This window comes from Pongo pygmaeus, chromosome 13, assembly GCF_028885625.2.
Source record: "Pongo pygmaeus isolate AG05252 chromosome 13, NHGRI_mPonPyg2-v2.0_pri, whole genome shotgun sequence".
Taxonomy (NCBI): domain Eukaryota; kingdom Metazoa; phylum Chordata; class Mammalia; order Primates; family Hominidae; genus Pongo; species Pongo pygmaeus.
This window is the reverse complement of record NC_072386.2, coordinates 126,556,129-126,678,182: the sequence shown is the minus strand read 5'-3', so window position 1 is coordinate 126,678,182 and position 122,054 is coordinate 126,556,129. Positions and strand designations below refer to the sequence as shown.

At 47.9% G+C, this 122,054-nt stretch overlaps 1 protein-coding gene across 8 annotated transcripts; it reads left to right on the top strand.

Annotated features, from left to right (window-relative positions):
- The first annotated feature begins 22,496 nt into the window (after positions 1–22,496).
- CAMSAP1 (calmodulin regulated spectrin associated protein 1) lies at positions 22,497–120,214 on the top strand. Of its 8 annotated transcripts, XM_054500569.2 has the most exons (19): positions 22,525–22,734; positions 22,881–23,040; positions 47,200–47,462; positions 48,492–48,653; positions 63,768–63,848; positions 64,943–64,975; positions 67,702–67,843; positions 79,859–79,998; positions 80,087–80,183; positions 101,224–101,401; positions 103,890–103,981; positions 104,738–104,822; positions 105,507–107,928; positions 109,615–109,751; positions 110,145–110,353; positions 110,669–110,771; positions 112,686–112,801; positions 113,475–113,593; positions 117,111–120,214. In XM_054500569.2, exons 2-19 carry the CDS (start codon positions 22,881–22,883, stop codon positions 117,411–117,413), a joined length of 4,842 nt encoding a protein of 1,613 aa, XP_054356544.1. In that variant the 5' UTR covers positions 22,525–22,734; the 3' UTR covers positions 117,414–120,214. The 8 variants fall into 8 exon arrangements, with proteins under 8 accessions (XP_054356545.1, XP_054356544.1, XP_063506115.1 ...); XM_063650045.1 differs by lacking the exon at positions 64,943–64,975; XM_054500570.2 differs by lacking the exon at positions 64,943–64,975 and having other exon boundaries at positions 22,497–23,040.
- The last annotated feature ends 1,840 nt before the right edge of the window (positions 120,215–122,054 follow it).

Sequence of the window (122,054 nt, the reverse complement as noted above, 5' to 3'; positions counted from 1 at the left end):
TGCCCTTGGAGGCGTGCTCGGTCCCACGGGAAGGCAGGAGGATGAGCTGCCATTTGCAGGGTGTGGGGTGGGCAGAGCATTCATGCGCTGGGCACAGCCTCAGCCAGAGGAAGGGCATAGTCAGCGTTCTGGGCCCAGCACAGGCTGGAGAGAAGGAACCCCCATGTGCAGATGTGGCCGAGCCTCCTAACCGTGAGAGCACCACCCAGAGACAGCATGTGCCCAGCGGTGCCCCCGCACCCAGGGGCTCTTTCTCGGGTTAGGGCTGGGAGTTGGGTGTGGCACCTGCAAGCAGCTTTCTGTGCCCAGCGGAGGCTTGGGAGGCACAGCTGCCTCCGGGTGAGGATGCCTGGTGCCTGGCTGGGGACTGACTCCCAGGCAGAGAACACAGCCATGTGGCTCTGGGGGACAAGGGTTTGGATGCTGTAGACTGGGCAGGGCTGGGGGCAGGTGTCCGAGGCAGTGAGTAGCTCTTCGAGGTTCTCTCAGAGCTCGCTCTGGTTTCCCGCCTGACAGTCTCCCCTTGAACAGCTGCACTTAAGTGAGGTCCACCCTTGCCCCACTCCCAGGCGGGCTCGCTGTCCTGGCACACGAGGGAGCCTGTGGGAGTCCCCTGTGGGGTGGTGGGAGGTGGTGCCTGCATTCCGGGCTCCCAAGAGCTGGCTCCCTGCAGGGGAACCTGCCAGTGCACCCCCGGCGCTTTCCTGGGATCGAGTCTCCGCCAGGGATGTCTCCTGGCTTGGTCCTCAAGGGCCTGCCAGCCTCATACCCCGCAGGGCATGGTGGGCTCTCCGAGGCCAGGCAGGGCCTTTTTGATGGGTTCAGCCTAAGCCCAGGGCTGGCAGGGCCAGGGCCTGCGGTCGGGCTGCTCATCACCCAGCAGTCGCTGGGGAGCATGGCTGAGTGCCCTGTCCCCAACTGTCACTGTCCACACAATTGGGTGTGAGCCCAGGGCTTTCTTTGGCCAGCAGGTGCCCCACTCTCTTCTCCACATTCCCAAAAGGGGCTCCCTTCACCCACAACCTGTCCTTAGGGGTTCAAAATGAGTCCCAGCCTGTGTAGGGCCCCAAGTGTGGTCCTCCCACGCCTCCCAGGCAGCCCCCGGGCTGTGGGCAGGCTCTGGCGCCAGCGGGGCATGAGCCTGGCTCTCCCCCAGCAGTGGGGTCTCTGTCCACCCTGCATCGTGCCCAGCCTCCCCCAGGCAACTGCGCTCTTCCTCTCAGCAGCCATGCGCCCCCTGGGCCGTGTGGCCTCACTCCTGCCCTGCGCTTGGCCTCTCTGTGGGGTGGGCGGGGATGCCCACCCTCCCAGTGCCACCTCCCGGGCTCCTGAGAACTGTGAGCCCCATCCTGGGCTGGCCTCTGCTTCACCCAGAGGCTGTGGACTGCACAGCCCAGGCACGTCCCCTTCCCCTCTGGGGACCTGGCTGACCCCTCGTGGGTTCCTGAATGACAAGGGCCTTGATCCCAGACTTGTGAGGGCCCTTCCAGGTCCCTGTCAGAGTGGACCCCACCCACACCCAAGAGCACGCTCCTGCCCTGGTGTGAGCCTCGGGCCCCAGGGCCACAGCCAGGGGTCAGGGCCACTGCCGACGGCCGTGGTGGAGCAGGCATGGGACCATGAGCCCTGTGGCCGCAGCAGCTCTGCAAACTGGGAGTCCTGACAAAAGCTCTGGGACCTGCACCCCTGTCCTTGAGTGGAGATGGATGGAGACAGGAGACCTGGCATCCAGGCTCTGCCGCACCAGGCACTGCCATGGCAGGTCGGGGAGAGCCTGACTTCCAGGGCCCAGCCGCAGAGTCTAGAGAAATGATTTTACTCGGGCTTGGGGGGTCGGGGGGACACAGGTGCCGCAGAGCAGGAGGTGTGGTCAGGTGGGGCCTTGGCCCCAGGGCCTGGGGCCTTCCCACCCACAGCACTGGCTCTGTCACCAGAAAGATCCTCCTCAAAGTGAGCTCGGAAGCGGACTCGCCCAGAGGGCAGGGGTGGCAGCTGTGGGGCTGTGGTACACTCTGCCTGCGGCGTCGCCCGTGTGTGGTTTTTGAGGTGTGTGTGTGGTGGTGTGGTGTGCATGTGTGCTCTGTGTGCATGCACAGGCGTGCATGTGTGTGTGCGTGTGTCATCCAGGGGAGCATCACAGGGAGGCCAGGCGTGTGCCCAGCTCCCCAAAGAAGGCCTCCTGGCTTCCCTTCCAGCTGTCCCGTGGCTCCTGTGTGTGTGACGTGACCGGGGCCTCTGGTCTGGACTGGCAGCTCTTGGCCCCCGGTGGGGATGGAGCAGCTCCAGGGTGCCTGGGACCAGGCTGGCACTGCTGTCGGAGGCAGTAGGATGGGTGCAGCCCCTGGGGACAAGGACAGGAAGCAAGGCCAAAGGCGCCTCCAGGACAGGCCAGTACAACTTTTTGGCTTCCACGCAGCCTTCCAGAGCAGGGCCACAATGCTGTCTCTGTTCCATCTTTGGAATGTCCTAGAGATGCTTCTCAGGTGGCCCTGAGTCCTGCACTGGAACCCGGAGAGGCACATCCCCAAGGCCACATTGCCGTGGTCAGAGCAGGTTAGGGCGCTGGGGGATCCCCGCTTGGCCTGCCCAGGAGAGAAGGGGCTCTGCGCGGCCCTGGCACTCGAGTCCCGGAGGAGCCTGTGGCTGCAGGCTCTCAGATCCCCTCCCGTCGGGCGGGGTCTCTGGCACCTCCGCCTCTGACTCACCGGCCACCAGTGGTGTCAGCAGAAGGAGCGGGAGTCCCCGGCTGCCTCAGCAAGGCCCTGTGGTGCCTGCCTGACTCTCAGGGCCTCTCGCTTTTGTCGTCCTGAGTCACCACCACGCAGGAAGTCACACTGCCCTGAGGCGGCTGCGTTGCCAGGAAGCCCAGGCCACTCCAAGAGGCCACATGGATGTGCTCAGGGTGACAGCCAGAATCGACCGCCACAGGTGGAAGTGAGGAACACACTGAAGGCCTCGCTGCGGTTGGGTCACCCGGCCGTTCTCTCCACGGTGAAGTGGAGACCACCATGGCACTGGGCCCCGCCTGGGTTCCCTTCCCGGAGCCCTTGAGTGCGGCATGATAAAGGCTGTGTGAAGCTGCCACACCTGGTGTCACTGGTCACTTGGAGTCACTGCAGCACCAGCTGCAGGAGAGAGGGCCCAGCTCAGCTGAGAGGCCGCTTCCCATCCAGACTGGAGGCAACTTTGTTGGAGAGTTTTCCAGCCTGAGACGGATGCAGGGGAATTTGGAGACTGGTCCCAGCCAGGGTGCATCCCAGTGCGTGGTGGGGGCTGCCCCAATCAGCACGTCCTGCAGTTCCTCACACCCTCTGGCCACTGAAGACCTGAGGCCAGCCTAAGGAGGGGCCTACAGGGCTCTCCTTGTTTTTTTTTTTTTTTTTTTGAGGCGGAGTCTCACTTTGTCACCCAGGCTGGAGTGCAGTGGCAAGATCTCGGCTCATTGCAACCTCCGCCTCCTGGGTTCATGCCATTGTCCTGCCTCAGCCTCCTGAGGAGCTGGGACTACAGGCGCCCACCACCACACCCAGCTAATTTTTTTATTTTTAGTAAAGACGGGGTTTCACCATGTTGGCCAGGCTGGTCTCGAACTCCTCATCTTGTGATCCGCCCGCCTCAGCCTCCCAAAGTGCTGGGATTATAGGCGTGAGCCACCACAACCGGCCGTTGTTTTTAGGTTTTATCTATTTACTTTAGAGACGAGGTCTCATTCTGTCACCCAGGCTGGAGTGCAGTGCAGCCATCACGGCTCATTGCAGCCCACAACTCCTGGGCTCAAGCATCCTCTCGCCTCAGCCTCCAGGGTAGCTGGGACTGCAGGTATGCACCACTGCGCACAGCTAGTTTTTAAATGTTCTCTAGAGATGGGGTCTTGCTGTGTTGCCCAGGCTGGTCTTGAACTTCTGGCCTCAAGCAATCCTGCCTCAGCCTCCCAAAGCACTGGGATTACAGGCATAAGCCACAGGGCCCGGCCTCTCAGTGCTTTTTGAGAATGAGCTGCTTTTCTCTTCCGCCCCCAGACCTGAACCTCAGTGTTCCTGGAAACTCCCACGCTTGCATTCTGATGCTGAATTAATCACCGTGTCCCCAGGTGGCTGCTCTTGCCAGCCAAGCACTGAGGCCTCCAAACTCAGTCCCAGGATGGAGGCGGTCGGACCCCAAGCTTCCTTGGGGCTCGCTGAGGGAGGGGATCTGACCCCACAGGCCCTACCCAGGAGTGAGTCTGGGGCCAAGGTGACCCTCGCAGACAGTGGACACTCTGGCTGCTTCCTTCCTATCTAGGCTGGCCCCACCACATCCATGATGTGGCTGCCCTCACCATTAATTGCTTAAACCCGGGAGACGGAGGTTGCAGTGAGCCGAGATCACACCATTGCCCTCCAGCCTGGGCAACAAGAGTGAAGCTCCATCCCCCACCCCCCAAAAAAAGAACAGCTCTGCTAGGCTGTACCTGACATCCACCAAGCTGTGTGTTCGAGGTTCACAGGTTGGAGGCTCCTGACACAAGTGGGCACCTGGGAAAGCATCACAGTCAAGACCCCCAGTATGGGGGACCTGCAGCCGCCAGGCCACTGGTTGCACAATTCCTGAGCCTGCGGGTTTCTTTCAACCTCTGTAGGTTCAACATGGCTTGGTGTTTCACACCTTGAAACTACAAGAGTGAATCTGAAAATTAGTTCAAAAAGTCAGACGGGTTCACAGCAGCCAAGAGTTGGCGACAACACGAAGCCCATCGGTGGAGGAGTAGGGGGGCAATGTGTGGTCGCCCAGACAATGGGGTGTTCTGCACGCGAGGAGGTGAGTCCTGATGCAGCGACACACGTGAACCTTGAAGCCATCATGCTGAGCAGGACAAACCAGGCACGAAGGTCCACATGTTGTCTTGACTCCATTTCTATGAAACGTCCACAACAGGCGAATCCACAGAGACACAAAGATGGGTGGTTGCCAGGGGCTGGGGGAGGGAGGAATGGGGAGTGAGGGCTGATGGGGAGGGCGTTTCCTTCCAGGGGCCTGACAATGTTCTGGAACTAGATGGAGGTGGTGGCTGCAACGCATCGGGAATGAATCAAATGGCACTGAATTGTCCACCTTAACATGGCTGAGTTTGTTATGTGAATTTCACCTCAATACAAAAAATTTAAAAAATTGCCTCTTTCTTTCCAGCTGTAACTTTTGTGATTTTTAAGGCATTGAACCCAATCCCTCCATTTTACATCCTCTATGAACTAATCGATGCCACCAAACTACTAAATTTCATTTCCCAGAAAGTTCATGAAAAACCAAAACTCCAAGGAAGAAAGACTTGAGACCCAAGCTAGTCTCATGTTTTTTATCATCTGTGATTTTTCAAAATTTCCATGCTGGGCTTGAAGTACTGTTAGAGTCAGAACGGTTTATTTAAGCAAACCAATATGCACGTTTTGTCATACAATAATTTCCATATGGTAATACACTTGTTTTTTCTGTTTTTTGAGACAGAGTCTTGCTCTGTTACCCAGGCTAGAGTGCAATGGTGCGATCTCAGCTCACCGCAACCTCTGCCACCCGAGTTCAAGTGATTCTCCTGCCTCAGCCTCCTGAGTAGGTGAGATTACAGGCATGCGTGCCACCATGCCCAGCTAATTTTTTTTTTTTTGAGATGGAGTCTCGCTCTGTCGCCCAGCTTGGAGTGCAGTGGCGCGATCTTGGCTCACTGCAAGCTCCGCCTCCCAGGTTCACACCATTCTCCTGCCTCAGCCTCCCAAGTAGCTGGGACTACAGGCGCCGGCCACCACGCCCGGCTAATTTTTTGTATTTTCAGCGGAGATGGGATTTCACTGTGTTAGCCAGGATGGTCTCCATCTCCTGACCTCGTGATCCGCCCGCCTTGGCCTCCCAAAGTGCGCCTGGCCAATTTTTGTATTTTTAGTAGAGACGGGGTGGGGGTGTTTCGCCATGTTGGTCTCGAACTCTTGACCTCAAGCGATCCGCCCGCCTCAGCCTCCCAAAGTGCTGGAATTACAGGCGTGAGCCACCATGCCAGACAGTAATACATCTGTAACAGTGGTATTTTAAACATAATGGGCAGGCACATTTTGGTTTGGGTTCTGCACATTTTTAGCCCTGCAAGTCAGTGGAGACAGGGATGCATGCTGCGCTGCGGGAGGTAACTAGCCTGACCCGGAAGGGCTGGGGCACGGAGATCCCCCCCCGGGGCTCCCCGTGGACTCCTGGAGCCCAGCCTGGGGGTCACAGGGGAGTGGGCTGTGCAGCACTCTCATGCAGGAGTGGGCGGAGGCCACCCTGACCCCCACGCCAGACCTCCGTCCCCAGGACTGGAGGGAGAAGAGGGAACGAGGGAAGTCCTAAAGCTAAGCCAGCTGTTTAGCCCGTTTTCCCGACTGGGGCTCTGGGCAGGCCCTGCCTGCTAAATGGTAAATGTTTTAATCTCCAGTGACCTAATTTAGTTCTTTTAAAAGCACAACTCAACGCAAAAATGAAGCTGCCTAATATTTGTTAAAACACTATTATTAGGAGAAGTGGTAATATGTTGAAATTACCTTTACAAAAATTAAAGAAAGAAAGTTGGCCGGGTGCAGTGGCTCACGCCTGTAATCCCAGCACTTTGGGAGGCTGAGGCGGGCAGATCACAAGGTCAGGAGATGGAGACCATCCTGGCCAACATGGTGAAACCCCGTATCTACTAAAAATACAAAAAAAATACAAAAAAAAATTAGCCAGGCGTGGTGGCGCGCCCCTGTAATCCCAGCTACTCGGGAGGCTGAGGCAGGAGAATCGCTTGAACCTGGGAGGCAGAGGCTGCAGTGAGCCAAGATCATGCCACTGCACTCCAGTCTGGACAACAGAGCCAGACTCCATCTCAAAAAAAAAAAAAAAAAAGGCTGGGATTGGTGGCTCATACCTGTAATCCCAGCACTTTGGGAGGCTGAGGCAGGCAGATCACGAGGTCAGGTGTTTGGTGGGCCCCTGTAATCCCAGCTACTCCAGAGGCTGAGGCAGGAGAATCGCTTCAACCCAGGAAATGGAGGTTGCAGTGAGCCAAGATCGCACCACTGCACTTCAACCTGGGCAACAAGAGGGAAACTCCATTTCAAAAAAGAAAGTCTGTGCGGGGTGGCTCATGCCTGTAATCCCAGCACTTTGGGAGACTGAAGCAGGCGGATCACCTGAGGTCAGGAGTTTAAGACCAGCCTGGCCAACATGGTAAAACACTGTCTCTACTAAAAATATAAACATTAGCTGGGCGTGGTGGCAGGCACCTATAATCCCAGCTACTTGGGAGGCTGAGACAGCAGAATTGCTTGAACCTGGGAGGTGGAGGTTGCAGTGAGCCGAGATCGAGCCACTGCACTCCAGCCTGGCAACAGAGCGAGACTCAAAAAAACCAAAAAACAAAAACCTAAAAAACAAAACAAACCACTATCATTAGGGGAGATGGTAATATGTTGAAATTATCACTTTACAAAAATTAAAAAGAAAGAAAGGCTGGGCACGGTGCCTCACACCTGTAATCCCAGTGCTTTGGGAGACCGAGGTGGCAGGATCGCTTGAGCCCAGGAGTTCGAGACCAGGCTGTGCAACATAAGACCCTGCCTCCATTATTTTTCTTTAATAATAAAAGAAATGACCTCCTTACGATGAGGTGAGCAAGCGTCAGCCTGCAGGCCAGATGCCCAGGAGCATGGGCTCACCCTGCCCTGACTTCCAACTAGGCTGGTGTCCAGGTGGGGAAAAGTCCTGTGCCCCTCCTGAGGGGGTGCAGGGCCCGATTTGGAAGGCCTGGGTCCAGGGCGGAACACTGCCACCTTTACCAAGGCTTGTGTGACCTTGTTGCCAGGGGAGGGTCTGATGGGCTGGCCCGCTGGGGATCTCTGGGCTACCAGCTGGGCCATCCTGGGGCCACTGAGAAGGCGAAGGGTGCAGAGCTCAGCCAGGCCAGGGTTTCCTCTCTCATCGCTCCCCACTCCTCTGTCCATGCCTAGGGGCATCTGCAGGGCTGGTTTGGGGCCGCCCAGAGGCTGTGAGGGCCAGAGGCCTCACCCGGGTCACCACCCAGAGCAGGAGGTGAGCTGGGGGCACGGGAGCAAAGGGGAGGCAGGCAGGCTCAGGGGGAAGAGCTCCAGGAGGCAGGTGTGCGGTTAGGGTTAGGGTTATGAAGGAGGGGAGGGGATGTGTGGGTGATGGTGCATTTTGCCTTCTCCAGCAGCTGGGTCTGAAATGCTTGGGGATCAGGTCACCCAGGAGGGTGGGGTGACCAGAGGCCAGGGTTCCAGAAAGGGCTGGCACCTGACCATGTTGGACTAGGGTGACAGGGACTGGATCACAATCCATACGAGGGTGTCCCATTTGTCCCTCTACCTCCCCCCACGGAGGTGGGAACCTGGGGCTGGTGAGGGTGATGGCACCTCTCTGCAGGGCCCCCAGATTCCTGACACATAAGGAAACAGTGCTCACTCGCCCCATTTCTCAGGTCGCTGACCACCAGCAGTCACGGAACACCAGGGGATGATCCACGCATGACAGACAAGCAGGGCAGGGGAGCAGGGCCAGAGCTGGGGAGCCCAAGGTGGCCTCAGAGAGCACCTGTGTGGAGGGAGGCCTGGGGGTGTCCTGGGCTTGCCTGTCCCAGGAGCCGGATGGCTGGCCGAGCAGTGTGAGGACAGAGCCCAGTGCAGGACGGGCAAACCCAGGAGGTGTCTGGGAGCACCAAGAGCAGACAGCTTCTCCTGTGGGAGAACAGAGCGCAGCTGCTCTTGGGGAAGGAATGTGCGTGAGGCTGAAACTCGGGCGTTCACCAGGTCTGGGGTGGCACAGACCTCTTAGCTATCCCATGGTGTGGCCGTTCAAAGCTCACCCCAACCTGGCAAAATCGCATTTCTTATTATTTAATTTCTCTCACAAGGGAGAAATTGAATTTAATTCACTTAATTAAATTAGCATTTAATTCACTTAATTAAATTAGCATTTAATTCACTTAATTAAATTAGCATTTAATTCACTTAATTAAATTAGCATTTAATTCACTTAATTAAATTAGCATTTCCTCCTTGGGGGAGTGATGATGTGGTAAGGCCAGGCAGCCCTGCTTTAAGTGTGCCTGGCTGGGCGCCACCTGTGCCAGCCTGGAGCGACCTGGCCGGAGTGTTAGGGGCTGTGGTGTCCGGTGGGTGTCCAGGTCTGATGGGAGATGGTCCGACTCCCTTGCATACTTGTAGAGAGTGACATTTTTCAGTGGAAGTGTCCACAGGTTTCCTCTCCAGCGGTGGGTCAGCCATGGGATGGGAGGTCTGTGAGCACCCCTGCTGGGTCCTCCCAGGGCTGGGCCCGAACCCAGCAGACAGTGCCAGGCCTGGTTCAGGTCTCAGGAGAAGCAGCCCCGAGATTTACAGAGGCCAATGTCCCTGTCTCTGAGACTCAAGTTTCCACATTTGCAAAGTAGGGGACATCCTGGGGCCCAGGTGCAGCTCCTAGTTCTGGGTCGGCACACAGCAAGTGCCCGGGAGTGGCTGAAAATGTCAGTGTGCCAGGATCTGAGCCTGCCCCGAGGGATTGGGGATGGTGCCCCCAGCCTCCGAGGCTCCCAGCGAAGTGGGGACCCTTCCTTAGGGTTCATAGACATGGGGTGCATCCAGAGAAACTCGGCAGCCACAGGGGCACCTCCCAGATCCCTGGGATAGCTCAGCTTTCAGCGCTCGTGGAGCCCACCCCAACCCCAGCCCTCCATTGTTCCTGCTCGTGGTGCTCACTGCCGTGGTTCACAGGCTCTAAACTACCCCCTCCTGGCAGAACATTCCAGTGGGCCAAAGCAATCCTCCTGCCTTGGCCTCCTGGGTAGCTGGGACCACGGGCACACGCCACCACACCCGGCTAATTTTTTTGTAGAGGTGGAGTCATGCTATGTTGCCCAGGCTGGTCTTGAGCTCCTGGGTTCAAGCAATCCTCCCACCTCGGCCTCCCAAAGGGCTGGTATTACAGGAGTGTGCCATGGCCTCAGTCCGTTTTTATTTAACAGGTGGAATTTTTGCGGTGGGTCTGATGGAGGCCAGAGAGGTCAGAAACCTGCCTCTGAACTACCCTTCTCACGTCACTCCTGGACTGGGGGCTTCCAGGGTGCCTCTTTGCAAGTCAGCATGAGAGTCCTCCCTCCCATGGAAGAGTCTACAGGGGCTCTGCTGACATCCTTCCTGCTCTCTCATTTTCTGCTGAGGGTGTTTTTTGGTAGGTTCAAGATGCCCAGTGAGCTGGGATTTCCTGGGTTCCAGCAGCCCCTGCCACTTCCCCAGGAGCTGGGACTGCAAGTGGGCCCACCACATCCGCTCTTGCAGAACCTGGGGGAGAAGGGGCCAGACAGCATGGGTGGAGTGAGGAGGGGGCCAATGGGGAACAGAGTGGGGGAAGTGTGTATGGTGTGGTGGGGGCAGGTGCAGCCCTGGCCTGAGCTGAGGCTCCAACCCTCAGCGGATCCCATCCTGGTGAGACGCTGCTGCACAGTGTACCCCAAGGTGACGGGGGCCTGGCACCATGGGGGCACCCGCTGGAGGGCAGAGATTGACCATTGCAGGTGCGCAGGTCGCTGGCATTAAGCAGTCACAGCAATGCGGGACAATCACCTCCCTCCCTCCACAGAACTCTCCATCTGCCCACTCTGTCCCCATGAAACACTCACTTCCGTCCCCTCCCCAGCCCGGCAGCCACCTTTCTACTTCTTGTCTCTCTGAATCTGATGACTCTGGGGACTGCCAGTGAGTGGATGACTCTGGGGACTGCCAGTGAGTGGAGCCACAGGCTGTGCCTTTCATGACTGGCTCATTTCACTCTGCATAATGTTCTCAAGGCTCATCCGTATTGTAGTGTGGGTCAGAGTTATCTTCCTTTTTAGGGCTGAGTAGTATTTTCTTGTGTGGCGAGGCCACATTTTCCCTATCCATCATCTGTCCACAGACACTTCAGCTGTTTCCACCCAAGTGGAATAAGCTGCCATGAACTGGGGTGTCCAAACACCCCTTGGAGACCCTGCTTTCAATTACAGGGTCCCATGGTAATTCTGTTTAATTGTCTGAGGGACTTCCATGCTGTTTTTCACAGTGGCTGCACCATTTTACATTCCCAACAACAGTGCACAGGGCTTCTTATTTCTCTACATCCTCCCCGGTACCTGCTAGTTTCTAGTTTTTTTGGTAGCAGCCATTCCAGTGGCTGGGAGGGGGTCTCTCGTGGTTTTTGGTTTGCATTTCCCTACTGACTAGTGATGTTGAGCATCTTTTCATGTGCTTCTTGGCCATCTGTGTATCTTTTTTGAAGAAGCGTCTATGCAAGTCTATTGCTCATTTTTTAACCACATTGTTTGGTTTTCTATTTTTGAGTTATAGGAGTCCTGGATATTAATCCCTTTTCAGATACAATATTTGCAAATATTTTCTCCTATTTTGTAGGTTGTCTTTGTACTCTGCTGATTTTTTTTTTTTTTTGACACAGTCTCATTCCGTCACCCAGGCTGGAGTGCAGTAGCACAATCTCGACTCACTGCAACCTCTGCCTCCTGGGCTCAAGCGATCCTCTTGCCTCAGCTCTGCAAGCAGCTGGGACTATAGGAATGAGCCACCATGCCCGGCTAATTTTTGTGTTTTTTTGTACAGATGGGGTTTCACCATGTTGCCCAGGCTGGTCTCCAACTCCTGAGGGTCAAGTGATCCACCAGCCTCAGCCTCCCAAAGTGCTAGGATTACAGGCATGAGCCACCATGCCCAGCTTCTGCTGACAGTGTCTTTAAATGAAAGCAATGTCTTGATTTTCATGATGTCCAATTTATCTTTTCTTTTGTTGCCTGGGCCTTTGGTGTCATATCCAAGAAATCATTGCCAAATTCAGTGTTACGAAGCTGTTGCCCTATATATTTTTTTTCTTGCTACAGGGTCTTGCTCTGTCATCCAGGATGGAGTGCAGTGATGTAATCACAGCTCACTGCAGCCTCAAACTCCGGGACTCAAGTGATCCTCCCACCTCAGCCTCCTGAGTAACTGGGACTACAGATGTGCACCACCACACCTGGCTAATTTTAAAATTTATTGTAGTGATGGGGTCTCTCTCTCTGTTGCCCAGGTTAGTTTCAAACTCCTGGGCTCAAGAGGTCCTCCTTTCTTATTTTTTGAGACAGAGTCTCGCTGTTGCCAGGCTGCAGTGCGGTGGTGCAATCTCGGCTCACTGCAACCTCTATCTACCTCCTGGGTTTAAGTGATTCTCCTGCCTCAGCCTCCTGAGTAGCTGGGACTACCAGCGCACACCACCACACCCAGCCAATTTTTGTATTTTTAGTAGACACGGGGTTTCACCACTTTGGCCATGATGGTCTCGATCTCTTGACCTTGTGATCCACCCGCCTCAGCCTCCCAGAGTGCTGGGATTATAGGCATGAGCCACCACACCCGGCCTCGGGGTATGAGTCCTCCTTTCTCAGCCTCCCAAAGTGCTGGCATTACAGGCACGAGCCACTGTGCCTGGCTTTGCCCTTTATTTTCTTATTAGAATTTTATAGTTTTGGATCTTACATTTAGGTCTTGGATCCATTTTGAATCTATCTGTGGTAAGGTAAGGGCCAAACTTTATTTTTCTGTGTGTGGATATCTAGTATTCCCAGCATCATTTGCTGAAAAAGACTGTCCTTTCCCCACTGAATGGTCTTGGCACCCTTATTAAAAATCATTTGGCCATGTATGCAAGGGTTTGCTTCTGGGCTCGCTATTCTATTCCATTGGTTTGTATGTCTGTCTTTATGCCAGTGCCACATTGCTTACTATAGCTGTGTAGAAAGTTTTGAGATCAGGAAGTGAAAGTCCTTAAACTTTGTTCTTTTTCAGACTGTTTGGCTAGTCAGGGTCCCTTGAGATTCCAAATGAATTTTAAGATGTTTTTCTGTTCCTGCAAAAAATGTCATTGGGATTTTATAGGGACTGCATTAAATCTGTAGATTGCTTTGGGTAGTACTGACATCTTAACCATATTAAGTCTTCCAGCCCATGAACACAAAATGTCTCTTCATTTATCTGTGTCTTCTTTCTTTCAGCAATGTTTTGTAGCTTTCATTGTACCAGTCTTTCACCTCCTTAATTCTTGTTTTATTCTTTTTATGCTATTGTACATGGAATTGTTTTCATAATTTCCTTTTCAGATTGTTCTTTGCATCCTACTGCTTTGCTGAATTCATTCATTAGTTCTAACAGATCTTTTGTGGAATCTTTAGGATTTTCTTCATATACGATCATATAATCTGTAAACAGAGATCATTTTACTTCTCCATTTTCCATTTGGATGCCTTTTATTTTTCTTGCCTAATTGCTCTGGCTAGATCTTAATAGAAGGGACAAAAGTGGATATTTTTGCCTTTTTCCTGATTTTAATTTTTTTTGAGATGGAGTTTTGCTCTTGTTGCCCAGGCTGGAGTGCAATGGTGCAATCTTGGCTCACCGCAACCTCTGCCTCCTGGGTTCAAGCGATTCTCCTGTTGCAGCCTCCGGAGTAGCTGGGATTACAGGTGTGCACCACCATGCCTGGCTAGTTTTCTATTTTTAGTAGAGACATGGTTTCTCCATGTTGCTTAGGCTGGTCTTGAACTCCCAACTTCAGGTGATCTGCTTGCCTTGGCCTCCCAAAGTGCTGGGATTACAGGTGTGAGCCACTGCACCCGGCCTCTTATTCCTGATTTTACAGGAAAAGTTTTCAGCCTTTCATCACTGAGCAGTGTTAGATGTGGGCTTTGCATAAATGGCTTCTATTATGTTGAGGTAGTTTCCTTCCAGTCCTAATCTGCTGAGTGGTTTTATCATGAAAGGGTGTTGTTTTGTCAAATGCTTTTTCTGCATCAATTGAGATGATCATGTAGTTTTTTCCTTCATTCTGTTAGTATAGTGTAGTACATTGATTTTTTTTTTGTATGCTGAGCCATCCTTGAATTCCAGGAATAAATCCCCTTGGTCATAGTGTATAATCCTTTCAATCTGCTGCTGAAGTTTGCCAGTACTTTGTTGAGGTTTTTTGCATCAGTGTTCATAAGGAATATTGGTCTGTAGTTTTCTTTTCTTGTCGTGTGTATGTCTGGCTTTGGTACCAGGGTAATGCGGGCCTCATAGAATGAGTTAAGAAGTGTTCCCTTCTTTTCAGTTTTTTGGAAATGTTTATGAAGGGCTCGTATTAGTTCTTCTTTACACGTTTGGTAGAATTCACCAGGAAACCATCAGGTCTTGGACTTTTCTTTGAGATTCAGATAATGCTTTTAATGCCTGTAAGATTAAAAATGAAATTAAAGTACTTTCATCACAAATTTTAAATGGTGGTACAGTACTGCATGTGCTTCTTTATGAATGCATTAAATAATGTAATTGAGCAACTGGTCTAGGAGTTATGGTAATTTTGAAGCATGATGAACAGAATGGTATTCTGTGGCATCTGCAGCAATGGTGATGTGATGTGAGACATCCATGACTTCTGTAGGAGGTGGCGTCCTGGACACTGCTGATGCTGCAGCAGCAGTTGGTTGCCTAGATTCATAATTCAGGAAAATGTTAAATATTGGTTAAAGGCCAGTGATGATACAGATGGTATTTTTTCCTGTCCCAGTTCTCAGTATCAACCTTCTCTGTGTGCTGGATATGGTAACTATCCCAAACACCCCCATGGGCCCATGTCACACATGAACATATTCTGTCATATCTTTCCAGAAAAAAAATGCTGAGAATGACCACGGTAAGGGACGCTTTACTTTGAAACATTCCCTGGTGTACCCAGCCCTGACCAAAGGCCATGTGGAGGCTGGAGTGTGCAGGTGCAAGGGGTAGTGCCCTGTGCAGGAGGGTGGCCTTGACTCCTGGGGTGCACAGGCATGGCCTCTCTGCAGGACCTGTGCTTCCACTAGGAGGCTGTGGTGGTTACATGCTCCTGAGTGTGTTTGGGGAAGGAACTCAGTAATTAGTCACCATGTGCATACATTTCCTGCAGCTGCTGTGGCAAATTACCACAAATTCAGTGGTCAAGACGCAAGCATTTATTCTCTTACAGTTCTGAGGTCAGAAGTCTAAATTATCTCACTGAGGTAAAGTCAAGGTGTTGGCAGGGCTGGCTCCTTCTGGAGGCTCTAGGGTAGGGGGGAATCTGTCTGCCTTTTCCAGCTTATAGGGGTCTCCACATTCCTTGGTTTGTGGCCCCTTCCTCTGCCTTCAAAGCCAGCATCTTCTCTCCTCTGACCCGCTTCTGTGGTCACATCTTCTGTCCAACTGTGAAGCTCCTGCCTCCCTCTTATGATCGTGATTATATGGGACCTACCTGGATAGTGCAGGATAACCCCCCATCTCAAGGCCCTTCACTTAATCCCATCTCCAAAGTCCCTTTTACCAGGTACGATGATTTAAAAGATGGCATCCCCTCCAAAATTCATGTTGAAACTGAAAGTTGTCAGAATCAAAACAGAGTGACTAATGTTAAGAAAACCCTAACAAATAGAGCTAGGGAAGGCCATGAAGAGAGGGTCCGTATGCCTGATAACAAAAACTATCACAAAAGACCGCAAAAACCACAACCTTGCACAAAGGCCATTGAATTTTTTTTTTTTTTTTTTTTTTTTGAGCCCAAGTCTCGCTCTGTTGCCCAGGCTGGAGTGCAGTGGTGCAATTTTGGCTCACTGCAACCTCTGCCTCCTGGGTTCAAGGGATTCTCCTGCCTCAGCCTCCCGAGTAGCTGGGATTAGAGGTGTGCACCACCATGCCTGGCTAATTTTTGTATTTTTAGTGAAGACAGAGTTTCAGCATGTTAGCCAGGCTGGTCTTGAACTCCTGACCTCAAGTGATTGGCCCACCTCAGCCTCCCAAACTACTAGGATTATAGGCGTGAGCCACCACACCTGGCCAAGGCCATTGAAATCTTATACAAGAAAATACTTCTGCAAGGATACCTGCCCAGCAGCTACCTTCCAAACTTGGACCGGTGTCTCTCTTGCTATTAATCTTTGCAGTCAAGGGTAATCATTTCAAAATGATTATGTAATCTTCCTTTTTTCCTTTAAAACCTTTGTCTTCCTTGAACATGCACAGTTACCGTAATATGCGTGTTCCCGTTGCAAGGCCCTATTCCTGAATAAATACCTCTTTAGAGAGCTCCTCTGTTTGTCATTTAGGTTAACTAACAATAAACTTGGTCCCCACTGTGGAGAAAAAAGAGGTGGGGCCATTTAGGACTAGGTCACGAGGGCTCCTCTTATAAAAGAGTCTTCCTGTGGATTTTGGCCTTTTGTTGCCCCTCTGTCCATCCCACCTTGTGAGGACACAGCATTCTTCCCTCCAGAGGAAACGAAGTGCCCTCACCAGACACAGGACATGCCAGTGCCTTGATCTTGGACTTCCCAGCCTTCAGAACCATGAGAAACACATTTATATTGTTTATAAATTACCCAGTCTGTGGTATTTTGTTACAGTGGCACAAATGAACTAAGTCACCAGGTCACACATTCACAGGTTCCAGGAATTAAGAGTGGACATCTTTGGGGGGGGGGGGCGTTGCTGTCACTGCACTATTTCGCTAGTAAGGAGTCCAGGGGCCTCATCCTGTTGCTTGTAGAATAAGCCAATGTCCACTTGGTGGGAACCTCAGGATGTCTAGGAACAAGAGGGGAAAAGCAGGGCAAACAGGATGAGTTCTCCTCTTGTGCTCTCCGTGGGCAGGTGGGAGCCCCTCAAGGAATGTGCCCATCCAACTCCTCCCCAGAAGGCTGGGCCCTGGAGTTACTGGAGCTGTGCCTGAGCAGCTGCTATGCTTGTAGGAGAGTTCTGAGCACCTTCCCTCTACCTTCATTATATCTAATAATGCTGTAACCTAGTCTTAACATTAAAAACAAAAAAAAGGGCTGGGCGCAGTGGCTCACGCCTGTAATCCCAGCACTTTGGGAGGCCAAGACGGGCGGATCACGACGTCAGGAGATCGAGACCATCCTGGGTAACACGGTGAAACCCCATCTCTACTAAAAATACAAAAAATTAGCCGGGCGTGGTGGCGGGCGCCTGTAGTCCCAGCTACTCAGGAGGCTGAGGCAGGAGAATGGCGTGAACTCGGGAGGCAGAGCTTGCAGTGAGCCGAAATCGTGCCACTGCACTCCAGCCTGGGTGACAGAGCGAGACTCCATCTCAAAAAACAAACAAACAAACAAAAAACCAAAAAAAAGGTCAGCCTGTTTTGCTCTAACAAAAATATTTTTCTCTTTTTCTTTTTTTTGAGTCAGAGAGTCTTGTTTTGTCACCCAGGCTGGAGTACAGTGGCACAATCCCGGCTCACTGTAGCCTCAACCTTCTGGGCTCAAGTGATCCTCCTACCTCAGCCTCCTGAGTAGCTGGGACCCCAGGTGCACACTATTGCTTCCTTCTATTTTTTTTTTTTTAATATTTTGTAGAGGTGGGGTCTTATTTTGTTGCCCAGAATGGTCTTGAACTCCTGCGCTCAAGCGATCCTTCTGCCTTGGCCTCCCAAAGTGCTGGGATTACAGGTGTGAACTACCATGCTGGGCCAGAATTAGTTTTTTTTGTTTGTTTTGTTTCGTTTTTGAGATGGAGTCTCCCTCTGTCTCCCAGGCTGGAGTACAGTGGCACGATCTTGGCTCACTGCAACCTCTGCCTCCCAGGTTTAAGCAATTCTCCTGCCTCAGCCTCCTGAGTAGCTGGGATTACAGGCACGTGCTACCACGCCCAGCTAATTTTTATATTTTTAGTAGAGACATGGTTTCACCATGTTGGCTAGCCTGGTCTTGCAGAATTGGGTTTTAATAAGCAATGAGAAGCATTATAGCAGCCCTGATAATGAAACTTTGATGATATAGAGACTTCTTCCTCTTCTCCTTGTGGTTTGTCCTTTAAGCCTAGGGGGACTTCTGGTCCCTGGACTCTCCCCTCTCCCCACTGAGGTCTGGCGTCAGCATGGACCCTCACACATGCCCTCAACTGTTCTGCCCTGGTCAAAAAAGCCACTGTCTAGGCCCCACCTTCATCCTGTGTTTTTGGTGAGTGGACATACACCTGAACCACCCGGCCTTCCTGTCCACTTAAGGGATGTCCCCAGAGAGGCGAGAATACTGCCCCACATCCAGCCCAGATAACTATCCTGGGCCTTCTGTGCCTCCAACCTGCCGTGCCTCTGCCCTGCCCTTAACCAGTCATAGGGCCACCAGGGGAAAACCAGTCAGGCTCCCATCCCAGCCCAGCCCTCCTTCAGTCCTGCACCCTGCTGCCTTCTCTTCTGCTGCTACAGGAGGAAAAAGGGTCTCTCTGCTGGGCTTCTGCTCAAGGACACATGACGCCTGCTCCCCATCATCAGATCCTGTCTACTGCATCACTCCAACAGGCACCTGTTGTCACTCCATCTTAAACACGCCATTCCGCACCCCATGCCTCTATCTCGCTGCTCTCCTTTACAGCAAAGGAGACAGAATGCAAATACTCATCCTCGGAATTCCTGCCTGTCTTTTGTCCCCACCCAAATCTCATCTTGAATTCCCACGTTTTGTGGGAGGGACCCGGTGGGAGGTAATTGAATCATGGGGCAGGTCTTTCCCATGCTGTTCTCGTGATAGCGAGTAAGTCTCATGAGATCTGACAGTATCATATTAGGGGGAGTTTCCCTGCCCAATCTCGCTCTTTGCCTGCCGCCATCCACGTAAGATGTGACTTGCTCCTCCTTGCCTTCCACCATGATTGTGAGGCCTCCCCAGCCATGTGAAACTGTTAAGTCATTAAACCTCTTTCTTTTGTAAATTGCCCAGTCTTGGGTGTGTCTTTATTAGCACTGTGAAAATGGACTAATACACCACCATTCCACAAAACCTGCACTTGCCAAATCTGAGTTAGCTCCCAGGCCATAAGCTGGGGACCCCTCTCCTGGCTTCTCACCTTTCAGGCTGGCTACTCCCAAGTGCTGCCCCTAGGCCCAAGCACCATGCCTTGACTTCCCCTCCACCTGAGCAATGGCTCCTTGGCGCTTCTTCCTGTCTGACAGTCTAAAGTCTCTCTCTGTGGTGACAATTCCCAGTCTCCAACCTGGGCCACACCAGTGACTTGCTCATCCAATCGCCCACCAGCATTTCCATGAGGAGGCCCAACAGGCATCTGAGACTCAACACAGCCAAAGCCACAGCCCAAACTCCGCTGATATTATATTAGGGGGAGTTTGTGGGAGAGACCCAGTGGGAGGTAAAATCCCTGTACCACCCTGCCCTGACCTTTCCCATCTTGGTTAAGGATAACTTTCTCCTTAAAATTGCTTACGCCCAAAACACTGTAACTTAAATAAAATGGACAACTTCCTCTAAAGACACAAACAGACAATCTGAATAGACCTACAACAAATAGGGATTGAATTAGTAATCAAAATAAGTAATCAAAAAAGCCCAGACCCAAATGGCTTCAATAATGAATTCTATGAAACACTTAAAACAATTAAAGCTGGGTCCAGTGGCTTGTGCCTGTGATCCCAGCTACTCAGGAGGCTTGAGGTTGGAGGATCAGTTGAAGACAGGAATTGGTGACCAGCATGGATGATATAGTGAACAGCCATCTTAAAAAAAAAAAAAAAAAAGAAGAAGAAGAGGAACACCTCCAACTCATTTTATGAGGCCCAGTAGGACACTGATACTGATACCAAAACCAGACACAGACAGCACAAGAAAACTTCAGATCAGTATCTATGATGAATATGGATAAAAAAAATCACTCAACAAAATTGTATTAAACTGAATCCAGGAAGACAGATACTCCATGACCAACTGGAATTTATCTGAACGCAGAGGATGTGTCTTTTCAATATCTGAAAGTCAATTAATGTAACACACCGCATTACTAGAACAAGGAAAAAAACCCATGATCATCTCAATGGATGTGGAAAAATCATTTAACCAAATCCGACACCTTTTCATGATAAACACACTCAACAAACTAGAAATAGAAGATACTTCCTCGGCTGGGCGTGGTAGCTCACGCCTATAATCCCAGCATTTTGGGAGGCCCAGGGGGGTGGATTACTGGAGGTCAGGAGTTCAAGACCAGCCTGGCCAACATGGTAAAACCCCATCTCTACTAAAAATACAAAACTAGCTGAGCATGGCGGCGTGTGCCTGTAATCTCAGCTACTCGGGAGGCTGAGGCAGGAGACTCACTCACCTGAACCTGGGAGGCAGAGGTTGCAGTGAGCCAAGATCCAGCCACTGCACTCCAGCCTGAGTGACAGAGTGAGACACTGTCTCAAACAAACAAAAAATAGGTTTTATCAGGTTGAGGAAGTACTCTTTTTTGTTGTTTTTTAGACAGAGTTTCCCTCTTTTAGCTGGGATTACAGGCACCCGCCACCAACCCCAGCTAACTTTTTGTATTTTTAGTAGAGATGGGATTTCTCCATGTTGGCCAGGCTGGTCTCAAACTATGGACCCCAAGTGATCTGCCCGCCTCGACCTCCCAAAGGGCTGGGATTACAGGCATGAGCCACTGCGCCCAGCCTGATAAAACCTATTTTTTAAGCACCCACAGCTATCATCATACCCAAAGGTGAAAGACTGGATGCCTCCTCCCTGAGATCAGGAGCAAGACAAGGATGTCCACTCTTGCTGTTTCTAGTCAATATTGTACTGGAGGTTCTAGCCAGGGCAGCTAGGCAAGGAGAAGAAATAAAAGGCATCCAGATTAGAAAGGAAGAGATAAATTGATCTCTATTCACAGATGACACGCTTTTGTATAAAATCCCAAGGAATCCACTAAAAGACTAGAAGAACTAATAAATGCCACTAAAAGACAAGAACTAATAAATGGGTTTAGCAAGGTTGCAGGATAAAAGATCAGTATACGAAAAGCCCTTCGAGTCACCCTTGACCTTTCCGGGTCACACTCCACATCCCATCTGACAGTGGATGGCCTCCTGCCGCCTTCTCAGCCCTTCCTAGTCTGTTCTTCACCCAGGAGTCAGAATGATCCTTTTAAAGGGTTAGTCATATCCTTCCCAAGCTCAGTCTTCCCAAGGCTGCCCATTTCCTGCAGAGAAGGGGCCACAGTTCTGACTGTGCAGGACCTGTCCGCATCCCTCCATGTCCCCACCTGCCATTTCCTACCAGTCCTTCCAGCTCCTGCGTTCTCGACTTAGTGGCCTCTGCTGTGTTTCTTACACTCCAGGCTCTCGTGTCTCAGAGGCTCTGTCTGCCGTGCTCCCTGCTCAAGACACTACTTCTGCAGATATCCTCACCCTCGACGCCCACGTCCCGCCGGTCTTTGCTCAAATAAGTGCCCTCCTCCTATGGCTTCCCTTGACTGCTCTGCCCTGTCCACCTCGTGTTCTTTTCAGACAGCTGACTCAAGAAAAAATAGACAATCTCAACAGACCTATAACAAGTGAAGAGACTCAATTAGTAACCAAAACACTACGAATCAAATAAGTCATCAAAAAAGCCCAGGCCCAAATGGCTTCAACGTTGACTTGAAGCCTGCACGTGGGTTGGTAAGTGAATGACGGACTGCCTGGGTCCTCTGGGCACCTAGCATTTCATACACGCTCCACCTCTGGCACGGGGTGTCTCGACCAGGTACAGGCAGGCTGGGAGCCCCGCGCCGGGAGCCCGCTCCCTGGAAGCTCGACCTCTCCCTGCCGTCAAGGCGCCGGTGGGCGGCACGCGGGCCGGCTCTCCCAGGGGCAGTTCTCTATATCGGCGGTGAGGTTCTCAGACCAAATCCTCGGAATGCAAACTCTCACGGCGTTCCCGTAATTCTCAGCCCAGCTCGGGCTCCGACGCAGGCTCCCGGGGAACGAAGTCAGCGTCCCTTCCGGGGGATGCGCCAGCGGGGCCGCACCTGTTTCTGCCTCAGGGGTCCAAACGCCCACCTTCCCTGCACCGGGACGGGGGTCTGGAGACTGTGGCACGTACAAATGGTGCCCGTCTGCCGGGCTGTCGCCTGCCGAGGTCGCCGCCGGCCACACCCACGAGGTCCCCAGGGCGCCGGCGGCGAGAGCTAGGCCGGCCAGGAGGCCGGGCTGTGGCTGAGGTGGGACGAGCCACGGCCAGGGAGGAGGCACGGCGCTGAGAGAGGGCGGCTGCGGGCTCGGCAGGATCCCCGCCGCCGACCCACTCCACCCACCCCGCGCCGCCCACTCTCCGCCGCCTACCCCGCGCTCCGCACCGCGGGCCTCAGAGCCTGAGGGAAGCAGCGGGGCAGGCGCGGATCCCGGCGGGTCCTACTGCGCCTGCGGAAGCGGGCGGAGAGGGGCGGGTCGACGATCACTGCGCCTGCGGAAAGGGGCGAGGCAGGCACAGGCCTGAGGGTGCCAACTACTGCGCCTGCGGAAAGGGGCGGGGCGGGCGCGGGCTGGCGGGCGGTGCCTACTGCGCCTGCGGAAAGGGGCGGGGCGGGCGCGAGAAAAGAGCGGAGCTGGGGGCGGGGTCGAGGGCGGGGTGGCGGGCGGTGCCTACTGCGCCTGTGCGAGGCCCCGGCGGTGAGCGCGCTCCCGCTCCTTGGCCGCCGCCTCAGCCGCTGTCGCCGCCGCCTCTCGCCCGGGACCGCGCACGCGCTGCCACCGCCCCCGGCCCGCTCCCGCCCCCGCGCCTGCCCCCGCCCCCGGCCCGCGCCCTCCTGCTGCCGCCTCTTTGGGCCGCGGGCTCGGCACCTCCTCTGCCCGGGCTCGGCGCCCGCAGCATGCAGCAGCCGCGGGGGCGGCGACGGCGGCGGCTGTGAGGTGAGGCGGGGGCCGCGCTCGGGCGCCCCTCCCGGCGGGCCGGCTGCGGGGCCGAGTGGGGGCTCGGGGCGCACCGGGCCCGGCGCGGCGAGGGGCGGCGGCGCCTTTGTTGCGGCCGGGCCGCCGCCTCAGCCCTTTGTCTGCAGATGGTGGACGCGAGCGGCCGCGCCGCCGCCGAGGGCTGGAGGAAGATGGAGGCCTCGCCGGACGGCGCCGCCGACCTCGTGCCCCTGGACCGCTACGACGCGGCGCGCGCCAAGATCGCCGCCAACCTGCAGTGGATCTGCGCCAAGGCCTACGGCCGAGGTGGGCTGGGTGGGGGGCGCGGGGCGGGGGGCAGGGGCGCGGGCCGGGTCGGGGTCCGCGCGCCGCGCCTTTGTGCCGCGTCCGCACAGGGTCGGGGCTGCGCCGGCCGCCTCCGAAGTCCTGGCGGCGCCCGGGCAACGCGGAGCGTGGGGACGCGGTCACCTGGCGAGTGGGCGTCCCCGCGGCGGAGGGCGGCGTGGGTCGGGGCTTCCGCTCCTATTTCGGGAGTGCCCCCAGCCTCCCGTTGGCGGCGGCGGCGGCGGCGGCGGGAAGGAGCTGCCCGGTTCTGGGCGCAGGGAGGGACCATGGGGACCCGGGGCCGCTGTCTGAGGCGCCGCTTCCCGGCGCGCCGGGCATCGTCCAGTGCTGGACCTGTGATTCCGAGCCTTTCACTTGTTATGAATTTTGATGCTTACAAGCCATCAGCTGTTGAATTCCCCAACTAGAAATTGCTTATTCCGCGGATTGTGCTTAATCATAATGATCCCCTTTGGTTAATTCCTGTTTGGAAGAACTAGGTAACCTTGTTACTCAGTCCAATTTGTTAGGCCCTAATGTGCTTAGTGGATTAAGACGCTTCTGTTTCGTGCCCTGGGAGCAGGACAGACCTAGTGATTCTCGTAAGTGGCTGACCTCTTTATTAATTTCAGGTGCTTTGTTTCAGGTACAATTAAAGATTCATATTTCTGTAATCCTCTTTTCATTTGAAGCATTCTTAAAAAATTTGCCTTTATTCTGGTGAAAAATTACCCTTTTTAGAGTAAGACTAAAGGAGACAGCCCTTCCAGAGAAGAGTTCAGTTGACCAGTTTGGAAAACGCTGAGTAGGCGTTGCCCTGTTTGACAGTGGCCTGTGCTAGACTCGAGTTAGTCATAAGGACAAACGCGTTTTGTGAGTTTTGGGGATTAAATACCTCGCCTTATTTCAAACTGGTTTTTGTACTGTGTAAGTAGTAATTGGGAAAGAGTTTTTCCTTTGACAGTTTTCAGTTTTACAGTTCTTGTTTACTGGCTCAGTGGAACCTTAGTTTCTGTGTTGTAATGAGGAAGAAACACTGCTACATCCAAGACTTCACATGAGTTTTTGAGAACGGAATTGGTAAGATGTAGGTATAAAACTTGAGTCAGGTGCAAAGAACAGCCCGAGAGCGGACGCCTGGGTATCTTGCAGTCACTGCCGGCTGCAAGGGCTCACCTGCCTCACATCTTGTGTTGGTCACTGTTTTGCTTTTCTTTGTATTTTGACGTATGTACTTACACCACTAACTAGTTTTTACACCTTTGGCAATGATGCCTCTTTCTGAGACTGACTTTTGTTATTCCATTATCCCACGTTAAGTTCTTAGGTTCTTCTTGACTTCATCTTCACTTTTCCACATTTCCGCTGCTGTGGAGTGTCTCACCGAGGCCTGTTCACCGCAGCTGCTCGTGGGCGCTGGCTGGGCTCACGTAGGTGCTGTGGAGCCCAGTGCATTCTTGGGCATGGCTCCTGGGATCCGAGCACAAAGTTTTACTCCTGCATGTTTCTTAAGATTTTATATGTGGAGAGGGCTAAGGGCTCAGGCAGCGGATGTTAGACAAATTGCTATAAAAAGAACTTTCATGATCTGCTTTCCAATTTCTTTAGCAAGGTGCATGCATTTTTTATTTCATTGCATTTAGCTTTGGCATTCAGCATGGGATTTGTCAGCCATCCAGAAATAAATACGCGTGTCTCTGTGTTAGTATTGGGTTCGTCTAGTTTCAGTTCCAGTACCAGATCACTCTTTAATACTTGTTGACTCATCAGATGAATTCACCATCAGATACTAAAATGGGCTTTCGAGTTTTGGAATTATTAAAAGGTGGGCATTTAAAGAAAAGAAACATGAATAGAAGCTGGAGAAGACTGGATACCATCTTAGGAGCTGAGACAGGAGTGCGCCTTACTGGTGGGTAACAGTGCCTTCGCACATCAGACTCCGATTTTAGGAGGTCTGATTTCCACTTTTTTTTTTTTTTTTTGAGACGGAGTCTCGCTCTATCATCCAGCCTGGAGTGCAGTGACGCGATCTCAGCTTCCCGCAACCGCCGCCTCCTGGGTTCAAGCGATTCCTCTGCCTCAGCCTCCCAAGTAGCTGGGATTACAGGCGTGCGCCCCCACTCCCGGCCAGTTTTTGTATTTTTCGTAGAGACGGTTACTCCATATTGGCAGGCTGGTCTCGACCTCCTGACCTCATTATCCGCCTGCCTTGGCCTCCCAGAGTGCTGGGATTACAGGCGTGAGCCACCACGCCTGGCCGGTTTCCACTTTTTGCCGAGAGAGGGCTTTTACATTCTACACTTTGCTTCACAGGGGGAGCATATGTAATTACAAAAAAAAGGTTTTTAAGCCAGGTGTGGTGGTTTATGCTTATAATTTTAGTGATTCGGAGGCAAAGGTGGGATGATCACTTGAGGCCAGGTGTTTGAGATGGAGTCTGCCTGTGTTTCCCAGGCTGCTCTCCAACTCCTGGGCTCTAGTGATCCCCCTGCTTCAGCCTCGTGTGTAATTCTCTTTTTTCTTTTTTGTGGAGGACAGGGTCTCGCTCTGTCGGCCAGGCTGGAGTGCAGTGGTGTGACCTCAGCTCACTGCAACCTCCGCCTCCCGGGCTCAAGTGATCTTCCCGCCTCAGCCTCCCGAGTAGTTGGGACTACAGGTGCACCACCACGCCTGGCTAACTTTTGTATTTTTTGTAGAGATGGGGGTTTTCTTTAAACAATTTTTATTTTTGTAAAAATGGGGTCTGTTTGCCCAGGCTAGTTTCGAACTCCTGGGCTCAGGTGATCTGCCCGCCTCGGCCTCCCAAAGTGCTAGGATTACAGGCATGAGGCACCGCACGTAGCCTTCCTGTGTAAAACTGTGTAAAAATTGAGACGCTATTTAAATTTATCGGTTGGAGAGATCCTAATTCAGATGACCGAAATACTTGCCTCAGCTCAGCTGAAGTGATTTATGTTGTTGGGGTCACAGCCTGGGTGTGAGATTTGCTGCTACCCAGTGTGGCTGCGTCCTGTAAGACTGAGTGGGGAGGGGGTTTTGGTAGGACAGTGTGAGTTCCCCCAACACTTCTTCTAATCCAGCAGCATTTGCTTTGTTTCTTCTTTTGAATATCTCCATGTACCTCTCCAGCTTAGTTTTCAGTTAATCAGACATGGTTCTTTCAGTATGGATGCTTTAACCGGAAATCGCTTTTGGGGGTATGATGGTGAAAGTGGCTTCAATGTTTAACTTGTTAAAGGATTGTTCATTAGGTTGCTAACTAAAGCCCATCCTCCATTTGTGTAAAGATTGAAAGCATTGAAAGCATGCTGAAACTCCAGGGCTGGCTGCTGTCTTGTTTTGCATTAGCCTTTTGAGATTTTTGGTGTCCTGGGGCCACCAGTCTGCCATTGTAGTAAGTGGGTAGGCTCAGGAGAGCTTGCCCTTGGCAAGGCCTTGTGGCATATGGCTGTGCAGAAACACTTCCTCCAGTTTCATTCGTCCCTGGGGCCAAAGCCAAGAATTGTGGCCGCCTTGGGCTTTTATTTTTAGGTCCCCCTCCCTTTCTTTTGGTAACTCTCTTGTTTCATTGACAGTGTTTGCATTTTTTAAAGAAATAATGTATTGGACATGTTGAAAATTGTCCGCTTAAAAATGTCTATAAGAAGGTGCAGAACCTGACTAGTCATCACATTTTGTGGTGATGTTTGAGTGAAAGTTGTAATAAATTGTGAAAGAAGTTGAGGGGGTGGCTGAGGTTCCGTTTATTTTACTGCATAGCATGCTGGACTGGAGCAGTGCAGTCCTGGCGTTGATCTTGGCCACTGTGCATTTTATACATGCCCTTAGGAAACTCAGAGGTATCTAGGCCTTGGTTTCAGGGGACAATGTGGAGAGCAAGCTTTTATTATCTCTCAAGGACAATGTTAAAAAACAACCCAGGGCAAGTACTAGCATGCACTCAATTCTTTGCAAGGATGTTGCGGTGTAGCTCAGTGGAAACCAGGTTTTCCCTTTGCTTGCAGAGCCAAGCTGCCCTGAACCCTAGGGCACTGGATGGGAGCTTAGGGTTCTCCAGTTCATTCCCTCTCCTTACTGACAGCACGTGGCCCTGTCCAGAAGCCACATGGCCTGCCCAGAGGCACACTGTTGGGAGGAATTGTCTGATCCCCTCCTCCTTTTTTTCCTCTTGCTAGAGTAATTTGAACTACTGATTTGGAAACCATGTTATGGAATAAGAAATCAGTGTGAGGATGCTGTGGCCTGTGAAGCCTGGGTTTTAGTCCTCATCTCAGGGACCAGCAGTTTCATTGTATAGGCAACAAGAAGAGTTTAGACTCCGGTTTGCTAACTTGACATGATGAGCAAAATCCCTTTATAATCAACTCCAGAGGGTCACCATATTGTTTCCTTGTAGTGACTTTTGGTTAAAATGAAATGTGTGCTCAGAGCCCCTTTCCTGCTCCAGAACTTGGCCCTCCTGTGTAAAACTGTGTAAAAATTGAGACTCTTTGTTTAAATTAACAGGTGAAACCACTGCGCCTCTTCCTCCCTGCGTTGGCAGGAGGGCAGCAGTGGCTAGAGTCTTGGTGTGAAGAGCCTGCTCTTGATGGCAGCACACTTGTAAGCACATTGCCACGTTTCTGAAGGTGATGACTTGTTCAGATTATTGGTTTATGAGTTTAGATTGTATATTTAAATCATCTTTGGTTGTTCTTGACAAGGGATTTGGGTGTTTCTGAGGTGGGGGTTACAGAGCATCTTCAAATGCTTCCTGAGCACCTGTTAGGTGGTACTAGATACTGTGGGAGTTGCTGGTTGGTCCAGCTAGCATGACCTTTCCTCTGCAGAGGTGTCCTGAGAACCACCTGCTGCCTAGTTATGTGTGCATCTCTGTGAGGCCAGGGATTATGGTTGTCCCACTTACTGCTGTGTCCACAGTACAGAGTGCTCAAATACTTGTTGAATGGTTAGCCCCTAAGAGCAGAGGGGAGGGCAGCTGGCTACAGCCCTGTGCAGAGGAGAGGTGTCTTCGGGTGTACTGAGTAGATTAACCTTGTTGAGGCGGAGGATTTGTGGACTGAAATAGTAAGTGATTAGTTTGGAAAATAGTCTGGGGCCAGATTGTTTATGGTGCTCAGGTTGGCTGGGGATTTCTTTGATGATATGTGCCTGGGAGGGTTTTTAAGTAGGGGGATGTCATGCTGAGAGAGTGAGCCTGGGAAGATGTTTTTAGCAGGTTTGAGTGGGTAGAGGCCATAGACAGGTGTACTACCTGAGAGTTGATGTCGTTAGGCTGGAAATGCCAAAGACTTGCCTGTTCTTGTTTTTACTTTTTTGAGATGGGATCTTGCTCTGTTGCCCAGGCTGGAGTGCAGTGGCATGATCACAGCTTACTGCAGCGTTGACCTCCTTGAGCTCAAGTGATCCTCCCACCTCAGCCTCCCGAGTTGCTAGGATCACAGCTAGGACCACAGGCCTGTGGATCACAGCTAGGACCATGGACCTCCTGGTCCAGTTAATTATTATTTTTTGTAGAGGTGGAGTTTTCCTGTGTTGCCCAGGCTTCTCAAACTCCTGGGCTCAAGCAGTGCTCCCACCCACCTTGGCCTCCCAAAGTGCTGGGATCACAGGTATGAGTGAGTGAGTTAGTCCACTGTGCCCGGATGGACTTGCCTGTCTGTCGGCAGAGGGAATAGGAAGGGTAGATAGAGCCAACAGATATAAAAGCTGAATCTGTGGAGCTGGACTTACTGACAGTGGCTGTGGGAGGTGGCTAAGGGTGAGTTACAGTCAGCTGGACTGCCATGGGGAGCCCAGACACAGGAACGATGGTGCCCTTGACTGGAATATTTAGTCATTATTTCATAGCATTTTTCTACTTTCATAACTTTTGTTGTCGCTACAGAAAAGATCTTTGAGGCCAGGCGTGGTGGCTCATGCCTGTAATCCCAGCACTTTGGGAGGTTGAGGTGGGCAGATCACCTGAGGTCGGGAGTTTGAGACCAGCCTGGCCAACATGGTGAAACCCTATCTCTACTAAAAATACAAAATTAGCCGGGCGTGGTGGCATGCGCCTGAAATCCCAGCTACTCAGGAGGCTGAGGCAGGAGAATCACTTAAACCCAGGAGGTGGAGGCTGCGGTGAGCCGAGACTATGCCACTGCACTCCAGCCTGGGCAACAGAGTGAAACCCTGTCTCAAAAAAAAGAAAGAAAGATCTTTGAGTTTTTTCTATTTCTGGCTTTCCTGAGCTCCCACCTAGTCCTCTCTTTCTTTTTTTTTTTTTTTTTTTGAGACGGAGTCTTGCTCTGTCGCCCAGGCTGGAGTGCAGTGGCACGATCTTGGCTCACTGCAAGCTCTACCTCCCGGGTTCCACCGTTCTCCTGCCTCGGCCTCCTGAGTAGCTGGGACTACAGACTACAGGCACCCGCCACAATGCCCGGCTAATTTTTTGTATTGTTTTAGTGGAGACGGGGTTTCACCATGTTAGCCGGGATGGTCTCGATCTCCTGACCTCGTGATCTGCCCACCTCAGCCTCACAAAGTGCTGGGATTACAGGCGTGAGCCACCGTGCCCGGCCCTCTTTTTCTTAGAGTGGTTTATTATTCCCCAGTCACTCTCCTCCCATCACTTCAAACTCAACTAGTCAAAATTAAACTTATATCTGGGGGTGGAGTGTGGTGGCTCACACCTGAAATCTCAGCACTTTGGGAGGCTGAGGTGGGAGGATTGCTTGAGCCCAGCAGATTGAGACCAGCCTGGGCAACAGAGTGAGACTCCGTCTCTACAAAGAACATAAAAATTAGTTGGGCATGGTGGTGCACGCCTGTGGTCCCAGTTACTTGGGAGGCTGAGGTGGGAAGATCAGTTGAGCCCAGGAGATTGAGGCTGCAGAGAGCCATAATTGTGACACTGCACTTCGGCTTGGGTAACAGAGCAAGATCCTGTCTCAAAAGAAATTAAACTTACATGAGTTCAGTTGGGCATTACATTGTGAACTGTGGGGCCCTTCGTATCCTTTTCAGGCCTCCTGTAGCGATGGAAGTGTCTGCATATACAGAGACCCATAATGATGGGCTTGAGGAGGCCGGCTCTCTAAAGGGTAGATGGTACTGGCAGAACAGGGGAGGAGTAGAGGGAGGGAGACTCCCCTGAAGGAATGTGGAATGTTCCATTAGAGTGAAAACTGAGTTTGTAGTCTAGGTGTGTGAGAATCAGATGGAGGTAAGGGAACGAATTAAGAGAAGCAAAGATAATAGGGGGAAGTGGAGGGGAGTGCGTGATGTGCACACCATGTGGGAAAGGCTGGTGGCCTCATGGGGGTAGTGGCTGCAGAGTTGGAAGGTGAAATTAGACTGGAAAAAGTGCTGAGGCCAGAGCGCAGAATGCTTTGAGTGGCTGATTGGTAGATTGGGGTTTGCTCTGTGGGAATTGGGGAACCACTGACGGTTTCTGAGGAGGGGAGAGATGTATGAAATCTGAGCTTTTCAGAGAAGTCCCTGCTAGGATACAATGGTTAATGCCCACTGTAAGGTATAAAGTGAAGACTTTGGTTTTGGACTTTTTTTTTTTTTTTTTTAAATAGAGAGATGCTGCTGCCTCAGCCAGACTGGAGCTCAGGGGTTCTGGATGGGCTTGCTGACCCCAAGAGGGGACACAGTTGCCTCCCTTGGGGCACCTCCCGCAAAGTCAGGCACCAGGGGCCAGGAGAACGAGCCTGCCCAGAGGGTTCGGGAGGGCAGGGTGGAGGCAGGGGATTTCTACCTGCGGGGTGGCCCATCCAGGTGACCACCAGGGATGGTCTCGAATTCCTGGGCTCAAGAGATCCTCCTGTCTCGGCCTCCCAAATTTCTGGGATTACAGGTGTGAGCCACTGTGCCCGGCCATTTTGGATCTTTGAGAGAACCACTTTTATCGAGGTGTGATTTACATCTGGTAAAGCACACATGTTTTAAGAGTGTAGTTTGAGGAATTTAAAGCCCTGTGACCACAACCACAATCAAGACAGCATTCTCATTACCTCCCGAGTTTCCTTTGTGCCCCTCCCTGGCGGGACCCACCCAGGGCTTCACTGCTCTGCTCTGTTAACTGTAGATGAGTTTCCTGTGTGCATCTAATCTGACTTCTTTCACTTAGCATAGTATTTTTGAAATTCATGTTGTGTAGATCTTTTTTGCTTAGTAATAATATTCCATGGTATGGCTAGCTCATGTTTTAGATCTCCTTTCATCTGTTGGGGATTATCTGGGGGCATTTCCAGCTTTTGGCTATTATGAATAGAGTTTCTGTGAACATTCATCTTTGTGGACAGATTTTTTCATTTATCTTAAACAGCTGTGCTTGGGATTACTGGGTGATAATAAGATACATATGTGTAACTTTGTAAGAAAGTGCCCAGTTGTTTTCCAAAGTGACATATTTATTTGGCCAGCAGCGTATGTGAATTCCAGTTGCTTTGCATCCTTGCCAACACTTGATGATGTCAGTCTTTTTGATTTTAGTTATTTAAGTAGGTGGGTTGTATCTCACCGTGGTTTTTGTATGCATTTCCCTGATGACTAATGATGAGCATTTTTATATGCTTATTGGCCATTCGAGTACCTTTTTCTATGAAGCATCTTAAAATCCTTGGCTAATGTAAAAAAATTAAATTTTAGTTTTGAGTTAATTGTGTATATATATATTTTTCTTTAAACAATTTTTATTTTTGTAGAAATGGGCTCTCACTGTGTTGCCCAGACTAGTTTGGAACTTCTGCACTCAAGTGATTCTTCCACCTCAGCCTCCCAAAGTGCTAGGATTACAGGCGGGAGCCACCACACCTGGCCAGTTGGAGACAGTTGTATATTAACATGCATTTTAAAGAAATACTATACAGAGATCCTTGGTACCCTTTGCTGAGTTTCCCTAATGATGACTTCTTCTAAAATTGTAGCATAATATTACACCAGGTTATTGACCTTTACCTAATCCAGGTACAGATCATTCCATCCCACGAGGACCTCTTCTGTTGCCCTTTTCTAGCCACACCTGTCTCCTTCCCTTCTGCTTCCTTTGGGTTTATTTTGCTCTTCTTTTTCTAGTTTCTTGAGCTAGGAACTCGTATTAATGATTTGAGACCTTTCCTCTTTTCTGATGTAAGACTCTAGTGCTGTAAATTTCCCACTTAGTACTGCCACAGCTGCATCTCACATATATGTTGTATTTTCATTTTCATTCAGTTCTAGGTATTTTTTAAAAATTTCCTTTGATAACTACCTCTTTGACTCATTGTCTTAGTCCGTTTGGGCTGCTATAACAAAATGTAGTAGTCCCCTGTTATCAGTAACCTTTGGTCAACTGTGGCCTGAATATATTACATGGAAAATTTAGACATAATTCATAAGTTTTAAATCGCATGCTGTTGTGAGTAGCATGATGAAGTCTCACGCCATCTTGCCTGGTACGTGACTCATCCCTTTGTCCAGCATGTCCACGCTGTGTATAGTCATTGATATCATCTGCTCCTGACATCCCACCACGGATGTCGTCATGGCTTGATGACCCAGGATCTCCCCAAGCAGATAGTCCTCTGTCTGACCTATTCTCAGAATGTTGGGAGTAGCTTAAAGCTAGGTCACTACTAAGCCTAATGTCATTCACCTCACTTCATCTCATCATGTAGGCATTTTCTCGTCTCACATCCTCATGAGAAGTGTGAGTATAGTACGGTAAGTTGTTTTGAGGGCCAGGCGTGGTGGCTCACACCCGTAATCCAAGCACTTTGGGAAGCCGAGGTAGGAGGATAGCTTGAGTCTAGAAGTTTGAGGCCAGCCTGGGCAACATAGCAAGACCTGGTCTCTACATTCAAAAAAAGAATTAGCTGGGCGTGGTGGCTATGTGCCTGTAGTCCCAGCTACCCAGGAGGCTGAGGTGGGAGGATCGTTTGAGTCGGGATTTGAGATTACAGTGAGCTATAATTGTACCACTGCACTCCAGCCTGGGCAACAGAGTGAGACCGTGTCTCAAAAAAACTTTTGTGTGTAGGAAAGTATAGTACTGAGCCCTATAGGTATATATTTTGTTTCTGGAATCCTCTGAAGGTCTTGGAGCTTATCCCTTGGGGATAAGAGGGGACTGCTGTACTTTTGAGGAATTTATAAATGACAGAAATTGATTGTTCATGGTTCTGGAGGCTAAGAAGTCCAAGATTAAGGCGCCAACAGATTTGGTGTCTGGTGAGGGCCTGTTCCTCATAGATGGCACCTTCTGGGTGTCCTTATATGGCAGAAGGGGACAGGCTCCCTCAAGCCTCGTTAGTCTCATTCATGAGGGTAGGGCCCTTGTGACCTATTCACCCGCAAAAGGCCCCACCTCTCACCACTGCCACATTGGGGATTAGGTTGCAGTGTGAATTTTGTAGGGACAGAAAACACTCAGACCACAGCACTCCTCAATGATTTCAAACTTTTAATTTTCAAGTGTTCAGAGATTTTCCTGTTTTGTCTTATGTATTTCCCATATGATTTCATTAAGATAACCTAGTTTGATTTCTTTTCTTTTATACTTGTTAAGGTTTGTCTTGTGGCCTAGGATATGGTCTCTTTTAGTGAATGTTTCATGGGCATTTGGAAAAAAATGAGTATTCTGCTGTTATTTGGTGGAGTGTTCTATCAGTTGTATTCTGCTAGTTGGTTGTGTTCTGATTTATATCTTTGTTGATTTTATGTCTAGTAATTCTGTCTAGGGGGTGTTGAAGTCCCTAGCTATACTTGTAGATTTGTCTGTTCCTCTTTTTAGCTGTGTCAACTTTTTTCATGTACTTTGAGGCTTTATAGTTCGGTGCATGAACTTTCAGGATTTTAAGGTCTTTCTGGTAGATTGATCCTTTTATCATTATGTAATGTCCCTTTTTGCCTCTTGTAATTTTTCTACTTTATTAATGTAGTTCTGCTTTTTTTTTTTGAAGTGTTTGAATGGCATATCTTTTTTCCCTTCTTTTAGTTTTTAACCTACTTAAGTTGTTGAATTTGAAGTGTATTTCTTGTAAAGAGCATGTAATGATGTTATGTTTTTTAATCTACCCTCTACCAGTCTGTCTTTTGATTGGTGTATTTAGAGTATTTACATTTACTAATAACATTATATTGTTAACAATTACTATTGATAATGTTAGGACTTGAGTCTGACATTTTATTGTTTGTTTTCTGTTTGTTTCCTCTGTTTCTTGTTCCTGTTTCTCTTCTCTTGACTTCTTATTGGTTAATTGACCATTTTTTAAGATTTTCTCTGGATTTATTTATATTGTTTTTGGGTGTATCTGGGTATTACGGTATACTTATGTGACTTACAACAGTTTGCTGGTATCCTTATTTTACTGTTTTCAGTGAAATGTGGAAACCTTTTTTCCATCTAGCCGCCCTTGCTCTCCACTTTACCACTGTCTTGACCATCTGACAGTGTTTTAATTTTTGTCATCGTATGTAATTTAAAAAACTCATAAGGAGGGTAGTCTGTTGTATTTACTCATTACTCCTGTCTCTGCATTTTTTTCTTCCTGGTCCTCCAAGATTCCTTATTTTCTTGCTGTTTGGACAGCTTCCTTTAGCCATTCTTTAAGGTTTGACAGACTATTTTATTTTCCTTCACCAGAAAACATCTTTATTTCCTCTTCATTTTTTTAAGGATAGTCTTGCTGGATATGGAATTTGTCGTTGATTGACAGTTCTTTTCCTTCAGCACTTGAAAACTGTGCCACTTCCCTCTGGCCTCCATAGCTTCAGATGAGAAGTCTTTGGAGCTGGTGTTCCCTTGTATGTATCGTACCATTCCCCTTTGGCTGCTTCAAAATATTTTGTCTTTAGTTTTAGAAGTTTAGTCATGGTGTGTCCTGGTGTGGATTTCGTTAGGTTTATCTTTTTTGGAGTTCACTCAGTTTCTTAAAACATTTCATTCATTCGTGTCATTCAACATGTTTGGGAAGATTTTCTCTCTTTCTGTTGCTGTTTCTCCTCTTTGATCTGGGCTCTGGTGATAGAACTCTTGGATCTTTTGTTATTCTCCCGCAGGTCTCGGAGGCTCTGTTCTTCTTTTCTCTGTTGCATTTTCTGCCTGTTGTTCAGATTGGGTAAATTCTCTTGATCTGACCTCAAGGTCAATGATTCTGTCTTCTGTCATCTCTACTATTGCTGAGCCCATCCAGTGAGTTTTTAAATGTCTGTTACTATATTTTCCAGTTCTTCATTTGGCTCTCATTACCAAAATTTTCTAGTTTTGTTTCAGGAGAATTTGTGATTACTTGGGAGTGATTTCATGCCAGTTGCTTTAAAATCCTTGTCAGATAGTTCCAACATTTGATTTATCATGGTGTTTGTGCCAGTTCATTGTCCTCTGATTAAAGTCATTTCTGATGGCTTCCTGATCATTTTGGCTATTTTGTTAGGAAACTGGGTACTGGTTTTATTTTAGCAGTAGTCACCTTGTTGAGGTTTAGCATGCAGGCCTGTCCTACTTTTGTGACTGTGGTTCTGGTGATAGTCTGACCTTCCTAGCCTTTGTGGTGCTGTTTCAGTTGCTTGACTTAGCCTCTCCCCTGGGGCTCCCATGGGTCCCCACTGATGTTGGTCGAGGGCAGAAGGAGCTCCTTAGGCTGGGCAGCATGCTGCCTCTGAATGGACATGGGAGTGTCTGCACACAGGACCAAGAGCTTCCCAGGCTGGATGTTTGTTTTATACCCCTGCCTCTGAGGGGTGGAACATTTCAGCATCACCATCAGGTGCGTGGAGTGTGGCTCCTGTGCCGGTGTCTGCCCCTCCCCTCGGATGGCTTCCCTGAGTGGGGAGAGGAGTCCCAGGACCAGTGGGGAAGGAGAGTGCCTCCTAGGCCAGGTGCTGGTGATGGTGGTCCCACTTGCTGGATTCCCTTGGTGCAGGGTGTGTCTAGTTTGTGGGAGGGGTGTCTCAGGTCCGCTTGATGGGGAAGGAGAGTGCTTCTGGGCTGAGTGATCCCTTGCTGATGTCCCTGCCTGCTGATTGTTAGTAGGGGTTGGGCTCGCTTGGTGTGGTAGGTGGGACTCCCACTCAATCCAGGGCAGAATAAATGTACCTCGGTTGCCTCTGTCGCTAGGCAGGGAGTCAGGAAGCATCAGGCCTGGGTCACCTCCTGTTGGGTGGGGGTCGTAAGAACACCCTGTTGCTGTGTTGGTCCTCCAGTCCTGAGGCCCTAAGCCAGTTTGCCTTCCTCTTCCACCTTTCAGAGTCCTCCTTTGTCTCTTGGGTTCTCTCCAGGGTTTATGGTTGTGCTTAGAGGAGAGGAGCAGGGAGAGACAAGTCTGTGCCATTTTGTCCTGGCCAGAAATTCCTTCTGGCTGCTTGAAAAATCTTCTCTGTCTTTGGATTTCATAAGTATTACTGTGAGTTCTTTGGTCTGTAGATGTCCTTTTTGAATCCTGCTGGCATTTTGTAATGCTTCTTGAGACCATGGTTTCATGAGCTTCACAAGTATTGGAAGATTCTCATCCATTATATGTTTACTGTTTCTGCCCCATTTTTTCTTCTCCTTCCTGGGCCTCCAATTACATTTCAGTGGCACAGTGTATGTTATTTCTGTCTCATTGTTCTTCACTCAGGATGCTTTAATTCTCTTATCTGTATCTAATCTGTTCGTCAGCCCATTGTATAAAGTTAAATTTAGTTACTATGTTTTTCTGTTCTGCAACCTTTCTTTTGTTTTTGTTTTCTTTTCCTTTTCTTTTCATTTTTCTTTTCTTCTCTTTTTTTCCTTTCTCCTTTCCTTTCCTTCTCTTCTTTCTTTCTGCCTTTCCTGCCTTTTGTTTTCTTTCTTCTTTTTTTCTTTTTTCCTTTCTCCTTTTCTTTTCTTTCTTCTGCCTTTCCTGCCTTTTCTTTTCTTCCTTTTTTTCTTTTTTCCTTTCTCCTTTTCTTTCTTTCTGCCTTTCCTGACTTTTCTTTTTTTTTCTTTCTTTTCTTTTCTTTCTTTCATCTCTCCTTCTCATCTCTCTTCTCTTCTCTCTTCTTTTCTTCTTTCACTGTCCTCCTCTCTCCTTCTCTTCTCTCTTCTCTTCTTTTTTTCTTTCGACAGGATCTCATTCTGTCTCCCAGGCTGGAGTGCAGTGGTGCATTCATGGCTCACTGTAGCCTTGAACTCCTGGGCTCAAGTGATCCTCCAGTTGCAGCTTCTTGAGGAGCAGGTACTACAGGCAGGTTCTACTTTGCCCACCTAATTTTTAAAACTTTTTGTAGAGATAGAGTCTCACTGTGTTGCCTAGGCTGGTCTCAAACTGCTGAACTCAAATGATCCTCCTACCTTGGCCTCTCAAAGTGTTGAGATTATAGATGTGAGCCACTGTGCCCAGCCTAGAATTTCTGATTTGTTCTTTTTTTTTTTTTTTGAGACAGAGTCTTGCTCTGTTGCCCAGGCTGGAGTGCAATGGTGTGATCTTGGCTTACTGCAACCTCTGCTTCCTGGGTTCAAGAGATTCTCCTGCCTCAGCCTCCCGAGTAGCTGGGATTACAGGTGCATGCCACCATGCCTGGCGAATTTTTGTGTTTTTAGTAGAGACAGGGTTTCACCATGTTGGCCAGGATGGTCTCGAACTCCTGACCTCGTGATCCACCTGCCTCGGCCTCCCAAAGTGCTGGGATTACAGGCATGAGCCACTGCACCTGGCCATGATTTGTTGTTTTTTGAAAAAATTTATTTATAGAGATGGGATCTTGCTGTGTTGCCCAGGCTGGTCTCCTGGGCTCAACTGATGCACCTGCCTTAGCTTTCCAAAGTGCTGGGATTCCAGGTGTGAGCCACTACACCCAGCCTATTTTGTTCTTTTTCTAATCTGTCAAGTTCTTTTTCTTCTTCTTTTGATTTTTTGTAATTTCCACTTTTCTGTCCAAAATTTTAGTCGTGTCTTTTTGTTGCTATTGTTTGAAGCATGGTAACTGAAAGTCTATGGCTGGTATCTCAAGTTGTAGGGTCCTGCGGGCCTGTTTCGTCACCTTTGGTCTTCAGCAATTTATTATGAACCATGTCCCCACATGGTTTTCTTTGAGTTTATTCTGTTTGGGGTTTTCTAGGCTTCCTGAGCCTGTAAATTGGTGTCTTTCACCAGATTTGGGGAGATTTGGACCATATTTATTCATATACTTTTTTGCATCAACCTTTTCTCTACCGACACAGTGTTGGAACTTTTGACATCGTCTCATACTTCAAGACTTGCCATTTTATCCCATCAGTTTATTCTCTCTGTTCTTCAGATTGGATTCTTTCTATTGATCTATTTTCAGATTCACTGACTTCTCTGTTGTTGTCATTCTGTTGAGCGCATCCAGTGAATTTTATGTTGCCATTGTACTTTTTAGTCCTGAAATTTTCGTTCTAGTTTTTAATTTCTCTGCTGAGAGAGCTCTATTTTTTCATATATTTTAAGAGAGTGTAGCTTTATCTCATGGAACTTATAATAGCTGTTTTAAAGTCTTTGATAACTGACATCTGGGTCATTTTGGGGTTGGTCTCTGTTGGTTGTCTCTTCCTTTGAAAATTGGTCACATTTTCCTGGTTCTTTGTTGAATAATTATGGATTGGGCTCTGTGAACATCATGCTGTGACACTGGTTTCTAGGTCCTGTTAAAGTCCTTTGGATAATGTGGATTTTGTTTCGCAGCTGGGTTGCAATAAACTCCATTGGGTTCAGCCATGGAGTCCGTTTTGCTGTCATGGGTGGTGGCTGCAGTGTTGGTTCAGCTTTCACAGCTTTTGCCTGTGGCCCCGGGCCTGCCCAAGGCACACGCAGCTCAGGAGTAAGCCCAGATCGTGCAGGCTCATACACGTCTCTGGGGATCCCTCTCAAGCTCTCCTTTGGTGAATTCCCTCCACACTTTCTGGCTCCGAGGAACCTTCTTCCTCAGCCTCTGCCTAGAAAGATGGGCTTTCCTCCTTCCTTACCCCGTGCCTAGGCTTCCCTGTTTCCGCTGCTCATGCTGCCACTGCACAGCTCTGTGACTGCAGCCAGCTGGGTCAGGCTGGGAGAGAAAAGTGGGAGCCGTCAGGATTCCCCCTCCAGCTTCTAGGGGCCCCTTTTCCTGGTCCTCTGGCCAGAGAAAGACAGGGTTTCTCTCTGAGCCTGGCTGTCTGGGGCTGCCCTCAGGTCCAGCCAGGGCAGAAAAGAGAAAATGAACCTGAGGAGTCCCCTGTTTTGGGTTCCTTCTTCAGGATGGACCCTCCTCCCCAGTGCGCCTGCTGCGGCTTACTTTTCAGAGTCCTTAGGTAGGTGTTTGTCTTTTGTCCAGAGTTTTTAGCTGTCGTCAGTGGGAGAGAGAGGCTGTCTTGGACTGTCTTCATCTTGGCAGGCTTCAGGAGTCTGGGAGCTTGCTTCTGTTACTGTTTCTGCTGGCTTTTGCTCATGATGTCTTGTCATTTTGCTTAACTGACCATTGTATGTGAAAGATTTTGGAAATAATCTGAGGCCTAAGATACCATCTTTTCCCAGGGGGAGTGTCCGTTGGCTTCCAGCAGTCCCTTGGAGACAGGAACAGATCTGGTCACTCCACGTGAGGCCCTGGTGGAGGTGCCTCAGAGCCGTGCTCTAGTCCCCTGAGGCTGGGCTGCTTCACGTTTGCTCCTGCTCCCGGGTGCAGCCCTTCAGGTTTCCCACCCAGAGTGTGTGGTAGGCGTCATTGGGCAGGCCCTGGAGTCCAGATTTTGTCCTTAGAAAGGTGTGGTGCCAGAAACACAGTCTGCCATCTTTACCACCTCTCCTGGCACGGACAGCTCCTCCCAGGCACCCTCAGGGGGAAACCGCGGTCTGGGAAGAGGGGCGGGTTCTCTGGATTGCGTCTTCTGCCTGAACTTGGCCTGGTGATTCCTCACCACCCGGTTGGCTGGCCAGAGCCTCCCGCAGGTGTGAATTGTGTGTGTGGAGCCTCTGTGGGTGTGAGTTGTGTGTGTGTAGCCTCCTGCAGGTGTGGATTGTGTGTGTGGAGGCTCTGTGGGTGTGAGCTGTATGTGTGTGGAGCATTCCACAGGTGTGAGTTGTACATGCGAAGCCTCCATGGGTGTGGGTTGGGCATGCGGAGCCTCTGCGGGTGTGAGCTGTGTGCACTGTCCTACTGTGTCTGCCACGGGGGCTTACTGGCCTAGCGCAGGGTCCACTGTGCCTGGAAGGAGGCTCCCTCCTATCCCACCCTGAGGGGCCTCCCATGCTCCTTTGCCCACCTTTGCTGTGTGCTCCCTTTCCAGGCTCGGGTTGTGCAGTTTATGTTTCGGTTGCAGTGGCTGTGGCCCTTGGGGGCCTCGAGATTTCTTCGTGAGCTTGGGGGAGTGAGCTACGGGTGGGAGCTTACGGGGAGAGGGCCTGGTGCCAGCACCTTTACTGCTGGGTTTCTGAGGTGTGAATGAGGATGGCCGGCCGGGCCTTAGGTGCAGAGCCTCTGGCCTTAGAGTTTGTGCTCCACTCTTACCATCCCATGCCCTCCCACGGCCTCTCAGAAGAGCTCAGGGGAAGGAGGAGGAGGGGCTATGAGGGTTGCCCCTTAGTGTCTGCCTCCCGGCCCAGTGGGGTCACTGTCACTGCGCTCATGAGATGGCCCAGGGCGGCTGCTAGCAGGCGGGCTCTGCAGCCCCTCCAGCCCCTCCAGCCCCTCCAGCCCCTCCAGCCTCTCCTCACCACCACGTGGCCTCTGCTCCGGGCTTGGTCTTTCTCCACACTGGGGCTTCTCTTTGCCGGGAGTTCTCTGAGTTTCTGTGAGAGTTTTTGTTTCGTTCGGGCTTCTGCCTGTGCTTCTTGGAGCATTGTTCCACGGTCACTTTGAATTCCTTGTCAGACAGTCCCAACCTTGGGACGTTGCCTTTTCTCCTGGAAGTTGCAGGTTTTCCTGTGGGTCTTGCTTTTTTGTTAAGGAGCTTTGGGTTGTGTGTTGGGCATTTGGAATATTGTATTTGGAAGCCATGGGTCCTGTTGGAAGCCTGAGGTGTTGGTTTTGGTTTGTTCTAGCAGGTAGTCCACCCAGTTACGTAGAGACTGCAGGCCCCGACCTGCCTCCTGGGGGCTACATACAGTTGAGCGTAGGTTTCATTTTCGGTCTTCGTCCTGCCGCTCTGGCTGGGCTGCGGGCTGTGGCCCTCACAGTGGCTGCTGTGCCACTGTAGTTGCTTCTGGAGTGGCCAGGATGTGACACAGATTTAGAGGGTCGCCCTATCCAGCCCCCTCTTCTCTGGGACCCTCTCCCCTCTCTGAAGGTTCCCGAGGGTCTCCCTTCCTGGCCTTCTGGCTGGAAGCCAAGTCTGCACCTGAGCCTGGTGTGGCATGGCCGGGCCAGCGCCCTGTGGGGTGTGCGCTTGTCTGTGTACCTGGCGCTCCGCTGTCAAGGTGCAGTTTGTTACTGGTTGTCCCTGGGTGGGGGTCAGGTGGTCTTGGCCCTGTGGGGACCATTACATCAGCTTTTCTTACCCTTGTGTCTGGCCTCTCCAGGATGGAGCTGGGGCGTGGACTACTGGTCGCTTTTACCTTGAGTTGGAATTATTTCCGTTGACTCCTTATATCCAAACAGGAAGAGTATCCACGTTTTCCAGGTGGAGACGCTCACAGCCACCTTTGGGGTCTCTGTGGAGGTGACTCTCTCAGTGTCAAATGCAGATAGCCAAGCCGCCCATGGGGACATTCTGGGAGAGTTGGTCTCAGCTCCCAGGTGGCTCAGACAAGCAACAGAGCAGAGACTCACCGTCTTGCACGTCTCTGGGCTGTGCCTGGCACTGCAGTGGCCTGGTCTTTTTTCCTGGGGCTGAGTTGGAGGCTACGGGAGTAGCTGGCTTTAGGTTGGGCAGTGGCCACAGTTGTGGCACCTACCAGGGGGGTCTTTGCCGTGTGCTGCCGTGGAAGAGCTGGCGGTTGGTATGGACACCTCCTCCCGAGCCCCGTGCAGGTGCCGCAGGAGGGCTGCAGTCGACAGACAGCCACTTTCTCACCTGCCTTTTCATCCTCATTGCAATAATAGCGACGGAAGGAATAACAGCTGACGCTCCTGTGTGCATCCACGGAGCTTATGCTGAGCTGGCACAGGGCAGGAGATAGACCCTTTCGTTGTTCGGAACGGACAGGTAGGGGGCCAGGGTTCAGAGGGATCCAGTAAGAGGCCAAGCTGGGACTCTGGGCCAGGTGCCTGTGCTGGGCCCTGCCCTTGGGAGACCCCAGCGCTCCAACTCCTGCTCTCCGTCAGTTGCCACCACTCTGAGTTCCTCCTGCACTTAACGTTGGCCCCACTTCCACTGCAGACTGGTTAGAATCTTCTGACCCCTTCCCAGGGCCTTTGTGTGCGGCTCCCGCCGAGGCCTGCCCCACAGCAGTCCAGCAGCCACTGCGGATGCGTTGCTCATGGGTACTGATGTAGCAGTGCGAGGAGTGACAGTGCTGCCACCCTGACAGTGCCGTTGCCGACTCTGTCTCCAGTCTCCGTGGGCCCCTGCCCTGCCTGTGTCCTTGTTTGACTTTCACTCTGCCCCCTGTAGCCGCACTTCTCCCCACTTCCTCCAGGCTGATCCCTCCCACTCAGCAGATGCCCTGACTCCTGCTTAACATAGTGAGACAAACTGCAGGTGCTGATGGGCCGCCCACCCCTGCCCTGCATCTGTACCCCGACCCAGTGAAAGACACTGCCCTGCCTGGGCCCTGCATCCCTCCCCTCCGCCTCCCGAGGGGCCTCCTTTCTCAGGAGCAGCCTCCTCCTCTTCAGCCTCTCCCATTGATTGGGTTTTCTTTCGTCAACATGTCTCCAATCCTTAAAGCAGACACATCTTTTTTGGCCACACTTTCCCCTCAGAGAGGCACAATTCCCGCTGTTCTCACTTCCTTCCTTCTGTGCCTGAGGCTGTCTCTTCACCAGTTCTCAGAATGCTCTTCCCGAGGCTGCCAGCTGAGTCCGGCAGGCTCTGTGGTCTTCATGCAGGCATCCTTCTCAGCCTTCCTTGGTGCTCACTGCCCCTTCAAAACCTCCCCTGGCCTCGGCAGCACCATTCTGGCCCCGCCCCGCTCTCTGTTCCCTTGTCCGTTTCTTTGGCTTCTCTCCCGACGTCTGTCCCGTGGGCTTGGTGTCCTCAGGTTGCCTTGACCAGCTTCTCCCACCGCACCCGGCTCTCACTGGATGACTCGTCCCCCTGGGCATCGATGGCTGTGTATATGTAGTGGGTTCCAAAGCACGTCTCCAGCAGGTCCCTTTACTCTTGCGCTTCCAGTCTCTACGCCTCTCCATTGGAAAGCTCCCCTTGGGTCCCACAGGCTCATCTTTCCTGTCCCCGACTGCCCTCCTCCTCCACACTACTGGTTTCCTGTATTAGGAAAAGGGACTGTCCTGCTCCAGGCTGGCAGGAATTATAAGCTTGGTGTTTTTGTCGTACTGCATCAGGCACAGGCCTGCTGCTCACGCCTCCTGGGCAGTGGTGCCCCTTCCCGGGGCTGCTTGCCTGTGTCAGCCTCCATTGTCTCTCCTGGCGGTGACCACAGCAGCCTCCTGGGTCCACGCTCATTCTCCACTCTTGTTTACAGGGAGCTCTAGCAGATGGGATCTCCTCGTCCTCTGGCTTGTCTGACCCCCTTACTTGACGTGGTCTCGTTCCATTCCTTGTGTGCCTGCCTAAGCCTGTCTCGCTCTGCTGACAGATCCCACAGGGTCCAGTTCCTCCTAGCACAGGCATGCACGAGAGCCTGGTGACTTAGTGAATGAAACATCCAGTTTGCCTCTTCTGTGCAATTCTGAACTGCTGTCATTTGCTAAAATTCTCTTAACGGGGTCATTTTCATGTTTTCCTCGCTGTCTCCTACCAACCCCCCTACTGGCTGCTTCCTTCCCTAAGAAACTTCTCCATCTGCACATCCCACTGCCCCACTCCTCAGTGCGAGACTGGTGTCTCCTGCACCCCAGTCCCCCAGCACTCATCCTGTGTGACACCCTCCACATTGCGTGGAAATTACCTGTTGACTTTTCAGTTGTCTTACGAGGCTCAGCCTGAGAACAGTGACTTTGTCTCTTCCTGTTTGACTCCCTGGCATTTTTGTACATTTTCTGGCTCACATGGGTACTCAATAATTGTCGAATGAATGTGTATTAATTCTAACAGTCTTACTGGTTTGTAGAAAAAACAACAAGAAACTACTAGAAATACATTGAAGGCATTACAAAGTTTTTTTTTTTTTTTTTTAAGGAGGTATTGATATTGATAGAACGTTAAACGTTCTAGAACTGTGCACATCCAGCTCTCGCAGGAGTTGCCTTCACTGAAGCCGGTTACTCATGGACAAGTTCAGTGTCTGAAGGCAGAACTGCCACGGCGGGGCCGTGGAGGAGTGTGGCCACTGTCACCCAGTTGGGGGTCTGGCCAGGGTCTTCCTTAGGTCGGATGGGAAGGAGTAACATACAGTTAGGAGGGCTTCGCCACAGTCTGAAGCTTGTATCTTTAGTAAGTGCGTCATTTTCCTTTAACTCTCATTTTCCTGCATCTGAAATTTATGTGAATTAGTTGTGTTATGCATATTCACATATGATTCAAAAAGGTGATTTATATGAGTCACTTTATATTGATTAATTTTAAAAGTGGGTCACCCTATGGCAAACGTTTCTACCTGGTAGATTGTAAAAGAGAAACTTAAATCAGAGCCATGGTTGCTTTTTCCAGTCTGGCCAGGTTTCTGCATCTGTGGGGTAGGCTCTGCCATTCTCCCTGGGGCTCACCCTGCTTCCATCTAATGCCAGCCCTCCACTTACGTGCCTGTCCCGTCTCCCACTCTGCACAGAGCTGTCACTCTGAGGGGTCCCCCAGGGCCTTTCTCCTCAGCTGTGCCAGTTTCTGCTCTCCTAGGGGGACTGCATCACAGTTGTCTTAAGTGGGAGGAGAGGGTGGCTTGGACCAGGCCGGTTAGGCTCGAGGTGCCCCCAGACATCTACGTGGAGATGTCAGATAGGCATTTCAGGGAAGTGGTCAGGGCCAGAAATGTACATTTGGGGATGACTGTGTGTCTGTGGTATTTCTAGCCATGAGACTGAATTAGGTCATTAGGGAGGAGTGAGATAGGAAGTGCCCCTTCCAATATTTGGAGAAATGAGGGGCAGCTGGTCTAGGAGATGGGGATGGAGCAGGCAGCGAGATGGGAGGACAGAGGCCAGGTACCCCGAAAGGAGAAAGGCAGCTTCCTCCGAGAGCCCTGACTAGGTGGGCTGCTGGTGTGGTCAGTTGAATAAGAGGAAGGCTGAGAGTGGCTGTCGCATCTTTCCCCACAGCCGATGTGAACTGCTGCAAACGTTGTCAGGTTATGGGATCCCTCGCTCAGTGCCCTCCCCTGACTTCCCTCCACGGCCCATGGGTGCACACTCCACAGGCCACCTGTCTGTCCCTGGCCACCTTGCTCTTGTTTCCTGGGACGTCTCACTCCGGCGTGTGCGGGGTGGCTCTGTGCTCACCTCTGCAGGTCAGCTTTCCTTGAGCAGTTCGTAAGGACAGCAGAAGTCTTCCCGCTGTGCTTGGCATTGGGGCCTGTTCCTTGTGTTACTGCTGTGCTCTGTTGTATTTCAAAAGTTCCGATGATTTCTGATTAGGGGGCTCCTCGATGTGGTCAGCAAGTATAGGATTTGAGTCTGTTGACGTCCACTAAGCCAGCCTTCCATAGCTGGAGCCCTGGCTGCCCCTGGGTTGCCGTGGTGACCTAATCATTGTGTACAGCGGTGCTTAAAACAAAAATGCTGTGTAAACGGTGACTGCTGCCGCTTAGAAATAAACCAGGTGTGAGGTGCTCAGATTGTGGGGAAATGACCAGACTCCACAGGACCATAATGAAGTGACTCAGGGCTCAGGATAATAGTGAAGGAAGCCAGAAGAGATGGCAGCAGAGAGAGAAGAGGGGTGCTGTGGGGAACCATCACCACAGCTGGTTCTTCCCCTGGGGAAGAGCTTAGGAGAGCTTGGCTCGGAGCACAAGACAGGTTTGTTAGTGTCCCCGTGAACGTCTCTAGTGTTACCGGTTGTCTGAACACTAGGAGTCAGTGGGGTTTCTTCATGAGCTGTTCTGTGGAGATGGTAGTCCTTTCTAAACTCTGTGGAGATGGGAGTGTCTGCACCTCCTAGCAGAGTGTTGGGCTCGGGACACATTAAAGACCTGGGGGTCACATGTTTCCCAAATGTATCTGACTGCAGGTATCCCTTGTCCTCCGTCTTTAGTGGGACAGCCATTGACGTCTTGTGAGACAGTGTGAGGGGCATAGCGGCAGGGCTAGAAAAGTGGGTGAGGCCAGCTGTGACACATTTGGTGTCCTGTGTGTATGCTGCTCCTGTGCTGTTTGTGTGGGAGGTGGCGTATGTTGCAGCCGGAAGTATACAGTAGGCTCTCTGGATCAGATTGTGTGGGTTCAGCCTGGTCTCTGCCTCCTGTGGCCTTGAGCAGGTCACTTACTTTCTGTGTGCCTCAGTTTCTCATTTGTAATGTGCAGATGGTAGTCCTCATTTGAGGGAACTGCAGTGGCAAGATTAAGTAGCATGGTTCATGTCAAGAGTTTGATGCTGCCTGGTCCGAAAATGGATAAAGGCTGATTGCTGCTGCTGCTGTGTCGTCATGGTTACAGTGGCACCGCGCCTGCCTGGCTCCCTCTTCTGTAAAGACCAAGGGTGTTCAGCCTCTGTTATCACTTCCGATTTTCATGTCAGAAAGAGGATGCTGGGCTCCCTCCCCGGGCTGATGCCGGCTGTGCCCACATGCTGTCTCCACTGGTGTCACCAGGCACTACATGGTCCTAGCCTATGCTGGTTTCCCCTCAGCCTCATTAACACCCTCAGGGCTCCCATGTCTACCTTCTTACTGCTGTTAAGTTAGGACAGTCGTCCTTTGAGGTCACAGTGGCGGAGGTCACGAGATGATTTCAGTTGTCTGTGTTCACAGAGTAGTCTGAGATGCTACAGTTAGTTGCCTTTGTAAGTACAGAAGACAGTAGAATTATTGAAAAGCCTAGAGCCTTTTCATGTTGTTAGTTGCTCATTTAATCAATCAATCAATTATTTTTTTGAGACTTGGTCTCCCTGTGTTGCCCAGGCTGGAGTACAGTGGCACAGTCATAGTTCACTGCAGCCTTGAACTCCTTCCCTTGGGTCTTGTGTGTGGCACTCACCTGGTCATCCCCTCCCTGTCTTAGATAACATCCCTGAGGACCTGAGAGACCCTTTCTACGTTGACCAGTATGAGCAGGAGCACATTAAGCCGCCTGTTATCAAGCTTCTCCTGTCCAGCGAGCTGTACTGCCGTGTCTGCAGCCTCATCCTGAAAGGGGACCAGGTGGCCGCCTTACAGGGACACCAGTCTGTCATCCAGGCCCTGTCCCGGAAAGGGATCTATGTGATGGAGAGTGATGACACCCCCGTGACAGAGTCCGACCTCAGTCGCGCACCCATAAAAATGGTGAGTGGTCTGCGGTGGCCGCCCCCAGGGGCCATCCTCTGGAGCCGTGGGCTCTCATGTGGCGCACCTGGTGCTTGGATGGTGTGAACGCGGTGTGCAGCGAGGTGGTGGAGATCCGTGCTTTTGCACACTGGCGTTCCTTAGGAAACTGCATATCTTTTAAAGCACATGACTGTTGTGGAGAATGGGGAAAAGAGAGCTTTCATTGAGCTCTTTTTCTCATTGGGAATGCTCTGTGAATGCTGAGATTGGAGTGAGGCCTGTTAATAAAAATACTTGAGGCAGACTTTTTACAGATGAGAAATGTAATTGTTGCACCCATTCTGTTAGGTTGTTTCATGCATACTTTGTGCTAAAGTAACTCAGTCTGTCTTTTTCTCCTCCAAGTATCCCACCCCCATCTTTCTCTGAAGGCTTGCTACTGGTGTGCCTTTTCCAGAGCATTCTGGGTCAGGGCCATTCTCGGTGCCTCTTGCACTGCCTTTGTTTGGTTGCTCCCATGGCGTTCCCGGTGAGACTGCGGGTGCCATGCAGTGGGTGAAGAGAGTGTTACTCGTGTCATATGAGGAAGCTGCACTAAAGCGTGGTGCAGCTGTAGCAGGTAGAGCTCTAGACTAGGAGCCAGAGCCCTTTGGTGGGCAGTTGGCCTGGGGCAGGTCTCCTGTCTGCCTTCCCACAACCACGACGTGGGAGTTGTACCACCTTTCCTGGGAGTCCCATAGGGCTGTTGAGGAAATAAGAAATGACAGTGTGAGACAGTGCACTGTGGGCCACAGGGCTGGCCGGCCGGCCTGTCTGCCTGAGAACAGACTCCTGGTTCCTAACGGTCTTGAGGCTTGGTCAGAAATGCCAGGCTTGAAATAGTGATGGTGAGGGGGAGGCGGGTCTCAAATCTGAGTATCTCTTCAGACAGAAAGGGCAAGGGATGAAGAAATTAGGCCAGAATTCTGAGTATGAGCAGGTTCCCTGCATCAGAACCTGGTAAGAGGGGTGGGTTTGGGGGATTATAGCTGCTGCCTCTGCCCCTAGAGTGCCCACATGGCAATGGTGGATGCCCTGATGATGGCCTACACTGTGGAGATGATCAGCATCGAGAAGGTGGTGGCCAGTGTCAAGCGCTTCTCAACGTTCAGTGCCTCGAAAGAACTTCCGTACGACCTCGAGGATGCCATGGTGTTCTGGATCAACAAGGTGAGTGCCCTGCCTAGATGTGGCGTGTGACTCTGCTCCTGTGGCTGGTCTCCTTTTCACTTGAGAGCAGCACACTTTGTCACGCTGAGACCCAGCCCTTCATTTGGGACGAGTCATATTTTGTGTCCAGAAATGTGTCTGTTGTAGTTAAAAAGAAGCAAAGCAAGCAGGCGTTTCTCCCGCAGGCCGAGAGTAGAGGGTGATGAATTTATATCTGAAAACGCAGCACATGTCGGTGCTTTAAGTGCCTTAAAAAATTTTTTTTTTGAGACAGGGTCTCACTCTTTCCCCCAGGCTGGAGTACAGTGACACGATCATGGCTCACTGCAGCCTTGACCTCCCAGGCTCCAAGTGATCCTCCCGCCTCAGCCTCCTGAGTAGCTGGGATCACAGGCACGTGCTACTATGCTCAGCTAATTTATTTTTTATTTTTTTTTATTTTTAGTAGAGAAGGAGTCTCACTGTGTTGCCCAGGCTGGTCTCGAACTCCTGGGCTCAAACAGTCCTCCCTCCTTGACCTCCTAAAGTGCTGGGATTACAGGAATGAGCCACCGCACCTGGCCAGTGAATAATTTCTTTTTATTTTCGTAGTATGCACCTATATGCAGTAAAGGAGTTTATCAAAATGCCTTCAGAAGGCATTTTGATTATTAAGGAAAAAAAATGGCATTTTCCCAAATGCTATTTTCTCCTTTTACATTTAGAAGCTCATAGTGTAATTTTAAATACAATATATGTAAAGAATGTTTACTTTTAGTAGTGTCTAATTATAAGGTTACCTTACCAGAGCCTTTGGTTAGTAAGCATCCTGATATGCAAAAAGGTGTTTAAGTTTGCACATTAACACAGCAAAGGAACTAGAAGGTTGTGTGGCCCCATGTGAGGCTGTATTAGTGGGCCTGAATAAGAGGCTCACGCAGGATGGTTCTGGAGTTACTGATGGTTAGCTTGCACATGCAGAGCCAGGCCGGTGCTCCATCTGCTGGCACCCTGGAAGGCCCCTTCGTCGCTGTGACAGGTGGGTCTTTGTCAGGAGTTGGCAGACGTTTGTGTTTTGACTTTTTCTAAGACAGTTGCCCTGCTCTTTAGCTGTTTTCCTACCCAAGCTTGGGGTTGGTGAACCAGGTGGATGGGCAGACTCCTTTCATTTCCTTATCCTGCGGTGAGGTAGGGACAGAAAGCCACAGGGTTTTCTAGGACTCAGTGGAGCCTCCGGGCCCTAGTTCAGATTTGGGTGCCAGCCAGTACCATCTCTGCCCCACTCTGCCTCTACCCATGAGGACGCCTCTTGGTGGCGAGCACCATGTCTTACTCATCCCTGGCTCTCACCTGATAGCGTGCATGTGGGAAGTGCTTGCAAGAATTCTGTGGAAAATGGTGTTCAGGCCTAGTTCACCTTTCCAGAGGAGCCTGAGCTTCGGGGACGCTCCTGTAATGCTAGCGGAAGCTTCCACTGATCAAAAGTCAAATTTTAGCTTTTCTTTAATATCTTTTATTGATTTTTTCCTCGTATTAGAAATGACGTAGTTATAGAAAATGTAGAAACTATGGATGAACAAAAAGAATAAAATGTAAATTACCCATAATCTTATCACCTATGAAAATGGTTAACATTTTGGTAAAAATTCTGATAGTTTTTCTTTATTTGTATGTGTTATATAGGCCTACAACACAGTGGGGAGCTTACTGTGCTTTCTGTCGTAAGCCACATTTCTACTTGGTACGGTACTGTGCAATGAGTTTCTGCCCATTGGCCAGATATCTGATGCCAGCCGTTCCAGTGACTCCCCTGTGGCCCTTCTGTGATCTGAGTGTTGCTGGAGGTCAAGTTGTCTCCTCTCCATCTGTGCAGTAGTCTCTGTCCAGCCACGATGATTTCCCTCAGGCCACGTTCCTGCGAGGGGAATGGTTGTTCATATTTAAGGACTTTTTTTTTTGTTTGCTTGTTTTTTTTTTGGCCAAATCTGATCCTAAAGATTCTAACATTTTCCTTTCTATTAGTTTGTGTAGGTGTCTTTTCCCATGTCTTCCCATATCTTGGGCATTATTAAAAATTACTTGCCCATTTGAAAGGTGAAAAATAGGGTCTTTTTCTATGGTAAAGACATAGAAAAACTTAATTCTGGGTAAAATTGCAGATTCTGGGTAAGAGCATCTGTCTCTTACCCTCCTTCTCTGGTGAATCACGTGTTTGTTATCTTTGCCCGTATTCTTTGGGCAGGAGGGGATGTTTCTTTTTCCCCTGCTTGGTCACGTTTCTCGTTTGCTGTGCATTTATAAGTGACTTTTCAGGCCATTGCTGGCCTCTGTGTTTCTGTGGACTTGGCAGATAAATAGAAGGTGGTCTCCTTGTAACCAGAGACATCATTTTCCTTCCACGCTATTCTCGTTTCTACCTCTGAATTTTAAAGAAATATGTTGTATTTCCGGCTCCTGACTCCTCATTTGTGGACATGATCTACTGAGGCAGGATTGTGACAAATGGCAATTACAGTGATTACGGTTTCCATGGCCCTCCACCCCCGCCTTCTCATTCCCCTGTGGTTGCATTGGCAGCTTTGGACACATTCACAGTCAGACTCGATGCTCCTGTGTCCAGGCACCCATTTTCACAGCTCATGTTCCTTTCCTTGTATTATGCTTTGTTTTTCCTGGAGTTAATACTTGGTTTAGTTTTCATGACCTTTTCTTTTTTCTCATGCATTATTTACATTTGTATTCAGTGTTTTCCATATTTTACTGTTTTCTTGCCATTTCCATATGAATGTAAGTTCCTTATGTTAGTGGTTTCTCCTTATGTGACTTTCTCCCGGGTGCAAGTCCTCAATGCAGGATGCGATGCCGGCTGAATGCTTCCAAAGCACCTTTTGCAGTGTGAATGCCCGGGTGTGTAGGAAGTGCGAGTTCCCCGAGCATCCTCTCTCATCCGCGCTGCGTTCCTAGGCCCTCTCCAGTGTGGGTTCTCAGATGCTTAACTGACTTCAAGCTGTGCCCCAAAGCTTTCACTATACAGGTGGGGTTTCTCCCCATTGGAAATTGCTGCATGTTTAATAAGCTTGGGGCTGTTGGTACGATTTCCATAAGGGTGAGTTTTTTCTCCAGCATCAATTCTTTGATGCATAAGGTCTGAATTCCCTTTGGGCATAGGTACCATGTTTCCAAGATGCCTGCTGTGCGCGGGTGCATTTGAGTGCAGATTTCAGCTTCTCACACCCACACCTGGGTAACTCCCTCCTTGGGTTTGGCTCTGTGTCATCCTCTGCAGCATCTGTGGGGGAATGGCCACGTTCTGAGTCTCTCCTCCTCTGTGGCATCCCTCTGGGACTCTGTCCTGCCCCTGCCTGCATGGTTGCTGCCCCAGCCACCTGCATGTCTGCCATCCTGGACTTTCCTCCCTTCACCTCTGCTCCAGGCCGCTCACCCGCCTCCTCCTGGCTGGAGTCCCTACCTGGGTACAGGAGCCTCCCTGCCGTCTGAGGAAAGGCTAATGCTGTGCATTTCTGTGACCATTTCTGAGACAGCTTCTGAAGGAGCCTTCCTCCACCTTTCCTGGTGATTGTGTAACTAGATGGAAGCGCTTTCCCCAGCTTGAGGGGGTTGCCCAGCTGTCTTCTCTCTTCCAGGCTGAGGAATCTGCTGCCATGCGGGTTCCCCATCCTGTGTGTGACCCGGATGACCTCACTCAGGATTTCCTCCTTCCCAGGTGCTCTGAAGTTTCACCATGAACCACCTTGCAGGGGCTCTTTTTATTTTTTATTGATGCCCAGCCAGTTGTTGTTGTCTCTTTCTCTCTCTCTCTCTCTTTTTTTTTTTTTTTTTGGGAGACAGAGTCTTGTTTTGTGGCCCAGGCTGGAGTGCAGTTGTGTCATTGTGCCTCACTGCAGCCTGACCTCCCAGGCTCAAGCAATTATCCCTCCCCAGCCTCCTGAGTAGCTGGGACTACAGGCATGCACCACTGTGCCTGGCTGATTAAAAAAAATTTTTTATTAGAGACGGGGTCTCGCTATATTGCCCAGGCTAGTTTTGAACTACTGGGCTCAAGGAATTCTCCTGCCTTGGCCTCCCAAAATGGTGGGATTACAGATGTGAGCCACCACTGCTGGCCTGTTTTTTGTCTTTTTTTTTTTTTTTTTAAGACAGCTCTACTGAGGTGTATTTTATATGAAGTCAGTGGATCTTTTTACTTGAGTTTTGATAAGCAGTCATTTGTTTAGCATTCACCACAATCAAGGTGATATTTCCATCACCCTAAACAAGCTCTTTCATGATCCTTTGCAGTTAATCCTCTACCCCAATGCAGGTAACTGCTCATCTGCCTTCTTCACTGTGGATTAGTTTTGCTTTTTTTTTAGGTTTTGATAAAAGTGAAGTTGTGTGGTGTGTGCTCTTCTTGTGTTTGGCTTCTTTCAGTGAACAAAGTGTTTCTGAGATTGACCTATGGCATTGCATCTGTCAGAAGTTCTGTTGGTGCTTGGTAGAGTTCTATCGTGTGCATATACCATGGTTCGTTTATCTGTCCACCTGTTGATGGACGCTTGGATTGTTTCCAGTTTTTGCCTATTTTGAATAAAGCTACTAGGGACATTTGCGTGCAGATATATTTTTATTTCTCTCTCTTTTTTTAGATGTAGTCTCACTCTGCCGCGCAGGCTAGAGGGTAGTGGCGAGGTCTCGACTCACTGCAACCTTAGCCTCCTGGGTTCAAGCGATTCTCTTGCCTCAGCCTCCCAAGTAGCTGAGAGTACAGGCGCCCGCCACCACACCTGGCTAATTTTTGTATTTTTAGTAGGGAAGGGGTTTCATCATGTTGGCCAGGCTAGTCTTGAACTCCTGACCTCAGATGATCCACTCATCTCGGCCTCCCAAAGTGCTGGGATTACAGGTGTCAGCTACTGTGCCCAGCAATATTTTTATTTCTTTGAGTAAAAATTTAGGAGTAGAATCGCTGGGTCATGTGATAAGTGTATATAACTTAATACAAGTATGTGTAAGTTCAGTCTTTAGAATAAACTGCCAAAATGTTTTCCAATGATTGTACCATTTAGAACTCCCACTAGCAAGATAGAATTCTGGTTGCTCTACACTTGTTACAGTCCGTCTTTTCTCTTTAGCCATTTGAGTGGATGTGTAACTGTCTCTCATTGTCGTTTTAATGTTTTCCTAATGGGTAAAGAGGCTTGTCTACATTCTTTTATGAGGTGCTTTTTCAAATATTTTGCCCAATTTTTAACTGGGTTGTCTTACCAAGTTGCAAGAGTTTTTAGAAATGTATGTATTTGGGAATCAAGGGCCTTGTCAGATGTATGTATCGTGAAGATCTTCTCCCAGGCCGGCCACCTTTTTGTTTTCTTAACAGTGTCTGTCAAAAAGCAAAGGTTGTCTGGGTGTGGTGGCTCACAACCTGTAATCACAGCACTATGGAAGGCCGAGGTGGGCAGATTGCCTGAGGTCAGGAGTTCAAGACCAGCTTGGCCAAAAGTGGTGAAACCCTGTCTCTACTGAAAATACAAAAATTAGTCAGGCGTGATGGCGGGCGCCTGTAATCCCAGCTACTCAGGAGGCTGAGGCAGGAGAATCACTTGAACCAGGGAGGCGGAGGTTGCAGTGAGCTGAGATCATGCCACTGCACTCTAGTCTGGGCGACAGAGCAAGACTATGTTTCAAAAAACAAGCAAAGGCTTTTAAAGTTTTCTTTGTAGCCCAGTTTATCAGTATTTCCTTTTATGGTTTGTCCTTTTGTGTCTTATAGAAGACATCTTTACCTACTCCAAGGTTGTGAGGAGTTTCTCCTATGTTTTCTTCTAGAAGTTTTTTTGTTTTAGCTCTTACATTTGCCTCTGTGACCCACTTTGAGTTCATTTTTATGAATGATGTGAGGGAAGGGTTGAGGTTCATTTTTTTCTTCATATAGATAGCGGTTCTGAAACCATTTATGGAAGAGATTTTCCTTTCCTTATTGAATTACTTTGACAGCTTTGTTGACAATCAGTAAACCACATATATGTGAGTCTGTTTCTGGATTCTATTCGATTCCACTATCTTTGTGTCTGGTTTATAGGAATACATGAAATTGGACAATGTTAAGTCTTCCAGCCATATCCTTTGTGTTAAAAAATAATTGTTTTCGGCCGGGCGTCGTGGCTCATGCCTATAATCTCAGCACTTTGGGAGGCTGAGGCGGGTGAGTCACTGGAGGTCAGGAGTTCGAGACCAGCCTGCCTAACATGGTGAAACCTCATCTCTACTTAAAATACAAAAAACTAGCCAGGCATGGTGGCGCATGCCTGTAATCCCAGCTGCTTGGGAGGCTGAGACAGGAGAATCTCTTGAACCTGGGAAGCAGAGGTTGCAGTGAGCTGAGATCATGCCACTGCACTGCAGCCTGGGCGACAAGAGTAAAACTCTGTGTCAAAAAAAAAAAAATTGTTTTCACTATTCTAGGTCCTTTGCATGCCTACCCTTAATTTTAGAATCAGCTTGTCAGCTTCTATAAGAATACTTTCTGGGATTTTGATTGGGAATGCATTGAAGCTAGATGAATTTTGGGAGAATTGATATGTTATTAATATTGCATATTCCAGCCCACAGACATGCTTATATCTCTCCATTTCTGTGTAGACTTAACAGCTTCACAGCTTCTCTCAGCCATGTTTTATGGTTTTTCAGGGTAACATTTTGTATATAGTTTAACTTTATTCTGTATCTTTTGTGTTTTGGATTCTATTATAAACGGTGTTCTCCTAATTTCATTTTCCAGTTGTTCGTTACTAGTCTGTAGAAACGTAATTAATAATTTGTATATTGACTTTATATTTTGTGACCTTGCTAAACTTATTTATTCTAGTGGCATTGAGAAAATTCCTTAAGATTTTCTATGTACAAGATCATGTTGTCTGTGTATAAAGTCATTTGTATTACTATTTAATATGTATACTCTTTTTTAATTATAAAGGTTGTTTTTTTTTTTTTTTGCCTTACTGCACTGTTTAGTACCTCAGATAGAATATTGAATAGAATTGGTGAAAGAAGACATTTTTGCTTGTACTTAATCTTAGGGAATAAACATTTACTGTGTTAACCGTTGAAATGATGAATGTTGGTTGTAATTTTTTTTCATAGATGCCCTTTATTAGGAGTTCCCTGCCCTGTGCTCCCCCTTTTTTTTTTTTTGAGACAGGGTCTCACCCTGTGGCCCAGGCTGGAGTACAAGTGGTACGATCATAGCTCATTGTAGCCTCATTCTCCTGGGCTCAAGCAATCCTTCTGCCTCAGCCTGCTGAATAGCTGGGACTACAGCACACAGCACCACGCCTGGCTAATTTAAAAAAAATTTTTGTAGAGGGGATTTTGCCACATTGCCCAGGCTGATCTTGAACTCCTGAGCTCAAAGGATCCACCCGCCTCAGCCTCCGACGCTTGGCCAGGAGTTGCCTTCTATTTTAAGTTTGGTTAGGGTATTTTTTTCATGAATACATATTGAATTTTGTCAGATGCCTTTTCTGTATTTATTGAGATGATTATATGACTTCATTTTTAGTCTGTTGATACAATGAATTACATTAATTGATTTTTCAGATGTTGAACCAGCCGTTCCATCCCCAGGACAAACACAAATTGGTTGTGTTTATTATTTATTTTATATATTGATGGATTCAATTTGCTAATATATTGTTGATTTTTGTGTCAATGTTCTTGGCAGATATTGGTCTCTAGTTTTTTTTCTCATGATGTATTTCTCTTGGTGTTGGTGTAATGTTGGGCTAAAAAAGTGAGTTGGGAAGTATTAAGGTAAAAGGAAATTAAATATTAAATTCACTGGTAAAGCAATCTGGGAGTGGAGTTTTCTTAGAAGATTTTAATTATGAATTTAATTTCTTTAATATACGTATGATAATAGATTTTCTATTTAGCATTGTGCCAGCTTTGGTAATTTGTGACTTTCAAGGGATTTGTCAGTTTTATTTAAGTAGTTGAATTTATTGGCATAAGGTTTATATTTCTTTATTTTCCTTTTAATATACCTGCGATCTGTAGTGACAATGTTCTGTTTGTTTCCTGAGGTTGGCAATTTCTTTCATTTTTCTTTACCTTGATTAGTCCGATTTATCAACTTTATGAATCTTCTAAAAAATCTGCTTTTAGTTTTTATTTTCTCTATTTAATACTTAATTTCCTTTTACCTTTATTATTATTTTGTATTTTGGGTTTAATTTGTTCTCCTTGTCTAGTTTTTTAAGGGGAGAGTTAGTTATTGAAGCCTTTTCATTTTGAAGGCAGGTATTTAAAGCTGTGGATTCCTCTCTAGGCGGCCCTGCAGCCGTGCGTTATATATTTTTATAGGCCATGTCTTTCATCAGTGTCTTTAAAATATTTTGTTTCCCCTGCGGATTCTTTTTTCTCACTGGGTTATCTAGAAGTCAGATGTTTAATTTCCAGATACTTAAAGAGAGGTTCTAGATAGCTTTTTGTGTTGTGGTTTCTGGTTTAATTCTGTTGCCAGGGAAGATACTGTGTGATTTTCATCCTTTTAAGTTTATTGGGACTTAGGGTCCGCGACATGCCTTACATTGCAGAATGTTTAATATGCATTTGAAAAGAAGATTCTGCTGTTTGAAGGTAGAGTGTCTTCAGTGTCAGTTCAGATTGGTTGTTGGTGGTGTTTGCGTCTCCTTTACCATTTTCGTATCTTCGGTCCTATTAGTAGGTTAATCTGAGAGGAGGGTGGAAGGTCCTGAGCTGTGCACTTGTAACCCGCCATTTGGTTCTGTCAGTTTTTACTTTGTGTATTTTCAAAGTCTGTTATGTTTACACGTATTCAAGTTTTTGATATTAGTTGATGAATTAACTCTTTTGTCATTATGAGATGTTGCTTTTTATCACTGGTGGTAATCCTTGTCCCAAAAGTCTACTTCATTTAATGTAGATGTGGATTCAAGAGTGCTTGTGAATAGTGGCTGCACGGTGTATGTTTCATTCTTTTCACTTTTAACCTCTTGTTGTCTTTGTCTTTAAAGTGAATTTTTTTGCAGATGCCGTGTAGTTGCTCTTGCTGTTTTATTCATCTGACAATCTCTTGGAGTGTTTAAACCAATTGCATTTAATGTGATTATCCATAAGGCTTGGTTTTACCATCTGGTCTGTTTCTGTTTATCTCTTTTCTTTTTCTTCTCTCTTTTAAGGGTTATTTTGGATTTTTTTTTTTTTTTAGTACTCCCTTTTATCCTCCAGTATTTTGTGGGGGTTGCTTTAGGGTGTCTGCATCTTTAGACCATCACAGGCTGCCTGCAAGTCAAAGTGATGCCACTGCACAAATAGCAGAAGATGCGTCTTTTCCTTGCTGACCTTTGTGTTGTCATTCGTTTTACCCCAGCTGTGCTGTTTTGGCTTTCTTTTATCTTTTAAAGTATTTAAAAATTGAGAACAAAACTCATTAATATTTATCCACATAATTTCCATTCTTGTTGTTCTTAATTCCTTTGCATACATCAAGAGTTTCACACAGTTTGGTCTCAGGATCTCTTCCGTTTTTTTTTTGAGATGGAGTTTCGCTCTTGTTACTCAGGTTGGAGTGCAATGGCGTGATCTCGGTTCACTGCAACCTCCCTCTCCCGGGTTTAAGTGATTCTCCTGCCAGCCTCCCGAGTATCTGGGATTACAGGCACCTGCCACTATGCCCGGCTAATTTTATATTTTTAGTAGAGATGGGGTTTCTCCATGTTGGTTAGGCTGGTCTTGAACTCCCGACCTCAGGTGATCTGCCCACCTCGGCCTCCTAAAGTGCTGGGATTACAGGCGTGAGCCACCGCGCCTGGCCAGGACCTCTTTATAAATTGCTGTGGACCTCAGATAACTTACTTTTTTTTTTTTTTTTTGATAGAGCTGGGGCCTTGCTGTGTTGCCCAAGCTGTTCTCAAACACCTGACCTCAAGCGAGCTTCCTGCCTTGGTCTCCCAATGTGCTGGGATTACAGGTGTGAGCCAGTGCATCCTGCCGAACTTGTAAAGAAAATTTTAATCTATCAATGTTTGCCATACTAGAAGTTAAAAATCAGAAAGTTTAAAAATATTTATTTAAAAATAACTGTAAGTTGATTTCATATTAATACTAACAACGTTTTAGTGAAAAATGACTATTTTTCAAAACAAATTAGAAGGGGCTGTGTGTGGCTCACATCTGGAATCTCAGCACTTTGGTAGGCTGAGGTGGGAGGATTTCTTGAGCCCGGGAGTTCAAGACCATCCCCGACAACATAGTGAGACCCCATCTACAAAAATTATTAAAAATTAGCCAGGCATGGTGGTGTGTACCTGTAGTCCCAGCTGCTTGGGAGACCGAAGCAGGAGGATTGCTTGAGCCTGGGAGATTGAGGCTGCAATGAGCCGTGATCGTGCCACTGCACTTCAGCCTGGGTGACAGGGTGAGACCCCCTCTCAAAATAAAAGAAATAAGGAAGATGGCAGTATTTTACAATTTTGCAAGTGTCTTACTATCTGGCTTGCTAGAAGATAGCTGATTCTCCTATCTACTTTTGCATTTAATCTGTTACAATATGTTGTTTTTATTGGAGTTCATGAACAAAATCTGTCTTCATGCAGATATATAATTGGAAGAGGGGATAGTATTTTCACAGTCTTTTCTGAGAAGTATGCAAATCTGTTTTTGCTATTACACCAAAACTTGACAAACAATAGTTTCTCGAAGATTAATTATGTGGAATTTGAAACTATCATCAATTAATGTTTTTAAGAAATTGAGATATAATTTACATGCAATAAACTTCACTATTGTTAAAGTGTACTAGTCAGTGGATTTTTTTATTTTTTTATTTTTATTTTTGGAGAGAGAGACTCTGGCTCTGTCATCTAGGCTGGAGTGCTATGGTGTGATCTTGGCTCACTGCCACCTCTGCCTCCTGGGTTTAAGGGATTCTCCTGCGTTTAAGGGATTCTCCTGCCTTAGCCTCCCGAGGAACTGGGATTACAGGTGTGTGGTACTGTGCCTGGGTAATTTTTTTATTTTTTGTAGAGATAAGGTTTTGCCATGTTGGCCAGGCTTGTCTTGATATCCTGGCCTTCAAGTGATCCATCTGCCTTGGGCTCCCAAAGTGCTGGGATTACAGGTGTGAGCCACTGTGCCTGGCCTAGTCAGTAGTTTTTAATATATTCATAAGGGTGTTGTATTAATCTGTTTTCACACTGCCTAAAGAACTGTCCAAGACTGGGTAATTTACAAAGAAAAGAGGTTTAATTGACTCAGTTCCACATGGCTGGGGAGGCCTCTGGAAACTTACAATTATGGTGGAAGGGGAAGAGGCACGTCTTACATGGAGGCAGGCGTGAGAGAGCAAGCAAGAGTGGGGAAAACTGTTTTATAAAACCATCGCATTTTGTGAGAGCTCACTCACTATCACAAGAACAGCATGGAGAAACCTCCCCATGATCCAGTCACCTCCCACCTCGTCCCTCCCTCAACATGTGGGAATTATGGGGATTAGAGTTTGAGATAGGATTTGGGTGGGGACACAGAGCCAAACCATATCAGCTTTATAGTCATCATCACTGGCTAATTCCAGAACATTTTTATCATTCCAAAAAAACTCTGAACCTATTAGCAGCCAGACCTCATTCTCTCCTCAGCCCCTGGCAACTAGCAGTCTACTCTGTATTCATGGGTTTGCTCAGTCTGGACAGTTTTTATGAATGGTATCATACAGTATGTGATCTTCCGTGCCTGGCATCTTTCACAGAGCATGTTTCCAGGGTTCATCTGTGTTGTAGCGGGTGTCAGCGTTTCATTCCTTTTTATGCCTGAATAATATTCCACTGTGTGCTTATGCCTCATTTTGTTTATTCATTTATCAATTGATGGGCATTTGCAGTGTTTCTGCATTTTGACTATTGTGAATAATGCTGATTTCATGCACAAGTTTCCTGTGTGAATATATGTTTTCATTTTTCTTGGATATATACGTGGGGTGGAATTGCTGGGTCATGTATTCATTCTGTGTTTAGCTTTTTGAGGAACTTCCAGACTGTCTTCCACAGTAGCTGTGCCATTTTACATTCCCATTGGCTGCATCTGAGGGTTCTAGTTTTCCCCATCCTTGCTAACATTTGTTATTTTCTGGCTGTTTTTTTTTGTTTGAGACTGAGTCTCGCCCTTTTGCCCAGGCTGGAGTGCAACGGTGTAGTCTTGGCTCACTGCAACCTCTGCCTCCTGGGTTCAAGTGATTCTCCTGCCTCAGCCTCTCAAGTAGCTAGGATTACAGGTGTGAGCCACCACACCTGACTAATTTTTGTATTTTTTGTAGAGACAGGGTTTCGTCATGTTGCCCAGGCTGGTCTTGAACTCCTGAGCTGAAGAGATCTATCTGCTTCAGCCTCCCAAAGTGCTGGGATTACAGGTGTGAGCCACCATGCCTGGCTGTATATCTTCTTTGGAGGAATTCATACCCTTTTTCTATTTAAAAATTGGATTGTCTTTTTATTGTTGCATTGTTCTTTTATAGATTCTGGGTACTAGATCAGTGAGTTTTTTATACTCTGTTATTACTATAGTAACCATTTCTGGTTCTTGCATTCTTCCTGGACCTTTTACCCACCCAGGGTTTTGCAGCTTCATGCTTTGGTCATTTGGAAAATTGTTTCACTGAGTTATGTAGATCTTCCAAATGTTGTCACGTTTCATGACACAGCGTCAAAACTTATATTCATTGATATTGCCAATCTTGGCTGGGCGTGTTGGCTCACGCCTGTAATCCCAGCACTTTGGGAGGCTGAGGCAGGTGGATCACGAGGTCAGGATATCGAGATCATCCTGGCTAACACGGTGAAACCCTGTCTCTACTAAAAACACAAAAAATTATCCGGGCGTGGTGGTGGGCGCCTGTAGTCCCAAGTATTCGGGAGGCTGAGGCGGGAGAATGGCGAGAACCCAGGAGGCAGGGCTTGCAGTGAGCCGAGATCATGCCACCGCACTTCAGCCTGGGCAACAGAGCAAGACACCATCTCAAAAAAAAAAAAAAAAAAAAATCGCCAATCTCATCAAAAAAGCCTTTACATATTAGGAAGTTATCTAGCTTCTGGTGGCAGAAACAAGTTTTCCAAAATTTAAATTTTTTCTGAAATTCAAATTTTATTACTGGAAACAAGTAGTTTTCCTTTAGTGACAGACATTCATTTAAAAAAAAAAACAAACACTTCTTTGGTTTTTGAGATGATGTCTTAACACATTTGCAAATGTGAATAACTGGTTTGTTAGTGGCTCAGCTTGTAACTCAGTCAGGTGCACAGGTGCATGTCCCGAGGTCACTGATGTCATTTGGTCCACAGGAGAGGTGCTTTGTGCCTGCTGACCATGTGGTCATGGAATACAAAAGAAGTTGTACTATAAGGTAGAGATTTAATAAAATATTTTCCATCTGTATCGTTTCCTTCAGCCTAAAAAACTTCTTTTAGCATTTTTTTTTACAAGCAGTTCTACTGAATTCTCTCAGCTTTTTCTTTTCTGAAAAAGACATTTTGCTTTCATTTTCCAAAGATATGGCTAGATATAAAATTTTAGGTTGACTGAATTTTCTTTCAGGTGAAAATATGGCTCCATTCTGCTGTGCTGCTGGGGTTACTTTGTGGGATGAGGTGGGACTGCGTTCTTGCTCCAACTTTTTAAGACACTGACTCTCAACCGTTGTCTTGTCTGCAGCCTTGTCTCTGGTCTGAGGATGGGAGGCGTCTTGGGGGTGTTTGCAGGGCCCCTGCCTGGCATCTCTTCCCCAGCACTGGGGCCACGCGCTCTGCTCTGTGTAGGTTTGCCTTGCTTACAAGGTTCCCCTCTTGCCTTGATTGTCTTGTGGATTTTCAGCTTTTGAATGATCTTTTCTGTATTATTTTCACAGGGATCAGAGTTACAAGCAAGTGTTTGACTTACTATGTTTAGTCTTCTTGATTTTTTGGTAATTTATAATTATATTTTCTTTTAAAATGTTAGTTTCGTTAAAAATTTCAAATCAATTTACATTTTAAGAAGGCTGTGTTTTTACGTGGTGCTTTTTTAGTGGCTTCGACTTTCCTCCAAAAATATGACTGTTTCATGTTATGTATTGGTATTTTCATTCATTTTCTTGATTAGCTTTTCCAAAGACTTAAAAAAAAAAAAAAAAAAAAAGAGGGTCTTGCTGTGTTGCCTAGGCTGGCCTGCGGTTTTTGGGCTCAAGTGATCCTCGTGCCTCAGCCTTCCAAGTGGCTGGGATGATACGTGTGAGCTGCCACACTCGTCCTTTGCAAAGGAGTCTTTTAATCATACATACAAAACTTGGTTGTGGATTTAAATATCCTTTCTTCTACTTTCTCATTGATTGAATTTTACATTATCTATATTGATTTTTTTGTCTTTTTTTTTTTTAGTTTTAAAAACACTTTTTCATACTCCTGATTTGATGTGCATGGTGGACTCCCTTGTCTGTGTTGTTTGATGACGAAGCATTCAGCTCCGTGCCTTTTTGTCTGATCATGGCTTTTACCTCGCCCCTTTAAGCACTGCTGAGTGTTTTTCTCCATACTTTATGATTGCAATTTTGATATTGAGTTAGTAATTTATAGGAGAGAATACTTAAATTTCTAAGAAGTTAAATTAATTTTTAAGGGGTGTATAGTTAAACTTTTATAATTAGATTTGGTTTGGTACGATTTTTGCATGGTCTGGGATGTGTGACCTATCCTGTCACAAGTTAGGCTCTTTAGTGAGATGTCTCCACCAGATTGTTTTGTAAGTGGCATTTGCTGTTGGTGTTGGAGAAGCTTAGCTGTTTGACAGTACTTGTTTGGTGAGTGACCACTGCCAAGATGTAGTGACTCTGTCCCGCAGTGATGGGGGAGCACTGCGCTGGCATTGGGGTGGGGGTCGGGGGCAGGTGGTTTCCTGGTGGTAGCAGGCGGACCTTGTTGTGGATCATGTGGAATCCATGTACTTCTGTATCTGTGTAATTGGCCTAAACAATACCTATGTCTAAGAGTCAGAGGTAAATCAGGTGAAGTGGGGGTCTCTGGGAGATAATTGTGGAGATACAATTGTGCGGGACAGCAATTACCTCTTTAATGCATTTCTCTTTTACTTTAGGTAAATCTTAAAATGAGAGAGATAACAGAGAAAGAAGTTAAATTAAAACAACAGTTATTGGAAAGTCCAGCTCATCAAAAGGTAAAGGGTAAATTTAATTTTTCTGGAATGCACTAAGTTAATGTTGGTCCCAATTTTAAAGAATTCTGTTAGTTTCCACTATTTGCTTGTTCTCTATTTTTACTCACCAAAGAAGCAGCTAGTCTCTTGGATTCACCTGGTGGGCTGATTCTCCACACCTCAGTGAGATGTGACCATGGCAGCCTGTCCCCTGTCTCTCCCTGGGAAGGGGTGTTTTGTATTGCACTTTATGGTGGGTGAGGGTATTTGGGGGAATTGGCAAGCTTGAGTGAGGGACGTAGGGCCCACCAGGGCGCTAGCTTCCACAAGTCAACAAACAAGGGGAAAATTGCCTATTGCTAAAGATGCCCTCAAAAAGTCCTTAAATGGCCCATGAGGTGCAGCGTAGCTGGTGGTGTACCTGTGTGCCTGTGCCACGATTCTGCTGGATGAACCCTATGTGCCTACTGAAGTGGCATGATGGCTGGGCTGCACCTTCCAGCCATTAGTCTTTTTCTTCCTCTGACGTTATTTTCTCTTTTGCAAGCACATGTGTGACTGAATTCACTCAGTTCAGTGCACACAAGATGCAGCCCGACCATCTATAAGGTCTCGCCTTTGAAGAGCGGTGTGCTGCCTTCCCCTGTTCCTCCTTCCCCCACCTGTGGCACCGGCCCCTGGCCATGCATTTGTTAGCTGGGTGGGCGGGTGAGTCAGGCCACCCGGTATGCCTCCCTCATCTGGATCTTAAGCATTGAGCTTCCTCCCTGTTCCTCAGATGGTCATGTTTAACACATGGGTACAGACTAAGCACTAGACCCTTCCCGCGTCAGAGCTGACTTCTTGCCTTTTGGTACCCAGCCCATACCAAGTTTCCGAAGTATTCTTTGCTACTGCAAAGAATAGTGTTGTGGAGGTGACTCGTGATCTTCCACTTTAATCATCTGCTAATACAACATGCCTATGGCCACGTACACTTAGAAGACTTTGCTTACCAGAGGCTCCCCCGCCTCTGCCGTGTAAACGCCGTGGGGAAGTGTGTGTTACCTCGTCCACACGTGGACCTGCTCTGCTGATGCTCCTCTCCTGCCTTCCTTCTCTCGCTTCCTGAGCAGTCTCCCTCCAAGTGGTATTGGAAGTTAGTGCCTGTAAGTGAACCCCAAGCTGCCAGCTGCCATCTACAGAGCCATCCTGTCGCGATCACTTGCTTCCATTAAAAATTGCTCGCACCCAAAACTGTTTTTTTTGTTGTTGTTGTTTAAATGTCCCACCTTGGAGTTATTTATATAGCACAAGAATTGGCCTGATTCTGAGCCGAATAGGCCTTGTAATATGGCACTTTGGAACTCTTAAGTTACATTTCGCCCAGTTTCCTAGTTACTTCTTTAAGTGATCAACGTGCACGTAATGGAGAGGGCGTTCTCTTTTGTGATAGATACAGAGGGAATGAGAAGTGGTCTAGTTGCCCAAGTTACTCTGTATATTTTGTTCTTTCTGATGTTACCTTGCCTGACTGTGGTATGTCACATGACATCTGTTAGGAGCCATCAGCTGGGTGGTCCAGGTACGCGGGTGATGCACCTGGTGACTAGGGCTGGAGGGCTGCAGAGAGGGGCTCTCACCAGCGTGTCAAATTCCTCTGTTCTCCTCCTCGGGTGTTGCAGCCACTCCTGCTGCCTTGGCCTGCGTGGAGTGGGGAAGGGGCATTTCCTTATTCCCAGGCAAGGGTCTGAGTTAGGTCAGCCTGGCCACAGGCTTTCTGGAGTTAAGTGTGAATTTTCACATAAAAAGAAAGGTGAAAACAGCATTTGGTTTTCCAACCCTAGTTGTGCTCCACCTGGTGACCCATTCTGGAAGCGGAGCCAGTTTGTTACCTAGGCCCCTGGGGAGAGTACTTGGTGCCAGTGGTGCCTTTCTCGGGAACTTTTGGATGCAGATCTTGCAGAGGGCTTTATGCGTACTCCATTAACTGCCTGTGTCCTTCAGTGTCATTATTGGGCCCCTATTTTCCTTTGAAGTCCGTCCTCGAGGCGATAGCAGTGGGAGTAAGCTGGGATACAGGGCTCCTTTGAGTAGCGGTGGATTCTGCTGCAGAGCTCACAGATCATTTTGCTTTTCTTGAAATATATTAATAAGAAGAAAGAGGAAAGCATTCTAAATCAATATAGATCTTTTAACCTTTTGAATCCTGAAGACTGAAGAGCTAAATATCAAAGCACTTACGTGATTTAGTCAAGGGCTCACAGACTTCATCTGTCCCTACAGGAAGTGAGGTTTCACATGAGAGTTTTATAAAAACAGAAACATGTTACCAAGAGTGAGGGGTCCCTTAATGCCTTTTTATTAGATAGTTCATAACCCTAACTTTCTGACCCCAGTGTTCAGTAAATAGGTCAGTGAGGAGAAGTGTGGAAAGGCCTGGGAAAGACAGACAGATTTTGAGGTCTAACCTCAGCACTGTACAGCCTAGAGGTTCAAAACACCTGATTTGCAAGACAACTATAGAAGTTCCTGGACTCTTGTAGTTCAGGAGTGTTTCACCTGACCTTAAGCCCACCCCATCCATCTTTAATCAAGAAACCATGTGCTTTCCCGCATGCCTGTGGCCACCCCTCACGTGTCTGCTGTCTGTGTGGAAGCCTGGCCTGGCGCATGCTGTGGTGCACTGCATGCTGGAACCCGTGGAGTTTGCACGCGTGGTACAGTATGAGGCGGGTTACGTTTTGTAGAGTGTGCCGTGGGCTCCGAGAAACAAGTTAAAGTGTGTGCTGAAACAGATTTTATTGACATAAAATAAGCCTTATTGCTAAATTTAAGAGAATGTGTTACAAATGTTTTTTGCTAAACATCAGTATTGATTATTCTACACGATGTACTTATTGACATAACAACTTGAAATTCTTGATTTTAGACAATTTCTCCTCAAGTTGATTCAGCTGCATGACTCTCAGAAATCAGTCATTTTTTATTGTAGATTGCTGGTTTTCTTCCTCTAGTTTGTATCGTGTATTTTCCTCCGTGGAGAAAATGTGGTTGGCAAGAAATGCCATATTTTAAAGCTGTATTGTGGCTGTTAATGCAGAAAACACGAGTGTACTGCAGGCTGTTTGGCAGTGGGGCTGGGGCTGAGTGTCCTGCCCTCAGTGGCCTGTGTCTGTGCTCTTGTTCGCTGACATGCAGTTACAGGGGCAGATCTGAGGGTTTGATGGAGCGCAGAAGGCCACACGTGTGGCTTCCTCTAAATGCAGAAACATGGAATCCTTGAGCAGACACTTGTCTTCTGGAGCACCTTGCATGGATTTCGTCTCCTGATGCTTCATTGCTGTTAATAGAGTGGTGGTGGTTGTGTTATGAGAAATTTTGTCTAACCTGGCTTCTGAAATTTCTCAAACTAAATATTAATGCTGTTTTGTGTTTTTCTTAATGACTGAGGCTAGTGATATTACTTAGAAAAGTAACAGTAACTTGGGTCTTCTAAGCGTCAGGATGTTCACCATTTAACTTGTTTCTCGTTAGTGTCTAGTACGTCGGCTTTTGGTAGTGTAGGTGTGTGTTCTGTCTCCTTTCCTGTGTGCCTGCACTAGTGGCAGCCTCTGCTTCCAGGTCAGTTTAGAGTAGACTGGCTCTGGTATTGCTAGCAAGTAGTTGCTGTTACCCAGTGTAGCCATGAAGCCCAGCTCCTTGGATCTAGACATATATGTTCCAGGCAAAGTACGTAATCCAGACGTTTCTAACTTTTTCTAGATGATTGCAATCGTTCTCCATGTTGTCTGTTAGGCGTTATGTTAATTCTCGATCTAACAGTGTGCCTGTAACATATATGGTAGTGAAGAGACATCACATGCAGAGACCGTTTTCCTTTTATCAACTACAGGTCCGCTATCGACGAGAGCACCTTTCTGCTAGGCAGTCACCCTACTTCCCGTTGTTGGAGGATTTGATGAGAGACGGCAGTGATGGTGCTGCTCTCTTAGCTGTGATTCACTATTATTGCCCAGAGCAGATGAAACTGGATGGTGAGTGGAGAACGCTTCCCCGAAACAGACCCAAAAAGGCTTAAAAGAAAATTATAGTGTACATTGATCCACATATAAAAAAAAAAGAAAGAAAGAAAATGGAATCCTTAATATAAATTGGGATGTTAGCCTGTAGATGAAAAAATTGGGGGATGATGTGCTCATACTTAACCTGCATTTTATCTGATGACAAAACTGCACTTTGAAATTAGCTGGGTGTGGTGGCACATGCCTGTGGTCCCAGCTACTCGGGAGGCTAAGGTTAGAGGATCACCTTAGCCCGGGGCGGGGTGGGCGGGGGGTGGTGGAGAGGGAGAGAGAAATTGTACTTCAAAGTATTTGAGTAATGTATGAAAGTATTTGTGACTTTACCTATGTCTCAGAATGGGTAGCTTTTGTAAATCCTTCCTCAATTGATTAAATCACCTAGAACTTAGTTTGAGGATGGGAAAATTAATGCAAAATTGAATCTGTTTATGAACCCTTTATGAACAACTGCCACACGCTTGGTGTTGGGGACGTTCCGATGACAGCGTATCTCCCTCCAGGTGTTCACACCCTAACAACGAGGCGAGAGAAAGTGAATGACTGTCACCAGCACGACAGTGGGTGTCTGGACAGGGGCTGGGGGAGCATGAATTCTGATTTAGGTTTTGCTAAGCACCATTCATTCTGAAGTAGGCAGATACAAGGCCAAGAGGTGCCCCCCAAACTAGTATGGAAACAATTGTGTCAGACTTCAGGCACTGGGTGGATTGAGCTGGCATTGATCTTGTTCCTACTGAGCGTAAAAATGCTAGAAAATACAGTTTTTTAGATAAAATAGTTTCACAAATATATAGCTGCATTTAAAGGAAGAGGCTGGACACGGTGGCTAGTGCCTGTAATCCCAGCACTTTGGGAGGCCGAGGCGGTGGATCACCTGAGGTTGGGAGTTAGAGACCAGCCTGACCAACATGGCGAAACCCTGTCTCTACTAAAAATTAGCCAGGTGTGGTGGTGCATGCCTGTAGTCCCAGCTACTTGGGAGGCTGAGACAGGAGAATTGTCTGAACCTGGGAGGCAGACATTGTGATGAGCCGAGATTGCACCAGAGAATTCCAGCCTGGGCAACAGAGCGAGACTCTGTCTCGGGAAAAAAAAAAAAAAAAGGGAAGAAGGAGAGAGCCTCAGGTACCAGGAGACGGTCTCTGTCATTGAGTGAAAACTCATGAGTGGAGGACAGGTAGGTGCCCTGGGGCCCCTTGGGCCTGAGTTTCCATGTTCGTTTGGCCCTGAGCCTATGGTGCTGTCAGCAGCTGTGACTGGGACCTTTTGGGAAGAGGACTAGAAAACTCCACCTACTGCCCAGGAGTGAACTGAGGAGGCCTGACAGATGCACTTGGCTCTGGGGATGTGGAGGAGAAGCTTTTTAAGGAGGAAATGCAGCTCTTGGGTACATGGTGGATCAGAGGGAGGTTGAGATGTGTATCACCCATGTGGCGTGGGAATACTGGTTGAATGTTAGTGCAACAAGTAGTGTAGAACTAGTGAAGCTCATGGACCCTGGCAGGCATAAAGCACAGCTTGGCTGTGCAGGGACGTTTCCATGAGCCAGGGCATGCTGGCTGCCCACTGAGGAGAACCCCTGCTGGAAGATGAACTCTTTGAAAAATCAGAAACCACGCAGGGAAAGCAGGTACTGCAGCTGATTTGGCACCAAGACATGGGTGAACGATTAACAGGATATTTAAAATGATGAAGGACATTAAAAAGAGAACTAGACACTTTAAAGAAGACGGGGGGAGGGGGTCGGGGTCTTCAGCTGTGCTGTGATTTTCTTCATCCTCCAGGTCTTGTCTTGGCACGTTTTTGTTTTTTTTGTTTTTTGTTTTTTGTTTGTTTTTTTTTTTTTTTTGGAGACAGAGTCTTGCTCTGTCACCCAGGCTGGAATGCAACTGCGTGATCTCGGCTCACTGCAACCTCCACTTCCCAGGTTCAAGTGATTCCTCCACCTCAGCCTCCCGAGTAGCTGGGATTACAGGTGTCCACCACCACACCCAGCTAATTTTTGTATTTTCAGTAAAGATGGGGTTTCACCATGTTGGCCAGGCCGGTCTCGAACACCTGACCTCAGGTGATCCACCTGCCTTGGCCTCCCAAAGTGCTGGGATTACAGGTGTGAGCCACTGCGCCTGGCCATGGGACCTTCCTTTATGTGTTCATCTCTTATATTCTCCCTGCTGAGTTCTGGATGCTTTTTATTTTATTTATTTATTTTTTATGGAGATAAGGTCTCCCTTTATCACCCAGGCTGGAGTGCAGTGGTGTGATCATGGTTCACTGCAGACTTGACTTCTCTTGACTTCTCAGGCTCAGGTGATTATCCCACCTCAACCTCCTGAGTAGCTGGGACTACAGGCACGTACGACCATGCCTGGCTAACTTTTGTATTTTTTTTTTTGTGGAGATAGGATTTTGCCATGTTGCCTGGGCTGGTCTTGAATTCCTGGGTTCAAGCGATCTGCTTGCCTTGGCCTCCCAGAGTGCTGGGATTCCATACATGAGCCACTGCACCTGGCCCTGGATGCTTTCTGAAGTCCACCTTCTAGTTCGTAAATTTGACTTTTCCTTCGTTGTGTGCAGCCTGCCCTGTATGTCTGTTGGGGATCTTAAGACAGAGTGAATTGCTAAGGATACAGGGTCATTGCCAATTATGATCATGTGAACAGTTTACAGGAAGGTATGACTGTATTGAAGCTCATTATATCTAAGAGCAGAACATCAAAATGGATTTTAAAAAATGGCAGAGTTACGGCCAGGCGCGGTGGCTCACCCCTGTAATCCCAGCACTTTGGGAGGCCGAGGTGGGTAGATCATGAGGTTGGGAGATTGAGACCATCCTGGCTAACATGGTGAAACCCCGTCTCTACTAAAAACACAAAAAATTAGCCGGACATGGTGGCGGGCGCCTGTAGTCTCAGCTACTCGGGAGGCTGAGGCTGGAGAATGGTGTGAACCCCGGAAGCAGAGCTTGCAGTGAGCCGAGATCGTGCCACTGCACTCCAGCCTGGGTGACAGAGCGAGACTGTCTCAAACAAACAAACAAACAAAATGGCAGAGTTACAAGGAGAAATGGACAGAGCCACATTGCTGACTTATGTAACAGAAACTGATTGATAAAGTGGATAATTTAGTAAGGCCATAGAGGACTTCAGGCTTCATCCAGTGCACCAGCCACTGTGGAATCTGCTCACTTACAGACAGTACAGACAAACATGGGAGCCTTTATAAAACGTGCAGTTGATTAAGGCCACAGGTGAGACTGCAGCAGATCCCAAAGAATCAATACATTCTCCACAGTGCAGTAAAGTGAGAACTCACCAACTAGAAGATGCAGCCTCTTTTCCTGCCTGTGAATTAGTGATGGTTCATTTCAGGTGTGAATTTGACTGGATTGAGAGATGTCTAGGTGACTGGTGAAGCATTGTTTCTGGGTGTGTCTCTGAGGGTGTTTCCAGGGGAGATGGGTGTGAGTCAGTGGCTTGAGAAGGGAAGGCCTGCCTTCAATGTGGGCAGAAGAGGGGGACTCTCCCTCTCTGCTCTCTCTCCCTTACTGAGTGGGGCACCTTCTCTCTTCCTGTCTTTGGACATCAGACTCCAGGTTTTTTGGGTTTTAGACTCTGGGACTTGCACCATGGCTTCCTGGGGGATTTTAGGCCTTTGACCTTGGCCTGGGGGCTGCACCATCAGCTTTGCTGGCTCTGAGGCTTCCAGACTTGGACCCAGGCATGCTGCCACCTCTGATTCACTAGCTTGCAGATGGTCTGTTGTGGGATTTCTCTGTCTTTGTGATCATGTGAGCAAATTTCTCTGATTAAATCCCCTCTCGTGTGTCCTACTGGTTCTGTCTGTCTGGAGAACCCTGACAAATGCACAATTATTCTAAAATCTTAAAGATTGAGTGCCTGGAAGCCAGAGAAGGCATTTAAATATTTCATGGATCATAGGGGAAAGAGTAGTGGGACTTGCTAGTGTGAGCTCAACAGGGGCAGGGTTTTACCTGTTTTGCTCACTGTTGTATCCCAGTCATCTGAAATAGTGTCTGGGGCCAGTTGGTGTTGAGTAGGTATTTGTTGCTAGAAAAAGGACATAGAAGTAAACCCAAAAAAAGTTGAAGGAAGGAGAAATGAAGGGCAGTTTTCTATCCATTTCTGTTAGTCAGAAATCACTCCCAAACAAAGAGAATAAGGAACTGAATTACAGATTCCATTTTGGATGAAATTAGGATATATCTGGACTCTGAACAAGTCCTCTAATGGAGAAGTAATTTAAAAAAAAAAAAAAAAGGGCAAAGTGGAGGAGGGGTGGGTGTCAAGCTGGGGAAGCAAAGAGGCTCATCCTATAGGACCCTGGACAGCAGAACGGAGCACCAAGGATGCTGGTGGACAGCAGTGCCTGGGAGTGGATTCCTTGAAAGTTGGTCTCCAGCAATGAGAGCTCACGTTCGCTTTGCTTCTGATGCCTTTCTCCTCACATGCCCTCAGTAGATGCGGGATGCTCTTGAGGAGAACTGAGCCAGATAGGCTCTAGCCTCAGACCCCAGGTACAGGTAGGGATGAGGTGACACTGAAATCAGGGCTTTTGTGTAAAATTCTTCATACCCGAAGGTGAGACTGGTTCTCTTCCTGGTGCCCCCTGCCCCAGAAGCCACCGTCTCTCTCGCTTGACTCCATGATGCAGACCTGCCCCACATGCAACACAGGGAAGGATTCTTCTCTGCAGAAATCGGCCTCAGGAAAAAGACTCACAGTGACTCACTCCTTACTAGGAGTGGCAGCCAAAGATTCCTGACATTTGAGGAGAGCCACTGACTTGAATGAGAACCCAAATCAACAGAGATGGTGCAGGTGAGCAGGAGAAAATGTTAGAGATGAGAGGGATTGGACCTCAGAACCAACAACAGGACTCTGGGAAGCGATGTCTGCAAGATAGTGGCACATAAGTATGTACAGAATCATCAGACTCAGAACAGCTGTTGGAGTGCTACAGCTTGTTTAGAATTCTCTGGCAAATTCTAAAGAGCCGCCAAAAACCAGTTCTTGGGAAGGCAATATTTGGTTGCTAAGATGGGAGAGCCACTGAACTGCTAGAGGACAAAGTTGAAGAAATCTCCCAGAAAGTAGAACCAGAAAAGCAAAGAGATGGGAAATAAGGGAAAAAAGATAGAAAAATCAGGATCAGTATACGAAGAAAGAGAAGAGAAAATAGGAGAAAAGAACTTAGTCAACACAAAATGTAGAAAAATGTCCCAAGGACATGAGTGGCAAGTAGGAAGGACCCACTGGGTGGCCAGCAGGATTCCTGAAGAAGGGCCATGGCAAAGCATACCATGATGAGCTCCGGAACCCCTGGGAAAGAGGAGATCCCAAATAACTGTGGAGAGACCAAGCAGGTTACACACAAGCAGGCAGCCCCAGTGACACCAGATTCCTCAGCCACAGTTCTGGAAGGAAGATGACTGGGAGGTGCCTTCCCAGTGCTGGGGAGCGTGCCCATGCACACCATCCTGAAGAGGAGGTGGAGGGAGGCTCAGGCTGAAGTCCACAGTGCCAGCCTTCCCATGGATGGGCCAGGAACATGGGACAAAGGCACAGACCGGGAGGAGGCAGTTGGCCTGTCCGGCTCAGAGGCAATAACATAGGTGAATAACTGAGCCAAGTATTAAATCCAGGAAAAATGAAGAGTTGTGCAAGGAGTGTAAGTAGAGATACTGTGTAGCCCAGCTGTGGAAGATGGTTACATAGTTATGGTGTACAGAGACTCAGTCTGGGTTTAATCACATCCTGCTGTGTGGCCACTGGGGGGAGAGGCTGGGGAGGCACACAGAGGACCACCTGCACTGTGCTTGTTTGCTGTGACAGTAGACTGTAGCCTCTTAGTGATAGGGTAGGGGATGGGGCTGCGTGTTCTCTTACCAAGGCCACAGGCAGAAGGAGTGGAATGGGCAGTGATAAGATTTGGCTCTGTGTCCCCACCCAAATCTCTTCTTGAATTGTATTCCCGTAATTCCTATGTGCTGTGGGAGGGACCTGGTGGAGATAATTGAATCACAGGGGCAGTTTCCCCCATACTGTTCTCGTGGTAGTGAATAAATCTCACAAGATCTGATGGTTTAATAAGGGGAAACCCATTTCGCTTGGCTCTCATTCTCTCTCTTGCCGCCGCCATGTGACATGTGCTTTTCATCTTCCGCCATGATGGTGAGGCCTCCCCAGCCATGTGGAACTGTAAGTCCAATAAACCACTTGCTTTTGTAAATTGCCCAGTCTCAGGTATGTCTTTATCAGCAGTGTGAAAATGGACTAATATAGGCAGAGACCTATTTCTCTTAAGCTTTTCAAAACAAATAGTTTGGCTTTTTTTTTTTTTTTGAGGCAGAGTCTCACTCTGTTGCCTATGCTGGAGTGCAGTGGTGCAATCTCGGCTCACTGCAAGCTCCGCCTCCCAGGTTCATGCCATTCTCCTGCCTCAGCCTCCTGAGTAGCTGGGACCACAGGCGCCCACCACCACGCCCGGCTAATTTTTTGTATTTTTAGTAGAGACAGGGTTTCACCGTGTTAGCCAGGATGGTCTCGATCTCCTGACCTCGTGATCTGCCCGCCTCAGCCTCCCAAAGTGCTGGGATTACAGGCATGAGCCACCGTGCCCGGCCTTTTTTTTCTTTTTATTTTGAAATTGAGATGAAGTCTCCCTTGGTCGCCCAGGCTGGAGTGCAGTGGCCCGAACTCTGCTCACTGCAACCTCTGCCACCACCTGGATTCAAGCAGTTCTTGTGTCTCAGCCTCCCAAGTAGCTGGGACTACAGTCATGCACCATCACACCTGGCCAATTTTTAAATATTTTTAGTAGAGCTGGGGTTTCACCATGTTGGCCAGGCTGGTCTCGAACTCCTGACCTCAGGTGATCTGCCCGCCTTGGCCTCTAAAAGTGCTGGGATTACAGGCGTGAGCCCAGCCAGCTTCTTAAAATAAAATAAAAATTTTTAAAATTTTGGCATGCAGCAATAGAAAAGAGTGAGATCATGTCTTTTGCAGGAATGTGGATGGAGCTGGAAGCCATTATTCTTAGCTAACTAACAGAGGAACAGAAAACCAAATACTGCATGTTCTCACTTAACAAGTGGGAGCTAAGGCCGGGCGCAGTGGCTCACGCCTGTAATCCCAGCCCTTTGGGAAGCCAAGGTGGGTGGATCACCAGAGGTCAGGAGTTCGAGACTAGCCTGGCCAACATGGTGAAACCCGTCTCTACTAAAAATACAAAAATTAGCCGGGAGTGGTGGTGCACACCTGTAGTCTCAGCTACTCGGGAGGCTGAGGCAGGAAAATTGCTTGAACCTGGGAGGTGGAGGTTGCAGTGAGCTGAGATCACACCACTGCACTCCAGCCTGGGTGACAGAGTGAAGCTCCATCTCAAAAAAAAAAGTGGGAGCTAAATGATAAGAACTTAAGAACACAAAGAAGGAAACACAGACACTGGGGTCTCCTTGAGGGTGGAGGGTGGGAGGAGGGAGAGGAGCAGAAAAGATAACTGTTGGGTACTGGACTTAATTCCTGGGTGATGAAATAATTTGTACAACAAACCCCTGTGACATGAGTTACCTATGTAACAAGCCTTCACATGTACCCTCCCAAACCTAAAATAAAAGTTAACAAAAATTGGCAAATTTGCTGGGTGTGATAGCTCGTGCCTGTAATTCTCTAGCACTTTGGGAGACTGAGGTGGGGGGATCATTTGAGCCCAGGAGTTCAAGACCAGCCTGGGCAACCTAATGAGACCCCAAAAATTAAAAAGTTAGCTTGGCCTGGTGACGTGCACCTGTAGTCCCAGATACTCAGGAGGCTGAGACAGGAGGATCACTTGAGCTCAGGAGGCTGAGGCCACAATGAGCTGTGATTGTGCCACTGCACTCCAGATGACAGAGTGAGACCTGCTCTCAAAAAAAAAAAAAAAAAAGAAAAAAAGTTTTGGCAAATTTAACAGCAAAAAGTGAATAAAGTAGAAAAAATTCCAAAGTTCTAGAGAATATGTAAAACTAAAAGCTTATTGTTTTAAAGAATTAAAATAATCTGGAAAGATTGATCAAGAATTCAGGTATAGCAGCTACTAAAATAAAAATACTGAGAATATTTGTGTGCCATATGTGTTTGAAATATTAGACAAAATGGGCAATCTTCTTTGAAGCTAAAAGTGGTGGGCAGTCTAAATAGACCCATAACTACAAGGGAAACGGACTCAGGAGTCAACAGATACATCCACAGGGACCAACTTCTTCCTGGGGCATTTCACCAGACTCTCAAGGAATTGTCTGTCAGCTCCTGTGTTATGTCAGGTGTCCCAGATAATAGGAAAAGATGGAGTGGCCCAAAAGAGGGTATTATTCCCTGACACTGAGTAGGCTATGAGAGGAAATTCTAGGCTGGCTTTCCATGTTAGTATAGATTGAAAATCCTATGTAAAATATTAGCACAAATTGAACAGATTCTCTACGGTCATCTCAGTAGGGGCAGGGAATCACTTGTAGGCAGTCACTGCCCCCTTCTGATAGTGGCTCTGGGCCTCATAGGGACTTGATTGGACTTCATAGGCTGTTGACCCCACCCGTGGCAGGTGCAGTTCCAGTGAAGGCCCAGGAGCAGCGGCGCCTTTGTGTCCTGACGGAGCGGGTTCTCTGAGCCTGGCAGGAGGAAGGTAGTGGGAGCCGTAGCCAGGGCTGCCCTGTGCCCCTGCCCTGCACTGCAGCGCCCACTCCCTATGAGGATTCTCTTGTCATGTGAGAACTGGGAGGCATTTGGGAGTAAGTGCAGCAGAAAAGAAGCGAAGAAAATCCATATGCTTTTCTATTTCTCTTGGGAGAAGACTGAAACAAGTGTTCGTAGATCCCCAGTCAGTATTAAAACTTGTGATTTCTCCAGATTGTTCTGAAAACTTGTCGCCAGTCCAGTAAATACTTTTGTCTTCACAGATATTAACAAGGCAATGCAGAAATTCTCTTGGATTGTGTTATTTCTGTGTCTCTCTCAACCATTTGAGAGTAACACAGCAAAAGTTGGGAAAGCTAACGTTGGCACACAGATCCCCAGCCTGGTCCAGACTCGCTCAGCTACCCAGGAGCACCTGCTTGGCCCAGCGTCCCCTCATAGTTTCCCTTCATCTGGAGTCGTTTCCAGCCTTTACCTCTCTTGACTCTTGATGTTTTCGAAGAGTAAGGTTGTGAGTAGTGGCCCTTGGTGTGTTTGTCTGGAGTTTCCTTGCGGTGTGTCCTCCCAGCGTGTCACCTCAGGGGCAAGGTACTGAGACATCTCTGTGTTGGTGACTCCAGCTTCACCCCTTGGTGCAGGTGGCATGTGCTGGCCTTCCCCACTTCTAAGTTTGCTGTTTTTGCTTTAGAATGCATTAGTAATTTGTGGGGAGAGGCTTTGGACTGTGAATACCACGTTTCTCATCAGACTCTCACCTGCCGGTCTCTCCACCTGTGGATGGCTTCCAGCTTCAGTGCATCTTCCCATCTTGTCAGCGTTTGCCCCACTTGCTTGCTTCTTTATTCATGTGTTTGTTTATATCCGGATGGCCTCATGGATCTTACTTTATTCAATAGGTCATAATTCATTACTTTCATTATTTATTTTGTTGCTTAAATTGTCCCAGATTTTAGCTGAGTAGTTTTGAAGAGTAAGAATGTGCAGGGTGTGTGCCCTACAAATACCAAATTTTGCTTAACTTTGCATTACCAAAAACAGTGTGGTTTTGGTTCCGGGACAGTCACATGGACCAGATGAATAAACCACATGTAGAACCGAGAAAAGAGATGCTTTGCAGGGAATCTGGTGCCTTTGAGGTGGCCTCACCGAGGGAGCCGCGCTGGCTGGTCAAGAACATGGCGGCATTGACATCTCTATGGGAAAGTGCCGTAAAACCCCACCCCACCTGAGCCAGAAATACACCTTCCTCGGAGTAAAGATGCAAACCTGAAAAGTAAAATTTAAGGATTTTGAGAAGATAAAGGAAAATACTTTTATGATGTTCGTGTAGAGATGGATTGCCAAAATTATAAAAAGCACAAATAGAAAAGATTGTTAAATGTAACCATATTAAAATGTAAAACTTTCCTGTGACAAAAGAACATCACTAACAAAATGAAACGATAAACTGTACCCATTGAAAATATTTGCAGCACACGTGACCTGATGAAGGACTGTCATCCAGTCCTTTTGTAACCACAATCCAGAAAGAATTCTGGAATCGGTAAGAAAAAGATGCACAGCCCAAGGCAGATATGGACAGGGTCCACAGGAGAGGACCCTTCATGGCCAGTAACCATGAAAAAGAAAAACCACACCAGTCATCAGAGGCATGCTCTTTGAGAAGGAGGTGTTCATGCCCCTCCGCTTGGCAGACATGGACAGGTCGGTAATGCTGCGGTGCAGGTGGGAAGGAGCAAGCTGTGGAGTGCCGTGGGTGGGACTAGAGCGAGGCACAACCAGGCAGAAGGGCGTTGCCAGGTGACACAGGAGGGCGTGCTAGCTCGTGGCCCAGCGAGTCCCCTCTCAGAGTATGCCTGGGCAACACCCGTCTGTACACGCATAGACAGCACACGCAAACTTTGTGATGGCAGCATTTGTCATAATTGTGAGAAATCGTGGAGGACCACATAGCGGTCAAGATGAGTGACGGAAATCTCTCCATATCAACATAGATCTGTTTGGAAACATCATACTGAGTTTTGGGGGAAATCCTGGATGCTAAAATGAGGCATGGCTTGATACCATGAATGTAAGTTTCTCAAGGCTGAGACAGCACTGTTTGTGTTACTTGTGGTTGCAGACAGTGTGTAGAATACTCAGGAGGAGTGGGAAGGGTTTGTGGCAGCGTTGGGAGAATGGTTCCCTTTGGAGATGGAGATGACTTTGGCTGTTTTATTTCTAAAAAAAAAGATCTGAAGCCCATAAGACGTTAACATTTGATGGTCAGAACTGCACAAAAGGAAACATCCTTAGCAGTGTAAATGTGCACAGTTCCTCAGCTTTAAAGTTTTCTTTTGAGAATGAATGCTGCTTAGGTGACTGTGGAGGACAATTCATGAACGACTCTGGATGCTGTGGCTCCAGTTTGTACGTACTTCTAAACCCTTGAAAATGGGTTTTTCCTTAGAAATAAAATTTATGTAAAAAGTTATTTCTGAAATTCTTTTTTTTCCACTGTGTATATATTTACAGGCAAAATAAAGTCAAGTCACTTCTCACGGAGTCCTGAGCTGCACCGTGCTCTCCGCAGGGCTCTTTGTCTGAGGGCCACCCCCACTCCACACCAGGGTGCCTAGACTGGGGAGGGGCCTGCTCTTTGGTCCTGTGACTTGTTGCCCATACTGGTGCTTCCTCGGTGGAGGGTCTGCAAAGTCGCGTGCAGTGGAAAGTTGCCCTGCAGATGCTATAGCCACCAGTCTCCACCTCTTCATGGAAGGAGACTTGGGCTATGCATTGTCATTTGATCTTTCTGATTAGTCACATTCCTGTGTTATCACTGAGTGGGCATGGATGAGCCTGATGCTTTACGTTTTATTCATTTCCCTTCCCCCTGCCCTTTACAAACAACGGAAACCTTGTGCAGAGGGTTTCTGATGGGCGAAAGAAACTCGGCTCAACATTTACTCGCTACATGCAGCATGGCTCTGCTGTAAAGTGAAAGGTGATTGTTGCTGTTTGTTTTGGAAGCCCACTCTTGAGATCTGAGCGATTTCTATTATGCTTTCTGGATGTTCACCATCAAATTCAGACTTGAGAGGTTCCTGGAGTTGTCTTGAGTGTTTTCTTTTTATACTTAGTGTTACTTGTTGTACATCCTATACCCCCTACATCTCTCAATGTCATTACCTTCATTACTACCTTTATGTAAAATGGTTTTCAGTTTAGAATGCTTCTCTCTCTCTCGAAGCAGAATACCTTTACAATAAATTGTGATTTTCTTTTTGTCTATTAGATATATGCTTAAAGGAGGTAACGTCGATGGCCGATAGTCTGTATAATATTCGGCTTCTGAGAGAATTCTCCAATGAATATCTTAATAAATGTTTTTATCTCACCTTGGAAGATATGCTGTATGCTCCCTTAGTGTTGAAGGTAATAACGAATTATTTGGCATGCAGTTTTAAAACCATGTGTGAATAAACTACTTATCATACTTTGGTTTTTTGTTTTTATCTTTTAGCCGAATGTTATGGTTTTTATTGCGGAGCTTTTTTGGTGGTTCGAGAATGTCAAGCCAGATTTTGTTCAGCCCAGGGATGTTCAGGAGCTGAAAGACGGTGAGTGACAGACCTTCCCCAGGTTGGCAGTAATTTCCTTGAGAGCCTAGATAGAGTATCAGAAAGCACTCTCCAGTGGTTCCATGTTTCTCGCACAGCAGAGTTCTTGGAAGAGCTCTGTACAGCTGCCTTGCCCTGTGGAGTCAGAATCCCAGGGACGGGCGTGAGAGTTTGGGGAAAGGCTTTCTAAGTGATTTTGATGAACTATTTGGTTACAAATCACAGCTCTAAAAATTGCACAACTTTAAAAGTTCCAGGATGGCTGTTCTCACCTCCAGAATGAACAAACTGAAAAAACAAATATGTTTACTACAGATTAAAATAATCTGTCAGGCTTGACAATCTAGAAAGTTTTAAGGAGATAATGTAGAGGAATATCTTCATAACCTTGGATTAAGAAATTATTTCTTACAAAGAATATGAAAATCTTAGCCACAAAGGAAAAGACTGCAAATTCAGCCACATTAAAGTTTGGACCTTCTTTTCCTTGAAAGATGATAAAGATAATTTAAAAAAAAAAAAACCCAACTATTAATAACTATAGAGGGGGAAAAGGTACTTGGAATGTATGTAGTAGATAGATAACTAGTATCCAGAATATATAAAGAGCTCATTCATAGCCATAAGAAAAAAGAGCCAACAGGAAAAAAAGGCAAAAGAACAGATTCTTGATGAGAGTGGGACCCCATGTGCCTAATTGATTTGTGAAAAGCTGCTCAGCCTCAGTCATCAAGGATATGCAAATTAAAGATGACACCCAGACGGCCTGCAGCTTACAATGCTTAAGATTTTCAGCTTCACCGTGGTGCAAAAGCGATGCACGTTCAGTGGAAACCGTGCTTCCTGTGCCCTACAACCATTTTGTTTTTCACTGTCAGTACAGCATTCAGTAAATTACACGAGATATTCAGCACTTTATTCTAAAACAGGCTGTGTGTTAGATTTCGCCCGGCTATAGGCTAGTGTAAGTGTTCTCAGCACACTGAAGGTGCCTAGGCTAAGCTGTGATGTTTGCTAGGTTAAGTGTATTCAGTGTGTTTTCTACTTACTGATATTTTCAGTTTACGATGGGTTTATTGGGGCATGACCCCATTGTAAGCTGAGGAGCATCTGTGCGGGTATATATCCTCTAGATATATTTGTGGCAAAACGGTGGAACAGGACCAGGTGTGGGGCAGTGTCTAAGAGTGCACCTTTCACCACTGCTGGCAAGAGTGTTACTTGGAGTCACTGTTTTACTTGGAGCAGCCTCTGAAGTTCTTCAGTGTTCCCCAGTCCTGTGGGTTGCCTGCCCTTTGGCTCAGCAAGCCCATTCCTGTGGTGTATCCTCAGGGAAACTTGGTACTTGTGTATCAGGACACGGAGAAAGGATGCTCAGAGCAGCTCTGCTCATAACAGCTAAAAAGAAGCTCCCAGATGTGCCTCTGTAGTCAGAGGGGTGCAGTGTTCTATGTCCATGCCACAAGATGCTGTGCAGCACTGGGTGTGTGTGAGCCACAGCCACGAGCAGCTACAAGGAAGATTCTCCTGATAATGAAGGCACAGAATCACATGGACAGGCTGGAGAGCAGGCAGAGCTCCACTGTGTTTTCCAGGGGGTGTGTATGTGTGTGCGTGCGTGTGCGTGCATGTGTGTGTGTGTGTGTGTGTGTGTCGGGGGGTAAAAGGCAGTGGTTCATTGGGCACGTTGGGTGCTCCTGGCGGGCTGGTGACTTTCTCTTCTGGACCCGAGTGGTGCTTACCTGGATTTTGCTTTATAATTATTTGTTAAGCTCTATGTATGTTTTATGCAGTTTCTCTCTCTCTCTCTCTCTCTGTGTGTGTGCGCCCACTATTTTACAATAAGAAAGAATAACGACAAAAAGCTTAGAACTGGGTTACCTTGCTGTTAGAATGTCCTTAAGTCACCTCACTTCCTCATGGGTGACCTTGAACTAATTTTTCATCCCTGGACTTACTTCCTTCCCAACTCTTCTTCTGTGGTAACTATTCCATCTTATAGCCAGAAACACTGTAGTGCTGTTAAACTTGCTTCCTTCATTTTAATTGAGGTTAGCCCTAAGTCAAGGCTATTGCTAACTGCTTTTTTCAGATTTGTTTCTATTCTTGCATTTAAGGTAGAATAGGCTTTCCTTGTTTGATGCCTTCATGACTGCAGCACCCTCTCCACTGCCCTGTCCTTTCTGGCTTCCCTTCCCTTCACTCCTTCTCCCCCTCCCCCTCCCCTTCCCCTTTCCTGCCCCCTTCCCCCCACTCCCCTCCCCTTCCCTTCCCTGTTCTGGGATACATGTGCAGAACCTGCAGGTTTGTTACACAGGTATACACATGCCATGGTGGTTTGCTGCACCCATCAACCCATCATCTACATTAGGTATTTTTCCTAATGCTCTCCCTCTCCTAGCCTTCCCACCCCCCGACAGGCCCCGGTGTGTGATGTTCCCCTCCCTGTGTCCATGTGTTCTCATTGTTCAACTCCCACTTATGAGTAAGAACATGCGGTGTTTGATTTTCCGTTCCTGTGTTAGTTTGCTGAGAATGATGGTTTCCAGCTTCATCCATGTCCCTGCAAAGGACATGAACTCATCCTTTTTTTTATGGCTGCATAGTATTCCATGGTGTGTATGTGCCACATTTTCTTTATCCAGATGGGCATTTAGGTTGGTTCCAAGTCTTTGCCATTGTGAACAGTGCTGCAGTAAACATACGTGTGCATGTGTCTTTATAGTAGGATGATTTATTTTATTTTATTATTTTTTTGGAGATGGAGTCTCACTCTGCCGCCCAGGCTGGAGTGCAGTGGCGCAGTCTCAGCTTACTGCAAGCTCCGCCTCCCGGGTTCACACCATTCTCCTGCCTCAGCCTCTCGAGTAGCTGGGACTACAGGTGCCCGCCACAATGCCCAGCTAATTTTTTTGTATTTTTTTTTTTTAGTAGAGACGGGGTTTCACCAGGTTAGCCAGGATGGTCTTGATCTCTTGACTTCATGATCCACCCGCTTCAGCCTCCCAAAGTGCTGGGATTGCAGTTGTGAGCCACCGTGCCCGGCCTATAGTAGGATGATTTATAATCCTTTGGGTATATACCCAGTAATGGGATTGCTGGGTCAAATGGTATTTCAGTTTATAGATCCTTGAGGAATCGCCACACTGTCTTCCACAATGGTTGAACTAATTTACACTCCCACCAACTGTGTAAAAGTGTTCTATTTCTCCACATCCTCTCTAGCATCTGTTGTTTCCTGACTTTAATGATCACCATTCTAACTGGCATGAGATGGTATCTCATTGTGGTTTTGATTTTCATTTCTCTAATGACTAGTGATGATGAGCTTTTTTTCATGTTTGTTGGCCGCATAAATGTCTTCTTTTGAGAAGTGTGTCTATTCAAATCCTTTGCCCACTTTTTGATTTTTTTTTTTTTTTTTTGGTAAATTTGTTTTAAGTTCTTGTAGATTCTGGATATTAGCGCTTTGTCAGTTGGATAGATTGCAAAAATTTTCTCCCATTCTGTAGGTTGCCTGTTCACTCTGATGATAGTTTCTTTTGCTGTGCAGAAGCTCTTTATTTTAATTAGATCTATTTGTCAGTTTTGGCTTTTGTTGCCATTGCTTTTGCTCTTTTAGTCTTGAAGTCTTTGCCCATGCCTGTGTACTGAATGGTATTGCCTAGGTTTTCTTCTAGGTTTTTTATGGTTTTAGGTCTTAGGTTCAATTAAGTCTTTAATCCATCTTGAGTTAATTTTTGTATACGGTGTAAGAAAGGGATCCAAATTCAGTTTTCTGCATATGGCTAGCCAGTTTTCCCAACACTATTTATTAAATAGGGAATCCTTTCCCCATTGCTTGTTTTTGTCAGATTTGTCAAAGATCAGAAGATCAGATGGTTGTAGGTGTGTGGCATTATTTCTGAGGTCTCTGTTCTGTTCCATTGGTCTATATATCTGTTTTGGTACCAGTACCATGCTGTTTTGGTTACTATAGCCTTGTAGTATAGTTTGAAGTCAGGTAGCATGATGCCTCCAGCTTTGTTTTTTTTTTGCTGAGGGTTGTCTTGGCTATGAGGGCTCTTTTTTGGTTCCATATGAAATTTAAAGTAGTTTTTTTTAATTCTGTGAAGAAAGTCAATGGTAGCTTGATGGGGATAGCATTGAATCTATAAATTACTTTGGGAAGTATGGCCATTTTCACAATATTGATTCTTCCTATCCATGAGCATGGAATGTTTTTCCATTTGTTTGTTTCCTCTCTTATTTCCTTGAGCAGTGGTTTGTAGTTCTCCTTGAAGAGGTCCTTCACATCCCTTGTAAGTTGTATTCCTAGGTATTTTATTTTGTTTGTAGCAGTTGTGAATGAGAGTTCACTCATGATTTGGCTCCCTGTTAATCTTTTATTGGTGTACAGGAATGCCTGTGATTTTTGCACATTGATTTTGTATCCTGAGACTTGCTGAAGTTGCTTATCAGCTTAAGGAGATTTTGGGTTGAGACGATGGGGTTTTCTAAGTATATAATCACGTCATCTGCAAACAGAGACAATTTGACTTCCTCTCTTCCTATTTGAATACCCTTTATTTCTTTCTCTTGCCTGACTGCTGTGGCCAGAACTTCCAATACTATGTTGAATAGGAGTGGTGAGAGAGGGCATCCTTGTCTTGTACCGGTTTTCAAAGGGAATACTTCCAGCTTTTGCCCATTCAGTATGATGTTGGTTGTCGGTTTGTCATAAATAGCTCTTATTATTTTGAGATATGTTCCATCAATACCTAGTTTATTGAGAGTTTTTAGTATGAAGGGGTGTTGAATTTTATTGAAGGCCTTTTCTGAATCTATTGAGATAATCATGGTTTTTTGTCATTGGCTCTGTTTATGTGATGGATTACGTTTATTGATTTGCGTATGTTGAACCAGCCTTGCATCCCAGGTATGAAGCCGACTTGACCGTGGTGGATAAGCTTTTTGATGTGCTGCTGGATTCAGTTTGCCAGTATTTTATTGAGGATTTTTGCATTGATGTTCATCAGGGATATTGGCCTGAAATTTTTTTTGTTGTGTCTCTGCTGGGTTTTGGTATCAGGATGATGCTGGCCTCATAAAATGAGTTAGGGAAGAATCCCTCTTTTTCTGTTGTTTGGAATAGTTTCAGAAGGAATGGTACCAGCTCCTCTTTGTACCTCTGGTAGAATTCGGCTGTGAATCCATCTGTTCCTAGGCTTTTTTCCGGTTGGGAGGCTGTTAATTACTGCCTTAATTTCAGAACTTGTTATTGGTCTATTCAGGGATTTGACTTTTTCCTGGTTTAGTCTTGGGAGGGTATATGTGTCCAGGAATTTATCTGTTTCTTCTAGATTTTCTAGTTTATTTGCACTGAGTTGTTTATAGTATTCTCTGATGGTAGTTTGTATTTCTGTGGGATCAATGATGATATCCCCTTTATCATTTTTTATTGTGTCTATTTGATTCTTCTCTCTTTTCTTCTTTATTAGTGTGGCTAGCAGTCTAGTTTGTTAGTCGTTTCAAAAAACCAGCTCCTGCATTCATTGCTTTTTTTGAAGGGTTTTTCATGTCTTTATCTCCTTCAATTCTGCTCTGATCCTAGTTATTTCTTGTCTTCTGCTAGCTTTTGAATTTCTTTGCTCTTGCTTCTCTGGTTCTTTTAATGTGATGTTTGAGCATCGATTTCGGATCTTTCCAGCTTTCTGATATGGGCATTTAGTGCTATAAATTTCCCTCTAAACACTGCTTTAGCTGTGTCCCAGAGATTCTGGTACGTTACCTCTTTGTTCCCGTTTGTTTCAAAGAACTTCTTTATTTCTGCCTTAATTTCGTAATTTACCCAGTAGTCATTGAGGAGCAGGTTGTTCAGTTTCCGTGTAGTCGTGCGGTTTTGAGTGAGTTTCTTCATCCTGAGTTCTAATTTGATTGCACTGTGGTCTGAGAGACTGTTTGTTATGATTTCCGTTCTTTGGCATTTGCTGAGGAGTGTTTTACTTCCAATTATATGGTCAATTTTAGAATAAGTGCTACGTGGTGCTGAGAAGAATGTATATTCTGTTGATTTGGGGTAGAGAGTTCTGTTGATGTCTATTAGGTCTGCTTGGTCCAGAGCTGAATTCAAGTCCTGAATATTGTTGTTAATTTTCTGTCTCGATCTGTCTAATATTGACAGTGCGGTGTTAAAGTCTCCCACTATTATTGTGTGGCAGTCTAAGTCTCTTTCTAGGTCTCTAAGAACTTGCTTTATGAATCTGGGTGCTCCTCTATTGGGTGCATATTTAGGATAGTTAGCTCTTCTTTTTTTTTTGAGACGGAGTCTTGCTCTGTCGCCCAGGCTGGAGAGCAGTGGCGCGATCTTGGCTCACTGCAAGCTCCGCCTCCCAGGTTCACACCATTGTCCTGCCTCAGCATCCCAAGTAGCTGGGACTACAGGTGCCCGCCACCACGCCCAGCCAATTTTTTTTTGTATTTTTTAGTAGAGACGGGGTTTCACCGTGTTAGCCAGGATGGTCTCGATCTCCTGACCTCGTGATCCACCTGTCTCGGCCTGCCAGAGTGCTGGGATTACGGGCATGAGCCACTGCGCCCTGCCAGCTCTTCTTATTGCATTGATCCCTTTACCATTATGTAATGCCCTTCTTTGTCTTTTTTGATCTTTGTTGGTTTAAAGTCTGTTTTATCAGAGACTAGGATTGCACCCCTTGCTTCTTTTTTGCTTTCCATTTGCATGGTAAATATTCCTCCATCCCTTTATTTTCAGTCTTTGTGTGTCTTTATACATGAGATGGGTTTCCTGAATACAGCACACTGATGGGTCTCGACTCTTTATCCAGTCTGCAGTCTGTCTTTTTATTTATTTATTTATTTTGAGATGGAATTTCACTCTTGTTGCCCAGGCTGGAGTACAATGGTGTGGTCTTGGCTCACTGCAGCGTCTGCCTCCCGGGTTCAAGCGATTCTCCTGCCTCAGTCTCCTGAGTAGCTGGGATTACAGGCCTGTGCCACCACACCTGGCTAATTTTGTATTTTTAGTAGAGATGGGGTTTCTCCATGTTGGTCAGGCTGGTCTCGAACTCCCGACCTCAGGTGATTCACCTGCCACGGCCTTCCAAGGTGCTGGGATTACAGGTGCGAGCCACCACACCCGGCCCAGTCTGTCTTTTAACTGGGGGCATTTAGCCCATTTACATTTAAGGTTAATATTGTTATGCGTGAATTTGATCCTGTCATTATGATGCTAGCTGGTTATTTTGCGCGTTAGTTGATGCAGTTTCTTCATAGATAGTGTTGATGGTCTTTACAATTTGGTATCTTTTTGCAGTGGCTGGTACTGGTTTTTCCTTTTCATGTTTAGTGCTTCCTTCAGGAGCTCTTGTAAGGCCTGGTGGTGACAAAATCTCTCAGCATTTGCTTGTCTGTAAAGGATTTTATTTCTCCTTCACTCATGAAGCTTAGTTTGGCTGGATATGAAATTCTGGGTTGAAAATTCGTTTCTTTAAGAATGTTGAATATTGGTCCGCACTCTCTTCTGGCTTTTAGGGTATCTGCAGAGAGATCTGCTGTTAGTTTGATGGGCTTCCCTTTGTGGGTAACCTGACCTTTCTCTCTGGCTGCCCTTAACCTTTTTTCCTTCATTTCAACCTTGGTGAATCTGACGATTGCGTCTTGGGGTTGCTCTTCTCGTGGAGTATCTGTGCTGTTCTCCATATTTCCTGAATTTGAATGTTGGCCTGTCTTGCTAGGTTGGGGAAGTTCTCCTGGATAATATCCTGAAGTTTGTTTTCCAACTTGGTTCCATTCTCCCTGTCACTTTCAGGTACATCAGTCAAACGTAGGTTTGGTCTTTTCACATAGTCCCATATTTCTTGGAGGCTTTGTTCCTTTTCATTCTTTTTTCTCTAATCTTGTCTTCATGCCTTATTTCATTAAGCTGATCTTCAATCTCTGATATCCTTTCTTCTGCTTGATAGATTCAGCTATTGATACTTGTGTATATTTCATGAAGTTCTCGTGCTGTGTTTTTCAGCTCCGTCAGGTCATTTGTGTTCTTCTCTAAACTGGTTATTCTAGTTAGCAATTCCTCTAACCTTTTTTCAAGGTTCTTAGCTTCCTTGCATTAAGTTAGAACATGCTCCTTTAGCTCAGAGGAATTTGTTATTACCCACCTTCTGAAGCCTACTTCTGTCAGTTTGTCAAACACATTCTTCGTCCAGCTTTGTTCCCTTGCTGGCAAGGAGTTGTGATCCTTTGGAGGAGAGGAGGCATTCTGGTTTTTGGAATTTTCAGCCTTTTTGCACTGGTTATTCCTCATCTTCGTGGATTTATCTACCTTTGGTTTTTGATGTTGGTGACCTTTGGATGGGGTTTTTGTGTGGCCGTCCTTTTTGTTGATGTTGACGTTATTCCTTTCTGTTTGTTAGTTTTCCTTCTAAAAGCCAGGTCCCTCTGCTGCAGGTCTGCTGGAGTTTGCTCGAGGTCCACTCCAAACCCTGTTTGCCTGGATATCACCAGTGGAGGTTGCAGAACAGCAAAGATTGCTGCTTGTTCCTTCCTCTGGAAGCTTTGTCCCAGAAGGGTACCCTCCGGATGTCAACCGGAGCTCTCCTGTATGAGGTGTCTGTTGACCCCTGCTGGGAGGTGTCTTCCAGTCATGAGGCACGGGGGTCAGGGACCTACTTGAGGCAGTCTGTTCCCTTAGCAGAGCTCGAGCGCTGTGCTGGGAGAGCCACTGCTCTCTTCAGAGCCAGCAGGCGGTGATATTTAGGTCTGCTGAGGCTACGCCCATAGCCACCCCTTCCCCTAGGTGCTCTGTCCCAGGGAGATGGGAGTTTTATGTATAAGCCCCTGACTAGGGCTAATACCTTTCTTTCAGAGATGCCCGGCTCAGAGAGGAGGAATCTAGAGAGGCGGTCTGGCTGCAGTGGCTTTGCCCAGCTCTGGAGGGCTCCACCCAGTTTGAACTTCCTGGCGGCTTTGTTTATACTGTGAGGGAAAAACCCGCCTACTCAAGCCTCAGTAATAGTGGACGTCCCTCCCCACCAAGCTGAGCACCCCAGGTCGACTTCAGACTACTGTGCTGGCAGCGAGAATTTCAAGCCAGTGGATCTTAGCTTGCTGGGCTCTGTGGGGGTTGGATCCACTGAGCTTAGACCACTTGGCTCCCTGACTTCAGCACCCTTTCCAGGGGAGTGAACAGTTTTGCCTTGCTGGCGTTCCAGGCACCACTGCGGTATGAAAAAAAAACTCCTGCAACTAGCTCGGTGTCTGCCCAAATGGTCGCCCAGTGTGCTGGAAACCCAGGGCCCTGGTGGTGTAGGCACCCGAGGGAATCTCCTGGTCTGCGGGTTGCGAAGACTGTGGGAAAAGCGTAGTATTTGGACCAGAATGCACCATTCCTCTCGGCTTCCCTTGGCTGGAAGAGGGAGTTCCCCGACCCATTGTGCTTCCTGGGTGAGGCGATTCCCCACTGTGCTTCAGCTTGCCCTCTGTGGGCTGCACCCACTGTGTAATCAGCCCCAATGAAATGAGCTGGGTACCTCAGTAAGAAATGTAGAAATCACCCGCCTTCTGTGTTGATCTTGCTGGGAGCTGCAGATTGGAGCTGTTTGATCTTGCCAGCCACCTTCCTCCTGCCTTTCTTCACCCTTTTCCTAATACTGTCCAGCTCAAGAAGGAAGTCTTGTTTTTCCTGCTTCTTATGAGGTGGTTTCGCCTGTTCTGCCTGGTGGGAAAGGCCTCTTCCCATCAGATCCCGTCGTGAGTCATGGCTGGAGCCCCCTTCTTCTTGCGGGGGCTCTTCTTCCTGCCTGCTGGTCCTTAGGAATGAGGAGTCAGGAATGCTAGGAAGCAGCTGTAGCTTCAGTTCACTCTGGGATGAGACAGTGGGGGAGGGAGACCTCATAGTCATGGGCCCGCTCTGCACCTCCGAGGCTGGGGAGCGTCTCTGGTCTGATACAATATTACGTGGGGCCCTGTGCAGTGGGTCCTACTGCCAACTGTTGGGTAGTGGTGCCTGCTGAAGCCCTATGGCCAGGAGAGGCCAACACTCCGATGCAGAATGCAGGTCTGCTCTTGGAAAAGTGAACTGCTGGCCCTTCCCAGCTGCAAGGGGTCCATTGTAGTTACCTTGCTGCCTAGTGATTGGTTGGTCTTCTCCAGAACGGTGCCATATTAGGAGTCAGCACTGGTCTTGGCAGGTGGTAGTCCGTGCTCTTAGTCTCCATAGCTGCCTACCTCTAGCTGCTTCGTGTGTGTGTCTGTTGTCCTGGCCTGAGAGTGGCTGATGGCAGAGTTTGTCTGCATTCCCAGTTGACCCACTGTTAACCATGCCCAGGCTTTCCCCTTTTCCATCTGTGGTCATCAGGGGCCCTTGTGTGGCTGTAGAGAGGAGCTCGGTGGGCTGCTGGTGCCCTGGCGGTAGCTCGCGAGGGTCTGGGCTGTGTATGCCTGCAGCTCGTGCCCCTGCTCCTGTGCAGGCTCGGTCACAAGGCACAACTCCGTCTTATGGGTGCACTCGGCCTTATGCCCTGGAGTGAGTGGGTCGCAGAACCCAGCTTGTGATGGGCAGTTCTGAACACACTGTCAGCAGGCGTGCAGTGCCCTGTGCACATCAGGGGCTGTTGTTAATGTCGCGTGATTCTCTGTGGCTCTAGAGTCCCGGGATCTTGCGTTGTGCTCTCCCACCTGACTTGCCAGAGACTCCTGTGGCATGTTCTCCCTCCACTGATACCTGTAGGCCATGGGATGTGATGTCCCCTCCCTTTCCCAGTGCATACTCATCTGGGAACGTAGCTGGTGGTCCCTTTTGGAATGACTGGGGGAACCATTGCCTTGCACGCTCACCTTAGTGTTGCTGGTCCCAGAGATTGGGCATTGTTGGGAGGAAATACGGACACAAACAGACTCATGGCTATTCATATGCATGTGGTGGGCACAGAAGCAGTGGCTTGCTGAGTAGCTAGAAATAGGGACTCATACACCCTGCGTCAGCAGGGAGGCAGGGAGAGAAGAAGCTTGTATGGGAAGGACGAATCAGTTTCCTCAGGAAAGGCAGATAGGCTCATACAGGAGCAGAACCGAAGGGAGCTGAACCAAGTAGAAAGTATGTAGCGAAGTGTGTCTGCAGAACGGGTAGAAAGTGTGTGATGATGTGTGTCTTGAGAATGGAGTAGAAAGTGCGTAATGATGTGTGTCTATAGAACAGGGTAGAAAGTGCGTGGTGACGTGTCTGCAGAACAGATATAAAGTGTGTGGTGATATGTCTCTGAAGAATGGGTAGAAAGTGCGTGGTGACGTGTGTCTGTAGAACAGGTGGAAAGTGCGTGATGACGTGTCTGTAGAACAGGTGGAAAGCGTGTGATGACGTGTATCTGTAGAACAGGTAGAAAGTGCGTGATGACGTGTCTGTAGAACAGGTGGAAAGCGTGTGATGACATGTGTCTGTAGAACGGGTGGAAAGTGCGTGATGACGTGTGTCTGTAGAACAGGTGGAAGGTGCGTGATGACGTGTGTCTGTAGAACAGGTAGAAAGCGCGTGATGACGTGTCTGTAGAAGGGGTAGAAAGTGTGTGATGATGTGTGTCTGTACAATGGGTAGAAAGTGCGTGATGACATGTCTGTAGAATGGGTGGAAAGTGTGTGATGATGTGTGTCTGTACAATGGGTAGAAAGTGCGTGATGACATGTCTGTAGAATGGGTGGAAAGTGTGTGATGATGTGTGTCTGTAGAACGGGTGGAAAGTGCGTGATGACATGTGTCTGTAGAACAGGTGGAAAGTGCGTGATGACGTGTGTCTGTAGAACGGGTAGAAAGTGCGTGATGACGTGTCTGTAGAACGGGTAGAAAGTGCGTGGTGACGTGTGTCTGTAGAACGGGTAGAAAGTGCGTGATGATGTGTGTCTGTAGAAGGTAGAAAGTGCGTGATGACGTGTCTGTACAACGGGTAGAAAGTGCGTGGTGACGTGTCTGTAGAATGGGTAGAAAGTGCGTGGTGACGTGTGTCTGTAGAACAGGTAGAAAGTGCGTGATGATGTGTGTCTGTAGAAGGTAGAAAGTGCGTGATGACGTGTCTGTACAACGGGTAGAAAGTGCGTGGTGATGTGTGTCTGTAGAATGGGGTAGAAAGTGCGTGGTGACGTGTCTGTAGAATGGGGTAGAAAGTGCGTGGTAACGTGTGTCTGTAGAACAGGGTAGAAGGTATGTGGTGATGTGTAGCTGCGGAATGGGTAGAAGGCACGTGGTGACGTGTGTCTGAACAGGGTAGAAGGTACGTGGTGTGTGGCTGTAGAATAGGTAGAAGGTTCATGGCGATGTGACTACAGAATGGGTAGAAGGTACGTGGCGATGTGTGGCTGCGGAATGGGTAAAGGTACGTGGTGACGTGTGTCTGTAGAACAGGGTAGAAGGTACGTGGCGATGTGTGGCTGCGGAATGGGTAAAGGTACGTGGCGACGTGTGGCTGTGGAACAGGGTAGAAGGTACATGGCGATGTGTGGCTGCGGAACGGATAAAGGTACGTGGTGACGTGTGTCTGTAGAACAGGGTAGAAGGTACGTGGCGATGTGTGGCTGTGAAATGGGTAGAAGGTACGTGGTGATGTGTGGCTGCGGAATGGGTATGGCAATGTGTGGCTGCGGAATGGGTAAAGGTACGTGGTGACGTGTGTCTGTAGAACAGGGTAGAAGGTACGTGGTGATGTGTGGCTGCGGAACGGGTAAAGGTACGTGGTGACGTGTGTCTGTAGATGCACATGGGCTTCTGTGGGTGCTTTTGGGCAGGAAGTCTGCCCCAGAGGGGATTTTGGCACCTTTCTTTCCAAAGTTTCTGCCCCTGGTCAGATAAGAGAAGCTCTGAAAAAGCTGTTTTTTGAGTCTGTTGGATAGCAAATGTCAAAATAATTTTTTTGTTGTTTTTGTTTTTTGTTTTGAGACAGGGTCTTGCTCTGTCACCCAGGCTGGAGAGCAGTGGCACAATCTCAGCTCACTGCAGCCTCCACCTCCTGGGTTCAAGTGATTCTCCTGCCTCAATCTCCCAAGTAGCTGGGATTACAGGTGCTCACCACCATGCCTGGCTAATTTTTGCATTTTTTAGTAGAGATGGGGTTTCGCCATGTTGGCCAGGCTGGTCTAGAACTCCTGACCTCAGGTGATCTGCCTGTTCCGGCTTCCCAAAGTGCTGGGATTACAGGCGTGAGCTACCGTGCCCAGCCATCAAAATAATTTTTATGCCACTAGAGTGTAATTTGGATCCGTCCAGCATGGCATACTGAATTCCAGTGGGGGCACAGCTGCCCTTAGCATCCAGTCATCCTTTCTTGGTTTCTTCTCATGGGATAAGCTCACCAATGCCCTTGTTGTCTCTGCGTTTTGTGCCTAGTGAAGCAGGGCCCTGTTCTCAATTCAGTGACTCTGCTGACCAGGCCCCATGGCCACCCCTCCAGCCTTGCCATTCACCATAGTCACTAAGGCCACCTGGTTTCTGATACCTCCATGAAGCTTCTCGCTTTGGAACTCTGTCTTCCCCTTGCCACGGTGATTGCTTCCCTGCCAGTCGTTGCTTCATACAGCCCTGGTGTACTGAAGGGGTGACCACGGGGCTGCCTGGTGCTGCTGTGGGTACCCTTCTGACCGGCACGCTTCCCATGCTTCTGCTGTGTGTGTGGGGGCGGGAGGGGTCCTAGCCCCTCCTCTGCTGTCCCTTGGCAGTTATGGTACTTCTCCCGTACTTGGTAAGGGCCTCTTGTTAGTACACGTGCATCATCACCCAATTCCTGCCAAATCCTGTGCTTGGGGGTCCTCCCAAATGGACACATTTTTCCTCAGCCAGCTCCCTTGACAAGGGCCCTCAGAGTCTAGCACTTCACAGCCTCCCCTGGCTGCTGAAACTGGCTGGCTACACCCCGCAGCTCCACGGGGTGTGTGGGTATGTGGCCCTTTTCTCCCGGGCAAGGGCTTTGTTGGATATCACCCTGGTTATAGGCCTGGTGACCACGAGGGAAGATGGGGGCAGGTCCTATTGAAGATTAAAAGTGTATATAAACAGCATGATGTTTTGATACACGTATACATAGTGAACTGGTTACCATGGTCAGGCTAGTTAACATCCATCTCTTCACATGGTTACCTTTGTTTGTGGTGAGAACACTTAACAATCTTTCAGCAGATTTCAAATAGACAACATAGTATTGCTAACTATAGTCCCATGCTGCCTTACTCACCTTAAAATGGAAACTTGGTGCCCTTTGACCATCATCTCCCTGTTCCCCTCACCCTCCAGCCCCTGGCAAACACTCCTCTGCTTAAGTTGTACTTTTTAGATTCCACATACACGTGTGATCAAGCAGTATTTTTCTTTCCGTATCTGACTTATTCACTGTACATAATATCTTCCAGGTCCATCTGTGTTGTCACAAATGACAAGACTTTCTTCTTTTTTGAGGTTGAGTAATATTCCATTGTATGTCTCTGTATATCACAATTTCTTTATTCATCTGTTGACAAATAGATTGATTCTATATCTGGGCAATTATGAATTGTGCCGCAGTAAACATGGGAGTGCACATAACTCTTAGCGACGTTGATTTCATTTCCTTTGGATATATACCCAGAAGAGGGGTTGCTGGATCATATGGTAATTCTATTTTCAGTTTTTTGAGTAACCTCCATACTGTTTTTCAGAATGGCTATACCAATTTGTGTTCCCACCAACAGTATGCAAAGGTTCACCTTTTCTGCACATTCTCAATACTCATCTCTTGTCTTTTTGGTAATAGCCATCCTGACAGGCGTGAGTGATGCCTTATTGTGGTTTTGATTTGCATTTCCTGATGACTGGTCATGTTGAGCAACTCTTCACATACCTGTTGGCCACCTGTATGTCTTCTTTGGAAAAAATGCCTATTTAAGACCTTAGCCTGCTTTTTATTTGGGTTATTTGTATTTTTGCGATTGAGTTGCATTACTTATGTATTTTGGATGTTAAGCTCTTATCAGCCATATAGTTTGTAAATAGTTTCTCAGTCTGTAGGCTGCCGTCTTGTTTTGTTTCCTTTGCTTTGCAGAACCTTTTTCATTTGGTGTAGTTCCTGTGGTTTATTTTTGTTTTTGTTAGTTGTGCTTTTGGTGTGATAACCAAATCATCGCCAAGGCTAATGTCAAGGAGCTTATTTCCCTAGAGTTTTACAGTTTCAGGTCTTAATTAAATTAATTAGTCTTAGTTTAAGTCTTCAGTCCATTTTGAGTTGGTTTTTGTATATGGTGTGAAATAAGGGTCCAGTTTCATTCTTCTACATCTGGTTATCCAATTTTCCCAGCAACATTTATTGAAGGTACTATCCTTTCCCCATGGTGTATTTTTGGCACCTTTGTCAAAGATTAGTTAACCGTATACCTCGATTCTGTTTCATTAGCTTGTGTCTGTTGTTATGCCAGTATGATAGTGTTTTACTATAGCTTCGGAGTATAATTTGAAATCAGGGAGTGTGATGTTTTTACCTTTGTTGTTCTTTCTCAAGATTACTGTGGCTATTTTGGGTCTTTTGTGGTTCCATACAGATTTTAGGTTTGTTTTTCTGTTTTGGTGGAAAATGCCATTGGGATTTTGATAGGGATTGCAGTGAATTTGTAGGTCATTTTTGGTAGTATGGACATTTTGACAATATTATGTCAATCCATGAATATGGGATATCTTTACACTAATTTTGTTGTCTTCAATTTCTTTCATCAGTGTTCTATCGTTTTCAGTGTACAGATCTTTTACTCATTGGTTATATTTATTCCTAAGTATTTGTTCTTTTTGATGCTATTATAAATTGGATTGTTTTCTTGATTTCTTTTTTAGATAATTAATTGTTAGTGTATAGAAATGCTACAGTTTTTTCATGTTGATTTTGTATCCTGCAACTTGACAGAATTCATTGATTAGTTCTAACACTTATTTTATGGAGCCTTTAGGATTTTCTATGTGTAGGACCTTGGATCTGCCGTGAGACAGTTTTATTTCTTCCTTTCCAATTTGGATTTCCTTTTTTCTTATTTATTTATTTATTTATTTTGACTAATTTATCTGACTAGAATTTCCAGTACTGTGTTGAATAAAAGAGGGGAGAGTGGGCATCCTTGTCTCGTTCCAGGTCTTAGAGGAAAAGCTTTCAGTTTTCCCCCACTAATTATGGTACTGGCTGTGGGCTTTTCATAAATGGTTTTTATTGTGAGGAGGTAAGCTCCTTCTATAACTGTTTTGTGTAGCGTTGTTTTTTTTAAATCATGAGTGGATGTTGAACTTAGATGCTTTTTCTGCATACTGTTGAGATGATCATGTGGTATTTATCTGTGATTCTGTTAATGTGTTCTGCATTGATTTGCCTTTGTTGAACCAACCTGGTATTCCAGGGAGGAATTTCACTTAATCATGGTGTATAATCTTTTTTATGTAATGTTGAATTTGGTTTGTTAGTATTTTATTGAGGATTTTTACATCTGTGTTAATCAGAGATCTTGGCCTGTAGTTTTCTTTCCTTCTGGTGCCTATGTCTGCCTTTGGTATCAGGGCGATGCTGTCTTCATAAAATGAGTTTAGAAGTGTTTCTTCTTCTGTTTTTTGGAAGGTTTTAAGAAGAATTGGTAGAATTCAGTAGTGAAGCCATCTGATTCTGGGCTTTTTCTTTGTTGGGAGTTTTGTGATTACTGCTTCAATCTCTTTATTTATTACTGTCTGTTTAGGCTTTAGATATCTTCTTTGTTCAGTCTTCATAGATTGTATATTTCTAGAGATTTATCCATTTCTTCTGCATTATTCAGTTTGTTGGCATATAAATGTTTGTAATAGGCCCGTGTGATCATTTTTATTTCTGAGGCATCTATTATATCTCCTTTTATTTCTGATTTTATCTGAGTCTTTTTCTTATTAGTTTGTCGATTTTATCTTCTCAAAACCAACTTAGTTTTGTTGATTTTTTTTATTTTTCTCTATTTGATCTATTTCTGCTTTGATTTTATTATAATTTCCTTTCTTCTGCTAACTTTGAGCTTAGTTTGTTCTTCCTTTTGTAGTCTTTGAAGTGTGAAGTTAGGTTGTTATTTAAAGTCCTGCTTCTTCATTAATGGAGGTGTTGATTGCTACAGAATTCCTTTTTTTTTTTTTTAATTAAAAAAAAGAGAGATGGGTCTCGCTATGTTGGCCAGATTTGTCTTAAACTCCTAGCCTAAAGCAATCCTCCCACTTCAGTCTCCTAAAGTGCTGGGATTACAGGTCTGCACCACCACATCTGGCCCCAGACTTCCTGGTTAACACTGCATCATGCAAGTTTTGGTATGTTGTATTCCGCTTCATTCAGCTTGAGATACTTTTAAAATTCCCTTTTGATTTCCTTTTTTACTCAATGGTAGCTTAAGAATGTGTTTAGTTTCCATGTATTTGTCAATCACCCCGTTTTCTTGCCGTTACTTTTTTATTTTTTTGAGACGGAGTCTCACTCTGTCACACAGGCTGGAGCGATCTCAGCTCACTGCAGCCTCCGCCTCCCAGGTTCAAGTGATTCTCCTGCCTCAGCCTCCCAAGTAGCTGGGATTACAGGCGCCTGCCACCACGCTCAGCTAATTTTTTGTACTTTTAGTAGAGACAGCGTTTCAGTGTGTTGGCCAGGCTGGTCTTGAACTCCTGACCTCAGGTGATCTGCCTGCCTCAGCCTCCCAAAGTGCTGGGGTTACAGGCATGAGCCACTGCGCCTGGCCTTCTTGCTGTAATTAATTTTAGGTTCATTCCATTGTGGTTGGAAAAGATACATGACATGATCTTGATCTTCTTAAATTTTTTAAGACTTGTTTTATGACTTAACATATGATCTGTTCTGGAGAATGGGTCACATGTGTTTGAGAAAAATACGTATTCTGCTGCTGTCGGGTGAAGAGTGTGTATGTCTCTGTGAGATCATTTAGTCTGGGATATTGTGTAAGCCTGCTGTTCTTTGTTTTTGTTACTGTTAAATTTCCTGTCTGGATATTCTATCCAGTATTTAAAGTGGGGTATTGAAGCCTTCTGCTATTACTGTATTTCTGTTTCTCCTTTGAGATCTGTCAATATTGCTTTATATATTTAGGTCTGATGTGGGTACATAGATGTTTACAGTTGTTACAGCTTTATGTTGAATTGACCCTTTTATTATTACATAATGACTTTTTGTCTCTAGAGACAGTTTTTGACGTAAAGTCTGTTTTGTCTGAGGTAAGTAGCCATACCTGCTTTCTTTGGGTTACCATTCGCATGCATGGAATATCTTTTCATCCCTTCACTTGCAGCCTGTGTGTTCTTCACTCAAAAGTGGGTTTCCTGTAGGCAGTGTACTGTTGAATCTTAGTTTTTGGTTCATTTAACTACTCTCTATCTTTTGATTAGTGAGTTGAATCCATTTTTGTTTGAAGTAATTATTGATAGGAAAGGATTTCCTTTTTCCATTTTGTTAACTGTTTTGTCTATCTAACAGTTCTTTTGCATGTCTTTGTCTCTTGCTGTCTTCATTTGTGTTTTGTTGTTGCTTTTTGTGTTAATGGTTTTTGCTTTCCCTTCTCTTTTTCTTTTGTGTAACTTCAGTAGTCATTACCTAGGGCTTACATAAGATACAGTTGTCTGTTTTAAGATGATGACAACTCACCTTCACTTATATGCAAGACCTCTCAGCTTTTACCTCCCCGCCTACATGGTGTGCAGTTAATGCCACCATTCATAACTATTTATGTAATTGTTAACATAACTTATTGTTATTTATTTGTTTGTTTATTTATGACAGAGTCTCACTCTGTCGCCCAGGCTGGAGTGCAGTGGCACAATCTCAGCTCGCTGCAACCTCCGCCTCCTGGGTTCAAGTGATTCTCCTGCCTCAGCCTCCTGAGTAGCTGGGACTACAGGTATCTGCCACCACGCCTGGCTAATTTTTGTTTTTTCGGTAGACATGGGATTTCACCATGTGGCCAGGCTGGTCTTGAACTCCCGACCTCGGGTGATCCACTGGCTTCGGCCTCCCAAAGTACTGGGATTACAGGTGTGAGCCACCGTGCTCGGCCAGTTTATTGTTATTTTAAATATTTTTGTCTTTTACTTTTTTTTCTTCTTTGAGACAAGGTCTTGCTCTGTTGCCCAGGCTGGACTGAAGTGCAGTGGCTTGATCATTGCTCACTGCAGCCTCAGACTCCTGGGCTCAAGCAATCCTCCTACCTCAGCCTCCCAAGTAGCTGGGACTACAGGCATGCGCCACCACGCCTAGCTACTTTTTTTAATTTTTTTTTTTTTTTTTTTTTAGTAGAGATGAGGTCTTGCTGTGTTGCCCAGGCTAGTGTAGAACTCCTGAGCTCAAGTGGTCTTCCCACCTCAGCCTTCCAAAGTTTTGGGATTACAGGCATGGGCCACCATGCCTGGCCTCTTTTAACTTGTATAATGGAATTAAAAGCGATGTATCTACGACCTTTATGGTAATACAGTATTATGTTTGTGTCTGTATATTTCCCTTTACCAATAAGTTTCATACTTTTTGTGTTTTTGTGTTGCTATTTAGTGTTCTCTTGATTCAATATGAAGAATTCCTTTTAGCCATTCTTGGAAGGCAGGTGCAGTGGCGATGAACTCCCTCAACTTTTGTTTGTCTGGGAATGTTTTTATTTCCTCTGTGTTTCTGAAGTATTGCTTCACCAGATAAAATGTTCTTGGTTGGGGTTTTTTTCCCGTCCTTTCAGCATTTTGAATGTATCATCCCATTTCTTACTGGCCTGCAGGTTTCTGCTGAGAAACCTACTGATAGTCTAATGGGGGTTCCCATGTATGTGATGAATCACTTTTCTCTTGCTGCTTTCAAAATTCTTTTTGTCTTTGACAATTTGATTATAATGTGCCTGGGGGAGCACGTGTCATCTTGAGAGAGAGATCTGTATCATCTAAGCGTGGGGCCAGCAGGGATGCTGGCCTTTAACAGGGAGGGGAGCCCTCCTCTGTAGGCTCAAAGAATTTCAGGTAATCTGAGAATTTGAGGTTCTCCAGGCCTAGAAGTTCGTATGCCATGAGTCATAGTCTCTTTCCTTCCCATCTAGGGCCTCACCTTGGCCTTGCAGCCTTCTTGGGTTGGGGGTTTAGCTTCTCTGGCAGCCATTCATTTCTGGTCCTGGCCCCTGGCTGTAGGAGAGCACAGCTTGGTGCCCTTGGCTTTTGGTCACACGTTGCTGCCTCTTAGCCTTCTTTATCTTTTTCCTAGACCATCTGCAGAGCTCAGTGCAGCCGCCACCCCCTCGTCCTTACTTCCCTCCTCCGTGTTCACAACACATCACCTAGTGGGTGCCCTCCCACTGGTCCCCACCATATGGCCTCACCTCTTGCCTTTGAGCTGCTCCTGGCAGCACCTCCCATAGGTTAGTTCTCTGGGAAGCAGCCTTAGATACAGAGTCACTGTTTGGGGCTGCCCCTTTGGGAGAGAGGCGGGTGAGCAGGCGTGGGCCAAGAAAGGGAATGGCGCCCCAGCCAGGCTCAGCACCTCACCTGACCCCCAGGGGCTGGAGCTGAAGGGACCCCCAAGAGCAGCTGCCCACATGCTGGGCCTAGATAAGCACCCTTCTGACTCTGCCTCGGTCCCTCACTGGCTGGGCTGAGCGAGGTGGCTCTCTGAAGCTGAGCCCCAAGCCTTCTCCCAGGAGCCTGGGTGGTGGGCATCTTGTCTAGCACCAGGCTTGGTGAAGGTGGCACGTGGTTTTGGAAGCAGCCCACCAGTGGAGGGCTTTTGTGCGGGTGCTAGACGGTGACCAAGACAGAGCCCATCAGCTGGGCTTACATTTCCTCTCAGTTCTTCTTCTTCTTCTCATCTGTGTTGTGTCTTTTAATTTTAGTATTTATTTTGGTACAATATTTGTAGTACTTGTTATTACAGAATACATTTGTTAAACTTGAAACCAGTTTTTTTTTGGCAAAAGTTTGGTTTCAATAAAAGGTTGAGTTAGTGCTTATAAAAGCTGCAGGTTTTTTTCTGTGCTTCCAGTTAGTGTTGTAAGTAACGATGCAAAAACGCTATTTCTGCAGCGAAAACAGTGTTACACCAGAAGAGCAGCCGGCCTCCTGTACCTATCTCCAATGCGACCAAACGCAGTTTCCTAGGCAGCCCTGCTGCAGGGACCCCAGCTGACCTGCAGCCCCCTGCACAGCTGCTGGCGGAAGGCTGTCACAGGCAATACCTGCACCCCGAAGAACCTGAATACCTGTAAGTCTGTCTTTCTGCTTTCAGAATCAGTTCACCATCTTGTGTCCCTTTTTGTGTTAGTTTAAAATATTACTTGAAGTTACCTTTTTTAAAATAAGCAATTTGTATTAGCTTATGAAAGATTTTCCTTCTGTCCCTGCCCTTCTGGCCATTCGGTCCCCTTTCCAGAGGCCGGGAATGATACTAGCAGGAAATTCCTTCAAGGATGTGTACCTAATTCTAACATTGTTTATGGAATGGGTGTTTTTCTGTTCTCTTTTCCACCATGTGTTACACTGTTTAAGAAATGATCTCAAGATTAGAAAGTTGAATTGATAGTTTAGGTGTGCCCTTTATGGTCTGACAGACATGAAGAGTGAAATCCTCTTGCATTTCAAGTATTGTGAAGTCTTCAAAGAAGAGTATTTGTTTGCTCTTCGGGGAAGAATTAATTTGATTCTAGTGAAAAAGTGTATAGAGCTGCTTAAAGGCTAAACTACTCTAGAAAAAGAGTTGTTTAAAAAACGTTTTTTCGAAAATGAATTTTCATCATGAAGCCCATATCTGGGGTAGAATTGACTGGGCCAGAATTGGGGGAGGGGATGAAGGAGCTTCCCTTGGAGTAAGGGTGAGCTTTGTGCTTTGTGTGGTAGGAGGACCCACAGCTGATTCCCGCCTGGAGCCAGTTAGCACACCTCAAGTGGAGAAACATTTTTAACATGTGGCGATTTAAGATGAAGACACTATTTAAAAGTGGTTTTAAATAATTCACATAAATGAATGGTTCAGTGAGACAGCATGGCATAGAACGAACTCAGTTGTTTCAGGTTGTTTGAGAGGAGCTAAAACCGGTGACCATGTTGAGGGATGGGATACGGGGGCTGCCGGAGTCAGGAGGAAGGAGTTGAGAGGCCCTTGTGATACAGGCATGGCGGGGGGTACACACCCAGGGGTGGGGCACCGCTGAGGGAGGGGTTTGGATGTGTTCTGTGTTGAGCGGCTTTGAGACTGGGGTATCTGTCCCCAGAGCTCAGAGCAGAGGTGGGGCAGTAACTCCGTGCCCACGGGCACAGGCGGGGTCACTGACTGAGGAGAATGGCTCGAGGCTGAGCCGTCCCTCACACGGGGCCAGCGTGGACACTTGGCGTCCTCCCTTCGGTCTTTGCGTGTCTGTTGTTGAGCCCAGTGTGTGTGTTTGTGTGTGTGTGTGTGTGTGTGTGTGTGTGTGTGTGAGCACAAGAAGCTGGTGCCCGTGTACACACTGCTCTGTGACCTGTTTGCACCCAGCAGCCTGTGGTGAGAATTTTCCCACTTGGTGCATCCTCCTCTGCCACAGTTTCAACAGCTACCCAGTCTGTCACGTCATGGGCATGCCGTGATGGGTCTGCTGTCCCCACGGTGTCCAGGCTGCAGGGTTTGCATTGTGGCCCTGACACAGGTCCCTGTGCCATTCCTGCTCTGCCCAGCTTCCCCCGGGCTCCCTGCCTTGAGCCCCTCTCTCCGCAACCCTTTCGCTGTGTGCTCTCACTGTGTCTCTGTGGTGTCTGTGTCCTGACTCTGGTGGCCTCTGCCCATCTTTGCCTCTTCAGGCCTAGGCGTGCTGACTCTGGCCCAGGGTGCCGAGCTGTCCCCTGCGATCTCTGCATCCTGTTTGCACCTGGCGAATTATCCCTTTACCAAATTATCCCCAAAGTGAAACAAGCAAGATAGCTGCCCTGCGGTGTGAGCGCACTTGTTTCCCGGGGAGCTGGTGCCTGTGGAGTGGCAGGAGCTGCTGGGTGCCAGTCTCATGGGTGTTGCTCTGTCAGAACTGTGCGATCCACACACGTGTGACCTCCGCCTTTCCCGCATGTGCCCTTCTTCCTGGGAGTGAGGCCTTCACACCCATGCTTCTGTGTGTACCTCTTAAGCTATAATCCAAGGAGTGGTAAAGGTATGAGTGATTTTAGAGGTTTTTATGGATATTGCCATATTGTCCTCTAAAAATGTACATTTTTGCCCTCCCACCAGCAGTGTGGGAATGTTCATGCTGCTGTCTGTGATGGGTTTAATTACTCATCAATATCTTCACAGTTGTGGCTTAGTACAGTGGGCATCATCCTTGTGGTCTATTTTATCTCTGAAGTTCTCTCTTTTTTTTTAATTGAAGCAGTAATGTGCATTTTTGAAAACTGTTGCTTGTCAAAGGATCACTTTTTCTTTTTACTTTTGCTTATCTCAGAAAATCACTCTAATTGCACGCTTGGGTTTTGCTTTTCCCGTGGGAAGCTGGTTGTGTTGTAGACACATCGGGGAGTCAGTGTGCCCCTGTTTGCAGTGTGCGGATGTTCATCCCAGGTTGGAAGTTCCTGGTAACTCTTGGCTCATTTTTATAGTCATTTTTCCCAAACAGTTCAAGTTTCTCAAAACTTGGTGTGAATTCAGGATGGTCCTGTACACTTGTGCATTTGCTGTTGACCTTGAAGTTTGATAAAGGAAGGATTTTCCCTGTAATTCTTTTTCCATTTAGTGGGAAAGGAACTGCTGCCTTCAGCCCATCCCATCCTTTATTGCCACTGAGACAGAAACAGCAGAAATCCATACAGGGAGAGGACATCCCTGGTAAGAATGTTGTTTCCTCCTTTTTTCCTTAATTTCTCCTTACTATAGATTAGTAAAATCATATTTCTCAAAATTAAGTCATTTTATTCTGATGTAGTGATTTTTTTTTTTTTTTTTTTTGAGATGGAGTCTTGCTCTGTCACCAGGCTGAAGTGCTGTGGCCCGATCTCGGCTCACTGCAGCCTCTGACTCCCTGGTTCAAGCGATTCTCCTGCCTCAGCCTCCCAAATAGCTGGGATCATAGGCGCATGCCACCATGCTCAGTTAATTTTTGTATTTTTAGTAGAGACAGGGTTTCATCATGTCAGCCAGGATGGTCTCGATCTCCTTGCCTCATGATCTGCCCACCTAAGCCTCCCAGAGTGCTGGAATTACAGTTGTGAGCCACTGTGCCCGGCCGATGTAGTGATTTTAGTTAAGACTGTAGCCAAATAAATTTTAACTTGTGTTGATGTATCTCAGAATGTATAGTCTTGCAGTGAAAATATCGTTGAGAGCAATTACCTTCTGTGTAGTAGACACAGAGTAACTGCGACATAAGCAGGGCTCACACGTGCTGAAGCTCTCTCACAGTTCTGAACCATGTGTTACCATCAAAATGTGGGACAACTGTATGGTTTTGCCTCTCTGCTTTCCATGGGGCCCTTCTGGTGTACTGACTTGAGAGGCATTTTTCTGGACAAATGGTCATATTGAAAGAATTTCAAGTGATAGAAAATTGGTTACTTAACACTGTCTGTTTCCTCTGTACTGCAGATCAACGACATCGATCGAATTCTTTGACCCGAGTTGATGGTCAGCCTCGAGGAGCAGCAATAGCCTGGCCAGAAAAAAAAACCAGGTGAGTCTCTGTTTCAGCGATGTTTCTGTTTGGAATGTTTTTTATACTAAACAGCAGTTCTTAAGATGTCGCCCCAACCCCCTGAGGATCACTGAGACCCTTTTAGGGAGTCCCTGAGATCAGAATTATTTTTATAACAACACTAGGAAGTTACTGCCTCTCTGCAGCCTCACTCTCGTGAGTGTGCCATGGGATTTTTCAGAGGCTGCACACCATGTGGTGTGGCAGCAGGTGGAGTCAGGTATGAGGGTCCAGCCAGATCCCAGAGCTATACAGGTGTCAAATAGTGCCTGCTCTTAACACTGGAAACTTCCGTTCTGGCGAATATAGTCATTTTTCATGGAGTGGGCTAATTACTGTAATTTTAATCAGTGTTTAGAAAATGTCTGAGCATTAATTTGTAGGATGATAAATAGAGATTAATACTGATAAATAGAAACAAAAGCTCTTTGAGGTCCTCAGTAATTTTTAAGGATATCAAGAGGTCCTGGGACTAGAGTGTTTGAGAATCACAAAGCCGAAATTATCTCTGATTTTCTTCTGCCCCGTGGAAGAGTGAGTTTAAATCTCCTGCATGTGAGAGGCGTATTCTCTTTGCGTGGCCGGCGTTCTCACCCCCCGGGCCATGTTGGAGGTCTCTGGTGTATACAGCAGCGCACCCAGTGGGCCTTCCCTGTGTTTCAGGCCTGCGTCCCAGCCAACACCTTTTGCTCTACATCACGCTGCGAGTTGTGAAGTGGATCCCAGCTCTGGCGACAGCATCAGCTTGGCCCGCTCTATCAGCAAAGACAGTTTGGCATCCAACATTGTTAATCTGACCCCACAGAACCAGCCACACCCCACGGCCACGAAGACCCACGGGAAGAGCCTCCTGAGCAATGTCAGTATTGAGGATGAGGAAGAAGAGCTTGTGGCTATTGTTAGAGCAGACGTGGCTCCCCAGCAGGCTGACCCGGAGTTCCCCAGGGCCTCACCTCGGGCCTTAGGCCTTATAGCAAATGCCCGGTCTCCCCAAGGACAGCTGGACACCTCGGAAAGTAAGCCTGACAGTTTTTTCTTGGAGCCTTTGATGCCAGCAGTGCTTAAGCCAGCGAAAGAGAAGCAGGTGATCACCAAGGAGGATGAACGGGGGGAAGGGAGACCGAGGAGCATCACGTCCAGGAGGCCTAGCGAGGGCCCCCAGCCTTTGGTACGAAGGAAAATGACTGGCAGTCGCGACTTGAATAGGACTTTTACCCCGATTCCATGCTCAGAATTCCCCATGGGCATCGACCCCACCGAGACAGGACCGCAGGCAGTGGAAACCGCAGGAGAGGTGTGTGGTGGGCCTCTGGCCCTTGGCGGATTCGATCCGTTCCCCCAGGGACCATCCACGGATGGCTTCTTCCTTCATGTAGGCAGGGCCGATGAAGACACCGAGGGAAGGTTATATGTTAGTTGTTCAAAAAGCCCCAACTCCCACGATTCGGAGCCGTGGACTCTCCTCAGGCAGGATTCTGACTCGGATGTGGTGGACATAGAGGAAGCCGAGCACGATTTCATGGGTGAGGCCCATCCTGTGGTTCTCAGCAGATACATTGGGGAGGAAGAGTCGGCCAAACTGCAAGAGGACATGAAGGTGAAGGAACACGAAGACAAAGATGACGCCAGCGGCCGCTCGAGCCCCTGCCTGAGCACAGCCTCTCAGATGAGCAGCGTCTCCATGGCAAGTGGGAGCGTGAAGATGACCAGCTTTGCGGAGAGGAAGCTCCAGAGACTCAACAGCTGTGAGACCAAGTCCAGCACCAGCAGTTCCCAGAAGACCACGCCAGATGCGTCTGAGAGCTGCCCAGCCCCTCTGACGACGTGGAGGCAGAAGAGGGAGCAGAGCCCAAGCCGGCATAGCAGGGACCCCGCCAGCCTCCTGGCATCTGAGCTGGTACAGCTGCACATGCAGCTGGAGGAGAAGCGCAGGGCCATTGAGGCCCAGAAGAAGAAGATGGAGGCGCTGTCGGCAAGGCAGCGCCTGAAGCTCGGCAAGGCTGCGTTCCTGCATGTGGTGAAGAAGGGCAAGGCCGAGGCTTCCCCGCCCCTCAGGCCGGAGCACTTTGCAAAGGAGTACTCTCAGCACAACGGGGAGGACTGTGGGGACGCCGTTTCCAAAACTGAAGACTTTCTCATGAAGGAGGAGCAGAGAGAGGAGCTCCTTCACGAGCCTCAGGATGTGGACAAAGAGAGCCTGGCCTTTGCTCAGCAACATAAAGCAAAAGACCCTGTGGCTCTGCACGAGCTGGAGAGAAATAAGGTGATCTCTGCCGCCCTCCTGGAGGACACCGTTGGGGAGGTTGTTGACGTGAATGAATGTGACCTTTCCATCGAGAAGCTCAACGAAACCATCAGTACCCTGCAGCAGGCCATCCTGAAAATCTCTCAGCAGCAGGAGCAGCTTCTCATGAAGTCCCCCACAGTCCCAGTGCCGGGCTCTAGGAATAACTCGCAGGACCACAAAGTGAAGGCGCCAGTCCACTTCGTGGAGCCACTCTCCCCCACGGGCGTGGCTGGCCACCGCAAAGCCCCCCGGCTGGGTCAAGGCCGGAATTCCCGTTCTGGAAGGCCGGCGGAGCTGAAGGTCCCGAAAGACAGGCCACAGGGCTCCTCCCGAAGTAAAACCCCAACGCCCAGTGTGGAGACGCTCCCGCACTTGAGACCCTTCCCTGCCAGCAGCCACCCTCGGACGCCCACGGACCCTGGCCTGGACGGTGCCCTGGAGCCCAGTGGTGACCCACATGGGAAGTGTCTCTTCGACAGTTACAGGCTCCACGATGAAAGCAATCAGCGGACACTTACTCTGTCCTCTTCCAAAGATGCCAACATTCTTTTGGAGCAGATGAGCCTCAAAGAGGTTCTGGATGCGACTGTGAAGGAGGTGGGGCCCAGCTCCTCAGATGTCTCAGGAAAAGAGAGCATCCCTGTGGAGGAGCCTCTGAGGAGCAGGGCCAGCCTCATTGAAGTGGACCTCTCTGACCTGAAGGCCCCTGACGAGGATGGGGAGCTGGCAAGCCTCGATGGCTCGGCGGACCTTGTCAGCGAAGGCGACCAGAAGCCGGGGGTTGGCTTCTTCTTCAAGGTAAGGGATTGGTAGCATCTGTTTCAGGCACTCGTGATGTGTTGCCACCCCACGTGATTGTGAGTGAGTTAGAGAACACAGATCTGTGCCAGGCTGGCCAGCCACTCCCGTAAGAGGCCGGGGGATGTGTGTGTTTAGCTTTGTGGGCCACAGAGTCTCTGTCCCGAGGACTCCACTTGGCCAGAAGCAGCCCCGGGCAATACGCATGCAAGTGAGCATGGTGTGGCTGAGATGACTTTGTTATGAGCCCTGAAACTGGAATTTCATGTGATTTTCAGCATAGTTTTTTTTTTTTTTTTTGCTGGTTTTACAGTCAAAACCCTGTTGTCTCCATGTCCTGCCCCAAAGCGTAAAAAGCGTTCGTCGTTAGAATGCTCTGGTGGTGGCCAGGCCTGGCCTGTGGGGTGAAGTTTGCCAACCTCTGATATAGCAACTTCAAAAAACATTTTTTGTATGTTTTTCTTGTAATTTTTTCCTTAGAGATGAAGGGAAGCGTAAACTGAACTGTTTTAATAGTCAGTGCGTCACATGATGTTTCGCTGTGACGTTCGTTGTCTCCTAAGATGATAAGACCATATTTTCGTGGTAGTTTTTCAATGTTTAGATAGATTTTGATACACAGTTACTTACAGTATTGGGTACAGTAATGTGCTGTGCAGGTCTGTAGTCTAGGAGCAGTGGCTGGTGTAACTGAGGCCTGTGGGGGGCACTGCCATCCAGGTGTGCGCACACTCCGTGATGCTCACACAGCAGCAAAGTCACCTGAGGACCTATTTCTCAGAACGTTTTCTCTCGGCAAGCGACACGCAGCTGTTTCTTTGCCTCCAGGCAGTTGTGAATTTGACTGAGAGGATACCAAATCATCAGGTGGATCTTAGCAAAAGAGGCAAGCTTTATTTGGTGGTTGCACTTTTGAAATGTAAACAAATTTGTGACCAACTTCAGTATTCACTTTTTCGCTTTTTTTTTTTTTTTTGGACAGAGTGGCTCTGTCGCCCAGGCTGGAATAAAAGGGCATGATCTTGGCTCACTGCAACCTCTGCCTCCCGAGTTCAAGCGATTCTCCTGTCTCAGCCTCCTGAGTAGCTGGGATTACAGGCATGTGCCACTATGCCCGGCTAATTTTTGTATTTGTTTTTTTTTTTTTTTTTTTTTTCTTTTTAAGTGGAGACGGTTTCACCATGTTAGCCAGGCTGGTCTTGAACTCCTGACCTCAGGTGATCCACTCTCCTTGGCCTCCCAAAGTGCTAGGATTACAGGCGTGAGCCACCACATCTAGCCAATTTTTGTATTTTTAATAGAGACAGGGTTTTGCCATGTTGGGCAGGCTGGTCTTGAACTCCTGACCTCAAGTGATTCACCCATCTCAGCCTCCCAAAGTGCTGGGATTACAGGAGTGAGCCACTGTGCCCAGCCTTGCTCTTATTCTGGAAATATACGTGTACTTTTTAAGGCAAACTGGATTTCGTGAGATGTTTGGAAAGTTGGGTGATGCCGAGCGCCTTTGAAATGCCCTGATTTGTCTTCATTCGTATTTTGGAGTCTGTAACGGTTAAAGAAAAGCATAAAAGTCTTTATGCGTTAAACTTTTAAAAGTGTAGTGAAAGTCGGCCGCTGGGTCGAGTGCGGCCATGTCCGGCGTCTGAGGGGGTTCCTGTCATGCTCTGTGTGGTCTCTGCCTTGCAGGATGAACAGAAGGCGGAAGATGAGCTCGCCAAGAAGCGGGCGGCCTTCCTCCTGAAGCAGCAGCGCAAGGCCGAGGAGGCCCGCGTGCGCAAGCAGCAGCTGGAAGCGGAGGTGGAGCTCAAGCGTGACGAAGCCCGGTAAGCGTCCCGCCGAGGGGGAAGGCAGACTGAGCAGGAGCCTGGTGGGTCCCTGGCGGCCCCGGTCCCGTTCCTGGCACTGGGCATGGACCATGGCAGTGAGTGCCTGCGGCGGTCGTACTCCTCCCATGGACGACCTCCCCGAACTTTCACGGCCCCTGCTGATCTTCAGCGAGGACGTGCGTTGCCGGTGGCCAGGGAGGCCGTGTGGCCTTGGTGGGTCATCTGCAGGACGGCCCTTGCAGCCTCTGTGTCCCGCTCGTGGAGGCTGGCCACTCTTGGTCCCGGCGGCCGGGGAGAACCCGAGAAACGCGCCTGGACGGAGCGCCGCGGCACAGGCGTCGTGGAAGAAGCCCCGTGACCGAGCAGTGTCTGGGCGTGTGTTTCTCTCAGGCGCAAAGCTGAGGAAGACCGGGTGCGGAAGGAGGAGGAGAAGGCGCGGCGCGAGCTCATCAAGCAGGAGTACCTGCGGAGGAAGCAGCAGCAGATCCTAGAGGAGCAGGGGCTCGGCAAGCCCAAGTCAAAGCCGAAGAAGCCGCGGCCGAAGTCGGTGCACCGGGAAGAGTCGTGCAGCGACTCTGGCACCAAGTGCTCCTCCACCCGTAAGCAGCCCCGGCCCTCACGCGGGCAGCGCTTCCTTCCGCGGGCGGCGGCCTCACGTTCTTCGGCTCATTTCACTTTTGTCAAGAGTGGCGTGAGGCGGGAAGGGTGGAGATGATTATCCCCGTTTCATGGGTGACAATGTTGAGACCAGATGTGCGGCACATCCAGGCGCAGCCCGGCTCCCCGGGGCGGGGTGGGGACGCGGCCTCTGTGACCGAGCTCTGCAGGGCGAGGTGAGGGGAACAGGTACAGGGGACAGGTACGTGTCTGTCGGAATCTGTTCATGAACCGTCCTCTGTTTCTGTCTCTGGCAGCTGATAACTTGAGCCGGACTCAGTCAGGCTCCAGCCTGTCCTTGGCCTCTGCGGCGACGACAGAACCCGAGAGCGTTCACTCTGGGGGCACACCCTCTCAGCGGTAAGGGGCCTGAGACGCCGCCGGCAACGGGGCTGGAGGACGTTCGGAGGGGCAGGGTGGGACTTCCTGATTCGACACGATGAGAGAGGCTTTTGTAACGTTAATTTTGATATAATTTCACATTTACAGAATAGTTGCAATCATGTCATCAGGAATCCCAGTGCCCTTCACACGGGCTCCCCAGCTGGTTAAACGTGGCAGCCTTCACCTTATCGCCCTCCCCTGTCCCCCAGCCCACACGTGCACATCTGCTTCTTCATCGTTTTGAGTCCGTTGGAGTCCAAGCATGGTGGCTCACACCCATGATTCCAGCACTTTGGGAGGCTGAGGCAGGAGGATCACTTGGGACTTGGAGTTCCAGACCAGCCTGGGCAACAGAGTGAGACCCCCCATCTCTACAAAAAATACAAAAAAACGTTAGCTGGGTGTGGGGGCATGCACCTGTAGTCCCAGCTACTTGGGAGGCTGAGGTGGTAGTATTGCTTGAGCCCAGGAAGTTGAGGCTGCAGTGAGCTGTGCTCACGCTACTGCACTCCAGCCTGGCCAACAGAGTGAGACGCTGCCAAAAAACCCCCAAAAGCAAAAATAAACAGAAAAAAACCACTCCGTTGGAGATGTCTGGCCTTTTATGCTTAAATACTTAAGTGTGTATTTCCTAGAACGAGAATGTTTTCTCGTGTTATCAGTTACCAAGGCAGTACTTCATCTGATTTGCGGTCCCCATTCAGCTGTCCTCAGTTGTCCCAAGAGTATCCCTGACAACTATGTTGTTCTCTAGTCCGGGATCTGGTTTGGGGCGATGAATGGCCTTGAGATGCCGTGTCCCTTTAGTCGCCTTCAATCCAGAGCAGTTCCTTAGCCTTTCTGTGCCTTTCTGGACCTTGACTTTTGGTAACCACAGGTCAGTTATCCTTCTGGCTGCCTCTCAGTATCGGTTTCCTGTGATGAGACTGAGGCCTCGCGCTTCTGATTGAGCAGCCCAGAAGTGAGCGTGCGTCTTTCTCAACGCAGCCTCTCGGGTGGGCCCCAGGACTGCTCCTGTGATGAGAAAGTAACTTCAGGAGAGAGGCTGGGGACTGGTCGGGACCTCACGGAACTGTCCCGCAGGGGCTTTAGTGACCACCATGGAGCTCTTGCTCACCGCTTCCTCCACGCATGTTGTCAGCTCTCGTGGGAGCGAGGGCTTCCCCTGCCCATGTGTCCCTTTATTTTTATGTGCACACCGTGTGGCTCCTGCTCTGTCTGCACCTGTGGGCCGTGTTTTCTTGTCTCTTCACCCGTCTCATGGCTCCTCCTTGTCTCTGGGCTTTGTGGCAGATCCCTCCGAGGGACTGCAGATTCTGTTTGGGTTTTTGTTCTGGTGGTCAGTTACCCTGACTGGATTCAGACTGTCTCTGCCTCCCTTGTGAGCGCAGCAGCCGACATCTCGGAGCAGCTGTGTCCAGCCTTTTGGCATCTGTTGTGCTCAGTGGAGACTTCCCTGCAGGGTGGAGCTCAGGCCTTCCAGGGATCAGAGTCACTGGGACCCAAGTTTTCAGACTTGGCCTGCTGTAGCCCCTCCTTCCCTAGGTCTCATCCCTGGCTTCCTGAGCCAGCAGCACTGTGCCCTATGCTGTGCCTGTGCCCTGCTCAAGGGGGCGGTGCCTGGAGCAAGGACTGCATGGAGGTGAACCCCTTCGGTGAAGGGCTGACTCCCCTCTGTCTGTCTTCGTCACTCCCTAGTGCCTGCTTTTGTATTTTGCTCAGAGTGTCTGTACTATGTGGGAGTTGTGGCAACTGAGCCCCCACCGTCACTGAAAGCCTTCTCCCCTGCTGATGTGCTTCCTGTCCTGGTTGCGGGCCAGCCCCTTGCCAGCAGTGGTGAGAGGAAGCCAGCGCTTCACCTGCCTGTCTCTTGTCTGTTTCTGCCTGCAGAGTGGAATCGATGGAAGCCCTGCCCATACTGAGCCGTAACGCGAGCAGGAGCACAGACCGAGACTGGGAGACCGCGTCGGCGGCATCTTCCCTGGCCTCAGTGGCTGAGTACACAGGTGACAGCCTTCGCCCTCCTGAGAGGTCATCGTGGGCATGGCCGCACACCTTTGCGTGGCTCTTTCAATATCTGTTCTCTATTTTGGTCTAAAAAGTATTTTTCTAACAAAGATGTTTGATGTAGTGAAAGAGAGCTATTTTTAGCTCTTTGGTGCTGAAATGGGCATGTGGCTTAGTAGAAGCTCTTAGGCTTGCCTTGCCCTCCTGGCCATCTGCCCTGCTGTCTGCTGTGCAGGGGGCGGCAGACCTGGGGGCGGCAGAGCCCGGGAGTGCTGGGAGTACTTGGCTCTCACCAGCTGCCCTCGGAGCAGGCGTGGGCTCGGGGCACGGTGAACTGGAGGTGCTGCTGTGGCTGAGGCATATGTCCTGGGGCCTTTGAACTTTAGACTTTTTACAAATTATTTACCTGATTTTGTCTTTTTTTATAGTTAAGACACTGAATTTAGAAAGGGGATAAATTATTGATTACTTTGTCTTTAGTTGTCTAAAAATTTATAACTTAAAATTCTTTTGAATAAATTTACGTGGTTTTTACTTCCCATTTTTAAATAATCATAAATATCTGTAATTCAGCCTACTCATTGCTTGCTTCTAAGACATTGTTGGCTTTCTTTTTTGTGTGTGTTCGTGCCTTAAAATAATAATTTTGCCAACCCTGGCCTCGTTTCTTAGGTCCCAAGCTCTTTAAGGAGCCCAGTAGTAAATCAAACAAACCGATTATTCACAATGCCATATCCCATTGCTGCCTGGCTGGAAAAGTGAATGAACCCCACAAGAATTCCATATTGGAGGCAAGTATCACGTTTCAACCTGTTTTTATGTGGAATAAAAAGTGTTTATAAATTAAGGGTTCTTTTTAGAAGAAAACACCCCTAATCTTTGATGCACGAGAGTTACTAGGGAGGATGCAGATTTCAGGGAAGGCCGTTCCAGGCAGGTGGGAGTGAGACATGCCAAGGTCCAGGGGCTGCAGCGAGCCTGTGCTGGAGGAACACCCAGGAGGACAGGGCAGGGTTCAGAGGCTACATCCCCATGTGGTGCCCCTGGGCTGAGGAAAGACTTGGCTTTACTCAGAGTGAGAGAGTGGATGCAGGTGTGGGCAGAGGAGAGCCAGGAACCCACCTGCCCTTCCCAGTAGATCAGAGCAGTCAGCAGGGAAGCCAGGGAGGCAGCCTGGAGGTGAGTGAGGAACAGAGTCCAGGGCTGGAGCGGTGGGTTGGGGAGGACGGAAGACGGAGGATGGAGTGGTGGGTTGGGGAGGACGGAGCGGGGAGGGCAGGAGGAGGCGCGCATCCGCTGAGTGTGTGGACTCCGGAGCACCCAGTGTGCATGCCCAGGGAGGGGCTTGGAAGCAGGAATCTGAGGGTCCTGGAAGCAGGAATCTGAGGGTCCTGCGCGGGGTCTAGGCTGGCCCCTGAGGGGCAGGACTGGGATTCCAGGGGAGAGGAGGCAGAGCCACTGGACCCTGCCCCAGATTCAGGCTGGTGTGTGGCCTTAAGTTGCTGGCCTTGGGACACAACGGCTTGTGAATGAGTGAGTGAAAATTATGCAACAATCTGTCATCCACCAGAAATTCTGCTTTTTAATAATTAAGACTAACCCCTGGTCCTTAGTTGGTTTAGTTGTAAAAATTAAAGTGAGATACAGAATTTGTGACCCACTTTAAAATGGATGTGTTCTTTTCTTGATAGTGAAGATCATCTAGACTAAGAATGGCCCCGACCTAGGCAGGTCTCATGGCACTGGGGACAGAAGAGGCCAGGGTCATGCCCTTCCTGCTTAGATTTCCACACGGACAGTTGATTGGCCCCTTGTATCAGTGGCCCCCAGGATCACCCTGCATGCAGAGATGCACTGGAAGGACTCGTGGCCCTCAGTGTGGAGTCGACCCATGGCTTAGATTTATTCCAGCACTGTGGAGGGAGCCAGAGCCACTGGGTCAAGAGGGAGAAGAGAGAGGTGGGGCCAGGCCCTGTGCAGCTCCCTCTGCTCTCTTTCTTCCAGCAGCGGATCCACAGCAGCCTATGGGCCATGGAAAGCCCTTTTGAGACTGGATGCCCTGAGCTCTCCCTGGGGGCTGGTCACAAGGCACACCCCCTGCCCAGTGTGCAGCAGCGTGCCTGATGCCTGGGAGGAAACCAGCGTCAGCGTGCGACCAGCAGTTCAGGCTCAGGGAGGCCCTCCTGTCAGCCAGTGAGTGACTGGGAGCTCTGCAGATAGCAAGTTCCCAGGCACCCACCGAGGGCCGCCCAGCAGGCAGGCCTTTCTAGGACAGCAGCCTTCTCAGCTGTGCCACATAAGCTGTGGGCACCACACGCTTCCTTACTGCGCAGGCAGCAATAAGTAAATAAGATGAACCCCACTCCCCACAGTCCCACAGTCCCACTGTCCCTACAAATTAAATGTTTCTTTCTTTTTGGCGTCTAATTCTGTTCATATTTAAACACAGTGTGTAGGGTTGAAATCAGTATTATATATACAGTTTTGGATTCTTTTAAAAAATATGTTTTATTTAAAATAATAAACCCCATTATATACTGATACATTGTATATTTATGAAAAGTAACTTTTCTAAAGCCAAATAAATAGAAGAGTGGCATTGACATAAGAGGGCTGGCATCTCAGCCGCTCGCGCCCTCCGTCCATTACAACCACACAGCCCAGGGCCTTGGGAAGGTTCCGCTGCACACTTGTGAGAGGCAGTGAGGCCTTAGCCTTTTGAGGTCAAGGGCTTGACCCTGAGATTCCTGGGAAGGCCTCAGGATGCCTGGGCCGCATGTGGAGAACTGCTAGAGCAGACACACGTGCTCCCATTCCCAGGCGTGTGGAGGGTTTGTTTTTAAAAGTTACCAAAACACTTGAAGATATGTTTTAAACTTCAGAATACAATCAACAAACGCGGCGACAGGCATCAGCCGTTTGTCATACTTACTTCAGAGTCGTCTTTTTTTTTTTTTTTTGAGATGGAGTCTCACTCTGTCGCCCAGACTGGAGTGCAGTGGTGCAATCTCAGCTCACTGCAACCTCCACCCCTCCAGGCTCAAGCGATTCTCTGAGTAGCTGGGACTACAGGCATATGCCACCACGCCCGGCTCATTTTTGTATCCTTAGTAGAGATGGGGTTTCACCATATTGGCCAGGCTGGTCTTGGACTCCTGACCTCAAGTGATTCGCCCACCTCAGCTTCCCAAAGTGTTGGGATTACAAGCGTGAGCCACCGCGCCCGGCCCAAACAGCTTTATGAGATAATCATTCACATACCGTAAAATTCACCCTTTTAAGCTATACCATTCAGTGGTTTTTAGTACATTCATAGAATAGCACAACCATCACCACCGCCTAATTTCAGAACATTTTCTTCCTCACAAAAAGAAACTCCGTGCCCGTGAACAGTCACTCCCCTAGTCTTCCTGCACCCAAGCTCTTGGCGGTTGCCAGTCTGTCTCCATGGATTTGCCTGTTTTGGGCATTTATATAACTGGAATCATAATTTATATGACCTTTTGGGTCGGGCTTCTTTCACTTAGCGTGATGCTCTGAGGTTTCTCAGTGTAGTGTGTACCAGGACTCCATTCCTTTTCATAGCTGGATAATGCTCCGTTGCATGCTCCAACCCCGTGCTGTTCATCTCGTCATCTGCTGATGCACACTTAGGTTGATTCTACTTAAAACATTTTTTATTGATAGGGAACAGATTTGCATATTTTTGGGGGTACATGTGATATTTTCGTTTCTACTTCTTGCCTGTGAGGGATAGTGCTGTTATTTATATGCAGTGTTTTGTGTGGATGCGTGTTTTCATTTCCCTTGAGTACATACGTGAGAGAGGAATTGCTGGGTCCCACGGTAACTGCCTGATGGTTTGGAGAAGAGCCAAGTTGTTTTTCACAGCAGCTGCTGTGCTCTGTGTCTTTCTGGCAGTGAACAAGTCCCATGGCTCGCCAGCACTCGTTACCGCCCTGCTTCTGGGTTCCAGCCGTCCTTGTGGGCATGATACGATGTCTCTTTCTGACTGGCATTTCTCTGGTGGCTAATGATGAGCGTCTTTTCATGTACTTTTCCACTTAATCGTAAAAGCATTTTTTCCCCCCTGCCTGCTTAGACTTCTTAAGTAAAGTCTCAATGGCATATAGTGCTCCTGGACAGGGGTCTGCTGTAGTTGTTTACAACAGGCAGGCTATAGCTGACGGGTGGGAGAGCTTCCCACGGAGCGGTGCTGGTTGAACCGCTGTGGGAGGGGAGCCCAATTCGTGGCGATTGGAGTGGCCCTGAAGTGTTTGTCTCTTCCCCTTTTCTCTCTCTGCACAGGAGCTGGAGAAGTGTGATGCCAATCACTACATCATACTGTTCCGTGATGCTGGCTGCCAGTTCAGGGCGCTTTACTGCTACTATCCTGACACTGAGGAAATCTACAAACTCACTGGCACGGGGCCAAAGAGCATCACCAAGAAAATGATCGACAAGCTGTATAAATACAGCTCAGACCGAAAACAGTTTAACTTGATCCCAGCCAAAACCATGTCTGTCAGTGTGGACGCACTCACAATCCACAACCACCTGTGGCAGCCCAAGCGGCCCGCAGTGCCAAAGAAGGCCCAGACTCGTAAATGACCCCGGTGCAGCCGGCGTCCGAAGGGTGACCCAGACTCGTAAATGACGCCCTTGTGGCCGGCATCCAGAGGGTGCCACGAGGTCCTTATTTATTGTTTTCATCTGTTTGGGTACGAAGTGTGCAAAGTCACAGACCTTTTGCAAAGAGGTTTCTAGACAGCAGAAGAAAACCCCTCTCTCAGTGCTCATCTCACGCAGAGGATGCCAGGCAGGGCGAGGATGGGGGAGTAGATGCCGCTTTTGCAGTGGCTCGCACTGCTGTGGCCACCGCTGACCACTGAGGCTCCCAGAGGAGGGTGTTCACAGCCAGGTCCCGGGCCACGGAGCTCCCTTACTTGAAGTTCTCCTTCAGCATAGATTAGATGTGATCCACTTTGCTTTCTTGCTTCTCACCTCGCCCCCTTGCACATTGCCTGACACCCTCGTGTTGGCCAGCTGTAATCTCATGTGACTATAGGACTGAGGCTCAATCTTGGCTTGGGGTGTTTGAATGTCTATAGCAAAGGAATTCATAATGGGAAATCTTTTTCATTTGAGAAATTGTATGATATTTATTGATTGTGTCTACTGCCAACATTTATATCCAATTCTAAGATCTCTGAAAAAAAATTCTTACCCCTTGCTGCACGAAAATACCAGTTCACTGAAATCTGCAGTCTGTCTTCCGCTAAAATAACGTTTACAAATGTGAAGGTGATGATTTCTGGCACGCAGTCATGAGGATGGGGAATGGCACTAGGAGCTGATGTTTGCCTCATTTAAAGTAGGCAAGCTGAGCCAACTGCAGCCATCATTAGTTAAGTTTTGGATAGTGCTCTGATTTGTTCACTTTAATAAAGACAGATTTTGGTAAAGTAGAATATTTTTCATTCTGAGCATGTTTGTCCCAAAAGGTGATGCACTTAAGCTGACAGTCCCTTCAGTGGTTTTGTTAGGTCACGGCTTGTCCTGTCTGGATTCTGCATCTGGAAGCACTGCATGCTCTCAGAGGAGCTGCTGTTTCCCCTGTAGATGGATACTTTTGTTTTGTTGCCTATTTAAAAACAATTAAGTGGTTATTTGCAGTTATTTCAGAACTCCAAGTAAGTGGATGGCTTTGGGTTCTTTCTGCCTTGGTCCCAATGGTGTTGTTGCTTCTGTGGAGTGGACATTCCCGGGAGCAGGTGCGTGCCAGCCACGGCTGCCAGACACTGCTGCAACTGACCAGCTGCCGGAAGATTCTGGAGCCACTAACATTAGTTTTGCACATATTTTCTTGGGAGTGTTACTTGAATCTATCTCGAACTGCAGAAAAAATCAAAGATCAGTAATTGGGAGGAAAAGAGAGAAATTTAACTGTTAACATAATTTTAGATAGACAAAAAACATGAGTGAGTCGTGTACATAAGGAAGGAGGGAACATGGTACAGAAGGTTAGAAGGAATTATAGGTCTTATTCCCCTTTCCTCAGTCCTTTGAAGAAAAGTACAGTCTCTTGCAATTTTGTATATATCGTGTTCGACACAGCCGCTCTCTGTCCTGTAAATAGGGAACTAAAGGCTGTATGATTTCTTAAGTGCTGAGTTACACAGTCCTGAGTGAGCTTTCTGTTACCATACTTTCACACATGGGCTTTATTTCTCACTGTATGTTTGATATGATATTACCGTATTTATTTTAAGAAAGCACTAAGATGTAATAAAGTGATGAACTAATTTGCTTTACATTGAATCGTATGTGTGAGGTTGCTGTGGCTCATTTCGCTGACCAGGCGACACCAACTCCTTGCTTTATAGGAGTTTCACATTGTTTTTTTACCATGGCCCTATCAAAGTCAGTGGAATTGGATTCTTTTTAATGAAGAGCTAGAAAATATCTGGCATAGAGCTGGAAAATTGCATTCCCATGGGACGTCTGAATCAATTCTGGATTTTCTCCATGGAATGAGTCAGTGTGTGGAACATCCTGAAACTTGCCCTTAAGCGTGTAGGATTTTTCACTGTTTGTTGCAAGTAAGCACTAACGTGGCACGGACATTCCGGATGTCCCAAGTCCCCAGGCCAGTGTTCGCCTAACGGATGACAGAAGCATCCTTGCATTCTTCACGCTTGGACACAGCAACCCTTTTAATTGGTCCTGAAAAGTTTCAGACACAGGATTAGTTTTCGTGGTAGTGCTTTTGGGCCTTTCTGGCTTGGGTGGTGGTAAAGTCATGATTTTGCAGTTGATAACACTGACTTATAGCTCTGTTTATCAATGTCTCCTATTTTCAAAGCCCCTGCAGTGGTATTTGTGTCTCGTTGCAAATTTCTTTCAGCGGAAAGCTTGCACAACTTTCGTTGCGTCTCAGAATTCTAACCTTGTTATTTAAGACAAGCTGCTCTACCCATTTAGGATATAACTTTGTAAAGAAAGTGTAAACCAAATGATTCAATGTATGATGAAGTTTATGTGTAAATCCTTGGTAATGCTAGAATTCTGGGAGCCCAGAAGGGTTGAAAGAGAAATGAAACTTGCGTGAGTCCCATTATTTTACACATGTATGTGCAGATACGTTCTACCCACACGTGTGCGTGCACATGGCTGTGTGCGTGCACCAAAGACGGACTGCTTTCCATGTGTCCTTTTGACTTTCTACGCGTGTCACTGCGGTGCAGTCTCTTAGCAGACTTCAGGCCCAAACTGTATTCTTCACTCAGGCAAAATTGAAAAGTGGAATAATTCTAAATTACTTCTAGGTTATACTTTTACCTCCCTGAAATTGTAGTTGTCACTTGGAGGGCAAAATATTTATTGAAATAAAATTTTCTCTTAAAAATTCATCACTTGGAGAACGTTTACAATTGATTGTGATTTATTTTGTGCAATGGGGTTTGACTTGTGAGAAGTGTGAACGGGCATCTCTAAAGGAGTTGAGTTTCAACTTTTCTGTGAATGTTTTTGAAAAGGACAGTAGCTGTATCTCTCCATCATTGTTTTGGTCAAGTCTGTCTGTGTTACTGGGAAGCAGACACACCCAGGACTGCATCTCTGACTTTCACACCTGCCTTTTCTTACAGGGCTTGAGTGGGTGCCTTGCTGTTTGTCTAGTTTTTTTCTGGCATCGAAGGTGGAGGTGTATTTTTAAGGGCAGTCCAAGGGATTCGGACGTCACCAGCGGAGCCATGTAGGATATTCTGTCATTCACAGTCTCCATTTGCTTCAATTTATCACATTTGAAGGCCCAGGCTGTGGGGTTTGTTAGAGGGTTCAGAGAGCAGAACTTGCTCTTGTAAGAAAGTTGGGCTCCCGGGAGCATCTCGCCGTACAGATGGCAAGTTCCTCTCCTTCCTCCTGGTGCCGTTTTCCAGGATTATGAACTGGGAAAGTAAATTTCAGCTGTCGAAGTCAGTGTCCTCGTCTGTCCGCCATCTAGAAGAGGGGTGATCTCCACCTGCAAGCTGTTTGCAGATGCCTGGTTTTGTTCTTTCTCCTTTAGAAAGAGCAAGTTAAATTTCTCCAGTTATTTCTCACGTAGCAATACTTTACCAAAGCAACATATAATGGGAATGCATGATAGGGCAAAGAAATAGATTAGCAGACTCCACTCCACGTAGACAAGCCCAGGCACAAAACCTGTGAATGAATTGCTGAATGATTTGTTTCAGGGTAGAATATCTATTTGCAGTGAAAAATTTGGGTTGCTTCTGGTTCAAAAGTATTAAACCACATTTCCCATACAAATGAAGTTCTACACTAGTATCGCGATGATGGTCAGCAACTAACCAGCTTGGCCTTGGAGCCACTTCTCAGTAGCTCTCTTTTTTTCATCTGGTAAATGATGCTCTCGAACTGCAAACTAAGGTACTTTAGCTCTGGCAGCCTGTGATTGAGGGTGCGGCCTGCCATTCAGATGTGCACACAGCCTTCAGGAGGAGGAGGACCCTGCTCTGAGTGTGGCTTGCCACAAATGGGGCTGGAGACATGCTGTCGGGGGCACACGGGGATGATGCTTGCAGGATCCATGTTGCTGCCACAGGGCAAGGTTGAGAAAAGCCCACATGGCACCCGGCTTGCTTACTCCCAGTTGGAGGAGATCTCATGTCCTTTCTCATTGTGGAAAGAATGATACACATCCTTCTAGTTTCGTGCTATCATGAAAAGTACGTTCCCTTTATAGTTGAAATGATTAATAACACGGTGGGTTAGATGGAGACTCCTGTACGATAGGTGTGCTGACAGAGGCACCAGCTGTTGGGGTTGGTCCCAGAGGACCCCAGTGGGTGCTCGCTTTGTGTCTTCCCCGTGCAGCCCCTGGGCCTGCGTCGGTGTGCACTGTGGGGTGCTGTCGCTTAGGGATGGGCATTTAAAGTCTTGTGGTTGCTCATGTCTATAATCCCAGCACTTTGGGAGGCTGAGGTGGGCAGATTACCTGACAGGTCAGGAGTTTGAGACCAGCCCGGCCAAAATGGTGAAACCCTATCTCCATTAAAAATACAAAAATTAGCCGAGCGTGGTGGTGCTCACCTGTGGTCTCAGCTACTCAGGAGGCTGGGCCAGGAGAATCACTTGAACCTGGGAGGCGGAGGTTGCAGTGAGCTGAGATCGCGCCACTACACTCCAGCCTGGGTGACACAGAGCAAGACTGTCTCAAAAAAAAAAAAGGGTTTTTTAAAAAGTGAT

Bases quoted from the DNA above. Each gene is read 5' to 3' on its own strand.
- CAMSAP1 (XM_054500569.2), top strand. From the start codon at position 22,881: ATGGTGGACGCGAGCGGCCGCGCCGCCGCCGAGGGCTGGAGGAAGATG. The intron at 67,844-79,858 runs GTGAGTGGAGAA...TTTGTCTATTAG, and splicing joins AGAGCAGATGAAACTGGATG to ATATATGCTTAAAGGAGGTA. The intron at 109,752-110,144 runs GTAAGCGTCCCG...TGTTTCTCTCAG, and splicing joins CTCAAGCGTGACGAAGCCCG to GCGCAAAGCTGAGGAAGACC.